This window comes from Oncorhynchus mykiss, chromosome 25 (genome assembly GCF_057628025.1).
Source record: "Oncorhynchus mykiss isolate SJ-2025 chromosome 25, ASM5762802v1, whole genome shotgun sequence".
NCBI lineage: Eukaryota > Metazoa > Chordata > Actinopteri > Salmoniformes > Salmonidae > Oncorhynchus > Oncorhynchus mykiss.
Window position 1 is genome coordinate 66,787,203 of NC_143046.1, and position 144,179 is coordinate 66,931,381.

The following is a 144,179-nucleotide window of genomic DNA, read 5'->3' on the forward strand; positions in this document are numbered from 1 at the left end:
CATGAAGTGGAACGACATTTATTGAATATTTCAAACTTTTTTAACAAATCAAAAACTGAAAAATTGGGCGTGCAAAATTATTCAGCCCCTTTACTTTCAGTGCAGCAAACTCTCTCCAGAAGTTCAGTGAGGATCTCTGAATGATCCAATGTTGACCTAAATGACTAATGATGATAAATACAATCCACCTGTGTGCAATCAAGTCTCTGTATAAATGCACCTGCACTGTGATAGTCTCAGAGGTCCGTTAAAAGCGCAGAGAGCATCATGAAGAACAAGGAACACACCAGGCAAGTCCGAGATACTGTTGTGAAGAAGTTTAAAGCCGGATTTGGATACAAAAAGATTTCCCAAGCTTTAAACATCCCAAGGAGCACTGTGCAAGCGATAATATTGAAATGGAAGGAGTATCAGACCACTGCAAATCTACCAAGACCTGGCCGTCCCTCTAAACTTTCAGCTCATACAAGGAGAAGACTGATCAGAGATGCAGCCAAGAGGCCCATGATCACTCTGGATGAACTGCAGAGATCTAGAGCTGAGGTGGGAGACTCTGTCCATAGGACAACAATCAGTCGTATATTGCACAAATCTGGCCTTTATGGAAGAGTGGCAAGAAGAAAGCCATTTCTTAAAGATATCCATAAAAAGTGTTGTTTAAAGTTTGCCACAAGCCACCTGGGAGACACACCAAACATGTGGAAGAAGGTGCTCTGGTCAGATGAAACCAAAATTGAACTTTTTGACAACAATGCAAAACGTTATGTTTGGCGTAAAAGCAACACAGCTGAACACACCATCCCCACTGTCAAACATGGTGGTGGCAGCATCATGGTTTGGGCCTGCTTTTCTTCAGCAGGGACAGGGAAGATGGTTAAAATTGATGGGAAGATGGATGGAGCCAAATACAGGACCATTCTGGAAGAAAACCTGATGGAGTCTGCAAAAGACCTGAGACTGGGACGGAGATTTGTCTTCCAACAAGACAATGATCCAAAACATAAAGCAAAATCTACAATGGAATGGTTCAAAAATAAACATATCCAGGTGTTAGAATGGCCAAGTCAAAGTCCAGACCTGAATCCAATCGAGAATCTGTGGAAAGAACTGAAAACTGCTGTTCACAAATGCTCTCCATCCAACCTCACTGAGCTCGAGCTGTTTTGCAAGGAGGAATGGGAAAAAAATTCAGTCTCTCGATGTGCAAAACTGATAGAGACATACCCCAAGCGACTTACAGCTGTAATCGCAGCAAAAGGTGGCGCTACAAAGTATTAACTTAAGGGGGCTGAATAATTTTGCACGCCCAATTTTTCAGTTTTTGATTTGTTAAAAAAGTTTGAAATATCCAATAAATGTCGTTCCACTTCATGATTGTGTCCCACTTGTTGTTGATTCTTCACAAAAAAATACAGTTTTATATCTTTATGTTTGAAGCCTGAAATGTGGCAAAAGGTCGCAAAGTTCAAGGGGGCCGAATATTTTCGCAAGGCACTGTACAGTGCGTTCGGAAAGTATTCAGACCCCTTGACTTTTTCAACATTTGGTTATGTTACAGCATTATTCTAAAATTGATTAAATTAATGTTTTTCTTCATCAATGTACACACCAATACCCCATAACGACAAAGCGAAAACAGGTTTATGGAAATGTTTGCTAATTTATTAAAAATTAAAAACAGAAATACCTTATTTACATAAGTATTCAGACCCTTTGCTATGAAACTCGAAATTGAGTTCAGGTGCATCCTGTTTCCATTGATCATCCTTGAGTCGACCTGTGGTAAATTCAATTGAATGGACATGATTTGGAAAGGCACACACCTGTCTATATAAAGTCTAACAGTTGACAGTGCATGTCAGAGCAAAAACCAAGCCATAATGTCTGTCACGACTTCCGCCGAAGTTGGCTCCTCTCCTTGTTCGGGCGGCGTTCGGTGATCGACGTCACCGGCTTTCTAGCCATCGCCGCTCCATTTTTCAGATTTCCATTTGTTTTGTCTTGTTCCATTCACACATGGTTTTCATTCCCTAATCACACTGCATGTATTTAGTCCTCTGTTCCCCTCTATGTCTTTGTGTGAAATTGTTATGTGGGTATTGTCACACGCCAGACTTTTGTTAATGTTCCGTGTTTTGAGCACGTTTATGTACTTATGTGCTTTCACTTGGACCAGAATGAAAAGTGCACCTGTTAACTACACTCTGCTCTCCTGCACCTGACTTCGCCTCCAGTACACACCCGTAACAAGGTCGAAGGAATTGTCAGTAGAGCTCCGAAACAGGATTGTGTCGAGACACAGATCTGGGGAAGGGTACCAAAACATTTCTACAGCATTGAAGGTCCCCAAGAACACAGTGGCCTCCATCGTTCATAATTGAAAAACGTTTGGAACTACTAAGACTCTTCCTAGAGCTGGCCGCCCGGCCAGCAATCAAGGGAGAAGGGCCTTGGTCAGTTAAGTGACCAAGAACCTGATGGTCACTCTGAAAGAATTCCAGAGTTCCTCTGTGGAGATGGGAGAAACTTCCAGAAGTACAACCATCTCTGCAGCACTCCACCAATAAGGCCTTTATGGTAGAGTGGCCAGACGGAAGCCACTCCTCAGTAAAAGTCACATGACAGCCCGCTTGGAGTTTTCAAGGCCATGAGAAACAAGGTTCTCTGGTCTGATGAAACCAAGATTTGAACTCTTTGGCCTGAATGCCAAGCGTCAAACCAGGCTCCATCACTACGGGGAAGTATGGTGGTGGCAGCATCATGCTGTGGGGATGTTTTTTAGCGGCAAGGACTGGGAGACAAGTCAGGATCGATGGAAAGATGAACAGAGCAAAGTACAGAGAGATCCTTGATAAAAACCTGCTCCAGAGTGCTCACCTTCCAACATGACAACAACCCTAAGCACACAGCCAAGACAATGTAGGAGTTTCTTTGGGACAAGTCTCAGAATGTCCTTGAGTGGCCCAGCCAAGGCCTGGACTTGAACCCGATCGAACATCTCTGGAAAGACCTGAAAGTAACTTTGCTGTGACGCTCCCCATCTAACCTGACACAGCTTGAGAGAATCTGCAGAGGAGAATGGGAGAAACTCCCCAAATACAGGTGTTCCAAGCTTGTAGCGTCATACCCAAGAAGACTCGAGTGTCACGTTCGTCGTAAGAGTGAGACCAAGGCGCAGCGTGGTATGCGTACATTCTCATTTATTGAATGAAACACTTAACAAAAACAATAAAACCAACAAACAAAACGTGACAGGCAACTAAACATAGTCAAGATCCCACAACATAAATGAGGAAAATGGCTACCTAAATATGATCCCCAATCAGAGACAACGATAAACAGCTGTCTCTGATTGGGAACCATATCAGGCCAACATAGACATACAAAAAACCCTAGACATACAAAAACCATAGACATACAATAACTAGAGTACCCACCCTAGTCACACCCTGACCTAACCAATATATATAGAAAAACAGAGATATCTAAGGTCAGGGCGTGACAGTACCTCCCCTCCCCCCAAGGTGCGGACTCCCGGCCGCAAACCTGAACTTATAGGGGAGGGTCCGGGTGGGCATCTACCCTCGGTGGCAGCTCCGGTCCTGGACGCTGATCCCTCCGCTTTTGTGGAACCGGACCGTGGATCATCGCCAGAGGCTCTGGACTGCAGCTCGTTACTAGAGGCCCCGGACTGGGGACCGTCGCTGGAGACCCCGGACTGGGGACCGTCGCTGGAGACCCCGGACTGGGGACCGTCGCTGGAGACCCCGGACTGGGGACCGTCGCTGGATACCCCGGACTGGGGACCGTCGCTGGAGACCCCGGACTGGGGACCGTCGCTGGAGACCCCGGACTGGGGACCGTCGCTGGAGACCCCGAACTGGGGACCGTCGCTGGAGGTTCCGGACTGGGGACCGTCTCAGGAGGTTCCGGACTAGGAAAAACAGTGACGGTCCCCAGTACGGGGCCTCTAGTGACGAGCTGCAGTCCAGAGCCTCCTAGGTTTTGGCCTTTCTAGGGAGTTTTTCCTAGCCACCGTGCTTCTACACCTGCATTGCTTGCTGTTTGGGGTTTTAGGCTGTGTTTCTGTACAGCACTTTGAGATATCAGCTGATGTACGAAGGGCTATATAAATACATTTGATTTGATTTGATCTAGACCATCTCAGGAGGTTCCGGACTGTGAAACGTCGCTGGAAGCTCTGGACTGGGAACTGTCGCCGGAAGCTCTGGACTGTTGATCTCAGGGTGAGTGCGAGGAAGAGGCACAGGACGTACTGGATTGTGGAGGCGCACTGGAGGCCTGATGCGTGGGACTGGTACTGGTGGTACTGGGCTGGTGACATGCACCTCAGGGCGAGTGCGGGGAAGAGGCACAGGATGTACTGGACTGTGGACATGCACTTGAGGGAGAGTGTGAGGAGCAGGAACAGGACACACCTGACTGGGAAAGCTCACTTGAGGGAGAGTGCGAGGAGTTGGCACAGGACGCACTGGGTTGTGAAGGTACACTGGAGACCTGGTGTGTATAGCCGGCATCAATTGTTCCGGAACTTTAACACACGTTTCAGGATGAGTACGGGGAGCTGACTCAGGTGGCACCAAACTGACAACAAATCCGTGCATCCTCCACCAACTCAACAACTCCCCCATTTCTCTCTCCTCCGAATTCTCCTTCTTCTCCCAGACTGGCTCTGGTTTACTCCTCAGCTCTGCCGACTGCTCCATGTACCCCCCCAAAAAAATTATTGGGGTTTCTGTGGCCTACCTCTCGGACTTAACTCCTCGTATTGACGCCGTTCCTCTCTCGCTGCCTCTATCTCCTCCTTCGGACGGCAATACTCCCCGGCCCTTTTCCATCCAGGATCTCCTCCCAAGTCCAATCCTCCTGGCCACGCTGCTTGGTCCATTTGTGGTGGAATCTTCTGTCACGTTCGTCGTAAGAGTGAGATCAAGGCGCAGCGTGGGATGCATACATTCTCATTTCATGAATTAAACACTTAACAAAAACAACAAAACCAACAAACGAAACGTGAAGCTATACAACTTAGTGCAGACAGGCAACTAAACATAGTCAAGATCCCACAACACAAATGAGGAAATGGCTACCTAAATATGATCCCCAATTAGAGACAACGATAAACAGCTGTCTCTGATTGGGAACCATATCAGGTCAACATAGACATACAAAAACCCCTAGACATACAAAACCCTAGAAATACAAAAACGAGAGTACCCACCCTAGTCACAGCCTGACCTAACCAAAATATATAGAAAAACATAGATATCTTAGGTCAGGGCGTGACATCGCTGCCAAAGGTGCTTCAACAAAGTCCTGAGTAAAGGGTCTGAATACTTTTTATTTGTAATACATTTGCTAAAATATCTAGAAACCTAGTCATTATGGAGTATTGTGTGTAAATTAATATAGGGAAAAAACTATTTAATCCATTTTAGAATAATTCTGTAACGTAACAAAATGTGGAAAAGGTCAAGGGGTCTGAATATTTTCCGAATGCACTGCATGTAGTAATTTAAGTAGTAATGAGTGGTAAATTGGGACATTTCATTACTGGCGAGCACTACATATTTCCCATTCAAATCACTACATAATTCTCCCTTAATGACTAATGTGTAACTACTGAGCTTTTCGGTATCAACTACTTAAAACCTACACAATTCCTACATGTTAATTTTTTAATTACCACATAATGCCTACACATTACTGCTGTATGCCTACTCAATCCCTAGTGAATAACTACTGCCATTTGTGAGTGTAGTGTTTTGTCACTACTGAATTGCTCCTGATCTTTTTACTTTCCTCATTTCTCATTACAGTATTCAGAAGTAGTCTACAAACGTCAATTGAAAAGGTGAACCTTCAGTTCTACCGTTAAACTAAACTACACTATTTCAGCCACACCCGTTGCTGACATGTGTATAAAATCGAGCACACAGCCATGCAATCTCCATAGACAAACAATGACAGTAGAATGGCCTTACTGAAGAGCTCAGTGACTTTCAACGTGGCACCGTCAGGGTGCCAACTTTCCAACAGGTCAGTTCGTCAGATTTCTGCTCTGCTTGAGCTGCCCCAGTCAACTTGAAGTGCTGTTATTGTGAAGTGGAAAGTCTAGGAACAGCAACAATGGCTCAGTGGTAGGCCACACAAACTCACAGAATGGGACCGCAGAGTGCTGAAGCTTGTAGTGCGTCTGTCCTCAGTTGCAACACTCCCTACCGAGTTCCAAACTACCTCTGGAAACAAAGTCAGCACAAGAACTGTTCGTCGGGAGCTTCATTAAATGGGTTTCCATGGCTGAGCAGCCGCACACAAGCCTAAGATCACTATGCGCAATGCCAAGTGTTGGCTGCACCACCATTGGACTCTGGAGCAGTGGAAACACATTATCTGGAGTGATGAATTACGCTTTACCATCTGGCAGTCTGATGGACGAATCTGGGTTTGCGGATGCCAGGAGAATGCTACCTGCCCGAATGCATAGGTGCCAAAAGTTTTCTGGAAGAGTAAATGGTCTGGGACTGTTGGTTCGGGCTAGGCCTCTTTGTTCCAGTGAAGGGAAATTTTAATGCTACAGCATACAATGACATTCTAGACAATTTTGTGCTTCCAACTTTGGGGCAAAAGTTTGGGGGAAGGCCCTTTGCTGTTTCAGCATGACAATGCCCCCGTGCACAAAGCGACGTCCATACAGAAATGGTTTGTCGAGATCGGTGTTGAAGAACATGACTGATCTGCAGAGCCCTGTCCTCAACCCCATCGAACACCTTTGGGAGGAATTGGAACACCGACAGTGAGCCAGGCCTAATCGCCCAACATCAGTTCTCGACCTCACTAATTTTCTTGTGGCTGAATGGAAGCAAGTCTCTGCAGCAATGTTTCAACATCTAGTGGAAAGCCTTCCCAGAAGAGTGGAGGCTGTTATAGCAGCAAAGGAGAACCAACTCCATTTTAATGCCCATCATTTGGAAATGAGATGTTCGACAAGCAGGTATCCACATACATTTGGTCATGTAGTGTTGCTATTTACGAGGCTACTGTGAAGTGGGTACAATTATAATTATGAAAGATGGGACTAATGGTAGCCTATCCTAACTTGTTGTAGGTCTATAGGCTATTTCGCGGGAATGAAACCACCACAGTCAGAAAAGGTGAGGAATTTATTCTGCAATGATCATGGAAATAAATTATGGGAAATACATGCCCATTTCAAGGCCTCCCGGGTGGCGCAGTGGTTAAGGGCGCTGTACTGCAGTGCCAGCTGTGCCACCAGAGACTCTGGGTTCGGGCCCAGACTCTGTTGTAACCGGCCGCAACCGGGAGGTCCGTGGGGCAACGCACAATTGGCCTAGTGTTGTCTGGGTTAGGGAGGGTTTGGCCGGTAGGGAAATCCTTGTCTCATCGCGCACCAGTGACTCCTGTGGCGGGCCGGGCGCAGTGCGCGCTAACCAAGGTTGCCAGGTGCACGGTGTGTCCTCTGACACATTGGTGCTTCTGGGTTGGATGGCACTGTGTTAAGAAGCAGTGCGGCTTGGTTGGGTTGTGTATCGGAGGACGCATGACTTTCAACCTTTGTCTCTCCCGAGCCCGTACGGGAGTTGTAGCGATAAGACAGCTACTAAAAAACAATTGGGGGGAAAATAAAAAAAAACACAAAAGAAATACATGCCCATTTCTAATTATTTTCAATGCAAAGATAAAATAGACTGTAGCTGTTCTCACTAACGGCAAATAATTGCATATTTAGCTACCTGTTTGTTTTATTGTTATGAATAGGAGTGTCATTATACATTTAGCTACCTGTTTGTTTTATTGTTATGAATAGGAGTGTCATTATACATGACATTCCCCATTTCCACAAGGCTTTAGCTTTCTTGCAATGCAATACTTCAACCACTAGAAACAGTGCGTACATGGTCTGAAGTTTGCGGGAGGATCAGCACATTATCATGTCAAGTTCAGTTTTTATGAATGCCATCTTTTGGTTGAAAACTGACTGCATGAATACATTTTGTGTAACAATTCAGTAATTATTTTTCAGAAGGGATATGACCCTGACACTTTCCATTCAGATAACTGATTAGGTTAGGAGAGGTGTAATGCTGGAAGCCACACTCTGCCAAATGATAAAATGGCCTGTAATGACAGACAATCACATTGAGTCCCCGAGAATAGGATGGTTTAAATGGTTAAATGTTAACTATGCCTTAAGTGAATTTAAAAATATGTTTTAAAAGACTCTCCGGATTGTAATCTTAATTTTAAATGGTTTTAAATAGAGAGACAAGAGAAGGTGTTCCTAACATTATCCACTTCTCCATCACATTTTAAAAACATCTTTGAAAACAATCTTGAGATAGAAACCATCCTTAAAGTCAAGTGTAATATAAACGTTGGGTTTATATTGGCAGCCTGCTGCAGTATGCAAACCTGTTGCTGGCAAATCTGAACTAAAATGTATTGAGTTAAATGGGAGCAAGACCCAAACTACAACCTTTTGTTCCCACTGTTGAAGCCAGTTCAAGACCAGCAGTGCATAAAGTTGATATCTGCCTGTTTGATGCTGTTTCCACCATCCTAGGATACTTCCAAGATATGCTATCCAGTCATAATTGCTTTTTAATAATCCATGTGAGCTGTGGGCAAGCGTTTAGAGTATAGAGTGCAGAATCAGCACTAACAATTGGCCATTTCATCTTTTGATGTTTTGAATGTCATACTAAGTGTATATGATATCAGAGTTGGCAATCTCCAGACCACGACCCATTTGTATATTACTGAAATCTTCTAATGGGAGCTAAACTGAGGTCCATTAGACCTGTAGTTACGCTTAGTACAATCTATCCCCAAAGTACACAATTCATAACCTAACAGGCCATTTTTGCCAACTGCATATTGCGTTGTACGGTCAGAACTGATATTGATCATTCAGTACAGATTAGTCTCTCCAAGTAAGGCCAAGTAACGGCCATGGTGAAGTGACCTTATCTATGCGATTGACTTGGCTAGGCCTCGGACCTGACAGATTTGAGCTTTGAGAGAGCCGGCAGTGGGTTGTGTTCTACAAACTACTCACAATTTCCGGAAAACGATTGTGAAATATTATAATCTTATAGTAACTGAGTTCCCAGTCAGTATCGTCATTAGGTCATTCTTCCACAGAATGAAGTTTGTCTTTTATAAGATGCCAATGCATAACTTTTGACAAAGTCTATTCTGGTCTGTTCTGACTGAGCTCAGAGAGTAACACTGAGTGAGAGTGTCAGTGTTCATCATGTCTCTCTGCACTGACATTGATAATATATACCATACCAGCAGCATGGCCGGACTACCGCATTTGGGGCCCCGGGACACATACCTCCAGGGGAAAACAGCTAACTTTTTTAGGAAAACAGCGAACTTCCTGCATTTCAATACATTTTGCCATGGGGCAGAGAGAAAAATGTGCAGTTTTATAATGCTATTCTACACATTTTGTCATGAGGCTGAGATAAAAAAAAATATATATAGTTTTGAATGTAATTTCCTGCTATTCTACACATTTTGCTATGAGAATGAAAGTAAATGGTGTAGTTTTACCTTCTTAAGGATCGGTGTCCGGTGAAACTGGAGTCCGTGCAATTAAAATAAATAAACATAAACATTATGGATTTTAAACATTTATGTACATATACAGTGGGGCAAAAAAGTATTTAGTCAGCCACCAATTGTGCAAGTTCTCCCACTTAAAAAGATGAGAGAGGCCTATAATTTTCATCATAGGTACACTTCAACTATGACAGACAAAATGAGAAAAAAAAATCCAGAAAATCACATTGTAGGATTTTTTTATGAATTTATTTGCAAATTATGGTGGAAAATAAGTATTTGGTCAATAACAAAAGTTTATCTCGATACTTTGTTATATACCCTTTGTTGGCAATGACAGAGGTCAAACTTTTTCTGTAAGTCTTCACAAGGTTTTCACACACTGTTGCTGGTATTTTGGCCCATTCCTCCATGCAGATCTCCCCTAGAGCAGTGATGTTTTGGGGCTGTTGCTGGGCAACACAAACTTTCAACTTTTTAAGTGGGAGAACTTGCACAATTGGTGGCTGACTAAATACTTTTTTGCCCCACTGTAAGTGTCTTATATCGGCTGAAAGCTTAAATTCTTGTTAATCTAACTGCACTGTCTGATTTACAGTAGCTATTACAGCGAAAACATACCATGCGATTGATTGAGGACAGGTTTAATAAATTCACATACAGATAAAATATTCACTTACTTTTTGAAAATCTTCCTCTGATTTGTCATCAAAAGGATACGAGCTATAACATGTAGGGTCATTTTGTTAGATAAAATCCTTCTTTTTATCCCAAAAAGTCAGTATAGCTGGTGCCATCGATTTTAGTAATCCACTCATTCAACTTGCAGAGAAAGGAATTCAAAAATCTACCCTTAAACTTTGTTTCAACAAGACAACATATTTATTTATTTACGCCTCAGATACCCTAAAATGTAATCAAACTATAATATTTCATTCGGAAAGAACTATGTTCAATAGGAAACCGATTTTAACAGGTGCATAATGTCTTCATGGCGCGCGCAAACACAAATTTCCAAGACTGTGTCCCTCTCCTAAAACTGTTACTTCTTCTTTGTTTTTGAAGTTACAAGCCTGAAACCTTGAACATAGACTGCTGACACCCTGTGGAAGCCATAGGAATTGCATCCAGGGAGCTAATTTTCCATATCTCCCAAAACATTATTTCCGGTTGGTTTTTCTTTGGATTTTCTCCTACCATATCTATTGTGTTATATTCTCCATCTCCTGATTTTCTTTCCAATGGTACAATTACAATTACAATTACAGTTGAAGTCGGAAGTTTACATACACTTTAGCCAAATACATTTAATCTCAGTTTTTCACAATTCCTGACATTTAATCCTAGTAAAAATCTTAGGTCAGTTAGGATCACCACTTTATTTTAATAATGTGAAACGTCAGAATAATGATTTACTTCAGCTTTTATTTCTTTCATCACATTCCCAGTGGGTCAGAGGTTTACATACTCTCAATTAGTATTTGGTAGCATTGCCTTTATATTGTTTAACTTGGGTCAAACGTTTCGAGTAGCCTTCCACAAGCTTCCCACAATAAGTTGGGTGAATTTTGGCCCATTACTCTTGACAGAGCTGGTGTAACTGAGTCAGGTTTGTAGGCATCATTGCTCACACACGCTTTTTCAGTTCTGTCCACACATTTTCTATAGGATTGAGGTCAGGGATTTGTGATGGCCACTCCAATACCTTGACTTTGTTGTCCTTAAGCCCCTTTGCCACAACTTTGGAAGCATGCTTGGGGTCATTGGCAATTTGGAAGACCATTTACGACCAAGCTTTAACTTCCTAACTGATGTCTTGAGATGTTGCTTGAGCGTTGGACTAGTAACCGAAAGGTTGCAAGATCGAATCCCTGAGCTGACAAGGTAAAAATCTGTCGTTCTGCTCCTGAAAAAGGCAGTTAACCCAGTGTTCCCAGGACGTCATTGAAAATAAGAATTTGTTCATAACTGACTTGCCTAGTTAAATAAAGGTAAAATAAAAAAATAAAAAAACGCTCCTTCAATATATCCACATAATTTTCCCTCGTGCCATCTATTTTGTGAAGTGCACCAGTCCCTCCTGCAGCAAAGCACCCCCACAACATGATGCTGCCAACCCCATGCTTCACGGTTGGGATGGTGTTCTTCGTCTTGCAAGCCTCCCCATTTTTCTTCCAAACATAACAATGGTCATTATGGCCAAACAGTTTCATCAGACCAGAGGACATTTCTCCAAAAAGTACAATCTTTGTCTCCATGTGCAGTTGCAAACCGTAGTCTGGCTTTTTTATGGTGGTTTTGGAGCAGTGGCTTCTTCTTCGAGATAGGACTAGTTTTACTGTGGATATAGATACGTTTGTACCTGTTTCCTCCAGCATCTTCACAAGGTCCTTTGCTGTTGTTCTGGGATTGATTTGCACTTTTCGCACCAAAGTATGTTCATCTCTAGAAAACAGAACGCGTCTCCTTCCTGCGTGGCATCACGGCTTGCTTGGTCCCATGGTGTTTATACTTGCTCACTATTGTTTGTACAGATAAACGTGGTACCTTCAGGCGTTCGGAAATTGCACCCAAGGATGAACCAGACTTGTGAAGGTCTACAATTTATTTTCTGAGGTCTTGGCTGATTTATTTTGATTTTCCCATGATGTCAAGCAAAGAGGCACTGAGTTTGAAGGTAGTCCTTGAAATACATCTACAGGTACACTTCCAATTGACTCAAATGTTGTCAATTAGGTATCAGAAGCTTCTAAAGCCATGACATAATTTTCTGGAATTTTCCAAGCTGTTTAAAGGCACAGTCAACTTAGTGTATGTAAACTTCTGACCAGCTGGAATTGTGATACAGTGAATTATAAGTGAAATATTCTGTCTGTAAACAATTGCTGGAATAATTACTTGTGTCATGCACAAAGTAGATGTCCTAACCGACTTGCCAAAACTATAGTTTGTTAACAAGAAATTTGTGTGGTTGAAAAAGTGGTTGAAAAACGGGAAAAGAGTGGTTGAAAAACGGGATTTAATGACTCCGACCTAAGTGTATGTAAACTTCAACTGTAGACTTCAACTGTATATGCATATCCTGGCTTAAGGGCCTGAACTACAGGCAGTTTTCTTTGGGCATGTAATTAAGGCAGGAAGTGGAGAAAAAAGGGCAGAGCCCTCTGAAGTCCTGCACTTCTACACAGTTTGCAATTGTTTATGATGTGTTTATATGCTATCTGGGGGCCCCCTGGTGGTTGGGGATCCCGGAGTACGTGCCTTGCTTGCCGGTTCAGTAAGCCAACCCTGACCAGCAGGTCATAAAATGCTATAGTATACTCAGGTGCTTTTGTAGAGGAGCCAAACATAAACATAAGGCTATAAGGCAGTGTGATTGTAAGTTATCATGGCTCAGGATAAGACCCAGATGCAGACACTTCAAATAACAGACGTCTATTTATAAAACAGGGGGCAGGCAAGTGACAGGTCAAGGGCAGGCAGAGGTCGGTAGTCCAGGGCAGAGTCCGTAAGGTACAGAGCGGCAGGCAGGCTCCGGGTCGGGGGCAGGCAGAGGTCAGTAATCCAGGGAAGTGTCAAAAGGTAGAGAATGGCATGCAGGCAGGCTCAGGGTCAGTGCAGGCAAAATGATCAAAACTGTGATAACTATAAAACAGGGGCTCAAGAAAACAGGAGGATGAAAAACACGCTGGTAGGCTTGACGAGACAAGATGAACTGGCAACAGACAAACAGAGAACACAGGTATACATGCACAGGGGATAATGGGGAAGATGGGTGACATCTGGAGGGTGGTGGATACAAGCACAATGACAGGTGAAACAGATCAGGGTGTGACAGTATGTAATCATTAGGCAAGGATGGAGTGAGACATGATATTGATTTCTTGTTGTTCCTGGAAATACAAAGTACCAAAGATGAAACTGAACAAATAAAAAAACTTCCAAAGAAGTATAGGGAACATCTATGGACATCTAGGTCATACTGGCTGTCTTTAGCACACAACCACCTGCTTAGATACAGGAACTAGCTAGGCTACGCAGAGTGCACAGTTTACACAGAGAATTTCCTATCTAGACTTATGCTTCCTATTCAATTGTTCATGGTGGAAACTGTAACATGTTTAAATGCACAGTATGAAATTGTATCATGATGTAATCAGCTGTGTGATCAGCTGTATAATAAAGCTGTGATTGACCATCCTTGCTTGGAACTGGTTTCGACAGTATTATTATGTGTGGCAAAGGGACACCCTTTTATTATTGATCTAAACGGAATGATTTCACACAGGTTTCAAAGTGATTTATCCTTTCCACATACTATGCCCATTTTTAGGGACAGAGTCGAAACTGAAGTCGGAGGCCTGTGATGCCTGTCCAGCTTGAATATAGTCTTAATGCTGACCACTGCATGAATTCAACAGGACCAGAGTCTTTTGCACTTCCCAACACCATGGCAACCCTGTGGAAATTGGGAGATAAGTGTTGTGCCTCTGAAACGGGTGCCATCTGGCCTGGTGTGGCGGCTGGGCTTTGCCCATTGACTCGAGTGCCTTAATACACAACCCAAGAGGGTTTGGTTAATGCTTTGTGCTCCCATGGCTCTTGAGGAAAGGTCTTTGTGGGAAAGAAGAGGCTTTTGGGAATTATTGAGAGCATACACAGACTTAAGGTAACCTCAGAACTTAATCCTACTGGAACACTTAATCCTACTGGAAAATTGCAGCTCATTCCTAACTCCATCAATCTATTTGTATTATGCAGCTCTATCTACACTGCAATTTACTATAATTATTGAACTGTCTACACAGTTCTTAAAAGAGGGGTAATGATGATTACAGAATAAGGTATTGACACAAGGCCTTGTAGGCAATTGCTGTTTTACTAGCACCGGTTTAAGGAAATACCAATAAGGCCAATCTACTCAACATGCCCACACCATAGACACAATTGTGTCCCCTAGTGCACTTACTTTGTATTACCTCAATAAACAATTACCTCTGTCCTCATTACTGTCTTGTTCATGCCTTTATTAAATATATCTAACTTGATTGTTGAAATATTTGATAAAGTAATTGCACCTGTAAATAAAAAATACTGTAGATCTTATGGATAAATGCAAAAACCTAACCTAATGCAAGTTTGTGCTGCACAGATACTGACTGACATCATGAATGCTGTTAGGCTACATTGGTCCGGGGCAGATAATCAGACTGACCTAACTCTCTACATCCTGAGAGTGATCATTCCCAGTGGTGTAAAGTACTTAAGTAGAAATACTTTAAAGTATTACTCAAGTCGTTTTTTGAGGGCATTTGTACTTTACTTTACTATTTATATTTTTGACAACTTTTACTTTGACTTCACCACATTTCTCAATAAAATAATGTACTTTTTGCTCCCTAAATTTTCCTTGACACCCAAAAATACTTGTTACATTTTATATGCTTAGCGGGACAGGAAAATGGTCCAATTCACACACTTTTCAAGAGAATAAGTGGTCATCCCTACTGCCTCTGATCTGGCGGACTCACTAAACACAAATGCATACGTTGTAAATTATGTATGAGTGTTGGAGTGTGCCCCTGGCTATGGTGCCGTCTGCTTTGCTTAATATAAGGAATTTGAAATGATTAATACTTTTACTTTCGATACTTAGGAATATTTTATCAATTACATTTCGTTTTGAAACTTAAGTACATTTAGAACCAAATACTTTTAGACTTTTACTCAAGTAGTATTTTACTCTGTAACTTTCACTTTTACTTGACTAAGGTTCTATTAAGGTATCTAAACTTTTACTCAAGTATGATAATTGGGTACTTTTTCCACCACTGATCATTCTACTGGATTCTGTGAACTGTTTCTTTCCAGGAGGACATTCACTAGAACCACACCATCCAATAGAGAACACATCAAGATAAATCTTCACCCATATAGTGTCCTGTCAGTCCAAGTTAGGGGTGTGGTCGAAACTGTGGTTTATCCATTCTTTTTCTATGCTCTGGATACAGCATAACCTGTTATATGAAATAAAGACAACTCAATTCTATTTGTTGTCAGCAAAACCACACATATGGGCACCCTATTATATTTGTCAGAATATAAGTCCTTCTAGCCATTGTTGCAATAGAGATTGCCATTTTGGTGGGCATATCAATCTTGTCTGTTGTCAGGAATGAATATTATGTTTGAATTGAGTTGACATACTGCATACAGGGAAAAAATAATTCAGAAAAAACATTATGAGCTTGACTGAAATGACTGAATTTAATGTTGATGAACAGAAGAAAGTCTTCTGAAAATATATTATATATATACATATATATATATACATTCCCAACAGAGATGGTATGCATCCTGATGAACAGGTACTTTCATGAATAGCTGCAAATAGGGCAATTGCACAACAAACAGCGTAAACTCTCACAGTGTATCAAACAATCACTTGTTTGTGAAGGAAATTGTCTTTTCCCCATCTTCCCTCTGTAAGAACAAACTGTTGAAATTGTCCACATTGTGTTGTATACTGGTTGTCCACAGGGTGGCAGTCTAGTCATATCCCTAAAATCGATGTCAATAGGCAAGTAAAATAGCCCAAAAGATCAGTGTAGGCTACTGTATACTCTCTCTATGCCCGTAGAAGGTTTACATACCCCTTGACTTATTCTTCATTTTGTTGTGTTATAGCATGATTTCAAAATTGATTACATTTGAGGGGTTTTTCTTACGCATCTACACACAATACCTAATAATGAGAAAGTGAAAACATGTTTTTAGAAAATGTTACAAATGTACTGAAAATTAAATACAGAAATATCTCATTTACATAAGTATTCACACCCCTGAGTCAATACATGTTAGAATAACCTTTGGCGGTGATTACAGATGTGAGTCTTTCTGGGTATGTCTCTAAGAGATTTGCACACCTGGATTGTGCAACATTTACCCATTTCTTAAAACAATTAAGGGCCTTCAAGGGCCTCCTGAGTGGAGCAGTGCTTGAGGTGTCACTACAGACCCGGGTTCGTTCCCAAGCTGTGTAGGTGTCACAAGGAGCCCTAGCAACTCCTTGTGGCGGGCCAGGCACCTGCAGGCTGACTTCAGTATTCAGTTGAAAGGTGTTTCCTCCAACACATTGGTGTAGCTGGCTTCCAGGTTAAGAAGCGCGGTTTGGCGGGTTTCGGAGGACGCATGACTTGACCTTTGCCTCTCCAGAGCCCATTGGGGAGTTGCAGCGATGAGTCAAGATTGCAATTGGATATCACGTAATTGGGGAGAAAAGGGAGTAAAATGTAATAATATTTATACATGTTAATAATGGGGCGGCAGGGTAGCCTAGTGGTTAGAGCGTTGGACTAGTAACCGGAAGGTTGCGAGTTCGTCATTGAAAATAAGAATTTGTTCGAGGCTGTATACACGGGGTACAGGTATAGAGTCACTGTGCGAGGAACAGGTTAGTTGAGGTAATTTGTTCATGTAGGTATTGTAAGGGTAAAGTGACAATGCATAGATAATAAACAGTGAGTAGGGGGGGGGGCAATATAGACAGTCCGGGTGGCCTCTAGATTGGTTGTTCAGCAGGCTTGGGGGTAGACGCTGTCTTTGACTTGACGCTCCTGTACCACTTGCTGTGCGGTAGCAGAGAGAACAGTCTATGACTTGGGTGACTGGAGTCTTTGACAATTTTCCTCTGACATGCCTAGTATATAGGTCCTGGATGTCAGGAAGCTTGGCCCCAGTGATGTACTGGGCCGTACACACTACCCTCTGTAGCACCTTACGGTCAGATGCTCTCAATGGTGCAGCTCTAGAACTTTTTGGGGATCCGGGGACCCATGGGGATCCGGGGACCCATATCCTGAGGGATAAAAGGTGTTGTCGTGCCCTCTTAACAACTGTCTTGGTGTGTTTGGACAATGATAGTTTGTTGGTGATGTGGACACCAAGGAATTTGAAACTCTCGACCCACTCCACCACAGCCCCGTCGATGTTAATGGGGCCCGTTCGGCCCGCCTTTTCCTGTAGTCCACGATCAGCTCCTTTGTCTTACTCACATTGAGGGAGAGGTTGTCATCCTGGCATCACACTGCCAGGTCTCTGACCTCCTCCCTATAGGCTGTCTCATCATTGTCGGTAATCAGGTATACTGTTGGTATCAGGTATACTGGTATACACTGTTGTGTCGTCAGGCAAACTTAATGATGGTGTTGGAGTCGTGTTTGACCACGCAGTCATGGGTGAACAGGGGATTAAGGGGATTAAGCATGCACCCCTGAGGGGCCCCAGTGTTGAGGTTCAGCGTGGCAGATGTGTTGTTATTGCCCCTGATCATTGCTAGACAACCATTTTCAAGTCTTGCTATAGATTTTCAAGCAGATTTAAGTCAAAACTGTCACTCTGCCACTCAGGAACATTCACTGTTTTCTTGGTAAGCAATTCCACTGTAGATTTTGCCAAGTATTTTAGGTTATTATCCTGCAGAAAGGTGAATTCATCTCCCAGTGTCTGGTAGAAAGCAGACTGAACCAGGTTTTCCTTTAGGATTTCGCCTGTGCTCAGCTCCATTCCATTTATTTTTTATCCTGAAAAACTCCCCAGTCCTTAATGATTACAAGAGTACCCATAACATGATGCAGCCACCACTATGCTTGAAAATAGTGGTACTCAGTATTGCGTTGTAATGGATTTTCCCCAAACATAACACATTTTATTCTGGACAATAAGTGAATTGATTTGCCACATTTTTTGCAGTATTTCTTTAGTCCCTTGTTGCAAATAGGATGCATGTTTTGGAATATTTTTTATTCTGTACAGGTTCCCTTCTTTTCACTCTGTCAATTATGCTAGCATTGTGGAGTAACTACAATGTTGTTGATCCAACCTCAGTTTTTCCTGTCACAACCATTAAACTGTAACTGTTTTAAAGTCACCATTGGCTTCATAGTGAATTCGCTGAGCGGTTTCCCTTCTCTCCAGCAACTGAGTTAGGAAGGATGCCTGTATCTTTGTAGTGACTGTGTGTATTGATACACCATCCAAAGTGTAATTAATAACTTCACCATGCTCAAAGGGATATGCAATGCCCTTATTTGCGAGGCATTGGAAAACCTCCCTGATCTTTGTGGTTGAATCTGTGTTTGAAATTCACTGCTCGACTGAGGGAGCTTACAGATAATTGTATGCGTGGAGTATAGAAATGAAGTAGTTCAAAAATCATGTTAAACACTATTATTGCACATGGAGTGAGTCCAAGCAACTTATTAAGTGACTTGTTAAGCACATTTTTACTTATTTAGGCTACTTATTTAGGCTTGCCATAACAAAGGGGTTGAGTATTTATTGACTCAAGATATTTCAGTTTTTACAATTTTTAATTAATTTGTATAAAAATCAGAAAACATAATTCCACTTTGACATTATGGGGTATTTTGTGTATGCCAGTGACAACAAATCCAAATGTAACACATTTTAAATTCAGGTTGTAACACAACAACATACTTTCTGAAGGCACTATATTACTATTTCAACAATATGTGAAATATACTACAGCCTAAGACAGAGCATTTCTGTCAAATACAGGAGGCTGATGAGTGCTCAGTAATATCAGCTCACTCAGATCAACAATAACAGTCAGATCTTGTTGTCGCAGGCAGCAGTAGTGTTGAGAGTGGTTCTGCTATAGAAGAAGCCACCTCAAGGTCATGAAACTCATGTTTCTCCCATGAATAACCCAGAGTCTGTCTTAGGTGTCTCTGACTGTACTGGAGTAGAGAGTAGACAGAGATCAGCCAGACTGCAACCAAACCTCACCAACAACAGGGCCGTCAAAGTTTTTATTTACTGTAACTATGCAAATGAAAATCAATCCTATCATCCCATCCATTCATACACCATAATACAGATTCCTTAGCTAATTAATTAATAACAAACAGAGGGTGATGCCATCGTTAACCAGTCATGGTCAGGTCATGTCACATGTAAGGTCTGGTAAGTAATGCCTACTGGGTTGAGTTACAGAAATATCACTGTCCAATTACTCATACTAGAACCCAGAGGAGATCTTATGAATGATCCATCAATGCTCCTATCTGGCTGCCAATACCAGGCAGGATTGGTCAGTTTTTGGCCACAGAGGAAATTCTCTGGGCCAGTTCAAGCCGAGGGAACAAACTTGGGGTCGGGGAGACATTTATCAGAGGGCATCTACCCAAGTTGCCCTTGGGTAGACAGTGATCATGGGAGAGAAAGCTCAACCTTGTGCCTTAAACGTCAGACTGGACAAATTGGTTTGGTTATGCTTGCCCTCTCGGGAGGAGAGAGGGGCATTGTGGGTTATGTGGATGCATGCGCTGTGTCTTTTGTGGTAAGGCAGATCAATATGTGAAACAGGGAAGCTGTCAGACTGAGATGGAGGGTGAGCATGGTGCTGCAAGCAAGAGATGGCTGACAGGATACATCAATGGAGTCCTTAGCAGTTATCTGGCATATTAGTGGATAAACACTAAGCACAATAATCAGTGCAATACTTACACTGTATGTTCCTAGCTCCAACGGTACAGTAATACCTAACAATACAAAACAATACACGCAAATTCCAAAACTAATATGGGGTGAATATGGGGTGTTACAGCACAGAACATAATGATTACACAAGTAAGAGATATAAGTTTAGGGAATTGTAACCCATGGAAATCTCTGCAGGTATTAGGTAATCCCAGTAGTATTATAGGGGCCAGTATGGCAACCCTAAAGATGAGGACCTATGGACATGGATACCCTTACAAAAAAACGTTGAAAGACGCAGTTTCACATATGAAAAATAAGCGTGAAAAAATCCATATAAAACTTTGCACATGTTCGAAATCCACCTGTCTGACTCATGAATGTGACATTTTTCATGTGATTTGTCAAAAATCCATGTAAAACTTCTGTCCGAAAACCAGGTATTTTTTATTTTTTATGTGACATTTTGTCACATCTCCTGCTCCTCCCCTCCGACGTACGATGTCGCCGGAATACTAACCACCAGTCCTGGGATTCATCATTACACACACCTGGCACTCATCATTACGCGCACCTGTGAATCATTTTGATTACCTTCATCATTTCCTCCCCTTTATATGTCACTCTCTTATGTTCACTCACTAGTTGTTATTATTCTTGTGTACCGATGTTTAGCCACATGGAATTGTCTCGTTCTTGGTCTTGTTGTTTTATTAAACGTTTCACCTGCTCCATTATTAATCAATCAATCACATTTATTTATAAAGCCCTTCTTACATCAGCTGATGTCACAAAGTGCTTTACAGAAACCCAGCCTAAAACCACAAACAGCAAGCAATGCAGGTGTAGAAGCACGGTGGCTAGGAAAAACTCCCTAGAAAGGCCAGAACCTAGGAAGAAACCTAGAGAGGCACCAGGCTATGAGGGGTGGCCAGTCCTCTTCTGGCTGTGCCGGGTGGAGATTATAACAGAACATGGCCAAGATGTTCAAATGTTCATAGATGACCTGCAGGGTCAAATAATAATAAGTGGTTGTGGTTGTCGAGGGTGCAACAGGTCAACACCTCAGGAGTAAATGTCAGTTGGCTTTTCATAGCCGATCTGATATTACTTGCCGATATTTAAGAATACCAACTCAAACTATGGAAGCAGCAGGAAAATCTTATATCTCTCAGACGGTCGACGAACAAGGGTACCTTCTACGTCAACACCATGACCAGCTGGCTCAACTGGGGATGGCCATGGAAGAGGTTCTCAGTTCTATTTTTCACAACAGTTGGGAGCCCCCACCACCGAGAGGTCTAAGGTTGCCACGGTTATTTCTCTGCTGACCGGATGTGCATTAGAATGGGCTATGGCCATCTGGGAGAGAGGAGAGAAGGAACTAGATTCTTATGAGGGGTTCATGGCTCTGTTCAAATGCATTTTCGATCATCCCACAGAAAGCAGAGAGGGAGGTGAGCGTCTGCTTCAACTACAGCAGGGGAATCAGACGTCTGCTGAGCATGCGCTCACCTTCCAGACATTAGCAGCTTCCAGTGGATAGAATGAGCCAGCGCTTCGCTCGTTATTTAGAAGAGGGCTGCGCGAGGAGGTCCAGACAGAACTGGCCTGTCGGGATGACAACCTCACCCTGGATGCACTCATTGCGATGGCCATCCGTCTGGATAACCTTCTCCTGGGAGCGTTGGAATTCTCTTCGCTTCTCTCCCTCCTTTGGCGAGTACTTGGGATCAGGGCCCGAACCAATGGAGGTAGGGGTCACATGCCTTTCTGCTGCAGAATGACTCAGACGGATACAGCTGGGGCTTTGTCTGTACTGTGGGCAAGGAGGGCACAAGCTCCAGCGGTGTCCGGTACTTCAGAATCTGAGATTCACTAGAGCAGAAGGACGGTCACGGGATGTTTCATCCCCTGGACCAGGAGTGAGTATTCCAGATTCAGCTCTTCCTGCTAGATTCTTTTTGGTGTTCATAACTCTGGCAGACTGTTCCTCATGTACTGTGTCTACAGCTTTAGTGGATTCTGGCACCGCAGGGAACTTTATGGATCAGACCCTTGCCTTCTCCCTCAACATTACCATCTGCTCTCCTCTCCTTTTCCGGTTCAAGGTCTTGACTGTCGGCCATTAGGATCTGGAACCATCACACACACATCACTCAACCACTCACCCTCATCATGGAGTCCAATCACCAGGAGAACATCCCCTTATTCATCTCCGGGTTCACAAAAACATCCTCGGCCTCCAATGGCTCCAGCGCCATGACCCTACCATCTCATGGTCGTGGATGAGAATCACAAACTGGTCACCTGAATGCCGGAAGACCTGCATCCCTGTCCCCTGTGGTTCCACGTCGGTTGAGAGTCCTGTGGTTGCCCTTCAGCCCAACATCCCGGAGGAATACCAGGACCTAAGGGAGGTATTCTCCAAGACCTTCGCTACCTGTCTCCCTCCTCATCGCACCGGGCACTGTGCCATCAACCTGTTTTCTGGAGCCATACCTCTATGCAGACACATATACCCTCTGTCTGTGACTGAGACCCAGGCCATGAGGATTACATTCAAGAGGCGCTCCAACCGGGTTTCATCCGCACATCCACGTCTCCTGCGTCGGCTGGTTTCTTTTTTGTGGCCAAGAAGGAGGGAGGATTACACCCATGTATAGATTACTGAGGACTCAATGACATCACCACAAAGTATTGTTACCCTCTCCCATTGATGCTGTCAGCCATCGACCAGCTCTGCGGGGACCAGTTCTTCACCAAACTGGACTTGCGGAGTGCCTACAATCGCATCCACATCCACGAGGGGGGGATGAGTGGAAGACGGCGTTCAGCACGATGTTTGGTCACTACACGTACTTGGTTATGCCCTTTGGCTTAGCCAATGTCCGTCACTGTTCCAGGCATTCGTAAACGAGGTGTTCAGGGACATGCTCGGACATCAGGTGACTGTATACATCGATGACATCCTGATATTCTCGACCAACCTGGAGGATCACATCACCCACGTTCGAGCAGTCCTGGAATGCCTCATGGTCAGTCACCTGTTCGTAAAGGCGGAGAAGTGCCAATTCCATTAGAGGGCAGTATCCTTCTTGGATTACCAAATCAGCCCGCAGGGAGTAAAGATGGAGGACAAGAAGGTAGATGTGGTAAGGTCATGGCCAGTCCCAACCACCATCAAGGGGTGCCAACTTCTACCGCCACCTCATCAGGAACTTCAGTGCCGTCGCTGCCCCTCTCACCTCGCTACTCAAGGGTGGGCCTCGTAGGTTGGTGTGGTCTCTTTCACCTCCGCCCCCTTGCTAAAACACCCAGATCCCACGCTACTTTTTGTGGTTGAGGTAGAAGTGTCTGAGGTGGGCGTGGGGACAGTTTTATCACAAAGACAGGGAAACCCATTGAAATTGTATCCTTGTGCTTTTTTCTCTAAGTCCGCAATCGGGAGCTCCAGGCGGTGAAGTTGGCAGTAGAGGAGTAGAGACACAGGCTGGAGGGCGCCAAGGAACCATTTGTCATCAGAACCGACCATCGGAACCTAGAATGCATACGGACAGTGAGGAGACTGAATCCGCGCCAAGCCAGGTGGGCACTTTTCTTCACCAGGTTTGACTTCACGCTGATCTATCGCCCAGGTTCTAAGAACATCAAGGCCGATGCCCTGTCTCGTATCTACGATTCGGGAGAGGTTCCTGTCCAGAGGGCACCCATAATCCCATCCTCCCGAGTCGTAGGTCCAGTGGTTTGGGACGTAGATGTGGACATCCGCTCTAGAGAGGGAGCCCACACCCCGGAATTGTCCTCCCGAGCACATCTACATTCCCACAGGGATAAGGGATTGACTGCTGACCTGGGCACACACAGCTGTCGTTGCTGGGCATCCAGGTATTTCTCGCACCATCCATTCCATCGCTGAGAAGTACTGGTGGCCCACCTTGGTGCAGGATGTTACACGGTATGTCAACTCCTGTTCCGTATGTGCTCAAACCAAGTCCCCCCCCGGAATGTTCCAGCAGGGAAGCTCCTGCCGCTTCCCATGCCTCAGCGACCTTGGTCACATCTATCCATTGACTTTGTAACCGATCTCCCCCCTGTGATGGTTTCACCACCATTCTGGTGGTAGTGGATAGATTTTGATGTTGATTACTCCCTCTTCCTGGTCTCTCTACTGCTCTCCAGGTCACTGAGGCACTCTTCCATCCGGTCTTCCAGCATTATGGCCTTCCGGAGTACATTGTCTCCGACCGTGGCCCCCAATTCACATCATGAGTATGGAGGGCCTTCTTGGATAAGCTCGGGGTCATGGTCAGCCTCACTTCCGGGTATCGGCCTCAGTCCAATGGGCAGGTGGAGAGGATGAACCAGGAGCTGGGGAGGTTCCTGAGGAGTCACTGTCAGGAATGGCAGGGTGAGCGGACACGATTCCTTCCATGGGCAGAGTACGCCCAGAACTCCCTATATCACTTCTCCACTGGGTTGACCCCCCTTCCAGTGTGTTTTGGGTTTCCAGCCGGCCCTGGCCCCATGGACCCGGGCCAGACCGTGACTCCTCCAGTAGATGAGTGGTTCCAGGGTGCGGAGGAGGTGTGGAGCGACGTGCACGTGAGACTCCAACGCGCCGTCCATTGTCAGCAGGAACAGGCAGACCGCCACTGCAATGAAACCCATATGTTCCATCCTGGGGACCGCATCTATCTCTCTACCAGGAACCTCCCACTCTGCCTGCCCTGCAAGAAAATGAGCCCCCGGTTCATGGGGCGGTTCAAGGTTCTCCAGAGGGTCAACATGGTGACATACAGGTTACAACTACCCAGTCACTATCTTATCTCACCCTCTTTTCATGTCTCCCTTCTCAGGCCGGTGGTTCCTGGTCCCTTAGCTGATACTGTCCCCCACAACACATCTCCATCCCCCCGGAAATCAATGTGGGTCGGGCGTACGTTGTCAGATCACTACTTGACTCCTGACGTTGTGGGGGTCGGCTCCAGTATCTGGTGGACTGGGAGGGGTATGGCCCAGAGGAGCGGTGTTGGGTTCCAGTGGAGGACATTCTGGACACCCAAAATCATCCGTGATTTCCACCTTCACCGCCTGGACCGTTCCTCGGGGTCGTCCCTCTGGTCGGCATCGTCCTGTGGCTGGAGCCGCACATTAGGGGGGGGGGGGGGGGGTACTGTCACAACTGCTCCTCCCCTCCGGCGTACGACATCACTGGAATACTAACCACCAGTCCTGGGATTAATCATTACGCACACCTGTCACTCATCATTACGCGCACCTGTTAATCATTATGATTCACACCTGGACTTCATTACCTTCATAATTTCCTCCCCTTTATATGTTACTCTTATGTTCACTCACCAGTAAGTATTATTCTTGTGTACCGGTGTGTAACCACAAGGAATTGTCTCGTTCCTGGTTTTGTTGTTATATTAAACATTGCACCTGGATCGCGACTTATAGCTCCATTATTACACATTTTTCATGTGATTTGTTCATATGTGTGCTCAAACGTCTGAAAACCATGTGATTTTTGTTGTTGTTGTAAGGGCAGTCTCAGGAGTCACGGTCATAGTGCTAAATCAGGCTTACTTCCATCGTAAAGACAAGAGACCATACCACACTATAAACTTTCTATTACACAACAACACAGACACTTCAGTATGCTCACTTTGAAAAGCAGGCCAGAGGAGAGTCATCAAAGGCAATGTGGAAACCATCCCTCTACGTGTCTCATCTACCATGTGATGTTAACTGTTCTCTCTCTCTAATTTCATAATAACAAATGGCTGCCATTGGCATGTTATATAGATACAGTTTAGTGAGTGGTCAAGTAGGAGCTACTCATGACAACACTTCACTTGGTTAGGGATTCTACATACGTGAGGAAATGGGCCAACCGTAAATACCCAGAGTTTAATGAGTGTGTGTGAAGCCAGTGGAGGAGGACTGAGCTGAGAGAGGCTGATTTAAAGCGACAATGGTCCTGACCTGGGAGGGCATCATGCTCGGCCAACCATCTCCATACTGCTCTGAACACCAGCTAGTGGAGAAATCTTTGCTTTTAGATTGCCAATCTCCAAAAACATTTCTCTCATTACAGACAAATGACAGAGGCTGGTACAGAGGGCTCTTTTGAGACTTCCCAAATCCCTTCACCGGTCGCTCACTCTCTGGTGACGTCGACCTTGAATCCCCAGAGTTAGTGGTGCATCTTCTACCATCAGGGTGCAATGGGTTTTGGTCTGAGGAATGAACTCTCTTAATGACCGATGGGGAGAGTGGCTGTAGGCTGCGTGGTCAATGTTAGGGTCATACATCTAGCCAGGGAGTAGAGTGGAGTGGAGACACCCACCACTACACTGACTCCACTGTAACGTAGGCTTATCTCATAGTGCTGGTGCATTTCAGGAAGGAAACTGCAGCGTAACCATAAACTTCCAAAATGACTGTCAACAGTAAAACTGGTGGGCTGTCTGTGGATAATTAATAGTCGATTGAGTGTCTAGGTCTTCAGCGATTGGTACTTTTATCAGAGCTGCAGTAGTAAGGTTGGGTTGATTAAGTGGCAGAACTCCCATGGGACCTGGTCATAAACATGTGTTTTACAGAAGACACCTGATAGAATTCCATATCCATTCACCTATATTCATCTCTTCTTTCAATCAATGAGATTTGTATCTGGTAGCTGATAAAGAGAAAAGGTGGTTCTATGAATTTCATCTCATAGGTCTCAGTTTTTAGAGTGAAGCTTTATGGTGGAGGTGGTCAGTGAAGAATGGCTTGATCATTCTATGTTTTTCTATTTTGGACACTCACCTGCATTTTACACTAGCCTTACTCTTGCTTTCTTCAGAGACTTTTCCCCTCATAATTGTCTTAATCTCTGAGTGTTCTGTAAATCAAAACTATGAAATAACAGATATGGAATCATGTAGTGTTAAACAAATCCAAATACATTTTAGATTTTAGATTCTTCAAAGTAGCCACCCTTTGTCTTGACAGCTTGGCACACTCTTGGCATTCTCTCAACCAGCTTCACCTGGAATGCTTTTCCAACTGTCTAGAAAGAGTTCCCACATATGCTGAGCACTTGTTGGCTGCTTTTCCTTCACTCTGCGGTCCAACTCATCCCAAACCATCTCAATTGGGTTGAGGCTGGGTTATTCTGGAGGCCAGATCATCTGATGCAGCACTCCTTCACTCTCCTTATTGGTCAAATAGCCCTTACACAGCCTGGAGGTGTGTTGGGTCATTGTCCTGTTGAAAAACAAATGATAGTCCCACTAAGCGCAAACCAGATGGGATGGTGTATCGCTGCAGAATGCTGAGGTAGCCATGCTGGTTAAGTGTGCCTTGAATTCTAAATAAATCACTGACAGTGTAATCAGAAAAGCACCCCCACACCAACACATCGTCCTCCATACTTCACAGTGGGAACCACACATGCAGAGATCATCCTTTCACCTACTCTGCGTCTCACAAAGACACAGCAGTTGGAACCAAAATTCTCAAATTTGGACTCATCAGACCAAAGGACAGATTCCCAACGGTCTAATGTCCATTGCTCCTGTTTCTTGGCCCAAACAAGTCTCTTCTTCCTATTGGTGTCCTTTAGTAGTGGCTTATTTGCAGCAATTCGACCATGAAGGCCTGATTCACACAGTCTCCTCTGAACAGTTCATGTTGAGATGTGTCTATTACTCTATGAAGCCTTCATTTGAGCTGCAATTTCTGAGGCTGGTAACTCTAATGAACTTATCCTCTGCAGCAGGTAACTCTGGGTCTTCCCAGATGGTTTTTGCGACTGCACTTGAAGAAACTTTCAAAATTCTTGACATTTTCCGTATTGACTGACCTTCATGTCTTAAAGTAATGATGGACTGTCGTTTCTCTTTGCTTATTTGAGCTGTTCTTGCCATAATATGAACTTGATCTTTTACCAAATAGGACTGTCTTCTACAGTATATACCACCACTACCTTGTCACAACACAACTGATTGGCTCAAATGCAATGAAAGAAATTCCACAAATGAACTTTTAACAAGGCACACCTGTTAACTGAAATGCATTCCAGGTGACTACCTCATGAAGTCGGTTGAGAGGGTGCCAAGAGTGTGCATAGCTGTCATCAAGGCAAAGGGTGGCTACTTTGAAGAATCTCAAATATAAAATATATTTGGATTTGTTTAACACTTTTTTGGTTACTACATAATTCCATATGTGTTATTTCATCGTTTTGATGTCTTCACTATTATTCTACAATGTAGAAAATAGTAAAAATAAAGAAAACCCCTGGAATGAGTAGGTGTGCCCAAACTTTCGACTGGTACTGTATATATCTTTGTTTGTTTCCAAATGTGACTTATTTTTTTTTCTTCCCCCGGACAGGGACAACCAGGCAGGATATAACCTCACCCACTTTAGCAAAGCACAACCCCAACACCACTAAAGGGAAATCAATAGGCAACTAACTTACTACCCTGAGACAAGGCCAGAGTATAGCCCACGAAGATCTCCCCATCGCATGAGCCCAAAGACAGGAAGAATGGAAGAGCGTGAGCAAGCCAGTGACTCAGCTAATAGTGTCAGAGGCAGAGAATCCCAGTGGAGATAGGGGAGCCGACCAGGCAGAGAAAGCAAGGGTGGCTCGTCACTCCAGTGTCTTGCCGTTCACCTTCACACCCATACACTCAATCATAGGACCTACTGAAGAGATGAGACTTCACTAAAGACTTAAAGAGTCTGCGACTCTGTCCATTCACGTGACAGGTGTGGCATGTCAAGAAGGTCATTAAACAGCATGATCATTACACAGGTGCACCTTGTGCTGGGAACAATACTTCAATAGAAGACTTGAAATCACCGGTCACTTTAATAATGAACATTGCTCTGTAACGCCCGTCGGAAGAAGTGGACCAAGGTGCAGCGCGGTACGTGTTCATGAATGTCACGTTCTGAAGGCTACACAGAGCTAACAAAAAAAACAACATCCCACAACCTAAGGTGGCAAAACAGGCTGCCTAAGTATGATTCCCAATCAGAGACAACGATAGACAGCTGTCCCTGATTGAGAACCATACCCGGCCAAAACATAGAAATACAAAAACATAGAAAACAGAACATAGAATGCCCACCCAAATCACAACCTGACCAAAACAAATAGAGACATAAAAAAGCTCTCTAAGGTCAGGGCGTGACATGCTCGTCCAAATATTTATATATTCTTAATTCCATCCCTGTGTGTGTATTGTGTGTATTGTATTGTTAGATACTTGTTAGATATTACTGCACTGTTGGAGCTAGAAACACAAGCATTTCACTACACCGGCAATAACACCTGCTAAACATGTGTACGTGACCAATAAAATTAGATTTTGATTTGAATATAAGGTCACTTTAAAATGCACAGTTTTGTCACCCAACACAATACCACAGATGTCTCAAGTTGAGGGAGCGTGAAATTTAAATGCTGACTGTAGAAATATCTACCAGAGCTGTGGCCAGAGAATTTAATGTTAATTTCTTTACCATAAGCCGCCTCCAATGTTGTTTTAGAGAATTTGACAGTAAGTCCAAATGGCCTTACAACTGCAGACCACGTGTATGGCGTCGTGTGGTTGAGCGGTTTGCTGGTGTCAACATTATGAACAGATGTCCCATGGTGGCAGTGGGATTATGGTATGGGCAGGCATAAGCTATGGACATCACCTCATGTTACAGCATGATAATGCACAGCCTCATGTCACAAGGATCTGTACACAATTCCTGGAAGCTGAAAATGTCCAAGTTCTTCCATGGCCTGCATACTCACCAGACATGTCCCCCATTGAGCGTGTTTGGGATGCTCTGGATTGACGTGTACGACAGCGTGTTCCAGTTCCCGCCAATATCCAGCAACTTTGTACAGCCATTGAAGAGGTGTGGAACAACATTCCACAGGCCACAAACAACACCCTGATTAACTCATGCGAAAATTGACAAAAAATACATACTGACATTGTAAAATAAATAAAACGGTGTGAAAAATAATATTTCATGCTGAAACCCTCATATTCACATTTTAGCAGAGGCTCTTATCCAAAATGAATTACAGATGCAATTAGGGTTAAGGGCCTTGCTCAAGGGCAAATTGACATATTTTTCACCTGGTCCGCTCAGGGATTCAAACCAGCAATCTTTGTCTTACTGGCCCAACGCTTTTAAACTCAACCTATCATACACTGCAAATTTAATGTTCCAGGAATTCCTTCTTCTCCACTGTTATTGACATGGTTGTGCAGTGTTACTTGTCAGGCTACTCTGCTGCATTCATGTTACCACTCTGGAGACCTTGACCACTTCGGGAATTTTATGGAAAAGTGAACGAATACGGAAGAAAGCCAGTTTAGAGGGTACTAGAGGGCACCAAGGTTGATGTCACATGGTTTCCGTGTGGTGACAACGTGATGGAATGAGAGAGGACAACACCTTCACTACCACAGACTTCCTCGAGTACTTGTCTCTGTAGTGGCACATCTGACTGTCTCTCGCTAAAAGCGTGTTCAAACATGTATGAAACCAAACAGGGTGGAACTTGTTAGAGTAGCCCAGCGCTGTTCATCTTCTATTTTTAAAAATGCAGTCTGTTTACTATATGTTTTATTCATATAGAGACTGGCTTAGGACTACTTACAGCAATTGAATTTTCTAGAGGCAAAACCAACCTTTGAATGTCAGAGGAAGAGGAAGAAGAAATGTCATGGGCCGACCAATTCACAGCAAGACCAAGTTACAAAAAAAAGCTGACTGTACTGTATGTGTGTGCTGCAGATCAAAACAACAAAGAAAGGTCATCATCAAATGGCATCTTGATATTTCATCTAGAGTGCATTGTCCATGGAGGTAGAGGCAATATTATTCCATAGATAGGCATTTTGTTTCAATGATGAAGCAAAGCTCATACAGCATATGACACACATGTAAGAATGGCCCTAAGTATTATATTACTGTATGTTGTATTATATTAGGGCCTCAAAGAATACTCTGTACATTGGGGAATAATTCAGTGATCGGGCTCAGACTGCATGCACAGTTCGTTCTGTATTGGCTTTTGATTATACATAACTCCTGAAATGCTATCTGGCAACTGCATGGCCAACATCAAAGGTGTTTGATCACACATATTATCTCCTCTCTGATTTGGCTGAGGCTGCTATAGTTTGTTTCCATCCATCCCAGTAGGTACTGACTCTATACTTTCCCGACAATGTTCTCAGTCCTGCCCCACCTCCACCCCCTTTGATTAAAATTACAGCGACCCACTGATCAAAGACATCAAATATTTAGCAGCCTTTTAAACCTTTAAGCAGGTCAACACGGCATGCAGCCACAGCTGGCCTTGCTATATTCTAATGAGAAAACATTTTCTACAACAGACCTCTTTCTTCACCACCATGGCACGAGCCATGCAGGTTAGCTTTAGTGCACATTGAATAATTATATGGGCAAGAGGCTGGGAGCACCGCCACTGATCTCTAAGGTGACTTGGGTACTTTTGGATACTTCAGATTATCTGTAATCTGTGTGTCTGTAATTATCTCTGGCCCTCTGTGTGGCCTTATCACATGTAGAATATATGAAATAATTAAACAAGATGATTTTAAAATAAAAAATAGAATGAGAAAGCTTTAAAACATTATCCTAAATAGTAACCATAAACCAATGAATACCATTGGTGAATAATACAAGACAGCAGATAGCCTAGCTGTTAAGAGTGTTGGGCCCGTAACCAAAAGGTTGTTGGTTCAAATCCCTGAGCTGACTAGGTAAACAATCTGTTAATGTGCCCTTGAGCAAGGCACTTAACCCTAAATGCTCTGGATAAGAGCCTCTGCTAAAATGTAAATATGAGAATTTCAGCATGAAATACTATTTTCAGTTTTATTTAATTATGTATTTTTTTGTCAATGTTTTGGCTTCAAACTGGTGGCAGTTTGAAGTAAATAGTCAGAAGAGTTGCAGAGTTCATTGAAAGTAATGCTAATGTTGATAAGATGCTTTTTTTTATTAATTAAGAATAAATATTAATATTTTAAAAAGTCACTAAAGTATAAATTACCAAAGTTATGAAAGATTGCCATCGATTTTCTGTTATTTCCCAAAATTACTAAAGATTACAGTAACATTGGTATATTACCGGTAGCTTTGCAACCCCATGCTGGTGGAGGGGGCTGGCAGTGCTGGGGGAGGGGGCCTGGCTGTCAAAGAACGAACATCTGCACAGTGTCACATTGCACATCACTCTCTCGTTTAATGACATGTGCCACTCATCCTGACAACCCATTCATCCGTAAAGCAGCACACTGTTGTAAACCATAACAACGTACAGTATGACGAACAGCACGTCGTACCATACATAACATTTCACGCCCCTTTTCAAAACCAGGGACTTGTACCATGTATAAAAATGTCCATAGGGCAAAATATCTGTAAGATATCTGTAAGAAAGAAACATTAACCTTTAAATGGAAGAGGTAAATAACGACTCTCCGAACTAGCCAGTTCAGTCCATTAACCTGGAGGCTGACTAAGACGCCTAAGAATGAAAGGAGGTTAAGTAGTCCCCCAGATGAGTAGGGCAAGTTCGTGCCCTCATAGGCCGTTCTTCAGCCATCCCCGCATATGGCTCTGGACCTTGGGGAGCCCACAGAGGCTGGGGCTCGGGTGGTAGAAGTGAAGGAGGTCCATCAGGTGGCGTCTCTGGTCTCTAAGTCAGTTTTGTGGGCATTTGTGTTCCTTGAGGGGCAGGGACTTTTCCGAGGCGGCTGGCGTGCTAGCGTGATCCATTGCTCAGCATGAAGGTGGCGGGCCCCAGTTGTCGACTGACCTGCAAGTGGTCCGACCAGAATTAGGCCATTTTGTTGCACCGCTGAGGTCGTCGGGCTCGGACCCAGTCTGACACTTGGATGATTGGCTTCTTCACCCTGTGTGCCTTGTCAAAACGCTGTTTCATTGCTCTTTGGTGCCTGGTCACTGCCTGCTTTTCTTGGGTGTGTCTAGTCGCCGGTTCTGCTACTTTCTGTGTTCTGAGTCTGTCCAGTGGCAGTTCCATCTCACAACCAAGCATGAGAGATGCCGGGGAGACCTGTGTTGTTGTGTGTTTTCCTCGTGCGCACGCAGGCCACTCGGGACCACAGTGCAAAACCCCCGAGAGACACAGACTTCTTCCCAGCAAGAAAGTGTGTGCTTCACCTGGAGAAAGTCACCAGCTCTTCCGACACTGGCCTGGCGCTGGCCATCCATTGCGTATGTAGATGCGCAGGGTAGACAGTGTGGGATCCTGTTTTGATGCTTGCTTCAGCTCCTCCAGTGAGACGGCTGGCTGATGGAGAGCGTAGAGTATTTGTATGAGCTCTGTTTCATTGTCATCTGGCAAAACGGTCGGAGTAGGAGCATCAAAGGAGCGTGAGAGGGAGTCTGCCACCACGTTATCCCTCCCCGGAGTGAACTTCAGCTGATAGTCATACTGTCTGAGGCGGTCGGCCCCTTCAGTACAGCCGAAGTGGCTTGTGGCCAGTTCCTGATGCTGACAGTAGCATTGTGAGGGACTGGTGGTCAGTTCGGAGCGTGAACAGCCGGCCGTATAAATAGAGGTGCCACCTTTCACATGCCCAGACACAGGCCCGTGCTTCTCGTTCACCCACAGAGTACCGTTGTTCAGTGGGGCTCAGGGCCCTTGAGGCGAAGGCGACGGGCCTCTCAATGCTGTTAGAGGACAGCTCCTATTGCTCCAGCTGAGGCGTCACAGGTGACAATGGTGGGGCAGACAGGGTCAAAGTGAGCCAGAATTTGGGGCTGTGGTGAGCTGGCTCTTCAGTGAGCGGACCGTGTCTGAGCAGGCTGCCGTCCAGGCCCATGGCTCATCCTTCTTGAGGAGCTGGCGAAGGGTCGCTGCGATCTGAGAGGAGTGGGGCAGAAACTGGAGGTGGTAGGATGTCATGCCCAGGTACTAGGCCACTTGAGAGGCTGAGATTGGTTCTGGGATGCGGAGGACGGCTTCAATGTTCGACATGAGTGGGGCAACGCCTTTGGCCGATAGGCGGAAACCCACAAACTCAACGGCTGAAGTTGCAAAGGTGCACTTTCCACCGTTCAGGGTCAGGTTGTTCCACATTAGAGCACTGAATACTCTGTGGAGTCGATGGTCATGGATGTGGAGATCAGGGACGTGGACCATGATGTCATCCAGAAAGACTGCCACCCCAGGTATTCCGGCAAGGATGGTGCTCATCACCTTCTGGAAGCAGCTGGGGGCAGAAGGCATGCATGTATATCTGAACACGCCAGCATGTGTGACAAAGGCTGTGAGGTCTCTACTGGCTGGGTGGAGGGGCACCTGAACTGTGACTGGAGATCTTTTGTGACATCATCACACAGTGCAAAGGGAATGTGCCGCAGGGGCTGCATGACTGCGGTCACGTCCGGGTTCACTAGGGGCCTGTGAGTAAAAGCTGTGAGGCAGCCCAGTCCATCATACAGAGTTGGCCAGTTCTGTTGCCATGTGCCAGTAACTTGGTGGATAGCTGACCAGTGTGAACCCCAAGCCTGTGAAGAGGTCGAGGCCCAGAAGGTTGGCACCCCCCTTTGCAATGTGAAATGTGAATGATGGCAGGTGCTTGGCGCCGTAGTGCACTGGGACCTGGAGGGTGCCTGCAATGTCTGTATTGGATCTCCCATACCCACACAGGGCAGTGGAGGGCTGTTGGAGTGTTAGGTGACTGAAAGACTTGTAGTAAGATTCAAGGTTGAGCAATGAGACCGCAGCGCCAGTATCCAGTAGCAAAAGCAAACCCACCTCGCCCAGTTGCACGGTGCATGTCATGAATGACACATTGTTAGTGGAGATGATTCAGATTTCAGTGTGTTCATGTTGAGAGCGAGATGAAAATAAGGGTCTGTTCTGGGTGGAGCTAGTGGCTGGGGCAGAATGACACACTTTAGCAAAGTGATTGTATTTTGAACCGTTCTTGCATATTTTCCCACGGGCTGGGCAGTTTGAAGCCCTTGAATTGTGAGAGCTAGCCCCACAGTTGCCACAGCTTATTCTGTTTGTTTATCTGTGTGCCTGCTGCACAGGCATGTCTGTGTCCATGCAGCTATCGAGGTGGGACGGCGTGTGCTGCGCGTGATCGTTGTAGTGCGCCTGCTCGGGCTGAAGCTGCTGTGTGAGAATGGCTGGGGGCCAAGTGTATGCTGCAGAGCTGTCTGTTAGCACAGTAGAGCATTCCGAAACCGCTTCAACCTGGAGTGCTATTTTAATAGCTCCATCAAGTTGTAAATTATCCAGTTCCAAAATCAGTTTCTCCCTTGTCTTTTCACATTACGTCCCCTCTATCAGCTGATCCCTGATGATCTAGTCCTGAAGTGTCCCGTAGTTACAAGAGCTAGCCCAATTCCTCAGATTAGCCACATAGCTTTGAATGGACTCACCCGGGCATTGGTGTCTTTTCCATAACTGGTAGTGTCGGAGGAGCACTAGCTCTTTCCCGGCGAAGTGGTTCCGTAGGAGGCTGACTGCAGCGGTGAATGTAGGAGCAGATCCAAGCGCTCTGAAAATCTTCTGTACCGAGGCAGTGATGGAGCAGTGCTGTCCTTGGCTTGTTGGAGATTGAAGAAAATCCGTAGCTTTGAGATAAGTGTTAAAACTTTCAAGACAGTTAACCTCCACGGGACTGGAGGTTCGCCAGGCACAGCGAGGAATTATGCTGCCGGTGGTAAACTGAGTTCAGCCATCTTCATCACCAATGTTATATCTAGCTTCGGTGATGTGAGGCAGAGTGGTAGGCCCCGTCACACAGTGACTCACACTCTGTCATCTAGACCCAGCATTAGGAAAGCAATCATGCTGTGGGCTACAGAACATGTTAGCTGTGATAGTGTGTCTGTCTACAGGTGGAGTGACGTTATCTCTCCTGTACCTTGATACATTTGGGAGGGAATTGCACTGGATGTATTTTCATGTACTTATTGGGGGGTTGAAAATAAATGTGATTTGTTAAATTAAATATACCCTACACATATATTGAGGGAGTGAGATATATGGTATTTCTGTCTAAACTGTATACACTGAGTGCACAAAACATTAGGAACACCTGAGCTGTGTTCGAATACTCATTCTAACCCTACTATTTGTGACGAGAATTGATTATATAGTACGCTTTTTGGTCATAGTATGGATATAGTTAGTATGCCAAAAATTCCCGGATGTAGTACTAAATTCGCCAAAATATGAAGTATACATGCAGTGGACACTACTTCCGAGCTTTTAGGGACCATAACGCAATTCTTCCCGAAAATGGGCGTGGCTTCACAACGTTTTCAGATTTGAAGAAAATGGAGGAAAATATGAAGCCGAAGTCCGACGAGAGAGGATACTATTTCATTGCTTTAATTTTATGACAAATGTTAAGAAAATGTTGAACAATGTAATAAAGTAATGACTTTTCAAAGAAGTTACGTTACATGTTATGTTGGCTAACAATTTGTTAGCTACGCTATCCTTACGAACCGCATAGATCACAGCAGTATGTACGGGTATGTTAGCTAGTTACCTAACGTTAGTTGGCTACTAATACATCGAACTAGGCAGGCAGTATTATTAACTATCTGCTATCTAACTAACTACCCAACGTTTATTGACTTGATTATTCACATCATTCCTAGCTAAGTGGTATAGTCGCTGTGCTTTTGTTCATTCTAGCTATCTACTCTGAATTTACGAACGGACAATCTGACAATGTTTAGGATTTACAAACACAGAGCGCACTCTGGCAATCCAGATTCAATTCACGAACACACCCGAAATCGTCAAATGTTTAACAAGTCATTTGTTATGCTAACAAGCTAGCAAGAGGTGGCATAGCAACAGCATCTTCCGGTAGACAAGCGAAAGTCTAGTATGCTCAACTGAAACAATACCATTCGTTTACAGTATACTAAAATGAACTAATGGTATATATTATGTAGTATATACACATTAAGTATGTAGTACACAGTATGTTAGTGTGAGTATTCCATCACAGCACTGCTCTTTCCATGACCTAGACTGATCAGGTGAACCCAGGTAAAAGCTATGATCCCTTATTGATGTCACTTGTTAAATCCACTTCAATCAGTGTAGCTGAAGGGGAGGAGACAGGTTTAAGAAGGATTTTTAAGTGTTGAGACAATTGAGACATGGATTGTGTATGTGTGCCATTCAGAGGGTGAATGGGCAAGACACAATATTTAAGTGCCTTTGAACAGAGTATGGTAGTATGTGCCAGGCGCACCGGTTTGAGTATGTCAACATCCAAAAGGCCGCTTGGTTTTTTATGCTCAACAGTTTCCCATGTGTATCAAGAATGGTCCACCACCAAAGGACATCCAGCTAACTTGACACAACTGTGGGAAGCATTGGAGTCAACATGGGCCAGCATCCCTGTGGAACGCTTTCGACATCTTGTAGAGTCCATGCCCCGACGAGGGCAAAAGGGGGTGCAACTCAATAATAGGAAGATGTTCCTAATGTTTTGTACACTCAGGCTATGTCAATCTAAACTTTGATTAAACAGCCGGTCTGACTGCCCTATCAAATCCAGCCTCTCTTTTAATTCCACATCTAAAACCAGAAGCTATAAATAGAAGCTTACCAGTGTAATTGGTCTATTTATAGGCATTAGCTGTCCAACTGCCTGAAAAACATGTTACTGATAATAAGCATCAACTAACACTGCTGTCATGTAACCCCCACTGATGATGACGTGACACCTCATTAGAATAGGGTGGGGGACACAGGGTCAGAATGCTAATAGATTCAATTGATTGTAAGGCTAGAAGAGTAGGCCCTATGACACAGAGTTCAGCTTCATTGACAAGACTAGTAAGACCAGACCCACATGGGTTAGCTGTGCCTGAGAAACATTAACCACCGTCATCTTCAGAATTGAGAATGCTAAGAATACTGAGCAGGAGGATGTAGAAGTGTCAGAATGCATCTTCATCCCTACATCCTCATGTTCTCCTTATTACTCAGGGTATGTCACATAACAGATTCGGAAATTTATTTATTATGAATAAATAATATTATGAATAAACCAGTCCCCATCCAACCTTGTGAAGACTGGACTCCGGTGGCCAATAAAAGAATCACAGAAACAAAGCTCATAAAGCCTTTGAGGGAAAATACTTCTGGGCACTGGCATCTCTACGTCATTGCAGCCATTAAGCTTTCATGTCCCTGCCAGGTAGTGGAGAGATAACTGTTCTGGAGAAAAACAACCAGAGACAATGGAACATGAGGTGGAGATTGGTTTAGTAAGTAAGAGAGGGAGATGAAACACTGCTGGCACCCAGGGGCATCACCACAACTCAGCGAGTGTCTGCACAACAATGCCAACAGGGGTGCAAATTCTCCACACTCTCGAAATCAATTACACACAAAGTGCCGAGGACTTGGACAAAGGCGAATCAGAAAGACATTGAAATACTGCAGCTTGTGTCCTTGAATTTGGAGTCCCGAATAGTAATCACTTTTTGGGCAGCATCTACAAACTAGGGGATCCTGTCAAGATGAGCTCTCCTTCTTTCCAACGTCAGCCCTGGAACCTCTGGCACCCCCTCAGCCAGCAGGAGAAAATACATTGTTAGGGGCTTTACCTCACATTTAAAGTTATGTCCTCATATTTGAATTAAAAACGTTTTGGTTGCTTATTGTTATACTAGAGAGTATGACTACTAACTCTGTAAGCTACTCTATTGTAAAGTGCATGCTTTAACTATCCCTGACCTATGTTTATGTAAAATACCTTCTCCTGATGTAGGCCTAATACCCTGACAACTACCTTTGTCCTGCCACAAATCAACAACAAGATACCCCCTTTCCCTTCAATAAACTGTATTTGCAGAATCAGAGGTAGTTGAGGGTATTAGGCCTACATTATGAGAAGGTATTTTACATGAACATAAGCCAGGGATAGTTAAAGAAAATATGAGAAAAATACCAGGAATTCGGCTAAAAATGACTTCAATTTAGGAAGTCTGTTCACAAAAAAAAGAAGAGATATATGATCGTGTCTCAATGTAATCAAGGTATGAAATTATTGTTATTTTCAAATACAATCTCTTTTTGGGCTGAGGCTAAATGCGGACAATTTGCAGTGTACAAATTATTATAATTAATTTTCAGCCCCCCAAACCACTTGACCATTTATACCCTAACCATAACGTCAACCTTATACCTAAACCTAACCTTAATTACAAACGAAAACATAATTTTTGTTTTTATTAATATTTACGATATAGCCCGCGTTAATTTAAACTGTGGCTGTGCTATCTAATGGAAATCTTGTAAAAGAGAGAGTTATCGAGATCCAAACCCACATCGACCCTTTTAGGTCTATAGCCATGCACTTGTGGAGATCTGAACTGATTTAATTTGTAGGCTATAAGAAATATGGTTAAACTACCATGTAGGCTATTAAAGGGCACAACATGGCGCTATTACCATATTGATTGCACCTGTCAAACACTCTTAGATTTCCAAAAGGGTTTTGGGTCCATTTGGGATCGGGCCAGAGACGAGCATACTACACATGAATTTAGAAGCGATAGTGACACGCCCCCTGGTGTACGATGTATGTCATGCTCACTAAGTTCCAATAACCTTGCGCACAGTGTGGTGGAATGTGAAATGTGAATGTCCTTTCATAGCTGTTGATTTATGCCATTGATACTATCGTTCACATGGTGAGCGCGGAACACCCGAATTCTTTCCTTCTGACTGCCCGTTTTGACTTACGATGATCAGTACCGAAGGTGCTGAAAGTGGAGGGGACCAGCCCTGCTTTCGGCTGGAACCGTTGAACACGCACCTACCCGGCAAAGCGGGTGACAGCCACCTTCCCTTCGGGGACATGGACGCCCCCTCGAAAGTGACGGCCAACGGTGTGCAAGACATTGAGGATAGAATTCTGCGGATCACTGGTTATTACGGCTATTACCCGGGCTACTCCAGTCACAGAAGTAAGTCATGAAAACGACATTTATACATATTTTTTTAAACAGTCGGAAAAGAAAGTAGCCTACAGTAGTCAGCCTAAAAGTCAACTAAACGAACACGTAAAACTAAAGGGCTTTTTTCAGACAATGGCACAGATCGTAGTAGACCATGTATGACCCGCATATTATAGAGGGAAAAAAGAGCTTCGCTTCCCCATATTACATTCATGTTAACCATTTATGGGGGGTTGCAGGAATAGTCCAAAACATTATCTTCACTAACAAAATGAAATAGTGATTGATGTTAATTATACTGGTTTCTACTGTTCTGTCAATCACTGAGTTGTGTTTAATGTCAGAAGTGGGCATTTGTTTTTCATTCTAAGCTGACAGTAGCTGACAGCGTTAGCTATGTCGACTAAGAGGAAGTAATGTTTCTCCTCACATCCCTATTGACTTTTGGTCTGAGACACAAACAATCAACAGCAGACAGACAGACAGACAGTCAGCCGCAATGCAATATCGTAATGTGATGCATAGCCTCAGACATATTTATTACACATTGTATAGTGACTTGATGTCTATGCAAACCATTGTGCCTGTTACCATGACTGTAGTGTTTACTTAATAATTTTACAATCTAGATGACGAGGAGTCAAAAGATGTTGAGGAGTGTATTAGATGTTGGGTGCCTATTGAATTGTTTGTTGCTGGTCATGTTAATAGTTGGCACTCTATTAAAATAGTACATCTTTTTCACGTAAACCCCCACCATTGTGCATGCATTGCAGGATACATTGGATATAATGTACTTTGTTTTTTTGCCACCTCAGAGTACTAGAAGAAGCTGCAAGCAGTATGCCTGGGCCACCCTTAATTGGATTGATCTTGATTTGCTATAAATCTACGTTTGCTGTGGTGAACCCATGGTTTGAGATGAACCTAGATTTAATTATATGGGTTGTTCATGGGATCTCTGTCTAGGAGCTCTGTAAAGTGGCAAAATCACCATATACATCCCCTTTACCAATGACAGCAGGAAGAAAGAAAACCCTTTGGCACTCCACAATGCAATTACTGCCAGCAATATATATTACGAATAGCATATAGAGAATCTATATGAGATTAAGGCCAGTATTCTTCACGTAAAATGCTACAGTGGTCAGAAATCCTATATACTGTAATTGGTCCATTCATTGTGGTATATGTGGGTGTAAATGTAAGGAAGATCTGATACTCTTGTTGAGTACTCAATGATTCAGTGTCCCTGAGCCTGTTGCGTTTCAAACTCTGAAAAATACCCTACTGAGTTTAATTTGACGTGTCACACAAGCTCCTTTGCATTTCCTAGACGTTATATTAAAGTTAATCTACATGAATTAGTTGTGAAGTTACTTAGACCTAAAGAGCAGTATAAGTCAGTGACACACAGTATCACTCAGGGTGGATAACAAGTCTTTACCAGGCTTTAGTGCATCATACAAGAGGATTTGAGATCTTATTCAGTTATACGAGGTAATCAGCTTTCCAGGTAGACAGGGAAATAACTTTCAGCATAGCTAGGGAATGTCTGAATTGATAAGATATTTTCTTTCACGCTGTTAAAGCCACTCTGGAAGGTGAGCATACCATGATTTCTGTGGTATATCTGCTCAAGGAATGACATTCCATGAGTGCACCATAACCTATTGTGTTGGATACCTCACTGACTCTCTGGATTCCTCTGCTGTAGCAGTAGCTGCATCTGGGGAGAAACATGTATATCTCTCTCTTATTACATGGCTTTATTATCTTTGCTTCTTGGCATCACTTACGATAGTCTAACTAGGAAAGTAATAAACCATGTTTAAATGGACATTCCCACCTGTCTCATCTAATAAGATGAAAAAGAGCCTTCTCTAAACCAACAGTGGCATAACGAACTCTTTGGTAATATAGCCAAGGATAATGAATGGATAGGATACCATCTGTGATGAAATTACAGGTGTAAGGAGCAGGTGTTTTCAGTGTGGAGGGGAATAGCACCCGCAGTCACGTTCTTATTACACTTCTTATGACAAACCAGATGTGGGTCTCACAGAGAAGCTTTATTTGACATCTAGTCTCTATGATGTTGATGTCTGAGGGCTGCCTACCACTTGTTCGTAAGTATTTGTTTCAATTTTGAGGTTTCATTTACAAAGAGGTTGCTGTTGGGATGAAGCAAAAATAGCACAGATATAGAACATTCATTTAATCTTGCCAACGCCATTGGGTAATTATATTTTTGGCCTTTTTCTGTTGACATTTTGCTTTTGTTGCCATCGGCAGTGAATTAATATTATGCCTCCAAGGAGGATCATGGACTACATTTTCAGGAAGGTTGTTGGCTAAAGTTCACATGGTGGCTGTGATGACAGTGATATGACCAAAAATGTAACTGTTTTGCTGACATTAAGTGATAAGATAACTGACTGAAGTTGGAGTGTTGCTTTGAAATGGTAAAAATGATATAGCTTGCTCTTAACCCAGCACCAGTTCTCAGATCGATTCTGGGGACGCCTCATTGGCCCTGCTCAGCCAATTGCCCATCAGTGTCCCTTTAATAATTTTTTATAATTCGTGGTGTATAGTATCATGCCTGTGAAGTGCTGAGATGGCTTGTTCAGTGATCCAGAGGAGCTGTCTGGCTGGCACTGGCATCCCACTGGGCAGACTGGCAGAGGAGAGAGGAAGTGAAATGAAAGGCCTTGGCAACGTCTCTCAGCACCGGGCTAGGCTGGCAGCTCACATTAACATTGACATTGGAATAAGAACTCTGTTTGGAAACTCCAGAGACTGGAGTGTTCTCAGAACAAATATGACAAGGTACACTATGATACTTATAGCACTAAACGTCTCCCCAGACACACAGACAACACATTCACATTTCTAGTGAATCATTTAAGATGTTCCCATCCCTAAACAATGCTCCATATCAGTGCTTGTTGACATCAAAATACAGTTGAAGTCGGAAGTTTACACACACATAGGTTGGCGTCATTAAAATTCATTTTTCAACCACTCCACAAATTTCTTGTTAGCTAACTATAGTTTTGGCAAGTCGGTTAGGACATCTACTTTGTGCATGACACAAGTAATTTTCCAAACAAGACAGATTATTTCACTTATAATTCACTGTATCACAATTCCAGTGGGTCAGAAGTTTACATACACTAAGTTGACTGTGCCTTTAAACAGCTTGGAAAATTCCAGAAAATGATGTCATGGCTTTAGAAGCTTCTGATAGGCTAATTGACATAATTTGAGTCTATTGGAGATGTACCTGTGGATGTATTTCAAGGCCTACCTTCAAACTCAGTGCCTCTTTGCTTGGCATAATGGGAAAATCAAAATAAATCAGCCAAGACCTCAGAAAAAATTGTAGACCTCCACAAGTCTGGTACACCTTTGGGAGCAATTTCCAAACGCCTGAAGGTACCACGTTCATCTGTACAAACAATAGTACGCAAGTATAAACACCATGGGACCACGCAGCCGTCATTCTGCTCAGGAAGAAGATGTGTTCTGTCTCGTAGAGATGAACATACTTTGGTGCGAGAAATGAAAATCAATCCCAGAACAACAGCAAAGGACGTTGTGAAGATGCTGGAGGAAACGGGTACAAAAGTATTTGTAACCACCATAAAAACGAGTCATATCTCGACATTACCTGAAAGGCCACTTTCAGCAAGGAAGAAGCCACTGCTCCAAAACCACCATAAAAAAGCCAGACTACGGTTTGCAACTGCACATGGGGACAAAGATCGTACTTTTTGGAGAAATGTCCTCTGGTCTGATGAAACAAAATTAGAACTGTTTGGCCATAATGACCATCGTTATGTTTGGAGTAAAAATTAGGAGGCTTGCAAGCCGAAGAACACCATCCCAACTGTGAAGCACAGGGGTGGCAGCATCATGTTGTGGGAGTGCTTTGCTGCAGGAGGGACTGGTGCACTTCACAAAATAGATCATCATGAGGAATTAAAAATTATGTGGATATATTGAAGCAACATTTCAAGACATTAGTCAGGAAGTTAAAGCTTGGTCGCAAATGGGTCTTCCAAATGGACATTGACCCAAACATACTTCCAAAGTTGTGGCAAAATGGCTTAAGGACAACAAAGTCAATGTGTTGGAGTGGCCATCACAAAGCCCTGACCTCAATCACATAGAAATTTTGTGGGCAGAACTGAAAAAGCGTGTGCGAGCAAGGAGGCCTACAAACCTGACTCAGTTACACCAGCTCTGTCAGGGGGGATGGGCCAAAATTCACCCAACATATTGTGGGAAGCTTGTGGAAGGCTACCCGAAACATTTGACCCAAGTAAAAAAAAATTAAGGCAATGATAACAAATACTAATTGAGTGTATGTAAACTTCTGACCCACTGGGAATGTAATGAAAGAAACAGAAGCTGAAATGAATCATTCTCTCTACTATTATTCGGACATTTCACATTCTTAAAATAAAGTGGTGATCCGAACTGACCTAAGACAGTGAATTTTTACTAAGAGTAAATGTCAGGAATTGTGAAAAACAGAGTTTAAATGTATTTGGCTAAGGTGTATGTAAACTTCCGACGTCAAATGTATGATAGAACAACCTGCTATGTTGAACATATTTGTATTGGCTGGTAGTCAACCTACAATCAGCAGGTGAATTGAATTACATTTTCACTCAGACATTCTTCATGTAGGCCGATGTCTGCACTCACTTTCCCCTTGTCCCTCTCTCAGCCTGCTATTTTTAACTAGTGTCTAATGGGGTGTGAGCTTTCTCTTGAACCACTAGCCCTCAGCTCTCTTGAGAATGGATAAAAAAACAATGATTTATACAGTACCAGTCAAAGGTTTGACACACCTACTCATTCAAGGGTTTTTCTTTATTTTCTACATTGTAGAATAATAGTGAAGACATCAAAACTATGAAATAAAACAAAAAAAGTTTTAAACAAATCAAAATAAAGTTTTAAACAAATCACTACCCTCTGTAGCGCCTTGCAATCGGAGGCCAGGCAGTTGCCATATCAGGCGATGTTGCAACTAGTCAGGATGCTCTCACACTGTAGAACCTTTTGAGGATCTGAGGACCAATACCAAATCTTTTCAGTCTCCTGAGGGGGTATAGGCGTTGTCGTGCCCTCTTCATAATTGTCTTGGTATGTTTGGACCATGATAGTTTGTTGGTGATGTGGACACCAAGGAACTTGAAGCTCTGAACCTGCCCCACTAGGAACTTGAAGCTCTCAACCTGCTCCACTACAGCCCCGTTGATGAGAATGAGGGCATGCTCAACCCTCATTTTCCTGTAGTCCACAATGATCTCCTTTGTCTTGATCACGTTGAGGGAGAGGTTGCTGTCCTGGCACCACACTTCCAGGTCTCCGACCTCCTTTTTTTATGTACTATTTCTTACATTGTTACCCCAGGAAATCTTAAGTCTTATTACATACAGCCAGGAAGAACTATTGGATATAAGAGCAACGTGAACTTACCAACATTATGACCAGGAATACGACTTTCTTGAAGCGGATCCTCTGTTTGGACCACCACCCAGGACAATGGATCGGATCCCAGTAGGCAACCCAAAACAATGGCACCGCAGAAGGGGCAGACGGAGCGGTCTTCTGGTCAGGCTCGCCCACCGCTCCCGAGTATATCACTCGCCAATGTCCAGTCTCTTGACAACAAGGTAGACGAAATTCGAGCAAGGGTTGTCTTCCAGAGAGACATCAGAGATTGTAACATTCTCTGTTTCACAGAAACATGGCTCACTCGGGACACGTTATCAGAGTCGGTACAGCCACCCGCATCTCGCATCTACCAAGAGAATTCTCTTCGATTATAATCACAGCCGTGTACAGTGCCTTGCGAAAGTATTCGGCCCCCTTGAACTTTGCGACCTTTTGCCACATTTCAGGCTTCAAACATAAAGATATAAAACTGATAGAGACAGACCCCAAGCGACTTACAGCTGTAATCGCAAAGTATTAACTTAAGGGGGCTGAATAATTTTGCACGCCCAATTTTTCAGTTTTTGATTTGTTAAAAAAGTTTGAAATATCCAATAAATGTCGTTCCACTTCATGATTGTGTCCCACTTGTTGTTGATTCTTCACAAAAAAGTTTTATAAAAACATATAAAAACAGTTTTATATCTTTATGTTTGAAGCATGAAATGTGGCAAAAGGTCGCAAAGTTCAAGGGGGCCGAATACATTCGCAAGGCACTGTATATCCCCCCCCCCCCCCCCCCCCAAGCAGACACCTTGATGGCCCTGAAAGAACTTCATTGGACTCTATGTAAACTGGAAACCTCATATCCTGAGGCCGCATTTATTGTAGCATGGAATTTTAACAAGGCTAATCTGAAAACAAGGCACCCTAAATTTTATCAGCATATCGAATGCGCGACCCGGGCTGGCAAAATTCTGGATCATTGCTACTCTAAATTCCGTGACGCATACAAAGCCCTCCCTCGCCCTCCTTTCGGCAAATCTGACCACGACTCCATTTTGTTGCTCTCAGCCTATAGACAGAAACTAAAACAGGAGACACCCATGCTCAGGTCTGTTCAACACTGGTCCGACCAACCTGATTCTATGCTTCAAGATAGCTTCGATCACGTGGACTGGGATATGTTCCGGATAGCCTCAGACAACAACATTGATGTATACGCTGATTCGGTGAGCGAGTTTATTAGCAAGTGCATCGGTGATGTTGTACCCACGATGACTATTAAAAAACCTTCCCCAACCAGAAACAGTGGATTGATGGCAGCATTCTCGCAAAACTGAAAGTGCGAACCACTGCTTTTAATCATGGAAAGGTGACCGGAAACATGAACAAATACAAACAGTGTAGCTATTCCCTCCGCAAGGCATTCAAACAAGCTAAGCGTCAGTATAGAGACAAAGTAGTGTCACAATTCAACAGCTCAGACACGAGACATATGTGGCAGTCAATCACGGATTTCAAAAAGAAACCAACCCTGTCGCGGACACTGATGTCTTGCTCCCAGACAAACTAAACAACTTTTTTGCTAACTTTGAGGACAATACAGTGCCACTGACACGGACCGCTACCAAAACCTGCGGGCTCTCCTTCACCGTAGCCAGCGTGAGTAAAACATTTAAACGTGTTAACCCTCGCAAGGCTGCCGGCCCAGACTGCATCCCTAACCGCGTCCTCAGAGCATGCGCAGACCAGCTGACTAGTGTGTTTACGGACATATTCAAATCAATCCCTATCCTAGTCTGCTGTTCCCATATGCTTCATGAAGGCCACCAGTGTCCCTGTTCCCAAGAAAGATAAGGTAACTGAGCTAAACGACTATCGCCCCATAGCACTCACTTCCATCATCATGAAAGTGCTTTGAGTGACAAGTCAAGGATCATATCACCTCCACCCTACCTGACACCCTAGACCCACTCCAATTTGCTTACCGCTGCAATAGGTCCACAGACGACGCAATCACAATCACACTGCATACTGCCCTAACCCATCTGGACAAGAGGAGTGTTGATTACAGCTCAGCATTAAACACCATAGTACCCTCCAAACTCGCCATTAAGCTCAAAACACTGGGTCTCGAACCCACCCTGTGCAACTGGGTCCTGGACTTTCTGACGGGCCGCCCCCAGGTGGTGAGGGTAGGAAACAACATCTCCACCCCGCTGATCCTCAACACTGGGGCCCCACAAGGGTGCGTTCTCAGCCCTCTCCTGTACTCCCTGTTCACCCATGAGTGTGTGGCCATGCACGCCTCCAACTCAATCATCAAGTTTGCAGACGACACTACAGTGGTAGGCTTGCTTACCAACAATGACGAGACGGCCTACAGGGAAGAGGTGAGGGCCCTCGGAGTGTGGTTTCAGGAAATAACCTCACACTCAACGTAAACAAAACAAAGGAGATGATCGTGGACTTCAGGAAACAGCAGAGGGACCACCCCCCTATCCATATCGACGGGACAGTAGTGGAGAAGGTGGAAAGTTTTAAGTTCCTCAGCGTACACATCACGGACAAACTGAAATGGTCCACCCACACAGACAGCGTGATGAAGAAGGCGCAACAGTGCCTCTTCAACCTCAGGAGGCTGACGAAATTTGGCTTGTCACCAAAAACACTCACAAACTTTTACAGATGCACAATTGAGAGCATCCTGTCGGACTGTATCACAGCCTAGTACGGCAACTGCACCACCCTCAACTGTGAGGCACTCCAGAGGGTAGTGAGGTCTGCACAACGCATCACCGGGGGCAAACTACCTGCCCTCCAGGACACCCACACCACCCGATGTCACAGGAAGGCCAAAAAGATCATCAAGGACAACAACCACCCGAGCCACTGCCTGTTCACCCCGCTATCACCCAGAAGGCGAGGTCAGTACAGGTGCATCACAGCTGGGACCGAGAGACTGAAAAACAGCTTCTATCTCAAGGCCATCAGACTGTTAAACAGCCATCATTGAGTGGCTGCTGCCAATATACTGACTCAATCTCTAGCCACTTTAATAATTAAGAATTGGATGTAATAAATGTATCACTAGTCACTTTAAACAATGCCACTTTATATAATGTTTACATACCCTTCATTACTCATCTCATATGTATATACTGTACTCTATACCATCTACTACATCTTGCCTATGCCGTTCGGCCATCGCTCATCCATATATTTATATATACATATTCTTGTTAATTCCTTTACACTTGTGTGTATAAGGTAATTGTTGTGAAATTGTTAGATTTACTTGTTAGATATTACTGCACGGTCGGAACTAGAAGCACAAGCATTTCGCTACACTCACATTAACATCTGCTAACCATGTGTATGTGACCAATACAATTTGATTTGATTTGTACGCCTATGTAGATATTCCATAAAGAAATCAGCCGTTTCCAGCTACAATAGTCATTGACATCATTAACAATGTCTACACTGTGTTTCTGATCAACCGGATTTTATTTTAATGGACAAAATATGTGCTTTTCTTTCAAAAATGACATTTCTAAGTGACCCCAAACTTTTGAACGGTAGTGTGTATATATATACAGTATTAATCAGTTTTCCTCTTGTCATGTCAGTCATTGCATTTCTTCGAGAGCAGAACTTGTCAGAAATGTCCAGATCAACTAGCCCATGTCAGCTAATGTTTTTTAGCTAGGTTTCTTGGCCCATTGATTTTGTTGTAGTGTTTCAGCCACTCAAATATCACAGGGATACACATTAGACATGGCAAAATGTATAGAATTGCAATAACATTTTCTTTATAACTGCAAAATGTTCTCTGCACCCCATGACAACATCTGTAGAATTGTAGGAAATAAACTTTAAAAACTTGCAAAATGTTCTCTCCCCCACAAGAGGTGTGAACAGTTTGTGTCATGAACAGTACTTGTGCGCGCGGGGGGTTGTTTTGGAGCACCTCCGTCTTGGCACTACCCCACCATTGTAAAATAAATGGAAAATGTATGGATTTATTAATGTAATGTTTATTCTATTACATACTTTTAAATGATATTATGTGAGCTAAACTTAACGCTGCCTTAGGAAGTCTCTGCTATTCGAAACACGTTGCAGTTGTGCATCCTGATGTACTATGCTAACTGCTTCTATATGTATTATTCTAAAGTTAATTGCAACATACTGGCTGCCTACTTGTCTTCTTTTTTGGATTACCCACCATTTAGGGGCCTACCTTCCCACTGCCCTCATTTCACCTGTGAGCTAAACATAAAAATAAAAAATGACTTCTTAAAGTAACATATGTTGAAAGTCCTAATGTTACTGTGCCCCCTACATCAACACAAATACAGTGCCTTGCGAAAGTATTCGGCCCCCTTGAACTTTGCGACCTTTTGCCACATTTCAGGCTTCAAACATAAATATATAAAACTGTATTTTTTTGTGAAGAATCAACAACAAGTGGGACAAAATCATGAAGTGGAACGACATTTATTGGATATTTCAAACTTTTTTAACAAATCAAAAACTGAAAAATTGGGCGTGCAAAATTATTCAGCCCATTTACTTTCAGTGCAGCAAACTCTCCCCAGAAGTTCAGTGAGGATCTCTGAATGATCCAATGTTGACCTAAATGACTAATGATGATAAATACAATCCACCTGTGTGTAATCAAGTCTCCGTATAAATGCACCTGCACTGTGATAGTCTCAGATGTCCATTAAAAGCGCAGAGAGCATCATGAAGAACAAGGAACACACCAGGCAGGTCCGAGATACTGTTGTGAAGAAGTTTAAAGCCGGATTTGGATACAAAAAGATTTCCCAAGCTTTAAACATCCCAAGGAGCACTGTGCAAGCGATAATATTGAAATGGAAGGAGTATCAGACCACTGCAAATCTACCAAGACCTGGCCGTCCCTCTAAACTTTCAGCTCATACAAGGAGAAGACTGATCAGAGATGCAGCCAAGAGGCCCATTATCACTCTGAATGAACTGCAGAGATCTACAGCTGAGGTGGGAGACTCTGTCCATAGGACAACAATCAGTCGTATATTGCACAAATCTGGCCTTTATGGAAGAGTGGCAAGAAGAAAGCCATTTCTTAAAGATATCCATAAAAAGTGTCGTTTAAAGTTTGCCACAAGCCACCTGGGAGACACACCAAACATGTGGAAGAAGGTGCTCTGGTCAGATGAAACCAAAATTGAACTTTTTGGCAACAATGCAAAACGTTATGTTTGGCGTAAAAGCAACACAGCTGAACACACCATCCCCACTGTCAAACATGGTGGTGGCAGCATCATGGTTTGGGCCTGCTTTTCTTCAGCAGGGACAGGGAAGATGGTTAAAATTGATGGGAAGATGGATGGAGCCAAATACAGGACCATTCTGGAAGAAAACCTGACGGAGTCTGCAAAAGACCTGAGACTGGGACGGAGATTTGTCTTCCAACAAGACAATGATCCAAAACATAAAGCAAAATCTACAATGGAATGGTTCAAAAATAAACATATCCAGGTGTTAGAATGGCCAAGTCAAAGTCCAGACCTGAATCCAATCGAGAATCTGTGGAAAGAACTGAAAACTGCTGTTCACAAATGCTCTCCATCCAACCTCACTGAGCTCGAGCTGTTTTGCAAGGAGGAATGGGAAAAAATGTCAGTCTCTCGATGTGCAAAACTGATAGAGACATACCCCAAGCGACTTACAGCTGTAATCGCAGCAAAAGGTGGCGCTACAAAGTATTAACTTAAGGGGGCTGAATAATTTTGCACGCCCAATTTTTCAGTTTTTGATTTGTTAAAAAAGTTTGAAATATCCAATAAATGTCGTTCCACTTCATGATTGTGTCCCACTTGTTGTTGATTCTTCACAAAAAGATACAGTTTTATATCTTTATGTTTGAAGCCTGAAATGTGGCAAAAGGTCGCAAAGTTCAAGGGGGCCGAATACATTCGCAAGGCACTGTACATCAGAAATACTGTAGAATTCCACTCATTCCTATTGAGGAGTGCCAATATGACCGAACGGTGGCTTCAAAGCCTCTCACTGGCCAATACATAGCATCAGCAACAGGATGTACATGCATCATTGGTAAAAGCCCTACAAAGTAATTGGTGTAATATTTCTTAAAAATGGTTTAATAAGGAATCCTGTGTGTTTGCCAATGTAGCAAACATACAAACATGGGAGGCAAATTAAGAATCTAGGTGCTTAGGATAGGTGATTAAGGCTAACTCAGCATACACTTCTTAAAAGTGTGCTTGACCACATATTCTCAGTGTTTGTGAGACTTTAGCAACAGTATAGCACAGTATAAAACAGGTGGAGGAAATGCATATACCTGCAATACCACGCAGATCTCTACTCCATTAATTGATTGACTGTTAGAGGTGGGGGTTTCCATGCATTGTCCCCTCTCTCCTCTGGTCATTATTTTCCTTAGCTTACGCCAAACAGCAGCATAGTACCTTTTCAGTATATCCAGTCCTCCAGCAGTCTCATAGTGCCCTCTTGTGGTCTATTATCTAAACCTCAGCGTCAAGTCTCCTTCAGTCCTCCAATGAAATTACAGCTAGTAAAAGGGGAGCTGTGACTGGAAGTCTACTTAGCCTTATTACTACCTGCATGTATAAATCAACATGGAGAGCTCCTTAAACCACACCCACTCTGACATCCATTATCTCCCTAGAAGAACCACTGAATACACATAACATGGGCACATCTATGGCATATGGTGCTCCTTATTTGCATTAGTTAACAAATACTTAAGATGACCAAAGTCCTATTGGTACACAGTTACAGTTACATCATACAGAAAAGAATGGGTAATGCTTCTAACTACTGCTCCTAGTCTGCTATTCTCCATTATGCCCACTAGATGTCCCCCTCTTAAAACTTGTGATTTCTTCATCAACAGATGATGGGCATTGGTTTTAATCATCAATCTTAGCTTCACAACCTCACACTATTTTGTATAGTCCTGTAATTATTTAATATGTTTAAGAACAATGTAGATGAACATTCTATGCTTTGTTATAATCATATGGGTAGTCAGAATACTATTATACCACTGCCTACTCTAATACGTTATTTCAGGAACTCTCTCTCCTCTCTGTCCTCTCGTCCTTTTCCTACTCATCTCTGAGACGTACTGATTAGCAGAGAGATGCATAAAGACAAAGGGCTGTATGGTGGCAGAGGGACATGGGCTAATCTGAATGACAAAGGCCCTGAATGGGGCTACTGCGTCAGTGTACTGGGCCAGAGCACACCAGAACAACGCCGTTGCTATGGAGGAGTGCTGAGTTTTTTGGGGGGACCTGTGCCCTGGTCCAAGATGCAACAGCAGCACTGTGTTGGCCACGGATCAACCCTGGTCGGGGGTCTCTGGGGTTGTGATGAGAGGGGGAAGTGTTTGGTAGGTCTGAGGTGGAGATGTGTATCATTGGGATCATTGAGAGGGCTTGTCCCAGTCCTTATGGCCATCCCATCCCAGCACTAGGACTGAGAGTCACACCAGATGTTCCATCTCACCAGCTGCTGTTGTTGCTCTACTCTACCAACCTAACATGTGGCTGAAAGCAAACATCCCTCAGATGAATGAACATGTTTCAATAAGACGTTTAATAACAATGCTAGTTAGTTTAACTGTTTTGAACTCTAAACACAGATAGGACCCATGGAAATTCATTTGCTCAGGCATTAATCATGCAAACATTATTTTTTTTATTGTGGCACAGCATCAGTGGGATTTAAACCTATGCTCTTCTGTTCTCTATCTATGGAATTAGTCCACTGTGCCACCAGGATGGAGCTAGCATGCCATGTTTTTTTTTTTATTCATTCAAAGCTGTTAATTTAAGTCTATTCAAACAGACCCCATTTCAAAGGAAACAAACACTCATTAAGATCAGGTGTGGCCAATTAGTGGGCGCTGCAACACACCTGAACACACTTAACAAGACAGAGGATAGAGAGAGTTTTGTTGATGCTGAAAGGAATGTATGTTTTTTAAATAACATTTTTAAAACGTTCTCTGAACGTTACTAAAGTTTTCTTGTGGTTTTGATGGAAAGTTTTCTTAATGTTTTCTGACAAATTTGAGAACATGACTTTAAATAGAACCACGAGGAAACCTGCAGGAAGCATTATGCTGAAGTACTGAAATTCCCACAGAAGAACGCTGTTTCTTAACGTTCTCTGAACTATTTGAGAACATTCCCAATGTCAAACCAGTTGGAGAACATTCATAGAACATGACCAAATTTTAAATTAAACGTAACCATGTTTGAACTTCTAGGAAACGTTCTGTTAAAGTAATGAAATACCAAGAAAATAATTTATTTTTGTCAAGTTCCTTAAAAGTGCACTATGCACCTTTCAATTTTGTGGGGAGTAGTTTGCCTTATTTCAGTTTATGTGACAAAAGATTTTTTGTGAATTTGGTCAGGTCGCCCCAAAAAGTTATATATTGCAGCTTTAAATGTGCAGAGAATGTTCTAAAGCCTAGCAACTATCCTGCACCATTCCCAGAAATTGTGGGAAGATTGTATGCAAAATAACCATAGGCCAACCACACTCTCACCAAACTCTAAGAAACATGTGGTTCTCTGAATGTTATGTGCTAGCTGGGAAGCCAGCTCCAGACTCCACTTTTAAGGAACAGTGAAGCACTATGATCTGCCATGCTCTCTGTAGCCTTGCCAGGATTATGACTGATAAGAATTGGAGAGGAGAGACAAGAGAGCGGGAAGGGAGGTCAGAGTGACACTGATATAGTGACAGAGAGGGGCAGGAGTACACATTTCCTGGTAACTGTAATCAATGGGAAGGTGCTGCAGCACTGGTTCACTGCACTGTTGTTCACATCTCTGGTGAAATACTGCTCACTTGAGCAATACATAACTCTCATCCCCAGCCGGCGTTGATTTTACTGGCTTGGGAGTATGCAGGGTGGAGGATTTATATTACAGGGTGCTGAACCTCTGCTCTGTGACTCACCTCCTTAATGCTGTAGTATGCTATTGATGTATAGGCCGAAGTGACAGCGGGGCCCATTAGAACGTTTGATTGTGAAAACTGCTGAGAGAGGCAGGATGACCGGGAGAGATTGCACTGTTAGATGGAAACTCCTGACCACACTCACATGGGCCATGAGGACGCCCTGTGCTCACACCTCTGCTGGGGCATACTGGGATACCTACAGGTGGTGTGTCTCCTCTCCTGTGAAGGATGAGCTTAATAAAACAGTAAAGCAGTGGGCACTCTCCTCAATCACTCTCCTCAATCAAAAACAATAGCATGAACAGGGAGTAAAACATTTCATTTCTGATACCCTGTTTTCCCCTGTGAAAATACTTTGCAGCTACAGTTTTTGTATCTGGTCCCTGCTCTCTCCAGCCCCCCTTTCTGTGGGCATGACAGAGCACCATGAAGTGGGCTGAATGTGGGGGTGTTGGAGAGAGGATGTGCAGCCAGACTCTCCTCATCTAGACTCTGGGAGATTGTACTGCAGCAGATCTCCCTGTCGTGAGGTGTATTGAGGCAGCCTGGTCACATAGACTAGACGTAACATGGTAGGTAAATCCGGGACACTCAAATGAGTATGATGTTATGCTTGGTATTATCACATAAGACAGAATGTTGTCTAAGGAAAAAACTAAAGTAGGAATTTGCGACATATCATACGTATTGTATGAATTACAATAGAGCAATAGAATTACAATAGAGCCCCACAGTGTGTCACAGTTTCTGTGTTATTTGATTGTTGTTTCCTTAGCTTACCGTTGGAGGGCACCCTTACACTGTTTTCTAGTTTCCAGGTTACCCTGATTATTACTTATGGGATTCACCTGTGTTTAATTACCTTCTCTGGTCACCTCGTTGCCTTGTTATTTAGATTCCTCAGTTGGCCTGTATCTTTGCTTAGGTCTCATGTTTTATTAGTGTGCTCTTGTGCGGTTGCCTTGTTTCTGTTAAGACGCCAAGTAAAAGTTCTGGATTTACCCTTACCTCTCCTTGCTGTGTTTCTCTGTGCCTGGGTTCAAGTTCGTACTGGCATTATTATTAAGGTAGACCTAAGACTGCTATGGACCCAGCAGAGATTTTTCAATCGTCCTAGGAACATTCCGAACTCCACCATTTACGGTCGGCTCTCACCCACCATGGAACTGTGATTGGTCGCCATGAGGCGCGGCAGCAGACATTAGCGGATGATTTAAGAACTCTTGTGTACGCTCTGCAGACAGGACAGACGGGAGCAACGGCTGCTGCACCTGTGGCTGTTCCTAATACTCAACTCCCTACCAGCTCAGGGTCTTCCTCCCTTCAGGAAGCCTCATCTTCCGGCACCGGAGCGATATGAGGGGCATCCTGGGAGGTGTTGTGGATTCCTGCTCCAATGCTCGCTGGCCTTCGAGCTGCAGGCATCAATGTTTCCCACTGAGCGTTCCAGAGTGGCATACGTAATCTCCTTGCTCTCATTATGGGCTCTGGCCTGGGCTACGGCAATATGGGAGCAGCAATCAGATATTTGTTTTAATTGGCAAAGCTTCACCCGGGAGATGTTTTTTTTTGATCACCCCATCAGTGGCAGGAACACTGCTCAAAGACTAATTGTGCTTCGGCAGGGCAGCCGGAGCGTAGCTGATTACACCACTGACTTTCGGACGCTCGCCGCTGAGTGTGGTTGGAATACAAAGGCACTTCACTCAGCCTTTCTGAACGGACTCAGCCAAGTTCTCAAGGATAAACTGGCTTCCTGGGACAACCCTGACACTCTGGATGAGCTTATCATTTTGGCCACCTGGATTGACAACCAGCTTTGGGAATGTTGTCGTGAAAGGACGAAGTGGTTCTGAGCTGTTTCCAGTATTTCCGCTCTGGAGAGTAGGTGCAGGAATAACAGGCAACGTTGTCTTTACTGTGGATAATCTGGACATTTCCGTGCCTCCCTGTCCCGAGCTGACGGGAAAGGGGACGACTCGTCAGTAGATGGGAGAATACTGGGGAGTCAGATACAGTCTCCAGCTGCCGACACGGTACACACCTTGCTTCCAGCCAAACTGCGGTGGGACAATGGGCAATTGGACATTCCTGCTTTCAATGACTCTGGGGCTACCGGCTGTTTTTTGGATCGCACATTAGCTCGCCAACAGGGACTGACTCTCACTAAGCTGGACATTACATTGTCGGTCACTGCGCTGGATGGTCAACCCCTAGGGTCTGGGAAGGTGACGCAACTCACCATGCCTATTCAGCTGCGAGTTCTGGATTATCATGTGGAGTTTATCCAGTTGCATTTGGTGTATTCTCTCTCAGGTTTAGAGACTGCAGCCAGGCGCTGGTGGCTGGTTTTATTCAGCCATCCACTTCACCTGCAGGAGCGGGTTTTTCTTTGTTTGAAAGAGGGATGGGGGATCCCTGTATCGATTACCAGGGTTTAAATAACATTACCATCAATAACCATTTCTCTCTTCCTCTTTTGTCGTCAGCCTTTGAGAGACTCCAGGGAGCTACAGTTCTCAAAATTGGATTTACAGAACACGTACAATCTGGTGCGTATCAGACAGGGAGACGAGTGGAAGACAGCGTTCAAAACCCCAAATGGACATTATCAGTACCGTGTCATGCCGTTTGGACTTACAAATGTTCCGGACATTTTCCAGGCCCTGGTTATTGATGTGCTGCGCGACTTCCTTCACCAGTTCAGGTTGTGTACCTGGATGACATCCTTATCTTCTCCAGGTCCATGGTTGAACACATCCAACATGTTAACCAGGTTATTCAAAGCCTCCTCTCTCACCACTTGTTTGTGAAGGCTGAGAAGTGTGAGTTTCACATTCCTCAGATCTCGTTCCTGGGGTACATCGTGTCTCAGTGCTGTGTATGTATGGACTCCCAAAAGGTAGAAGCGGTGGTCAACTGGCCGCGGCCCAGCACTGTCAAGCAATTCCAGCGTTTTTGAGGTTTTGCTCATTTCTACTGGAGATTTGTGAGACTTTAGTTCGGTGGCTGCGCCATTGACAGCGCTCACCAAGGGCTCGGCATGTAAGCTGGACCCCTGCTGCTGAGAAGGCGTTCCAGGACCCTTACCTCTGCTTGCTGTGTTTCTCTGCGCCTGGGTTCGAGTTCATACTAGCATTTTTGTTACATAGTGGAGGTGTCATACCCATAAAACCTAGCAGTCAAACAGGGAAATGATTCCAATAGTTTTTACTCCATACATTTTTTCCCATTGGGGATTTTAGAAACACTTAAAATAAGGGTTGTGTTTTGTGTAGGCTTACCCTGGCATGACGTTTTGATAACCATGTAAATCTCTCTAAGACAGAGTGAATTTTATCAATATATTCAGTTTTATTTTTTGAAAAATATGTAAAAATGCTAATTAGCATCAAAGTAGACATCTTCCAAGGCTATAAATCTATAACTTCCAGCACGTCCTCTCTAGCTGACACCTTTGCTAACAGGTATGGTGTCAATTTAAAACTTGTACAATCTAACCAATTTATTCATTGCTACATTTAGCTAACATTAGATAGTTAATCCAAAGATTCTTACTTTTGCCAAATCGAGGCAGTCTTGTCCAGATCATCTTTGCATTTTGTAGTTCTTTATGATAGACACATTAGCAGCCAATTAGCATTTCATTTTGGGTGGGTAAATACAGGCAAATATATTGGTAAAAGTCACCTTGGCCTTGAGCGATTAATAAGGTTATCAAAATGTCCTGCCAGTGTAAGCCTACATGGAGCACAGCCCTTATTTGAAGTGTTTCTAAAACAAAATCCTATGGGAAAAATGAATGGTGGAAAAACAAGTGGAACCATTTCCCTGTTTAACTGCTAAGTTTTATGGGTATTATGAATCCCACTGTGGTACTCTATTCGTAACATATCATATGAAATGGATGATGGGCGTCCACAAATTAATACATAACATATCATACTAATTGGAGTTTTACTATCTTACGTCTACCCCAGGTTGAGTGAGTCCAGGTTGAGTGAGTCCAGGTTGAGTGAGGAATTAGGGGTGCATAGGTAAGTCCTTTCCCATTCTCAGTTAAATTAATTTGTGTTACAGTGGCACAAGCAACAGGACAGGACCTCTATAAATAATCTAAGACTGAAGGAGTAGTGAAGTAGGAGAGAAGTGCCAGCAGAGGAGCGAGAGGGGGAGAGAGAAAGAGGGAGAGAAAGAGGGGGGGGATGCTTGGTTACCTTCCAAACAAAGCATCTGATTTGCACAGCAAACGAAGAGGAGGGGAAAGCAACGGAGGAGGAATGAAAGGAAAGAGATGAAGGGAGTGATTGCACGGTGCCACACACTTGAGTCTACCTTGAAGACGGTGTAGCGTTGGATCACGGCATGACAGCTCAACAGTAGTCTCCACTCCACAGCACTTCTACTGAGCTCCACCACTGTCCAGAGAGAAAGACAACATCTAAGTAAGACACAGTGAGGGAGTCAGCTCAACTGATTGTGAAGGAGGGAGAGACAGAACTAAAGAAGAAGATAGAAGATGCACATCAATAGACATTTAGGAAGAAGAAGCGGATAGAGAGCTAAAGCAAGCTGCCTGTGGATGAGCCAGGAGCCCGGGGATGCAGAGGGATTGCAGGAGGAACGTAGCAGCAGCAGCCTAGCCAGGAGGACAGACAACATACACACATCCCAGAGAGGAACTGTTGGCTCTGCCCCCTAGTGGAGGATGAAGAAGCATTCAGCCAGAGTGGCTCCTCTCAGCTCCTACAGCTCCCAGGTCCTCACCTGCTCCATCTCCGAAGGTAAAAACTCCTGATTGGGGGTAGGGGACAGGGAAAAAGGGATGGAGTCTCACCCTAGGTGCCATGTCTCGGACATGTGTGTGTACATTTGTGTTTGCATATGCGTGTCTGTCTAAGATGGGCAGCATTGGAAACTCATCAAACCCTTCTATAAGAGCAGAGATATGCGTGGTGATTACCATATATTTGTGCATTATTAATGCCTATAGCTAAACGACTCAGTTGCAGTGGCAGTTTTGCTGTTTTTACATATTAATACTTGTGTAATAGGGCTTGGTGTTAAGTGGTCGTTGCATGGCTCATTAAATCAACCCCAAATGGCAGAGTATGAGAGAGAAAGATAAAGAAAGAGAGAGGGAGGAAGGAAGGGAAGGAGGGAGGGTTAAGGTAGCTAAAACAAATTAGGATGTGTCCAGTCCTAGTATAATTGTGTGCTCTGGGCTTTCTTTGATTAAGTAAAGAGCACATGATGTGCCCTCCACAGAATAGTGCATGCTGGGCTTCTTGTTAAGTCTATTAAATGTCACAATGGCATGAACATTATATAAACAGTATAAATTATGTAAACAATGTAAAGTTATCAAGTAGACTATTATCTTGTGATTATTCAAAATCATACACAATCAGATTAATGATTATATTACCAATCAACTGTTAGGATTATTTCAATATTTTCACTTGAATGACAATGTATTACAGAACTATGAGAAACTTCCAGCCTTTGCTCTTCCCCATTCTTTGGGAGGGGATACAGAACTTATCGACAGGGACTGTGATATCACAGTGTGTGTTTAGTTGTCATTTGTGCCACACAATTGATATTGACAATCCAAACAGGCTGGCTGCTTGGCTGTTCTCACATCTTTTCCTTCTTGCTTACCTGTCTTGTATGTGATTAGTTTTAGGCTAAACCTATTTAGATCTGGACATGGGTACCGCATCCTTTAAATGTACAGGCCTCTCCACAGCCATACACTGTTTCTAAGGATGGGAGTTCCATACCATTGCCTTGGTGTCTATTTTGCAGAGATGAACAAAATATAAATGTAATCAATTAATCCATGTATTTTTGTCTCTCCTGGGATGGAATAAATGCACTGCCTGACTCCTGTATACCACTGCATGCCATCTAGGAACATCAGTGTTTGCATTTCTCACCTTTGCTTATGAGTCAACTCAAAACATAGCTTTGGGCTTAATACAGGATGTATAGGTAGCTAGGTAAACACTTACTAAACAGCATTGCTTAGAGATATTCCTGTCCTTTGCAATACCTTAGCCAAATGATGCTGTCAAGTGTCCAGACTACAGCTTGTGAGATACTGTAGGTTTCCTTTATGGTTTTGCTAAGCTATTCTTTGCTGTGCCATACCATATTGTCTGTTATAGAATCGCAAATGTAGCCAATACTTCAGCATTAATGAGGTGGAATGTGGAATTATAGTTTTGTTTTAAAATCCGCATCCTGGCAAAGGATCACAGTGTGGTGCTTTTGCCTGGGGAAACAGTATGCTAGCAAGCCTACAATGTGTTGCTCTCTGCACCTAGCACCCATTACAGTACTGTACAGTGAATTATGTCCTCTCAGTATGGGCAAGATCTTTGAGTGGTTAATGAACCTCAGAGAGAGGAGGACAAAGAAATGTAGCTCAGCATACAAAATCTACATCCAGACACGCTCATAGAAATGATGTTACTTCTGGTTTTAAATCATGCAGTTCTGGATCGTCTCTCATACTCCCCTTAAGGTCTGGCTGTCTGTCCCCATCTGGGACAAAGTGAGATAAAAACTTTAAGAGAAAACATGTAATCAATCTTTAGTTTTAAGGCATAAAACTCTATAAAAGATGTAAGTCCATGTGCCAAGTCTTACATTTCCTGGATATATATTGGAGGGGACATTTTCATCCAAAAGTAAAACTCTGCACTGTACGCCAAGATCCCAAGCCAAATTGACAGAGTTCCAATTGCCAGTGAAAGTTAGCTACTGTATCTAATTGGGTGGCAGGTAATTTAGCAGTTAGAGCATTGAGCCAGTAATCAAAAGGTTTCTAGTTTGAATCCCGAGCTGACTAGGTAAAAAATCTGTCAATCTGCCCTTAGTCCTAATTGCTCCCGGGTTGCCGTCAATCATGGCTGATCCAATACCGTGACCCCACTCTCAGTGGGAGTGGGATATGCAAAAAACACATTTCCATTTCACCACACAGGTTGTTAAGGTTACACATTGGTACGTGTGTGAAACAGGACAAATATAAGCACCCCCTATTTGACATTTTGAATTGTCACAGTAACCTCAGTTGCCACAGTAACCATGGAGCAAAGTGGGGCCGATATACAGTTTCCCTATCAAAATTATCTTTTAAAAAAAGAAGTCAAACATCACTGACTAGAACTGATTCTAATGCACTGTCTGTCTTCATCATCAGCATTGTCTGTTTGTCCAGCATTGTCTTTTCGTGTCTCTGGAAAGGCACTCTTAGGATAGATGCAATGCTCAACTAATATTATGTAGCAACTGTAGGTGTATGATTGCTGTTGAATAATGGTGTTACTGTTTGGTTTTGTCATCGTGAAGTTTATGTAGGAAACTAGCAGCATTATTGTAACTTAGGGTCAGACAGCATAAAGTGTCTTGGGTTTCAAGGACATTATCGTTCTGGATGTGCTGCCCGACGTCTTTCTTCCTACTTCTAAGGCCTTATAGTCTAACAGAAACCAGCACACACACTCTTAAGCATCTATGACATGTTAAGCCAGCAATTAATGTTACCCTTGAAAGAGTTTAATCTCATGCATATTCCATTTCATTACACTCTGCTTTCTGTTTTAGAGAACCTAAAGGGAAGAGTCACGGTATGAATCGTAGTGGTACTTTTATAGTCTTGATTGGATTTTTTTTGGGGGGGGACGGAAGACTGCTCTGAACCAACAGTTTTCTCTCTGGGAGCAGAGGGTCGATACCTAGTGGTGCACATAGGGGTTTTATTGGATTACTTAGAGGCACTGATTGTACTCATCTTGTTTCGAGCATTGCTAATGGCCCTCCTCAAAGGTCCAAGTAGAGAGGAGCGAGAGAGCCTGCTGCTTCCTGCTATACTGTAATGTAATGTCTATAGCCATGGTGGAAATGGCTGGGCTGAACCCATAGTGCTGAACCAGCAGTCTGAGAGAGAGCAGCAAACACCCAGCACATGTCTATTTTATTCCTGCCCTGGTGTAGGTTGATCACGCTGTGGAGGCCTAGATAACGGATCCTGGATCTCCGGAAATGGACTCACATCCTCTGTGACACACACATAAAACACACACGCGTGCACACACCATTCACACCGACAGTCCATTAAGGCAATGCACCAACCAACATTATTCTGCTTTGACTGCAAAATGACTGCTGCAAGGAATAACATTCAATATAAGTCCTTACATTTCTGTTCTCGATTCCTGTTTCTCTGTAGTAGTGGGTTTGATGTGCTCACAGTTAGCTTTACGGTTCTCCTTGCTCCCAGTCTCCCTGCGCACAGTGCACCAGTCCAAAAACCACCCAGTCTGCTCTGAAGCCACTGAATGCAGATGTGCACACTCAGAGCTTTGGTAATCTAATCTCTTTACAGTCGCAAGCAACAAAAAAAAGGCAGATCTGCTAAACTTTCAACAATGTTTTCTTGCGGTTGTAAAGATGTCAGCAGTCTACCATAGTGGCCCATGTTATGTCCACTAGAGAGTCCGAGTGGAACATCTTGCTCAGTGCTCTAAAAGGAATTTTGAAAAGTCTTATAGCCAGACCTCTGAACAATCAGTCCTGTCGTTTCTTTAGAGCACAATATAAGGAATGGTAAGAAACAGGAGGCTGCCACAATTGACAAGGTTGTCATGTCTTTCTAGAGACGGATGCCACGGGATTGGGCGGACACATACAAAATGTGGATCCTTTTTGGGGGTCAGGTTTCTGTGCATGTCTGAATACATGTCTATGCTAGGACCGTATCCCCTGCGTTGTATAATAACTCAATGGTGCTATTCCTGACATGGGCAACCAGCATCCAGGATGCAAAGAACACATATTTTGATCAAAGCTATGCATTAGTGCCTTTACAGCAGACCATTCAAACTGGAGGACTGACTCACTAAGGACGAATTATCAATACTTGTTTACATATCTCAGTGAGGCAGCCAGGATAGCGTCATAGAATGGAGCTTGGAACCCATTGGTCTTTATGGAACAATCCACTCTTAATTGTCTTTGTGAAAGCTGTTCCACATCAGCTTTATTTTCAAGTGCTATGTGTTTTATTGTGGAAATGGAACATTCAAATTGACCTGTTGCTATCAACCACACACTGGAAAAACAAATACTGAAAACACATGCTTATGGCTCTTTGTCCAGAGTGTCGCTGTCCACTGTGCTGAATGGGGTGCCACTGTCCATGGTGCTGAAGGTAATGCCACTGTCCATGGTGCCGAAGCATCTTTTGTTCAGCCACACCTACACCAATGCCTCTGGTGATGCAACAAGCCTACAGTACATATCCCTCCATACTTTAACTACGGATATGTTTACCCCCACAGGAGAGGAGGGTTCTGAGTCTCATGCGGACACACCAGGCAGTGAGGCCAGTGAAGAGGGGAAATCGTACCAGACGTGTGCTAACACAGTGCTGAAGGTGCTGGGGGGCCTCCTATTGGTCCTATGTGTCTCCTCCTCTTGGGTGGGCACCACTCAGCTGGTCCAGCTCACCTTCAAGTCCTTCTCCTGCCCCTTCTTCATCTCCTGGTTCAGCACCAACTGGACCATCCTCCTCTTCCCTCTCTACTACGGAGGCCACGTGGTCACCACCAGGGACAAGCAGACGCCTATACAGAAATTCAGGTGATTGATCATGACAGTGGGGAAGGGCTTTTACAAGGTTGCACAGGCTAAGTACTGTAGCTCCTTGAGAAACCATAGACTCCATAGGCTATAATTCCAGGGTATTGAATCAGTTGTAACACCCAGACGTGTTTATGGGAGCTGCAGTGGTAGCTGCAGCAGATTTGTAAAATGCTTTCTGTTCAGTATTTGATCTCCTCCAGTGCTGTGAGACGTTGTTTATATGACACACCCCTCCTCTAATTACCATGGGCACAGGCGTGTGAAAGGGATATTAACCGCAACCATGAGAAATGGCCAGTATAATAATTTCAATGAAGCATTGACTCTCAGCCGGAAGAACGGTTTTGACTTCCATCCAAAGTTTTGGAATTCCCATTTCCTCATGGGTATAGGACTAACAAATTTGAGAAGTAAATAACCTCTTCCTTTTCTCTATCCACTATAATTACATTTGTCAGAGAGTGCAGCAGGCTTTTTGGGGAGGATGGGATGACCCTCAAGCTGTTCCTGAAGAGGACAGCACCCTTCTCCATCCTGTGGACCCTGACTAACTACCTGTACCTGCTGGCCCTGAGGAAGCTGACCGCCACTGATGTCTCAGCCCTCTACTGCTGCCACAAGGCCTTCGTCTTCCTACTGTCCTGGATCGTCCTAAAGGACCGCTTCATGGGTGTACGGGTCAGTACTCTACCACTACTATTACTTCATTGGGCTTGGTCACACAGCTATCAAATGAATCATACAGGGGAGGGGAGGTAGGCACAAGTATTAATGTTGATTGGTTTACTTCCCTCATTCCTACCTGCAGATTGTGGCGGCCATAATGGCCATCACAGGCATCGTCATGATGGCTTACGCAGATGGTTTCCATGGGGACTCCATCATAGGCGTGGCCTTGGCTGTAGGCTCCGCGTCCACATCGGCTCTCTACAAGGTTAGTTTACTAAGCAGGTGCCTGTTTATACTGAAATAATTAGAATTCTCAATTAGTTTTACATAGAGTTCCATCAGTATAACATATCTGGACATTGTTTCCTCTGCTGCAGGTACTGTTTAAGATGTTCCTGGGCAGTGCCAACCTGGGTGAGGTGGCTCACTTCCTCTCTACCATGGGTGTCTTCAATCTCATCTTCATCTCCTTCATCCCCCTCATCCTCTACTTCACCAAAGTGGAGCATTGGGGCTCTCTGTCCTCGCTGCCCTGGGGATACCTGTGTGGCCTGGCTGGGCTCTGGCTGGGTGAGTGGAAACACACACACACTATTTGATCTTACTAGAAACAATATTTGTGTTAACATTGTCATTTCTCTTCCAGTGTTCAATATCCTGGTTAATGTTGGCGTGGTGCTTACCTACCCCATCCTCATCTCTATAGGGACATTGCTCAGTGTGCCCGGCAATGCAGGTAAGTGTCTGTGTGTGTGTGTGTGTGTGTGTCTGTGTGTGCGTGCGTGTGTGTGCGTGTGTGTATCTCTGAAAAATGTGTAAAGGCCTCTTTATTCTAATGCATGCAGAGGTATTGTATTCAGACGTCAGCACTTGAGACCCCAGCAACAAACAGATTACACAGCAGGTCTCACTCTCTCACCTCGGAAACCCAATCATCATTGTGCCTTCAGACGCAGCAACTATCCGTCACAAAGGGAGGATCAGGTTGCTAAGGCGACAGTAAATTCCCACAGTTATTTTCCTTAACCACAGTGGCCTGTATGAAGGTCAGTGGGTTACTACAGCTTGGCGTGGTGCAGGGGTGTAGATCTTTAGAGCAGAGAGGACATAGTGGCCCACTTGTGCTGATTGTAAGCTGCATTGTTAAGCTACATACTGTATATCCCCCCATGCAGTTCAGTTCACCCCCCCACCTTTGTCCTGCGGTTTCTGTTACTTTACGTAATCATTCAGAACATCTCTCTCTGTCTTTCTCCCTCTCTCTTCTATTACCTTACTTCTGCTTAATTAATCAAAACATCTCTCTCGCGCCGTACCTCCCTCCCTCTCTCCGTCCCTCCCTCTCTCCGTCTCTCCCTCCCTCCCTCTCTCCGTCCCTCTCTCCCATCCATAGTGGTAGATGTGTTGAAACATGAGGTGATCTTCAGTGTGGTGCGTCTGGCTGCCACCTGCATCATCTGCCTTGGCTTCCTGCTGCTGCTGCTTCCTGAGGAGTGGGACTCCGTCACGCTGCGCTTCCTCGCTGCATTCAAGAAGTCTGAGGAGCATGGAGAGGAGCTGACTGATTCCAGCATCCACACACGCAGCCGCAGCCAAGCCAATGGCGCCGTCTCAATCCCTATGGCATGACCCCCGACCCTGTCAGCTCCCATGATCCTCCAAAGGCCCATCCCATCATCAACCCCTATCCTCGCACGGTTCTACATGTCCCATCCTGGAAGCATGGCGGGATGACTCCTGTGCTGACCACAGACCAGGAAGTCCAAAATCAGGAGAACAGGAAGTGTTTCTATGGCTGAGATAAACTGTTGTGGAGTTGAATCTCCTCTGTCACTTTCCCCAGGAACTAATGGGGAGTTAAAAAGAGAACCTTACTGCTGATTTTGCTGAGCGTAAAGTTGGAAAGTCTTGAACTCTTTGCCACACCCAGTCTTGCCCCTAGACCACATAAGCCCAACTTTTAACCTGCTCCACGGACTGTATTCTGTGAATATAAATATTGACAGGGCCAGTTTGGCTCAATCTTATGTGCATTTATTGAATTTACTCAGAGGTGTATCAATAGAGTATTTACATTTGACTTCTTATATAGTATTATATACAGGAATGGGTTGGGAAACATATGCTGAACATACAGGCTCTTTTTCTTTTTTAATAAAAGTAAAATAAAGACCAATAGCTTCTTGATCAGATCGTCTCATAAACACAACCTTTAAAAACATGCTATGTTCAAGACAGGAAAATGATTGAAATGGCTGTAAATGGATATTTCAGTTATCAATAGCCACTGAAGTGGATCAGGTCCACATTCGACAAAGCAGAGCTTCTGAGGTCTCTCTCCATAAAGCCAGGGCCTTCATATCATCCTATTACATCACCTCTGCATAGGCCACGTACGTGGCACACAGACAGCAGGTTCATGTTTATATGTATAACTAACTGCTCAGTAGATCTGCTCACATATGTCACTACCATGTCTTCGGACCTGATTCATCTTAGTCCCAAACATATCCAGCAGCATGGAGTGTGATTCATCCAGTCTTAGTAATAATGTATTTAAGTAATTCTGCAGGGATGACAGACTCTCCTCTGTCATCCATTCCTCTCTCTACTCCCCCTGCTCACTTACACAGAGATCTCTGGTAATTAGGTGATGAAGGCTTTTATGGCCCAGCAGTAGCCTAGCACTGATTCAGCTGCAGGTAGCACACAGCTCCTCCTCAGCCAGTCTGTGACAGCTACCAGGCAAAACAGCCTTTCAGTGGGATAGAAAGAATGAAACCAAAATGAAAGATGGAATAACTAAATTCATTTCAGGGCACTTGAATGACTTTATTCCTGGAGACGAAGTGGAGTGTGTTTGTTGGAAGTAATCTGTTCTCCTCTGAGGCTGTGAGACAGAGCTCAGTCCCCAGTCAGTGCTGTGATGACTGGTGTGCTGTCAGTGAGACATGACCTCTAATGAAGCGTTTGCTGAACTGACAGATTCAGACACTCTGTTGTGGATGCTGCCTCATTAAACCAAATGAGCGAGAAAAGAGGAGGTGAACGAATGTAGGGAGGGGTTTAAATCCTCATTACTGATGATTTTCACATCCACACACTGAGACAGAACAAAGTACAGCATCTCCATGTTATGCAGGTAGTCTGAACTCTCTTCATCATTTGAAAAGTAATTCTCAAAACTTTTACCTTTATTTCTATGTCCTGCTGTGAATTACTTCCTTGTTGGAAACTGAAAGTATAGTGTATGTTGTTGAGGCAGATTCTGTAAATGATCTATTATTATGCCTGAACAGTTTGGAGCGTGGAGGGGAAGAGGTATGTGGCTAGAAAAAAGCAGGGACTTTCAAGCATTAACTTGGAGTTACAAAGTAACCTGTAGGGAGAGTTGTCATAGAAACAGCTCATTATAATGAAAAATGAAAAGTATAAAGACAGGGATGGGGGCACAGACCTTCCATTTTAACCACAACTAAAACTGTTACCTCACTTGTACAGCTGCAACATACAGAATGGATACCTGAGATGTATGCCGCCACAACTAACTAGGGGAGTTATTATGTCACTAAGGGTGTCATACCAAAGGGCTATGCTAATTTATCAAGAAAGAAAAGTCAACTACAGTACATCAAGACCCGTAGCAGCTGGTGGCGGAGCACTAAACACCACATACAGCCAAACGAATGAGAGAACATGAGCGGAGGACTCAAAACAAGTGAGGTGAGACAAGTTCTTCTGATTTCAACACTGAAAGTAACTTAGACCATCCGGATTTCATAATATTAACAAACCCAAATTAGAGTGTGATTGCTTGGCTCATCAACAGACTTTCACTAAAAGCATAGCATAGCATAGCAGCCTAACAGCCATAGCAGAGGGCTAGTGGTGGACTATGGGCTCTTCAGGATCCAGGTCCAGGCTGAGTCAGGTGGCCCCATGTCACAGTCAGCCAGAGGGAGACCTGGACCAGCAGGCCAGTCATCCCACCTCACAATGGACCATCTCTGCTGTGCCAACCCCACTGGGGCCACAACATGGGCCCCTAGGACATAGTAGGACTATCCAGCTGCCCCCACTGAAACTGGAAAACTCTGCAAGCTTCCACCCACTATCTACAGGTCAGTAGACAGATTATTTTGTCTCCAAATGTGGTTGTCATCATCATGAAGGCTTAACAGACTTGTGTGTCTATGTGTGTATATGCATGTGTGTAAGAATCATCATATGTAGCAAGCAGCCTCCCACAGAGTCAAAGCAACATTTGGGGACCAAGCATCATTCATTCTCATCCACCACGAAGACTACAGGTCAGAACAGTATAGCTTTCGCTACCATTTTACTACAAACTGTCACAAACATTCTTGTTCAAGTGTTCCTAAATTCCTACTTTATTTTCCTATCTCTGTGAAATAAATTGTATTTCAATTTAGTGTCTCGGACTTCACATTGGGGGAAGAGTGGCTGTGTTGTTGTGATGTACTGTACTGTGTACCCATGCAGACCTCCCATCATTCTCTCTCCTCAGGCATTGCAACCGCTGGCCCCTCTTAGTGCAGGTCTCAAGGTTACTGCCAATCACATGGCCATGGTAAAAAAAAAAAACTTACAAAAACATCAGTGCCATTTTGTCTCTGTTTGTGCTGTGTTGACATGTATACAAAGCCTTTGTCAATGTTGAAGCTGTTTTTATGACCTTATGCTTGTGTTTGGTTTGTTCTTTTTCTCTTGTCACAGGGCATAGACTGGAGAGATGGGGGTGTCCTCCACTTTTCTACCCCCAGCCAGGGTGCACACGATGGCACCGGCCGCCATCCGCAGGTGCAGATAGAGAATGTAATGGACTTACAGTGCCTTCAGAAAGTATTCACACGCCTCTACCTTTTCCACATTTTGTTGTGTTACAAAGTGGGATTATAATGGATTTAATTGTAATTCATTGTCCACAATCTACACAAAATACTCTGCAATGTCAAAGTGGAAGAAAAATTCAACAACAAAAAATATACTAAATGGAAAATAAAACATGAATATATCTTGATTAGATACAGTGCCTTGCGAAAGTATTCGGCCCCCTTGAACTTTGCGACCTTTTACCACATTTCAGGCTTCAAACATAAAGATATAAAACTGTATTTTTTTGTGAAGAATCAACAACAAGTGGGACACAATCATGAAGTGGAACGACATTTATTGGATATTTCAAACTTTAACAAATCAAAAACTGAAATATTGGGCGTGCAAAATTATTCAGCCCCCTTAAGTTAATACTTTGTAGCGCCACCTTTTGCTGCGATTACAGCTGTAAGTCGCTTGGGGTATGTCTCTATCAGTTTTGCACATCGAGAGACTGAAATTATTTCCCATTCCTCCTTGCAAAACAGCTCGAGCTCAGTGAGGTTGGATGGAGAGCATTTGTGAACAGCAGTTTTCAGTTCTTTCCACAGATTCTCGATTGGATTCAGGTCTGGACTTTGACTTGGCCATTCTAACACCTGGATATGTTTATTTTTGAACCATTCCATTGTAGATTTTGCTTTATGTTTTGGATCATTGTCTTGTTGGAAGACAAATCTCCGTCCCAGTCTCAGGTCTTTTGCAGACTCCATCAGGTTTTCTTCCAGAATGGTCCTGTATTTGGCTCCATCCATCTTCCCATCAATTTTAACAATCTTCCCTGTCCCTGCTGAAGAAAAGCAGGCCCAAACCATGATGCTGCCACCACTATGTTTGACAGTGGGGATGGTGTGTTCAGCTGTTCAGCTGTGTTGCTTTTACGCCAAACATAACGTTTTCCTCTAGGATTCTGCCTGTGCTTAGCTCTATTGATTTTCTTGCTATCCATAAAGTCTCCCTAGTCTTTGCCGATGACCAGCATACCCATAACATAATGCAGCCACCACCATGCTTGAAAATATGAAGAGGGGTCTCTGTAGTGACTGGGTGTATTGATACACCATCCAAAGTGTAATTAATAACTTCACCATGCTCAAAGGGATATTCAATGTCTGCTTTTTTATTTAAAATGTTTAAACCCATCTACCAGTATGTGCCCTTCTTTGCGAGGCATTGGAAAACCTCCCTGGTCTTTGTCTTTAAATCTGTGCTTGAAATTCACTGCTGGACTGAGGGACATTACAGATAATTGTATTTGTGAGCTACAGAGATAGGGTAGTTATTCACAAATCATGTTCAACACTATTATTGCACACAGTCCATGCAACTTATGTGACTTGTTAAGCATATTTTTACTCCTGAAGTTATTTAGGCTTGCCATAACAAAGGGATTGAATACTTACTGACTCAAGACATTTCAGCTTTTCATTTATTTGTATTTACATAATTCCACTTTGACATTATGGGGTATTGTATGTAAATAAGAGACACATAAGTCGGAGCACAATTGGCCCAGCGTTGCCCAGGTTAGGGGAGGGTTTGGCCGGGGTAGGCCATCATTGTAAAATTAAGAATTTGTTCTTAACTGACTTGCCTAGTTAAATAAAGGTGAAATTAAAAAAACACAAAATCGAAATGATCAATTTTAAATTCAGGCTGTAATTCAACAAAATGTGGAAAATGTCAAGGGGTATGAATACTTTTTTGAATGCACTATACATGCTTATGTTCCTCAGTCTCCAAAACAATTACATGGGATTTGATTTAGTCAGGAATGTTGTTATGAGAGGTAATTTACCAGAGAGAGCGAGAGCAGCTGGTGAGCTGCGAGCCTGGGCCCCTTCTGTCCCAGTGGGCCTGATTAAAGCGCTGGTGGAGTGGAAAGTGGGGTGGTCTACAGCTCTGACTGGCCCTCAATGGGATGCGCTTTCAGGGTACAGGGAACAGGAAAAACCCCACTACCAGGCAAACACACGTGCGCGCACACACTCCCTCACAAACCGACATACTGTATATAACAATTTGTACATTTTCATGTTTCATTGCATAGGGCAGGATCTAGGGATCAACATTTTATCTGTAGCATATCATTGATGCGTTGTGTATTCCATGACGTGTGACTATATTATATTTTAAACTACCGTACCATTTGGTGGTGACTCATGCATGGTCTCTCTGGCTGTGTGGGTTGGGTTGTATAGGGAGGACTCCTGGAGGCACAGATGGTCCTCAGTCAACAGGCCCAGCGAAGAAGGAGAGCCCACCAGAGACGAGTCCGAGAGCAGCGGGTCCACGAGAGGACAATCTACATAGATAATGGTGAGACTGGAGACATTTTGTTAATCTGGCTGACACCAAACTCAAAGTCTTCCTGACTGCAGTGTCACAGCTCTCCCTCGCTGTGTACTACATGGGTCGCATCAGCCAGGCTAAAAAAATGTACCACCAACTTGAACATGTTCTAAGTGATGCGTACAATCCATAGGGCTGCAGTACTTAAATAGATTGTGTACTTTGTCTTGCTCCCTTGGCCTCTGTAGTTGAAGCACCAAGCAGCAAAGGGATACAGAGACTGCATCTGCTAAACAGGCCAACCCAAAGGGACATATTTTGGGATGAGATGACAGGAGAGAGTCTCGACCTCAAGGAGATCCTCCAACCAAGCCCCCTTCCCCTGGAGCAGGGAGAGAGACAGCAGTCCCAGCCTGGACCACCACAGTGCCTGTGTAGGGATGAAGAGCTGATCAACAGAGACTTGGCATGGGGAGGCCTCAGGAGTCCTCACCGGAAAACCAATTCTCTCACAGACAGAGTGGAAGGGGAGACAGATGGTGGACTGACCATGAGGAAAACCTTACCTTCGATGCTGGACTGGAAGACAGAGAAACAAAGAGATACAATTCCCAAACACTTGAGCTCTTTCAGGGATAGTGAGAGGGCTAGTAGGAGGCCTCTGAGAGGCTGGCAGAGAGAGGGCATTAGAGGTCTATGTCATGGGGAGAGAGGGATTTGGGAACCTGACCTGGAGTAGGAGCTGTTTGAGAGGTTTACTAATCTGGATTAGATCGGATCTTCAATCTCAGTTTGCGAAATGCTAATGGTGTATAGGTGATCACTTCATTTTGAAAAGCAGAAATTGTAGCTCATTTATCTTTTAAACTGTTAGCATTTTTACTGTATGATCACATGGCAAACTAAATATTGGTTTGTCATAACCAAAGTATTTCAGAGAATGTGTCCACCACCAGTGTTAAACTATCACCTGAATGTATTCATAGGATTGCTTTATTAAAATAGCAGCTGTGGTTAAAGTCTAGGATTGCTTCATTAGAATAGCAGATGTGGTTAAATAAAGTAAGTCTCATTATGGGAACAAATCTGTTTTCCATAACAAATAAATGTGTTTATGAAAGTGAATCAGTGTGTTTTTATTCCAGCCTGTTTGAAGGCAGTGTGTGGCGCCCTCTAGAGATGATAGTGATACTTACTACAGGTGTGGAAAGGTCTAAAATTAGCTTGATGTAACACCAGCTTAATGTTCAGAAGGTGAGAAAGCACATTAAAAAAATACATTTGGCTTTTTGATCTTATTTCCATCATGATTAACAATACATGGTACTTATATAGCGCTTTCAAGGACCAAAAGTTACTTTAATTTTGTTACTCAATCTTAATCTCTAAAACAATGGAAAATGGACAGACAATGAATTACCAAATACATTACTTTGTCCATCTTAAATTGAAAGGTGTCTTGCGATACACTTTTGAAAGAAGACCCATAAAAGATTTCTGACCATATTTTGTTTCACGTCTTCAAGACCTCTAGACACAATGGTACAGAGACAAAAATGGGTACATACAAATGGTACTAAATAATTTCCCTCAATGACCGTTTAATTTAGCTTCAAAGATAATGTATTTTCTAAATTATCTTTGGGGCTGAGTTTTTGTTTAATGAGAAGCACACTGAAGACCTATTGTGCTCCCCAATTCCCTTCCAACATTGAAAATATATATTGCACTTCAGGGCTCCTTTTACCCTAACAGGAAATTGCTTATTGCAGCAATCCTCTCCACCTTTATGAAAATCCTGATGGAAGCTCTTAGCGGATTTAGAGAGAGAGTAGAACTGGCCAGCTACCACACACCTGGGACTACAGTGAACACACAACAAGACAAGGGACAGCTACATTTAGTTCTTGAATCAAGTGAGAGGTATCCTCTTTTCTTACGACGTCTGAAGCATTTAGGCTGTATAGCCCTTATAAATGGCTTTATGAAAACATTCAGTTTGCATAGTCTTACTCTTCTTCCCAACTTGTGTTTTCGCCATGTTTTTAGTCCTCTAATTAAAAAAATTAAAGGACAGAGGCAAGCTGTTGTTTTGTTTGTAATTGATTTAGTTTGGTCGAGGTCAAGGGCTAGGGTGTGGTTATTTTCAGTTCATTTCCTCTGGCCACTAAAATGCCACAAGTACTCCCAATTCAACAAAGAAAACTGTGGTACTGGTCTCCAATTTTCCTTCCTGATCTTTCTGGATTTTATGTGGCTTTGATGTTTCCCTCGTAGGGAGGACGTTTGTTCCTGAGACTGGGAGAAAGAGGTCTCAGAGCCAGAGACACTGACTGTATTGCTACCGAAGCCACAGTTTGAGCCGTAGAGCATCCACTCCATTTAAATAGTATTGGAAGAGCCTCTTGTCCCTTACAAAGCCCAGGTTCTCATACAGTTTCTGGGCTGATTGGTTGGTGATCTCAGTCTCCAGCACCACCTGTTTAAAGTTAACAAAACCAAGTAATTTGTAAGAGATTGTTACCTTTATCTCCATACTGAATACTATACAAAATGGTATTCAATGGCATTTTCAGTTTCAAATGTGCATTGGTGTAATGAGATTAGAATCAAGCTTAAACTTGTCACTATTTATGGTAAAGAGTGTGGCCTGTTATCTTCTAGCTAAAATGTGGCCTAATGTAAGGTGACCAGAAATGATTTTGTTTTTGCGTGGGGAGGGTGGGGGAGGGGTACTGTTTGAAAATAAAAATGCCATGGAACTATATTTAACTATCAATTTTCGTTACTTCAAACACAGAAATGGAATAACCCTCCACAGTTCTTAAAAGCCTAGCTAGTCATTTTTTAATTACCCAGGTTTGGTAGCCTATGCTGTTGCATGTACTTTCTGGCCATGGTGTGTTCATGTTTTTTTTATTATTTAACCAGCCCATTGAAACCCAGTCTCTTTTTCAAGGGAAACCTGGCCAAGAAGACAGCAACATTCAATATATTACAGAATTAAAACATACATTTCAACAACATGATCCAGCCTAAAAAAAAGCATTTACACTCCTCCGTAACAGTCTCCCACCAACATTTTAAATGAATTCAGTGGCACTAACATATCTAGATGAAGCGTGGATTGTAAACTATTCCATGCCTCTGGTGTACAAGACGAGAAAGGCAGTCTTGCCTAATAATGTAAATGTCCTGGGGACTTTAAGTAGCAACCACCGAGCAGACCGGGTATGGTAACTGCTGGTGGTGAAGGAGACCAGACTACAGAGGTAAAGAGGGAGTTTACCCAAAAGGGCCTTGCAGATGAACACATACACATGTACGTAGCTTCCTGCACATATAAAGTGAGGTCCAACCCACCATTTGGTATAAGGTGCAATGGTGGGTGAGTGACTTGGCATTTGTAATAAAGTGCAAGGATGCATGATAAACAGAGTCCTGTCTCTGTATCACTGGTCAAACGTTCTCATAAAAGGTCCATGGCAAAGCCTCGGAAGAAAACGAGTTTGGCAAAGGGATTGATATATGCAAATCTGATTGGACAGCATTTGATTATTTAACGATCAGCCCCAATTTAACTTCAATATTATTTTTTTCTTTCTAATGGCTAATCAGGGACATTTTCGGGACAGGCCACCAAAAGCGGGGACTGTTCCTGGAAATTGGGGACATCTGGCCACTCTTGCCTAATGTCTTCCAGGGTAGATATGATTATGTAAAATAAACATACCTCATCACAGTCCTCATCCATCATAGCATAGATAGCCTTTTTGACTAGATATGTACCTGAAATGACAGGAGTGATGACATGTTAGAAGTAAACATGAAACATTATAACACAGTCTTGCAGGGGTGGGTATAATTTGTGGAATGTTCCAACAGGACTCTGTTCCAAAATCTTCGTAAAGTACAAGGTTGCCAACAAACATTGCATACAAAGTAACATGATCAATACACCTAGCTAACTAGCTGCCGAATAGGCATCAACTCACCATGTAGCTTATTCTTAATGTTTGTCGATGGGCTACCAGAGTGAGGACAGACATTTTTCGGAATAAACATAGTGAGTGAAAACATAATTAAATAGCCTACTCCCTACCTGGTACCTTGTTCTGCCGCTTTACAACTTTGTATGTATGCGTTGTTTGATGGCAACCTTGTTATTTACAAAGTTTTTGGAACAGATACCTTTTGGAATGTTCCACTAATTTTACCCACCCATCCTGGAGAACCTCCTAATGCCCACTTACCAATTCCTTTCCTCCTGTATCTGGAGTCCACAGCCAACATGGCAATGTAGCCACGGTGAATCTTCTTGTGCATATCCAGTTTGCACACAATGGCACCAACACAATCCTTGTCCACCATCGCCTGTGGCACAGAGGTAAAACATTTGATTATCTACTGGCTGGCAGGTGTGTAGGCTTTTTCTCCAGCCCGAACGCACCATATTCAGCCCTGAGCATAGGCTGGTAGTGGCAAACTACAAAACATGATCAGTTCCTAAAATGCATACAACTTTATATCCGATTAAACGCAACTCCACGATTTACGATGGAGTTGAGTTTGCGACTACTGTGGGCGTACTGGAGATCCGACGCCACATATAAACGTCATTTTTTGGGTTTTTTACTCTCGATTTCAGCACCCAAAGTAAATAATTGCCGAGAATTACACACGACACTGTTATTTTATGTGATGTTGGAGCTCCAGTCCGCCCACACGCAACTCCACCATAAATCGTTGAGTTTAGTCAGCTAGCTAACAACTTTATACGTACCAAGAAGCAGAGTTGAGGCCAGTTATGAATGAAATACCTATATGTATAAATCGAATAAGGCTCTGACAAGTCTTTGGTAATAAGCCTTTTGATGTCTGACATTTGCAGTTCAGATTCGTATGGTACGTATTCCACGTCTCCCTCTATGTTTGAACATAACCCAAGCCTTCTCAGTTCTTCCACAATAACTTGAGAGGTGATAGTGGCAGCAAGCGCGGATGCCACCAAATCTTCTTCAGCGCACAGCGTCCCGAGGTCTTCCCTGTCTCCCTCCATCACCACCACTTCTTTGCTGCATGTTAGCACCCCGTCGACACTGCTGGAATCTATTTCAGCCATTCCCATGGTTGGCATGTTGTTGTTGATTTCGTTATTGTTCGCATACAGACAGTGCGTTTAGCCAGCTAACGTTAGCTAAAACGAAGAAAAAAAAGTCGCTTGCACGGTTAAAGTTGCCACCAGTTGCGAATCTGTTTTTAAATCATATAATGTATTTTCTGTAGCTAACCCAACTAATGTACTGTAGCTAGCTAATAACTTCTAAAGTTTGTTGCTAGGCTAGCTTCTGCCTGTCAAAATTATTGCTACCGTAAAGCATTTACTGTGCGAAAAACAACTTTACGACACTCAGTCGATTAAAATCTTAGGAACAGTGTTGTTGTAATGTCAAGAACAACAAGTCAAAAAAATCTATGAAATAATTTAATGAAGAATATGACATCTATAAATCCAATTTAAGTTGTTTTTATAGTGCGACAGAACTCAATAACATGTTCTCTAGCCCTACCACTGGATGTCGTAGTATGCTTGACAGTGTGAGGGAAAGGACATATGTCGATCAGTCTTGGTCCCTGGGCCAATGATTATTCATGTATACATGATATGTAATATGTATATATTATACCATTATATATTGGTCATTGATCACAAATAGATTTTTTTGTGAGCAAATCAATGTGGGGCTCCTTTACTTGTGTTCTGTTTAGTATTATGTGGGTTCCACAGGTGAGCACAAAGATGATCAAAAGACAAAAACCATGGGTGTTCATAAACCTAGTAGGCTTACTATTTGATAAACAAGTCAATGTATCAAATCAATTGCTTCAAAACATCTCCCGAAATTCAGCATCTCAATTTAGTTGTATGATATGTGGGTTCAAGGCATTCTAGCAGAGGCTCGTTAAACGTGCCCATTCATTTAGCAAGCCTTATTTAACCAACAATGCCACGTCTGCCAGTACAAACCCAGTGACTGCACTGACTCCAGGAGCCAGGCTGACAACAGGCCGGGATGCTCAAGAGCTTTGGAGCAGTCTGCCCCTTCCAGTTCAGTACACACACACTGGGTCTTAAAACCAAATCAATGTGGAGGGTGGGTGTCTGCCACAGCATACTGCTACATAAAAAGGTGAAGGATGCCGTGTGAGGAATTGGTTCCAATTGACAGAGGATTGGTCATGGTCAGTCTTCTGGGTGGAAATCCACATGAGAACGATTGCACCAGCAAGGAGGGCAAGAGAGGCCAGTACTGGACAATAGAACACTCAGAAGAATCTGGCTGCAGTGGAACACACTCAAAGTGGATCACAATCTCTACCTGCTTTAACACTTCAACTACCAGATGTTCACATACTTAACCGTGTATATATGACCAATATACTGTATTCCTTTCTAACTAAAGACAGGCTGTTGTATGTCTTGGGAAACACAGCTTGGTTAACGTAAGGACACTTAGAAATATCATCCAGATGTCTGTGCAGGGAAATAGTCTAGGCTAGGGCTCTTAAAATGTGTTTTGTAGACACTTACATGTATACCTATACATTTTCTTTTAATTGACAGGACTTTATCATGGTCATGTGTGGATGAGCTGTACTCTAACCAAATTGCAATTATTTGAATCTGACCCTTATGCTGAACCAATTTTTGTCATGCAATATTTAAGGTGGCCACCACACCCTGTTTCTCTTTACAAGTTTTTCTCCACTTAGCCAGTCATCTGGCCAGCTGGGGGTGGTGGAGGCCTCAACTTTTTAGAGGGTTGTTCAGTGCTCCATCTCAGGCTGGAGAGGCTAGGTATTTGAAGAGGCCACTGGCTGACAGGCAGTGGAGTCAGAGATGGGGGGGACCAGGGAGACCTGCCAGTTCTCCTGAGAGGCTCTTTGTGGCACAGACGCTGCCCGGATCAGCCTACCCTTTCACATCCCAAGCCCCGTCTCCCACAGGACCTCAGCTCCAGCCGACGACAAGGCCCCAGCTGCTAATTATCTGGCTGATGGAGAGGCACTGAAGTGGGACTGTCAGAGCTAGGGGTGGCCCCTCTCTCTAAAGAGATGTGGCCAGTGGAGTGGGATGTCCAAACATTTCCAAAATATAGGAACTGGCAGCATCAATAAATAAAAATGTACACAAATGCAGACATTATTGTATTAACGTCAATATTTAATTGCAATAATTCAATATTTTCTCTTTCCAGTACTAATACTCTTTAGTAAGATTCAGTTGAATAACCATTATCTGTATTTAAAGCTAGAATCCTTAGTAGCTACATCCATTTTTGGACATACATTAAGGATATATACATTTATACCCATTGATTATTGAAGAATATAACTTATAAATGACTCATGAGCTTAATTCAACAGTCATACCCCATTAGAACCAAAAATATAAGATTGTTTTACTCCAATGTTTGTGAACAATGTAAAACAAAAAGCACTGTATAGCCTCAGAACATAGTTAAAACTATAATTTTGATATCATGGATAGGCAGTCCTTGCAACCATAGCTATGTCTATGATTTTGGGAGTGGTTACATTTCTAAAGACCCATCCCTCAGCTTTATACCAAAACAGAGGTGGGGTGGACACTTTGTTGTTGTTTCAATTAAGGATTCTAGCTTTAAGGCATATTATTTCACTGAAAATTGATTGGTCTGTTCAGTACGGATGAGAAATTGCATTTTGCGTCTTAGATGAGACCAAGGCTGTCAGAAGAACAGCAGATACAAGCCATTCAGTTACAGCACTTTGACCATTGCGTTCATAATGTTGGATGCTGTTTGTTACACAGATTCAAACCTTGTCACCAGAATCGAAAGCAGTGTCTGTTGTCCAGCAATGATCTTATGCTCTGGAGATCCATCATGTGTTTGGCCCATCCCAGATATGGACGAAGTAGTCATTTCCTCGATGCTCGTCTATACTGTACAGTTCCATCCTACAGCATCATGTGTCCGGAGGACACTGGTGCAGTTCCAGTTGAGTTCCAGATAAAGTATTCTGAGGATAACAACTCCCGGGCTGCAGAGAGAAGAGAGAGCGCACATTCAGGCTTCACAAATACATATTTTTCATAAATATATTTTCATAGAAAATAATTAAACCAGCATTAGAACCCAAATCTCTCACTCACATGTGACTATACGAGGTTTTGCAGAGGAATAGACCTGCACTGAATGCTGGTCCACACAGCATCCAGACAGAGTCAAGTCTGGCACTCGGAAGTACAACTGAAAAACATGAAGGAATGGTTTTTCTGGTATGTTTAGTTTTAGATGCATCTCCAATGTCTAGAAAGAATCTGACTTACTTTGATGTAGGCTGTAAGGTCTGTGCAGAGAGGATCTGTAGGTCCTGGGAGCTCCCCTGAAAAACTCACACTGCCCTCTAGTGACACCTCGCGGGACTTGGGGAACTTCTGGCCTAAAGAGTGATAAGGCAGAATATACACGTTATTTTTCCATAAACAAAGGGTATTTGAAACTTAAATATGTGGTAAACTGGGTCATTGCACAGTGTAAATGTTGTCCCCAGACCAATGAGACGTACCGAGGACCCAGACCAGCAGGTTCTTCTCCTTGGACACTTCCAGCTGTCCTGAGCTCACTTTCACATCCACACTACCCATCTGGTCCCTGCAACAACACAGAGGTTCAGAGGTTAAACGTAACCTCAAGTCGAGATGTGTTTCTTTACAAGATTCCAGAAACACTGCATTTTAAGCAACACTAGAAGGGATGATTATGTGTAATAAGCTACTATATTGACATCAGGAAGTGCATCACCAATGTGAGATGTTATGCATTGTTTATATGTGCATAGGTTACCTGTTAAAGAACGGCAGATGTGCCTCACAGTACTCAAAGCTGTTCCTCACACTCTCGTGAAGTTTGAGACTCACAGTAATACGCAACTGGTTGTCATCATCCTTCAGCTGATAGGTGCCTAGGATAGGAGGCACGGGAACCTGAGAAAATACATCATTCAATCTGACGAGATGAAGACAGCAATGTATGAAGGAGTGAATGCATGTTTTTAGCTATTTTTACAAGCTCTGGACTTGTGTACCTGAGATGTGTAGCTGCAGAGCCTGAAAGGCTCAAGAGGAGGGGAGAAGGGGAACTTGTAGGGGCCAGAGAAGGAAGAGCTGTCACAGTCCTCAACACTCATGGCAGTCAGAACACTGGCATCCAGTGAAGACACACAAGGGTGGACCAGGACATCCATCAGTGGTGAGCCATTGGGTGGCAGTGTGAGAGTGACCGTCACATTGGGAAGGACCCCTTCCACTTCACACTGATGACACAAAGGGAAAAAGCACAAATGGGTTAGAGAGAATGAGTAGACAGCAGAAGGTAACAAGAAACTTCAGTATTACATTACCATAGACATAGACAGCATCACTGTGCTCACCTTGCAAGTCACTGTGCCATAGACATCCCAGAGGTCCTGCCTGTTTCGGTTTCCATACTGCATGGAGCGCACCATCTCCGTTAGAGCTACATTCACCACAGCCCGACCACGGTGCACCCCTGTTTTCCAGGCTGGCTGTTTCTGGGTCCCTGCAGGAGTGGGCATTGCTGATGCCGATGAGGCCCCTGGCTGAGGGATGTCCAGTGGGGTCCCGAGGGGGCAGATCTGCAGGAGGATAGAGGGCATCATGGCCAGGCGAGATGTCAGCCCCTCTCTGTCAGGCTTACTCCCAGACCCACAGAGGAAAGCCTGCAGGCCCGCCAACAGTGTGAGGCCCTGGGAGACAGAGAACAAGCTTGCCAGAGGAGGCCGGGGATCAGCGGGGGCATCCACCACGGCCAGACAGGCCAGGATCAGAGGCCCCTGGGAGATGACCAACATTGGCCAAAGTACCCCTCCACTGGGGCCTTCTACATGGAGCTCCAAGGCTGGTGAGCGCTGCTGGTGGAGACAGTCATCTCGTAGAGCCATGTAGGGTTTGTCAGAGTCAGAGAGGCCCAGCTCAGTGAGTAGGAGCTGGAGCACAGTGCCATCCTCTGGGACAGACACATACAATGAGCCGGCCATACACTTAGCACGCTGCTCCACAGTTGGGTATCGCCTGTGTGAGAAGCCAACACTTTTACCAACTATGCACATAGCCAAAACAGCAATACGGGACAGGTGTGAATTAAAACACACGCACACACACACACACACACACACACACACACACACACACAGACAGACAGACAGACAGATATACACACACACACGATGACATTACATTTTACACAAACAATGGAAGGAAAAACATTACAAACCTGGAAAAGCGCACTGCTACAGACTCTCCCCTCTCGTAAGATATAATCCACAATGCCCTCACACTCATTTTGTCCAGAACAAAATGCCTGTGATTGACAGGCTATGCATACATATGATAACCACGTTTCTTCTGGGATAGATCTATAAGGGAAATCTTAAAGTAGTCCAACAAAGGGGGACATAACATTTTGCCTCATTTTAAACTTGCACGACTGAGTTTTCATCGATATTCTGTTCTGTTTTCGTTGCAAAATTAACTTCCTATTTTTACAATCATGTGACAGCCTGAACCAATCAGGATACTTTTGCGCATGTGTGTTTACGCAGTGTACCTTCCGGGGTGTCACTAGTTACCACAGCCACAAAGTCAAACATTATTATTTTTTTTTAATTCTACATTTTGGTATTAATTTAAGGTTAGGCATAAGTTTTGCAGTGTGGTTAAGGTTAGGTTTAAAATCAGATTTTGATAAGATAAATTGTATGCGGGGTTTAGTCATAATATTGGACACGCTCGACATTGCAGCCGACTTTAAATGCGAGTCGAGACTGACTGATTTACAAATTCCCTTGCATCCTAAATAACTGCTCAATATTATTGATCGATTAGTCAGTCAGTCACAATTAACCCATGATACACCACGGGTTTGACGCTCTCGAATACGGCCTAAGGCTATGGAAACTAGTGACGACCCGGAAGTAGAGCTATTAAATGTATCAACAAAGGGCAAAACATAAATCCAGTTGATCAATCAGTCGGCTGTCATACCCGAATGTTAGTTTGCCTAAACTGCAATTTGTACATTGCAGATATAAGTAGAACATGGCAACGACTCCTCAACTATTTGAGGTAAAATAAACTGTATGGCCTAGCTGACTGCTAACTTTAGTGGTAGCTTAATAGCTAGCTAGGAGGATAAGTATGAGCTAGCCAACCCCCTGTTTAAACGTTAGATGAGTAGCGTTAGTTGAAATGTGAAATGTCTTAATTTAGGCTAACTAGCTAGCCAGATATAGCTATAAGGATTGGAAATTGTGCCTCAGCTAGGAAGTTGCCTTGCCAGCAGATCCGACCCGCTTGCTTACAGCTGCACTAGGGTCGGATAGGCTTCCTCTGTATGTTAAGACACCACTGAGCCAGCGCGAGGTAAGGCTCGGAAAACGTACTTCAAAACAGGGATGAGAAATGCGGTGTACTCCGAATTGTCCCAACATCCCAACTGTTATACCGAAAAAATTCGGGAGTACAACGCATTTCCCAGGATTGAGGTAAGTTTTCCGAGCCATATCTCGCGCCGGCTCCGTGGTGTCTTAACCAACACAGGAATCCTATCCGAACCCAGGCCTAGCGCAGCTGTAAGCAAGCGGGTCAGATCTGCTGGTTAGGAAGTTGCCCTGCTGTCCATTAGCTAGCTACGTTACCATTTGCTAGCTATTTTGCACTGACAGCTAGCTAACAAAGCTAGTTACTGTAGTGTTTACCCAGGCAGATGTTGACGATGTGATCATTTGTCAATCAGTATGTAAGTTGACTAGAGGGTTATACTACAAAGTAGGTTCAGTGAGTTAGCCAGCTAACTTGATAAACAACCAGAAATAACCGATTTTTGTTGGTTAATTAAGAAAGCTAAACTCATGTTTTAAAATGCTGAGCCCATTTCAAGTTATTTTAGAGCATTTAGACAAGTTAGCTGGTTAACTCATTGAACCTGATTTGTAGTATACCCCCCAGCTCTACCTTAACGATTTGTGATTGTTACCAAAGTTACCTCTAGCTTGGGGGGCAAAGTGTATCCATCCCACTGGGCACTTCAATCTGGCCCGCAAGACGTATTACATTTTATTATATATTATTTATTTTTTGTAAACATTTTTTATCCCCAATTTCATGGTATCCAATTGGTAGGTACAGTCTTGTCCCATCGCTGCAACTCCCATAGGGATTTGGCCCAGCCTGCCACAGGAGTCGCTAGACAAGGAAATCTCGGCCTGTCAAACCTTCTCCTAACCCGGATGATGCTGGGCCAATTGTGCGCCGCCTTATGGGTCTCCCAGTGGGATTGAACCCGGGTCTGTAGTGACGCCTTCAACCGCTGCGCCACTCGGGAGGGCTCCGCAAATTGATTGCATCCCTCCGTTGAATTTCAAAATCCCGATGTGTTCCTCGAGCCAAAACGTTTGCCCACCCCTGCTCTAGCTGCTCTAGGTCTTATGTTATTGCCTAAGTTACTGGTTTACAGTAGCATTGGCAATGTAGCTTGTTACCTAGCCAATGTTACGCCCCTAGATATCAGTGTTGGGGAGTAGTGAACTAGCTACATTGTTCATTTAATGACATTTTGCAATAGCTTGGTGGTGGTTGAACTAAATTCAAATCTTGGTAGTTAATGACTTTTTTTTGCCATGTTTTGGTGTAGCTAACTACTGTAACTGCACGCTACGTTTTTGCAAAAAGAAAAGATGGGTGAGGGAAAGAATTTCCTTTATTTTTTGGCATCAAACCTAGCTAATTCTCACTTGAAACACGCTGTGTGCCTAATTCTAATTTTGTGTTAAATAGGCTAAATCATACATTTTGTTAACATCTGACTATAGGGATCTGTTCTTGCAATTTGTTGTATATGACATTTCAGATTTAATGTTATTTTTTTCACAAAGTAGTTTGGAAGAAGTTAACTAAAGTTACTTAGAAAAAAAAGTTAAGTAAACTATATTCTTCTTAAGGGTAGCTTAACTTCAGTGTGAAGTAAATGGTAGTTTGGTAAACTGTGCAGCTGTCTAAGGCACTGCATCTCAGTGCAGTCCCATAGGGCGGCCCACAATTGGCCCAGCGTCGTCCAGGTTTGGCCGGAAAGGCCATCATTGTAAATAAGAATTGTTCTTAACTGACTTGCCTAGTTAAAACAAACAAAAAATAGCAACTATATTTTCAGAGTAGCTTCCCCAAAACTGCCAAAAAATCATTGAAACCATGTAGCCAGCTAGCTACTTGAGTGCACCTGTAATCAGACACAATAAGGTTTAATGTATGCCATGGTCTAGTCAACTAAACTCAACGATTTACGATGGAGTAGAGCAGCGACTAGTGTGGGCGGATTGGAACTCCGACATCACATAAAATGAAGTTTTTATTTTAAAAAAAACTACCGATTTCAGCACCCAAAGATTAGCCCACAATTATACAGTCGTTGAGTTTAGTCGGCTAGCCAGGTTCCAGTATTGCTCATGTCACATCCCATGCTCACCATTTATCTAAGACAGTCTTGACAGGACAGAGATTGACACTGTCTGTGTGTGCTTGATCCACAGGAGCCCTTTGATGCAGATGAGTACATAGAGAGGTTGGCCTGGAGAACCCCTGGAGGAGGGTCCAAAGGCGGAGCTGAGGCATTTGACCCCAAAAGGTAGTCTTGTTCTAAAGACATGGTTTTATTGAAAGTTACCGTAATCATGACTCTTGATCTCTTTTTCGAAAGACTAACTAACCACCTACCACCAGCCTAATCTTGATCAACCAGCAGCCAATCCCCAGTCTTATTGCAGGTCCTTGTGCTTCCCCTTTTAAGACCCTTACCTTTGTTTCAGCCTCATCCCCCTTTCTTAAAGCTCTAGTCCCAACCATACAACAAGTTCTATTTAAACCTCCATTGAAGATAACTCAGAGGCAGTGTGTAATGGGAGGCCACCGAGCTCTGAGTCATACAGTAACTGACAGCAAGGAAATGAATGTGCATTGGGAAGGGATGGGAGATGTCCCTAAGCTGATGCCACTGCTGCGGGAATTAGCTAAGAGATTAAATACTCATCATTTTGGGACGTTTCCTAGTCTGTTAAATATGGTGCTGACTTACAACATTTGCTCCACAGTCCTCACTTTAAATGCAGCTGACGTAGCTCCCAGTTTGTAGAGCTTCATAAATGTGGGGACCCAAGGATTAAGCCCTCAATACTATGTATAAATATTAACTAAATGAGTGTAAGTTTAGTACAGTGGTCACCAACCGGTCGATCTCAATCTGCAAGGCATTCCTCGATCACCAAACATTTCTGAAGAAAAGTCAATGATAAAGCCTTGCACTCCTATATATACAGTGCCTTGCGAAAGTATTCGGCCCCCTTGAACTTTGCGACCTTTTGCCACATTTCAGGCTTCAAACATAAAGATATAAAACTGTATTTTTTTGTTTAGAATCAACAACAAGTGGGACACAATCATGAAGTGGAACGACATTTATTGGATATTTCAAACTTTTTTAACAAATCAAAAACTGAAAAATTGGGCGTGCAAAATTATTCAGCCCCCTTAAGTTAATACTTTGTAGCGACACCTTTTGCTGCGATTACAGCTGTAAGTCGCTTGGGGTATGTCTCTATCAGTTTTGCACATCGAGAGACTGAATTTTTTTCCCATTCCTCCTTGCAAAACAGCTCGAGCTCAGTGAGGTTGGATGGAGAGCATTTGTGAACAGCAGTTTTCAGTTCTTTCCACAGATTCTCGATTGGATTCAGGTCTGGACTTTGACTTGGCCATTCTAACACCTGGATATGTTTATTTTTGAACCATTCCATTGTAGATTTTGCTTTATGTTTTGGATCATTGTCTTGTTGGAAGACAAATCTCCGTCCCAGTCTCAGGTCTTTTGCAGACTCCATCAGGTTTTCTTCCAGAATGGTCCTGTATTTGGCTCCATCCATCTTCCCATCAATTTTAACCATCTTCCCTGTCCCTGCTGAAGAAAAGCAGGCCCAAACCATGATGCTGCCACCACCATGTTTGACAGTGGGGATGGTGTGTTCAGCTGTGTTGCTTTTACACCAAACATAACGTTTTGCATTGTTGCCAAAAAGTTCAATTTTGGTTTCATCTGACCAGAGCACCTTCTTCCACATGTTTGGTGTGTCTCCCAGGTGGCTTGTGGCAAACTTTAAACAACACTTTTTATGGATATCTTTAAGAAATGGCTTTCTTCTTGCCACTCTTCCATAAAGGCCAGATTTGTGCAATATACGACTGATTGTTGTCCTATGGACAGAGTCTCCCACCCCAGCTGTAGATCTCTGCAGTTCATCCAGAGACTCTTGGCTGCATCTCTGATCAGTCTTCTCCTTGTATGAGCTGAAAGTTTAGAGGGACGGCCAGGTCTTGGTAGATTTGCAGTGGTCTGATACTCCTTCCATTTCAATATTATCGCTTGCACAGTGCTCCCTGGGATGTTTAAAGCTTGGGAAATCTTTTTGTATCCAAATCCGGCTTTAAACTTCTTCACAACAGTATCTCGGACCTGCCTGGTGTGTTCCTTGTTCTTCATGATGCTCTCTGCGCTTTTAACGGACCTCTGAGATTATCACAGTGCAGGTGCATTTATACGGAGACTTGATTACACACAGGTGGATTGTATTTATCATCATTAGTCATTTAGGTCAACATTGGATCATTCAGAGATCCTCACTGAACTTCTGGAGAGAGTTTGCTGCACTGAAAGTAAAGGGGCTGAATAATTTTGCACGCCCAATCTTTCAGTTTTTGATTTGTTAAAAAAGTTTGAAATATCCAATAAATGTCGTTCTACTTCATGATTGTGTCCCACTTGTTGTTGATTCTTCACAAAAAAATACAGTTTTATATTTTTATGTTTGAAGCCTGAAATGTGGCAAAAGGTTGCAAAGTTCAAGGGGGCCGAATACTTTCGCAAGGCACTGTATATATCTTTTTTTAATTTAGAAGGCATCTTGCTCTGTTGGCAGTAGGTTCATTTGACTCAGAAGTTCTGCACGCCTGGTAGGCAAAGTGTTCCCATTTTGAACTACATTTCATTGTCTGGCGGGACAGACTCTGCCTACCCGGCAGACCAGGAAAGTTAAATCAAGTGTGCCTACTGCGCTGTCCAGTCTGTTAGCTAAAATCACTGTGCATACAGCTTCCACAACCCCACAGCAAAGTTTGATATTAGCCTAGGTGACATTTCATAGCTTTTAAAACCTCGACCAGAGAGAGACTGTTAAAGAATATAGCAAAGAGCTGGTGTTTTTATGAGTGAGTTAATGTTTCTGTTTTTATTCAACCCTTTTTCAAAACATAAAATGTGCTTTTCCCTACTTCCACTCGTGCTGCAACTCCAAGGATTGAGTCTTTTAATAATTGCTCATTGTGTCAAGGAATATTTCACTTTTTCTGGTCATATGCACAAATTCATGTTGTTCCTGAGGCAGAAATCTCTCTGGTCAGTCTCACCGGAGGAAAGGAGAGAGCAGGGACCAAGAGAGGCAGACCCCTCTGCTGTGCTCTCCCTCTGCTGAGACTGACCATCGGATGCAGGGACCATCACTCTAGTAAAATAAAAAAGCCAATTATTTAAATGTATGCTCAGCTGTACCTCGAAAGTGATAGAACTTATCTATTTTGTTATCAAACCTAGAGTTTTGAAATACAATATGGTCTGAGAAGAACAATATTGTCAGGCCAGTCATATAGCCAAATGCTGTGATTATGTACTAGGCCTACGGCACAAACCTCATTCCTACGGAACAGTTTTTTTTTTATTGCATACAGACTTTTTAAATCATTTTTTTTTTTTTTTTATCTGAGTGGTAGATCTTGGCTTGCATTTTGACCCCGAACGTGATCTTGACTCAAAGGTTGGTGACGACTGAGTTAGTAGGACAAATCCAACCCTAAATGACTCACCCATGCTAGTATACTAAAGCATTTAGTCTACCCTTTGTTTTCTGTGAACTTATGGCTGCAGATCAAGTTGAAGGCCAGCTTGTAAGTGAACTCATGGCTATGGAGAGTCTAGACCAATGTGAGGTAGGCCTGCAGTCTTTTAAAGCACTTGTCCTGCTTCCCTCCTAGGCTGCTGGAGGAGTTTGAGAACCACATAGAGGAGCTGAAGCAGCTAGATGAGAAGATCCAGCGGCGGGTGGAGAAGCTGGAGCACCAGTGTCACAGAGAGGCCAAGGAGTTTGCCCACAAAGTGCAGGACTTACAGAGGAGCAACCAGGTCAGTTTCACAACCCACTGGACCCACTACAACCTCAGATCCCCAGCCTTTTACCCTGTAGACAGGCACGTTTTGAAGAGAATGTCAGAATCCAGTGTAATATAAAAGCATTATGACCCTTGCTACTTTTGAAAGCCCTGCCATCATGCAAGATTATGTTTATCCCCATTCATTAATCATGTCACACAATGTGTGATTTCTTTTTGCACAACTCTCTGTCTCCATACAGGTAGCCTTCCAGCACTTCCAGGAGTTGGACGAGCACATCAGCTATGTGGCCACGAAGGTGTGTCACCTTGGCGACCAGCTGGAGGGCGTGAACACGCCCAGGCAGAGGGCGGTGGAGGCACAGCGTCTCATGACCTACTTCAATGAGTTCCTGGATGGGGACCTGCGCAGTGATGTCTTCAACAACCCAGAGAAGGTCATGATACACACATTACCATCCACCCTCGTGTATTCTTAGAGATTGACCTTTTTTATGTTTTTCAAAAATTAAAAAGATTGACCCTTGAAAATAACACCACTACAGCAGTGAAAGATGTTGCGAACTGAAATAAGTCAATGAACAGGATTGAGGTAATTGATCCCTTTAGTTGGATCCCTGAGCTAATTTGGATTAATCAACTGGCCTTTACTTTTTGACAATAGCTAGAGGATTGACTACCATGGATGTCAACATGCTCATGTCTGTCTTAATCGCATTAATTGCAAGGTGTGAGAGAGAGCCTTTTTTTGTTGTTGCTGTTGACGGTCTTGGTCATCACCATTTTGTCCTACTACAGCTAAATGTGGCATGGGAAAGCACATCAAAATATATTTCTTATGGGAGAAAACTGGGCCTAATTAATCTACGTTTCCGATAAGAGTTCAAAGCCATTTGAGTGACCTCACTATCAACCCTCAAAAGTTTGATTGGGGATTGTCAGAACGGTTTAAGAGCGAGTGGGGAAACCGTAATCAAAGCGGGCGGAGAGTCTGGAGGTCAATCTCAGAGACGGGACCTGGAGATGGGATGGGAATGCTTCCAGAGAGGCATGGTGGGAATATCGGACGGATCCCTTTTCCTGAGCATACCTCCAGATGAGGGGGAAAGAGGAAAGCTGTGAGTGAATAGCTGAAGGGGGGATGGCTCTGCTAATCCTTCTGAAAGGGAGGGCTGGGCCGCCAGCGAGGAGACAAGTGCTGCTAAACCCTGACTGCAGAGAGACGGCTACATTACTTACATGGGATTTAGCTAATCTTAGCTGGGGGACAGATACTTAGAAAACCTTTGCCGCGCAGAAAGGCTGGATCCTCCTCATGGGAGCGGAGTAATGATGTTAGCTGAGGCAGGCATCTGCGGGAACAGAAGAGTTGCGGACGGCGGGCCTTTACTAGGTCTGGGGTTTTCAGCCAGCGTGTATGTCAGGGGGAGGGGAGTGGCGGGTTCTCGACAGGGCCCATTTTTTAAGAGATATCCCTGGCCGGACAGATTATTGAAGGCGATTTAGGCTGCAGTGGGATTAGAGCCCATTCAGAGGAGGCATGCCAATAAAGAGTTAGATATGCTGCTAACCCAGGGCTGCTGCTGCGGATGCTGTTAGCCAGGTGAGCGGCGGCTGCTTGTTATCAGCGCCATGGTGTACAGGGAGGAGGAGGAGGAGGAGGGCTGGTTTAACATGATCTCCTAAGTGGAGATGCTGCTACTGTTGGTCTGCTCTCTGTTTGGGTGTCCATTTCTTATGTTTCTCTCTCTCCCTCCCGACTCCTTCCCCCCTATTTCTCATTTTCCCAGATTAAGGAAGCTGCTGATATCATTCAGAAGTTGCATCTCATAGCACAGGAGCTGCCGTTTGACAGGTGAGTTGTCCTGGAGGCAGCTTTACACGAGCTCTGTGGTACAATGTAAACAGTATCGGTGCTGCTACTCTGTGCCTCCAGCCCAACCAGACTAGTTTTGTAAATGTTATGTTGCATTAACTAGTGTTTCTGAGTGAGAGAATACATTTCACTTCAAGTCAGAGGGACTACAAATGTCACACATGCAAGATTACATTGACATCATTTTGGGTTTGAGTCTTTTTAATCTCCGATATCCTCTTTGGTGAATGCCTCTATTCTTGTCCTCTTACAGGTTTGCAGATGTCAAGGCCAAGATTGCAAGTGAGTGGTTGCACTCAAAATGACCTTTGTTGCTGATTGATCAACAAATGATTGCACAGCCATGCTAAGAAAGGCAACTCAATCTGAATGTGTCTCTAGGTAAATACCACGACCTGGAGCGCCAGCTGGTCCAGGAGTTCACGGCGGCCCAGCGTAGGGGCGAGATTGGCCGCATGCGGGAGGTTGCCGCAGTCCTCTTACATTTCAAGGTGACCCACAAACACTGGACTGTTTTGATATGTCTCCATATTAAAGAAAGATTAGTGTTATTGTTTGAGCGGTGTATGTGTAGTAGTAGTGCATATTGTAACTTACAAATATGCACTTGTATCTCATTTAGCGTCTATGCAACCATGCATCCAGTTTGTTCTTTGGAGATGTTGGATTGTGGTAGTGATGCAGGTGTGATTGTGACATGTCTTTGTTTCCTGCAGGGCTATGCACACTGTGTAGATGTTTATATCAAGCAGTGTCAGGAGGTGAGTGTGCAGTGTTCAGTTGAACATGAACCTTTTCATAACAGTTTAGTATAGAGTACCTGTGCGCTTCTGTTGTAGTCTCACCACAAGTTGTAGTCCTGAGGTCTGTAATTAACTCTGTGTGTGTTCAGGGAGCGTACATGCGTAGTGATGTGTTTGAAGATACGGCCCTCCTCTGCCAGCGAGTCAACAAGCAGGTGGGCGAGGTCTTCCAGAGCCCCGAGACCGTCATGGCCAAACTTATCCAGAACATCTTTGAGAACAAACTACAGGTATAGTGAACAATATCTGCCACTAGATTTGCCAGACAATACCTTCTCTGACCCAGTTCTGTTGGACTGACTGAGCAGATTTGTGTTTCCAGGCTCGCGTGAAAGAGAAGCTGGACGAGACCCGCCGCTCTGACATAGAACAATACCTCAAAAACCTCTACGACCTCTACACCAGGTAATGTCTGTTCACCTTTGAACTCTCACTCTTAAAGGTCCAATGCAGGCTTATTTTTTTTAATCTCGATACCAAATCATTTCTAGCTAACAATATGTACCTTACTGTGATTGCTTTAAATTAAAGCATTTTCTCAATCAATAATTTTGCTAGGTCTGTCTGGGAGTGGACTGAGTGGGGAGGGGAAAACTGAAAACTAGCTGATATTGGCAGAGAGGTTTGGAACTCTAATTGGTCTATTAACTTATTTACCACCTGGTGATGTCAACAGGCAAAACTCCATCCCACCACAACAGGTTGACATTTCAGTCAATCTTTTCAAACAGCTCTTACTAAAAGGGAATTATAATTTTCACAGTATTTTTGCAACCTCATAGTGTGGAAATATATGTAAAATACAGGAGATCAAGTTTTTGACTGCACTGGGCCTTTAATACCTCATACCCTCCAGTCTGACCATTGGTAATCTTGGCAACCCTGTGTCTCCAGGACGACAGCCTTGGCTGCCACGCTAACAGAGTTCAACCTGGGCTCAGACAAACACACGTTCCTGTCCAAGCTCATCAAGAACATCTTCTCCACCTATCTGGAGAGCTACATTGAAATGGAGAAAGATTACCTCCGCACACGCAGCGCCATGATCCTGCAACGCTACTACGACTCCAAGAACCACCAGAAACGCCCACTGGGTGGGGGCAGGTAGGAAGTGACTGATCACCTCTACCCTAGAGCCCCCATGACCCTCCCCTCTCTCCTCAGTCTTCTCCCTTTACCCTGAACTTCCTTCTCCGCCTTGGTGTCAGACCGGAGTTGTATTAAATAGTTAAATGGCTTTAGATAGTACATCCCTCATCTCTCCACTCCTCATATCAAGGTCCTGTCTTTGAGTTCAGACTCCTCCCTTTTCCTTAATGGTGTAATGGTGAGGGAGTTCTGTTAATGACCCGGGTATGGTGAAGCCGGTTAGTGTTGAATGCATTCGTTTTAGAACCGGGCTGCCTCCCGGGTGTGAGCCAGGTGCCCTGTTTTGGCCGACGACATAGTCTGCTCAAAACAAAAGTGGCGTAGTTTAGGCACTTGGAGTAGTGAGTAGGATTTTGTGTTTTCACGTGCAAACATGATTGCTTTTGATGAAAAGGCTTTATCTGCCTTTTTTGAAAATTGAAGCATTTTATGGAGAAATAAGAAAGTGGTGTTTTTCTGAATGATGCACCATGCTGCTTTGTTGACGACATGACAGAGGTGCAGATTTCGATTTGATAAGGGCACTCCTCCGTTCACGTCACAGGCCATAGCCCGGTGCACTTAATCAAACCCCCCCCCCCCCCCTTCAGTATCCAGGAGCTGAAGGAGCGGATCAGACAGCGCACCAACCTGCCATTGGGGCCCAGCATCGACACCCACGGGGAGACCTTCCTGTCCCAGGAGGTGGTGGTCAACCTGCTGCAGGAGACACGCCACGCCTTCGAGAGGTGCAACAGGGTGAGCCTGCTACGCTGCCCCCTACAGGAGAGACAATAACACTGACTGCAGTGATGTCAGTCTGTACTGAATTATCATAAAAGGATCCTTTGTCACAGTGATCATACAGTTGAAATCGGAAGTTTACATACACTTAGGTTGGAGTCATTAAAACTTGTTTTTCAACCACTCCATACATTTCTTGATAACAAATTGTAGTTTTGGCAAATCGTTTAGGACATCTACTTTGTGTATGACACAAGTCATTTTTACAATTGTTTACAGACAGATTTCACTTATAATTCACTGTATCACAATTCCAGTGGATCATAAGTTTACATGCACTAAGTTGACTGTGCCTTTAAACAGCTTGGAAAATTCCAGGAAATTATGTCATGGCTTTAGAAGCTTCTGATAGGCTAATTCATCTGTACAAACAATAGTACGCAAGTATAAACACCATGGGACCACGCCGCCGTCATACCGCTCAGGAAGGAGACGCATTCTGTCTCCTAGAGATGAACGTACTTTGGTGCGAAAAGTGAAAATCAATCCCAGAACAACAGCAAAGGACTTAGTGAAGATGCTGGAGGAAACGGGTACAAAGGTATCTATATCCACAGTAAAACGAGTCCTGTATTGACATAACCTGAAAGGCCGCTCAGCAAGGAAGAAGACACTGCTCCAAAACCGCCATAAAAAAGCCGGACAACGGTTTGCAACTGCACATGGGGACAAAGATCATACTTTTTGGAGAAAAAATCCTCTGGTCTGATGAAACAAAAATAGAACTGTTTGGCCATAATGACCATCATTATGTTTGGAGGAAAAGGGGGATGCTTGCAAGACGAAGAACACCCATCCCAACCGTGAAGCACGGGGGTGGCAGCATCATGTTGTGGGGGTGCTTTGCTGCAGGAGGGACTGGTACACTTCACAAAATAGATGGCTTCATGAGGAAGGAAAGTTATGTGGATATATTGAAGCAACGTCTAAAGACATCAGTCAGGAAGTCGCAAATGAGTCTTCCAAATGGACATTGACTCCAAGCATACTTCCAAAGTTGTGGATGGCTTAAGGACAACCAATTCAAGGTATAGGAGTGGCCATCACAAAGCCCTGACCTCAATCCTATAGAAACTTTGGTGGCAGAACTGAAAAAGCGTGTGTGAGCAAGGAGGCCTACAAACCTGACTCAGTTACACAAGCTCTGTCAGGAGGAACGGGCCAAAATTCACCCAACTTATTGTGGGAAGCTTGTGGAAGGCTACCTGAAACGTTTGACCCAAGTCAAACAATTTAAAGGCAATGCTACCAAATACTAATTGAGTGTATGTAAACTTCTGACACACTGGGAATGTGATGAAAGAAATAAAAAGCTGAAATAAATCATTCTCTCTACTATTATTTGGAAATTTCACATTCTTAAAATAAAGTGATGATCCTAACTGCTTTAAAACAGGGAATTTTTACTAGGATTAAATATCAGGAATTGTGAAACTGAGTTTAAATATATTTGACTACGGTGTATGTAAATGAGGCCTTTGCAGTAGATCCCTGTAGAGTGCTGCGAGGAAATCAGGTCCTGTCTCTGTGTGTTGTGAACCAGCTCTCAGATCCCTCGGACCTGCCCAAGAACGCCTTCTCCATCTTCCTGCTGCTGGTGGAGCACCTGTGTGTGGACCACATTGACTACGCACTGGAGATCGGCCTTTCCGGTACACAACTCTCACTAACTGTCACTAACACAGTAAAGGTCGAAAAAACTTTTAGAAACATTGAGTAAATCCTTTTTACGTGTGGGTGTGAAATGAATCTTCTCTTGTGCCTTTTTAAATGGAAAGTGTTTGTTTCTCTCGCCTCTCTCTACAGCCATTCCATCAGCTGATGCCAAGAATGCCAACCTTTACTTCCTGGATGTAGTTCAGCAGGCCAACACCATCTTCCACCTGTTTGATAAACAGTTCAATGACCACCTCATGCCTCTTATCAGGTTAGCATAGGGCGTGTCCTGTCAATCACCAATGTCCTGTCAATCACACCTATCCCCCCTGTCCCATACTGCAGTCTATTGCTAGCACAGACTGGATTATTTTCCGAGATGTCTCCGATGGCGTTGAGGAGTACACCACATCAGTCATTGGCTTCATCAATAAGTGCATCGACGACATCGTCCCCACAGTGACCGTACGTACATACCCCAACCAGAAGCCATGGAGTACAGGCAACATCCGCTGTGGTGGAATTATTGTAATCAAAGGGAGACTTTTTGATTTCTTCAAAACAATCAAACTTTATTATTTAATTACTGCAGTAATGGAGCTGGTCGGTAATCACCCCTGGAGGTGATCACTGAGAACCCAATGAGCGGATTTGAGCCACAGCATTTTATAGCAAAGTCCATCCTCCTGGATGTTGATGACAAAAAACAGATGTATGGAATGGGTCACAAGGTTAAGATTTGTATGAAAGATGCTGTCCGCTGTTAATTATAAGTATCTAATTATGTAGAGACCAGGGTCTGGCTCTGGAGTCGTCTCTCCCTGGTACCTTATAGAACAGAAACATTAACTCATGTTCTGGAATGCGGTATCCCCAAGGACATCGTATATCTCCTGACAGTGTTATCTCCCAGAGGCCCACTTTCAGTTCACACCGACACAATAGAGTTATAAGAACCCTCTATTTTGTTGCATAAAAACAACCGTTTGATGCAATAAAAGTATTAACAATCTTGCAATTTTGCTCTCATACTGCACTGAGCTAAAGGTTAGAGCTGTCGCTTTCAAGGAGCGGGACTCTAACCTGGAAGCTTATAAGAAATCCTGCTATGCCCTCTGACGAACCATCAAACAGGCAACGCGTAAATACAGTACTACACCCGCTCTGACGCTGGTCGGAATTGGCAGGGTTGGCAAACCACAGTCTCCAAAGGGAAGCACAGCCGAGAGCTGCCCAGTGACACTGGCTAGTTTAGCTTGTCTAATAGGCTAATATATGTAAAGTCTTTAAACAGGTCAACATTCACAAGGCCGCAGGGCTTACCAGGACATGTACTGCGAACATGCGCTGACCAACTGGCAAGTGTCTTCACTGACACTTTCCACTTCTCCCTATCCGAGTCTGTAATACCAACGTGTTTTAAGCAGACCACCATAATGCCTGTGCCCAAGAACGCTAAGGTAACCTGCCTAAATGACTACCGACCCGTAGCACTCATGTCATGAAGTGCTTTGAAAGGCTGGTCATGGCTCACATCAACACCATTATCCCAGAAACCCTAGATCCACTCCAATTTGCATACCACCCCAACCCCAGGCAATCTCTATTGCACTCCACACTGCCCTTTCCCACCTGGACAAAAGGAACACCTATGTGAGAATGCTATTCATTGACTACAGCTCAGCGTTCAACACCATAGAGCCCTCAAAGCTCATCAATAAGCTAAGGACCCTGGGAATAAACACCGCCCTCTGCAACTGGATCCTGGGTTTCCTGACAGTCCATCCCCAGGTGGTAAGGGTAGGTAACAACACATCTGCCACGCTGATCCTCAACACAGGGGCCCCTCAGGGATGCGTGCTCAGTCCCCTCCTGTACTCCCTGTTCACTCATGACTACACGGCCAAGCACCATCCCAGCACATTCATTAAGTTTTCCGATGACAACTGTGGGAGGCCTGATCACCGACAACAATGAGACAGCCTATAGGGAGGAGGTCAGAGACCTGGCAGTGTGGTGCCAGGACAACAACCTCTCCCTCAACGTGATCAAGACAAAGGAGATGATTGTGGACTACAGGAAAAGAGAGCACGCCCCCATTCTCATCAACGGGGCTGTCCAAGCACACCAAGGCAGATATGAAGAGGGTACGACAAAACCTATTCCCCCTCAGGAGACTGAAAAAGATTTGGCATGGGTCCTCAGATCCTCAAAAGGTTCTACAGCTGCACCATCGAGAACATCCTGACTGGTTGCGTCACGGCCTGGTATGGCAATTGCTTGGCCTCCGACCGCTAGGCACTATAGAGGGTAGTGCGAACGGCCCAGTACATCACTGGGGACAAACTTCCTGCCATCCAAGACCTCTATATCAAGTGGTGTGAAAGGAAGGCCCTAAAAATTGTCAAAGACTCCAGCCACCCCCCTGTATATAGTCTCGCTATTGTTATTTTACTGCTGCTCTTTAAGTACTTGTTACTTTTATTTCTTATTCTTATCCATATTTTTTTTAACTGCATTGTTGGTTAGGGGCTCATAAGTAAGCATTTCACTGTAAGGTCTACCTGTTGTATTTAGCATTTCACTGTAAGGTACCTGTTGTATTCAGCTCGGGACAAATAAGATTTGATTTGTACTGTACACTATTACTGCCTCTTACGGTTTGATAGCCTCCCGTTGTTGTTGTTGTTGTTATTATTATTATTATTATTATTATTATTATTATTATTATTGTTATTCACTAACAGGTAGCGACTCTGTAGCAAGCTTCATGTTTTCCAGATAGTAGTTCTGTGCTACTTTGTATTACCGTTGACCTTTTATGGACCTTCTCTCTCCACCAGCTCTTCTCCCAAACTGACAGAGTGCCTGCACAAGAAGAAGGAGGTGATTGAACAGATGGAGGTGAAACTGGACACCGGCATAGACAGGTCAGGTTTTTTTTATGTTATCAACAACATCATGGGAAATTAGTGAATGTATTATATTAGTGTGTGAGGGGTGGTTGTCATGGTGTTGTCCTCTCTGCAGAACGCTGAACTGCATGGTGGGACAGATGAAGCACATCCTGGCTACGGAACAGAAGAAGACGGACTTCAGGCCTGAAGACGAGAACAACGTTATGATCCAGTGCACCGCAGTAAGGAGTGAACTGCACCCAGCCTCCACCCCTTGTCTCAAATGCAAAGAGAAACTGTAGTCTGATGAGTTTTAAAAAGTAAAAAACAAATCAGTGCCATTTCACTCGACCTGTGACTCCCAACCAGACGGTCTGATGTCCCCTTCCTGCCTGTGCTCCCCAGGCCTGCTCCAAGGTGTGTGTGTACGTAAGTCGGCAGGTGGAGCGTGTGCGGAAGTCCATGGACGGTAAGAACGTGGACACAGTGCTGACGGAGCTGGGCGTGCGTTTCCACCGCCTCATCCACGAGCATCTGCAGCAGTACAGCTACAGCTCCATGGGAGGCATGCTGGCCATCTGCGACGTGGCCGAGTACCGCAAAAGTGCCAAGGACTTCCGGGTGAGAGGTCACACCAGAGTTAGCATTACAGCTGTAGCAACAATTTACATCATAATATTAAGCGCTAGTAATGTTACCGAGTTAATGCTAGCTAGCATACTGGCTTGGGTTGGATGTCGTAAAAGTTCTGTGTATGATTGACTGTCTGTCCCTCAGGTTCCTTTGGTGCTGCAACTCTTTGACACGCTCCACGCCTTGTGTAACCTCCTGGTGGTCGCCCCCGACAACCTCAAACAGGTTTGCTCCGGCGAGCAGCTTACCAACCTGGACCGGAACCTTCTGCACGCCTTCGTCCAGCTGAGAGTGGACTACCGTCAGGCCAGACTGGGACGCCACTTCAGCTAATGGCCCCGGTCTATGGGTCACTGTCCAGCCCTCTGTCCGTCCATCCATCCATCCATCCATCCATCCATCCAATCACCAGGCCCTATGATTTCACAAGATTCACAATGGAAACAGAATTCAGCCAACCTGGATGTTAGTCTTTCATTCTCATCTGCAGTAGCACCTTTTGCTTGTTTGTCCGTCTTAGAGGCCAAGAAAGACCGCCGCCATTCACAGTTGGGCTACCTGCATTTTGCCCTTGATTTCTGCAATGCAAAGATACTGACTGAGTTCTCTTGTTTCTAAATACTAATCAACCAAACCACCGTAGAAGATTGTCATATTGCCGGTAATATGGACCTTGATTTCCAAGATTTCTACTTTAAAATAAAGAGACGTTTTGATTGTGCCAAATATATGTTCTGTGGCTGCACTTGTCCACAGGAACAAACTCTAAAGCTGCAGTATAGGGAAGGTTGAACTCTGCATAGCTCAGGCATGTCATGGCAATGACTGACTGGAAACAGCCACCCCTCATAGAGAACTCCCAGAGGAATCTACTTTACTCTCACCACCACTACCATCTCTCTCATATCGCTCTCCCTTATCTCGCTCTTGCTCTCTCATACACTATATGGACCAAAGTAAGTGGACACCCCTTCAAATTAGTGAATTCAGCCACACACGTTGCTGACAGGTGTATAACGTTGAGCACACAGCCATGCAATCTCCATAGACAAACATTGGCAGTAGAATGGTCTTATTGACAAGCTCATTGACATTCAACGTCGCACTGTCATAGGATGCCACCTTTCCAACAAGTCAGTTTATAAAATTTCTGCCCTGCTAGAGCTACCCCAGTCAACTGTAAGTGCTTTTAGTGGGAAGTGGAAATGTCTAGGAGCAATAACGGCTCAGCCGTGAAGTGGTAGGCCTCTAGACTATTCTCCACAGAAGAGTAGAGGCTGTTATAGCAGCAAAGGGGGGACCAACTCCATTTTAATGCCCTTGATTTTGTAATGAGATGTTTGATAAGCAGGTGTCCACATACTTTTGGTAATTTAATGTATCTCTCCATATCTATATCTAACGAAGCCTGGTATAGAGCTCCGCTGTGCCTGGCAGATAGTCACATGACCACCTCTCTCCGACCCCTGACCTCAGGGCAGAGGTAAGGGGTAAGCATGTCTGAGAACCACTCAGAGGTCCTGGGTGGTCTGTCTGTGGCTGGGATGATGGGTAATTGCCTAGATCGACACCTGTTCATCCACAGGGGCTTACGATCCATCCTTTGTGGCCTGGATCAGTCCTGAATCAGGGTCAGGACACAGTGAAATGTTACTCTTCAGTGCTTAAGGAGATAATGAGTGAAAGTTAAGTGGACTTCACAGGGAATATGGGAGGCCAGGGAGGGTCAAGATCATTGTGCCTCGGCTCTCACATGGTGGTCATTGACTGTCAGTGTCAGTTAAGATCAAACCTGAAGTTCTATTGTCTTATGATGCTGTTCCCAGTGTACTGCTCTTGACCTTAAATCAATGATTCATAAAAAACGTTTTGTTTAATTAGCGTCTTTACTTCTAGCACAACCTTACTGGTTCATTTTCATAAACAGTCAGTTGAGTTTGAGATGTTAGTACTGTTATTTATTTGAACTATTTTCTACATTGTAGAATAACAGTGAAGACATCAGAACTATGAAATAATACATATGGAACCAAAAAAAGTGTTAAACAAATCAAAATATGTTATATTCTTCAACGGAGCCATCCTTTGCCTTGATAGCTTTGCACACTCTTGGCATTCTCTCAACCAGCTTCACCTGGAATGCTTTTCCAACTGTCTTGAAAGAGTTCCTACATATGCTGAGCACTTGTTGGCTGCTTTTCCTTCATTCTACAGTCCAACTCATCTCAAACCATCTCAATTGGGTTGAGGTAGGGTGATTGTGGAGGCCAGGTCATCTGACTCCATCACTCGCCTTCCTGGTCACATAGACCTTACACAGCCTGGAGGTGGGTATGGGTCATTGTCCCAATAAGTGCAAACCAGATGGGATGGCGTATCGCTGCAGAATGCTGTGTTAGCCTTGCTGGTTAAGTGTGCCTTGAATTTAAATCACACCTCCTCCATGCTTCACGGTGGGAACCACACATGTGGAGATCATCTGTTCACCTACTCTGAGTCTCACAAAGACACAGTGGTTGGAACCAAAAATCTAACATTTGGACTCATCAGACCAAAGGACAGATTTCCAACGGTCTAATGTCCATTGCTTGTGTTTCTTGGCCCAAGCAAGTCTCTTTTTCTTATTGGTGTCCTTTAGTAGTGGTTTCTCTGCAGAAATTCCACCAGGAAGGCCTGATTCACGCAGTCTACTCTGAACAGTCGATGTTGAGATTTGTCTTCCTTGAACTCTGTGAAGCATTTATTTGGGCTGCAATTTGAGGTGCAGTTAACTCAAATTAACTTATCCTCTGTGGCAGAGGTAACTCTGGGTCTTCCTTTCCTGTGGCGGTCCTCATGAGACAGTTTCATCAGAGAGCTTGATGGTTTTTACAGCTGCACTTGAAGAAACTCTTGAAATCTTCCCGATCGACTAACCTTCGTGTCTTAAAGTAATAATGGACTGTCGTTTCTCTTTGCTTATTTGAGCTGTTCTTGCCATGATATGGACGTGGGTCTTTTACCAAATAGGGCTATCGTCTCTATACCCCACCTACCTTGACACAACTGATTGGCTCAAACGCATTAAGGAAAGAAATTCCACAAATTAACAAGGCACACCTGTTAATTAAAATGCATTCCTAGGTGACTACCTCATGAAGCTGGTTGAGAGAATGCCAAGAGTGTCCAAAGCTGTCAAGGAAAAGGGTGGCGGTTTTTGAAGAATCTCAAATATAAAATATATTTTGATTTGTTTAGCAAGTTTTTGGTTACTACATGATTCCACGTATTATTTCATAGTTTGTCTTCACTATTATTCTACAATGTAGAAAATTGTAAAAAAAAAAAAAGAAAGAAAAAAGAGAAAAACCCCTTGAATGAGTAGGTGTGTCCAAACGTTTGACTGGTACTGTACCTCTATGAGTCACTGGGTATTCTTAACATGCCAGACTTTCTTCCTGAAAGAGTACAGTTCTCCTCTAGTCTACAGGAACAGAATTTGTTCGAGGGATTAGACATCTAGCGGTTCATGAAATGTGTGCAGTTGTCATGGACGGGAGAGACAGGGCGAGATAGAGATGGTTGAGAGCTCAGCCACAGCTCCGGCTGGCTAGTGTTGTGTAGAAGGTACACAGGGTGCTGAGTAAAGTCAAACAACACAATTAATTAGGCTAATATTAATATTATCAATGTCACTGAAATTCAATTCTCCCAGCCCTAATCACAACTACGTAGCTTGTAAAAATGATTTTGTTAGGCCACGGCGCAAACACTGGGCCTTTTCCAAACATTTGAAAACTATTTGTTTTTGTGGCGATTAATACATGCTGCCTGGGGAAGGGTTGGGGTAATGGGCCCCAGCCGGGGACGATAACTGGAGAGGAGTTGAAGGGAGAGGCACAGGCTGCCCCCAGGGATGCCCTGCCTGGGCAGATGGGAGGGATGTTGTTTTGGGGGAGTGTTTGAGCAGGTGGAGGGGATTAGTAACACTGTCAATACTGGAGAGCTGGATAAGACTGTTCCCTCTTACTCATCAGCTGCCACAGTTTGAGCAGTTCCTGCATAGACACACACATCCAGACATGTTTACGCACACATGAACACACACAGGGTTATCTGTCTGGAGAGGGAGACAAAACACGCTTGTTCTTGTTCTACATTGTCAACCTGGTTGAGGAAAATATATTTCCTGCTGCTTTTTCTTGTGCCTATTACAAGGCAGTCCAGGATCTGGATGTAGAGAACCGTATGTAACTTCTGAAGACCTAACACTGCCCATGTTTTTTTTTCTATCAATCATCTGACCTTCCTACAAGGAAATCCTAAATATTTATCCAAACCCATTCACTTTCCCTCCACACTCTTTCCACCCTCTTCTCCCCCTTGAGCTAGATGCTCACCCAGCAGGCTCAGGTAGAGCTCAGCCAGCCATTACACCTGTATTAGTGCCCTGATACGGAGTGCCCCACTACCAAACCTTCCAACCTGCAGTGTCACCAGGATAATTATCTGTCACACCCTCAGGAAGGGGGATGTCTCCTTGTCAGTCAATTTGTTTGCGGAGTGCGTTATTGTATTCAAATTCTGTTTCAGACTCTAGACTCTCGAGTGCTCCACTTTCTATGTACAACTGCAACAACTCTTAAAATTCCTTTCATTGTCTGTTCTGTTAAGAGGAAGTTTGATTCCTCCAGTCCTCTGCTCTGTCCGTCAATATCATCCTTCTCTCCTCAAGTCATATTCTCCCCCCTCATCCACACTTAAGCACCAGTCTTCCAGCCACCCCCTTCTCCACCCTCAGATGTCATAGCACTTTCAGTTTGTCCGCTCTGTCTACACTACGAGCCCAACTAGTCCTCCGGCATCCCACAAATCCCTGCTTTCGGCGTCTCCGTAACACGCCGGTCCTCCCTCTGCCTCCTGGAGCACTGACAATAAAGCATTACAGCAGTCAATCCATGTCAACAACAGCTTCGCTTAATTCCTGCTAAACACAATTTAAGCTAAATCTTCAGCTAATGATCCATAGTGATTAGCACTTGCTCTTTCGTCTGCCGGCAGCTTGTATCAATTTCACTTATGTATTTGATTTTCCTGCCATCATCAGAGAGATGACTCAGGTGTGGGAGTTGTGGCAACCAGGCTTGGGAGGGGGTTAAGGATTCCCCTTCAAATTAGTCACCAAGTAATTAACACTTTGTGTTCATACAACACCCCTCATCAGAATATTTTACGTGGGAATCAGAGTAATGATGCCAGAGCCAGCAATAACTGGTGCAATTCAACTGCCTGTTGTCACCAACTACATTTCATATCAGACATTTGTCACTTGGCATTTAAGGCTTAGAAAGAGGGAGTGGAGATATACAAAAGGAGTCATAGTGCATAGTAATTAAACGGGAGGTTGGACACAGCTATGATAGGGGTTGTAAATAGGGTGCTATGATAGGGGTTGTAAATAGGGTGCTATGATAGGGGTTGTAAATAGGGTGCTTTCCATTTGAAAGAATGGGTTGTTGTTCATGTGCTGACCCTTCCAAAAGCTATTCTCTAGGATGTCACTATGTGATGGGCTTAGAACAGGAGTCAGGAGGTGGGCATCGTGCCATACCCCCACTTACCCGCCAGGCTCTCTTGATGTGCTGCAGATGTTGCCCCGGCCTTGACCTGCTGCCCAGAGTGTACCAGCCAGGCCCAACATGGCACAAGTTTCATGCCACCTTCAGTCTTGGGCAGCCTGGAGCAGCACTAGGCATGGTGCCATTGGTCTCCTCCTTCCCTCTGTCTTGTTATACCAAAGGCTGAGTCCACTGTGGCCCAATTGAGCCCTCCCTTAAATCATTTAGTCATGCCATCCTTTTGCTAATATTAAACCAACGTGCCATAGTGTGCTTCGTTCTCCCCGCTCCTTCCCTCTATTCCATAAAAACTCTATTAATACTATGTTATTGTGGAGGGTTTTCTGGAGCTGCTGCCTGGCTTGGTGCCTGGGCTGTGCACGCTCTTGGCTGGACTCGTCTGTTTGACTGCTCCACAGGAACAGACTGGCGCTCTGACTGAGGGCTCTGTCTCCTAGGCCTGCACACACAATCAGCTAAGCATGGCTCTGTCTCTGTCTGTGATAAACAGGGTTGTCTTCTTACAAGAAATCCCAATATAAATTGTCTCATTGCAAAGGGCTTGCGCTTGTCAATAGATAAGAGTTTTCGTAGCTAATCTGCGTCCCTTAGAGACACGCGCGCACACACACAAAGCAATAGCTAGGTTTAATAGCGCTCATCCTACCCAGGGATATGAGCAGTTAGGTGTCTGGATCATGGGATTGGGTTGTTTTCAAATAGAAACATCTGCAGCATGCTCCTGAATGTGGCGCAAGGCACTGCATCTCAGTGCAAGTGGTGTCACTACAGTCCCTGGTTCAAATCCAGCCTGTATCACATCTGGCTGTGATTGGGAATCCCATGGAGCGGCGCACAATTGGCCCGTGACGTCTGGGTTTGGCAGGGTTAGGCTGTCATTGTAAATAAGAATTTGGTCTTAACTGACTTGCCTAGTTAAATAAAGGTTAAATAAATAAAATAAATATGTGTGGCCTGTGCTGTGCCAGCACACTTGGCAGAGAGAAACAATTGAGCTACATCTCCTCGACTGAGGATGAAACACTACGTCAACACATGCTTTTGTTTCATTAAACATTTGCCTCCAGGGTAGATCAAATGTAAATGAATGTGTCCTGTGCTCACCTCGTATTTTTCTATGTGGAATGAGTATCCGTGCTGCTGTAGTAGAATGGTTCAATACCTCTAAAAGACAAGCAGGGGGCAGTAGTGCACCAGTATTACTCTCCTCCCTTGACAAACCCTCTCTTTCTCAGAGCTACTCACAATGGGGATCTGCCTGAGGAGGGAAATGTTGCTTTTTTAGGTCTGTAAGCCCATATCCCTTAATCCTCAACCATGATTGACAATCATGATTTAGGGTATATGGTATCCCATTCTAATCCACGAGCAATGATTTCATTTGCATACCTTCTGTGCGTGGCCTCATTTTGGAGGAGGAATCCGTTGCCTTTGTAAGTGATACAGAGAGAGAGAGAGAGAGAAAGCGGAGGAGACAGTATATGAGAGAGAGAGAAAATGAAGAAGAGAGCATGGATGGGGGAATGTTTGTGATTTTTGCCAGAAGGGGAGATGATAGCAGTCTCCATGCCTAACAATACCTTCCCTTTGCCCGTCTTCCTCTCCAGCAACATGTTCCTCTGACACAAGCATACACACACAGTCAAACAGAAACACGCACAACGCGGAGACACACCACAAACATAACAGAAACAAACAGACACCAGAGCATAGAGACATATAAAAGACACAAGGGGACACAGAGGAACACACAGAGATGCTCCCTCACACGTTGCAAAACTAAATTGGTATTTGCTCATTTTATATCCAAGTCAGGCTTAATTATAATCATGGGAGTTTGGGAGTTACCGTATAATCTCTGGAAGGTATTAAGAATTACCCAGAACACACCACAGCAAAAAATAAACAAATACAAATACTTACAATTATTTTCCAGTTATAATACCAGAGGGACTCGACATCAAATAACACACGCTGTTTGGCATACCTTCAGAGAGTAGTCATCCACACTGTATCAATGAGGGTGTTGTACAGAGGGGGATTACCTGATCAAGGGGTTGAGGGTCAATGCCTAGGCTTACTGTTCTACATGTGTATCAAAATGACTTGCACAACAATTGGTTTGTTTATCTGAATATCCTGTGAATGTATAGGATGCGATTAGGAACACATGTTAAAATGAGAATATCTCACTGTCTCATGTGAAACACCGACTGTTGTTTCATGTTCTTGATGTATGGATGTACGGATAAGGATGCTTTTGATATACACTGATTGAAGTGGATTAAACAAGTGACATCAATAAGGGGTGATAGCGTTCACCTGGATTCACCAGGTCGGTTTATGTCATGGGAAGAGCAGGTGTTCCTACTGTTTTGTTTTATTTCATAATCTATAATTGTGTAATTACAGCATTAGAGCACGTTCAATATTCTACCATTATAGTAATTATTGTAATTGTAGATAAATGAACATAAGATATGCCTATGTGGAAGCAATATTTGTTTGCGATGTTAGTGCTACACATGCAACTACTTACACATAACACACTTAGACATGGAGAAATTACAGTAGAAATATCTATATTCTAAAATACTTATTCATGTTATTATCATATTGTATTAGTAGATGTTTTATAGTGCATACGAGGCAAGCTTTTTCTTATGGGACATTTTCCACAGCGGTTCAAACATCTTTCAATACATGCCACTCATATTACAGCAGGAGGCTGGTGGGAGGAGTGATATTAGGATGGGCTCATTGTAATGACTGGAATTGAATAAATGAAGTCAAACACATCAAACCCATGTTTGACTATGTTCCACGAATGCCATTGCAGGCACACAATAAGCCCGTCCTCCTATAACTCCCTCCACCAGCCTCCTCTGTATTACCGTATACATTTATTTTGAAAATAAACCTGTAAAGTGACCTTGAACATATCATTCTCACACTTTCATAATGGTTTATTAAATATTTGACTCAATCCCTGAGAGACCCAAGTTATCTAGGTTATCAAGTCTCAATAGGAGTGAATAGATGTTCAGGTATCTCTTCCCCCTAATGAATCTACCTTAGCGAGACCACCACATTTTGCTATTAACTTCCTTACACTCTTGACTGACTGAGCCTGGCCAAGCCTTTGTGACAGACTGCTTCCCTTTGAGATGGTAACTGTGTGATAATTGTCTCTTATCTCCAGTAGTATAATGTCTGTCTGGTTAACAGGCTGTCTGTCGACAGGTGTAGATGTTTCCATACTGTAGCGTCAGTGTTAGTACTAGCCTGGAGAAGACCGGACATAGCGAGACACACTGACTACAGCAGATTATCTGGACACGACAGTTCACATAAATACAGGAACATATTGTTTAAATACAAGGATGAACATATTGTTTATCTTTTCAGACTTGGTATTATAAGTGGCTTAAAATTATCCTATTTTTATTTGTAAAAAATACCCAAAATAAATGCAGTAACAAAGTAATTAAAAATATTCCATATTAAATTCTCAACTTCCCTTCCATAGACTGGCTCATTGCAGTGAACAGCAGCAAACATACCTGACAGTCCTGGCCAGTGCTACTTACTGTGTCCACCATTGGTGCCTGCTGGCTACCCAGCCCCAGCCTCACCCCAAACCCAGCCCCACCTCATCCTCAACCTTACCCTGACCTAGACTGTCAATGTGGGAGGTGCAGTGTGATTAGCACGCCTGCAGCAGGGCTGTGTGTATTTTAACACAGTGCCCTCATCCCACCTCCTTGTGCCATCCTAACATCCCAACCCCTCGGCAATCAACACTGTTTACTGGCTTAATTGATTCCTTTGCTTTATCTCTGTACCTCGTTCATGTTGTGAGTGAGTGAGTGAGTGAGTGAGTGAGTGAGTGAGTGAGTGAGTGAGTGAGTGAGTGAGTGAGTGAGTGAGTGAGTGAGAAAAGCTCCTCTTTTACCCCATTTTGAGAAATTATACTCTTGTACTTGATCCAGCTAACAGGATTTTCTTAAATTACTTTATAAAAGACCATCTTTTAACTTCTCTTTCTCGCTCTATCCATTCATTAGCAGGTCTGCCTCAAGGCCTGCTCACATCAATTGGTTGGGTTAAAGTTACAAAGTTAGGCAGCTCAGCTCAGCGCTCACGGTGGTTTGTGGATGAGAGGGGGTGGTTGGGGTGGGGTAGAATTAATAATTTCTGAAGTATAAAAAAAAGAAAGAGATTGAATTAAGAGTATTGGCCCTCTGTTATCCAGCACGGGGAGCCTCAGGGACCTAATGTGGTGGAGGACATTATGTTAATGCTCTCTCCCTTTCCCCACTAGCTCTCTCTCTTTCCATTTCTCTCTCTCCTCTCCCACACCCTCTCTCAGTCACTCTTCTCCCTCTCTCTATAATCTCTTCCTCTGCCCCCCTGTCCTGTCCCCGTCTCTCCCACTTTATAATCTTCATCAGTCTGCAGAGGCAGAGAGTCTGGGGAAAAGACAAGCTGTCAGAGTCTCCTGTCATTACACTTCCCTCTCTTTCCCTCTCGCTCGTTAAGTGCTGATTGCGTTACAAAGATTTCCAAGAGCAAACCAGAGGGGTTCTGTCTCTCTGTCGCGACATTGTGATGTGCATGATAGTAGTAGTCAGAAGATGAAGATCTTTATTCAAGGGGATCTTCGCTCATTTACAGACACTGTTCACACTCCGGTGATCCTCCTGCCCAGATCATTCCTCCTATCAGGTCATCATATACTGCAACTGCAGAAACTATACATAAACAACAGTTATCCCCGAGCCTTCACTGTTTCCTTTTCAGTGGCCAAACATTGCTATGCCACACTGATGAGCCCTGGTCCAGTTAATTAAGACTCCATTAGGAGATGATGGAACGGTGTGGGTGATAAGGCGAGGATGGCCAAGGGGGAGGAGAGTAGGAGGGGGAGGAGAGTAGGAGGAGGAGGAGGGCAGGGAGACGAGGAGTCAGTAACAGTGCCAGTAATCTTACAGCAGGAGGAGAGAGACTCCCAGCAGCACCAGTGACACGGGAGCCACAATAGACAGGTTTGAGGTTTGCAAATATTAGCTTTGTGCAAGATGTATGGGTTTCTCTTCCTTTACAAACTCATTACATATTCAGAAGCAGATGTTGAAACGGCAGTAGAGAGGATGAGGAGGGCGGGTGGCCAAATGAAAGGCTGGGACGGCAGAGTTGTTGTCGGAGGAGCAAGTAATTGGCCCCTTGGCGATGGCGGTGGCAGAGAGGCACTTGCACACACACACACACACACACACACCCCCCCCCCCCCCCCCCCCGCTCTCTCATCTCATTTTCCTCTCCCCAGATCTGATAAAGGTAAACGTGGAGCAAATGTGTCATTTGATGAGGGAGGATTTCTACAAACAGAGCTGACATGATGAGCCTGTGATCTGCCTGTATGAGTGTCAGCAGGGGCCCAGGCAGAGATCTCAATCCTCCCTCCTCTCTTTCTGCCTCTCACACACACACAGCTCTGTGTGCATGGAGCCTCAGTAATTGCTGCCTGCCATCCATATCTTGCTCTCTCTCTCTCGCTATCTCTCGCTCTCTCTGGCTCTTGTTCACTCTCTTTCCTCCTCAGAGATTTCCTCTCCTTCTCTACTCCTCTTTTCCCATCAAATAAAAACCTTGGCAGTCACTTCTGCACCTCATTCAATGTCTGACTCTCACACTAATCTCTAGTCTCCATGTCTTGAAAAGAGAACTGTATGTGAAATCTGTAGCATGCACCTTTCTCACATTTAAGCATATCATCTTGAAATATTCCAGGCCCACAAGACCACAGACACACAGGACAGACCAGAAAGATAAAGTTAAAACAATTAAAATGATAAATACCAACTTTAAAGAACAACATGGGTGTGTATCTGAAGCCCAGGACCAGAATGATCCAAGACCAGCTAAACGTATGGGGACTAAACCTGCACTTCTCTGGTCAACAGTTCATTTATCTCACCATCAAATCCAAAAGAGATCATCTTCTAAAGAGTTCATCAATGACCCTTCAAAAACCGATCATGAGTCTCTCAGACCAGCAGAAATACATCTTCCTCATTCTGCTCCACTTACAGTAATTTGTTCATCTGTTCAACTGCTGCAGGCTTCATTCTATCAGGCAGTCTTTTCCTTTCCATCTGAGAGAGAGTGAGTCCTTCGGTTTGAGCTCCTTTACTCAGGGGTAATGGTCCTGCCTGGTCCCATGACTGATCCCATGAATAAAAATAAATTCATGAAGTTCTTTGAGGAAAAGATCATGATTATTAGAAAGCAAATTACGGACTCCTCTTTAAATCTGCGTATTCCTTCAAAGCTCAGTTGTCCTGAGTCTGCACAACTCTGCCAGAACCTAGGATCAAGAGAGACACTCAAGTGTTTTAGTACTATATCTCTTGACACAATGATGAAAATAATCATGGCCTCTAAACCTTCAAGCTGCATACTGGACCCTATTTCAACTAAACTACTGAAAGAGCTGCTTCCTGTGCTCGGCCCTCCTATGTTGAACATAATAAACGGCTCTCTATCCACCGGATGTGTACCAAACTCACTAAAAGTGGCAGTAATAAAGCCTCTCTTGAAAAAGTCAAACCTTGACCCAGAAAATATAAAAAACTATCGGCCTATATCGAATCTTCCATTCCTCTCAAAAAATGTAGAAAAGGCTGTTGCGCAGCAACTCACTGCCTTCCTGAAGACAAGCAATGTATACGAAATGCTTCAGTCTGGTTTTAGACCCCATCATAGCACTGAAACTGTACTTGTGAAGGTGGTAAATGACCTTGTAATGGCATCAGACCGAGGCTCTGCATCTGTCCTCGTGCTCCTAGACCTTAGTGCTGCTTTTGATACCATCGATCACCACATTCTTTTGGAGAGATTGGAAACCCAAATTGGTCTACAGGGACAAGTTCTGGCCTGGTTTGGATCTTATCTGACAGAAAGATATCAGTTTGTCTCTGTGAATGGTTTGTCCTCTGACAAATCAACTGTAAATTTCAGTGTTCCTCAAGGTTCCGTTTTAGGACCACTATTGTTTTCACTAGATGTTTTACCTCTTGGGGATGTCATATGAAAACATAATGTTAACTTTCACTGCTATGCGGATGACACACAGCTGTACATTTCAATGAAACATGGTGAAGCCCCAAAATTGCCCTAGCTAGAAGCCTGTGTTTCAGACATAAGGAAGTGGATGGCTGCAAACTTTCTACTTTTAAACTCGGACAAAACAGAGATGCTTGTTCTAGGTCCCAAGAAACAAATAGATATTCTGTTGAATCTGACAATTAATCTTAATGGTTGTACAGTCGTCTCAAATATAACTGTGAAGGACCTAGGCGTTACTCTGGACCTTGATCTCTCTTTTGACGAACATATCAAGACTGTTTCAAGGACAGCTTTTTTCCATCTACGTAACATTGCAAAAATCAGAAACTTTCTGTCCAAAAATGATGCAGAAAAAGAAATCCATGCTTTTGTTACTTCTAGGTTAGACTACTGCAATGCTCTACTTTCCGGCTACCCGGATAAAGCACTAAATAAATTTCAGTTAGTGCTAAATACGGCTGCTAGAATCCTGACTAGAACCCCAAAATTTGATCATGTTACTCCAGTGCTAGCCTCCCTACACTGGCTTCCTGTCAAGGCAAGGGCTGATTTCAAGGTTTTACTTCTAACCTACAAAGCATTACATGGGGTTGCTCCTACCTATCTCTCTGATTTGGTCCTGCCGTACATACCTACACGTACGCTATGGTCACAAGACGCAGGCCTCCTAATTGTCCCTAGAATTTCTAAGCAAACAGCTGGAGGCAGGGCTTTCCATTTTTATGGAATGGTCTGCCTACCCATGTGAGAGACGCAAACTCGGTCTCAACCTTTAAGTCTTTACTGAAGACTCATCTCTTCAGAGGGTCATATGATTGAGTGTAGTCTGTTCCAGGAGTGTGAAGGTGAATGGAAAGGCTCTGGAGCAACGAACCGCCCTTGCTGTCTCTGCCTGGCCAGTTCCCCTCTTTCCACTGGGATTCTCTGCCTCTAACCCTATTACAGGGGCTGAGTCACTGGCTTACTGGTGCTCTTTCATGCCATCCCTAGGAGAGGTGCGTCACTTGAGTGGGTTGAGTCACTGATGTGATCTTCCTGTCTGGGTTGGCGCCCCCCCTTGGGTTGTGCCATGGCGGAGATCTTTGTGGGCTATACTTTGCCTTGTCTCAGGATGATAAGTTGGTGGTTGAAGATATCCCTCTAGTGGTGTGGGGGCTGTGCTTTGGCAAAGTGGGTGGGGTTATATCCTTCCTGTTTGGCCCTGTCTGGGTTATCATCGGAAGGGGGCACAGTGACCCCCACCCCTCCTGTCTCAGCCTCCAGTATTTATGCTGCAGTAGTTTATGTGTCGTGGGGCTAGGGTCAGTTTGTTATATCTGGAGTACTTCTCCTGTCTTATCCGGTGTCATGTGTGAATTTAACTATGCTCTCTCTAATTCTCTCTTTCTCTCGGAGGAGGACCTGAGCCCTAGGACCGTGCCTCAGGACTACCTGGCATGATGACTCCTTGCTGTCCCCAGTCCACCTGACCGTGCTGCTGCTCCAGCTTCAACTGTTCTGCCTGCGGCTATGGAATCCTGACCTGTTCACCGGACGTGATACCTGTCCCAGACCTATTATTTGACCATGCTGGTCATTTATGAACATTTGAACATCTTGGCCATGTTCTGTTATAATCTCCACCCGGCACAGCCAGAAGAGGACTGACCACCCCTCATAGCCTGGTTCCCCTCTAGGTTTCTTCCTAGGTTTTGGCCTTTCTAGGGAGTTTTTCCTAGCCAAAGTGCTTCAACACCTGCCTTGCTTGCTGTTTGGTGTTTTAGGCTGTGTTTCTGTACAGCACTTTGAGATATCAGCTGATGTACGAAGGGCTATATAAATGCATTTGATTTGATGACTCTCTAATCCAGGGAAACAGTGGCCGAGCTACTGCTCTGTGCTGCTCAGTACCCTCTGTGTATGGGCAATGGTCTCTCTCCCCCTTTCAACCTATAATCAACCCCTGGAACTATTGTTTTGATTGCAATAAATAGTAAAGCACCTTATTTAAGCCAATGCAAATGCTTTACTGAATCAGTAGTCATCGTAGTCAGGACTGTAACTCTGGCCCTATATTCACCACACTCAGATCCTGCTCTACTTGGAACAGGTCCCCAGCCTGTTTGTCAAAGCACAGCTCCCTGGGACGTCATTAGAAAGAGATGGCCTGCCTCTTATGAGAAGGCTGGTGTGGAGGGAGAGGAGGTTGGTGTAAGTGAGGAGGAGGGAGGCGGGCACTGAGGAGACCTGAACCTTTGTTAATGGACTGTTTCTGTGTGCGAGTCACCCAGCTTTGAAAGCCAAGCCCCCTGGGAGAGGGCTCTGAAGCGCCAGAATCAAACATGCACAATCAGTTCCACTCTTTAAATCTCCTTTAGAAGCATATCTATTTGAACAGCCTTTCCTTAATTTGTTTCTCTATCAGTTAGTGGGTTGTGATCTGGCGGAGTGCTTCGGCAATATGAGGCACGGTTGAATGGTGAATATGGAGATGGTTCTCTCCAACCTCTCTTTTTTTCTGCTGTCTCTCGTTTCCTCTTTCACCAAACGTCTGACAGAAGGATGCTGATACGTGTCGTATTAAGTGTGTTTGTGTGTAGCACATGGGGATGTGTGAAATTACTCTGTTAAATAGCTAGCCTTTCGCGTGGCGCTGATGGTAAGATGCTTCAGGAGGGTGGTCAAGTGTGCTAGCAAGGCAGAGTTCCTGGGTTTGAGCCTCATGTGAGCCGAATCAGGAGGAATTGGTGATAAGCAAGCAGCGTTGCATCCTTTACATATGTGAGTGCCTTTTCAAGACCATTAATCATCTGCTTAGTTTGTCCAACCCAGAGCAATAGATGTCATTAGGTGGAAATAGTGAGAGGTACTTTGAAAAATGTCTTCCAAAACACACCTTTGGCATTCAGAAAACATTAGGCATCCTATGGAATAGGACCCTTGGACAACTAACTAAGCTTGGCCTTGGGGCCATGGACTGTGCCTTGTCTAGCATGGCTGTGGGTGTGTGGGTGCCGCGTGCATGCATCCACGTGGCCTAGCTGGAAGCGGAGCGGGAGCATTGAGTCGACAGCTCTGGCCGTCCAGTGGCCCACTCCGGAGGTCACCCTGTTTGACTTTTCCTACAATCCCCTGGAACAAAGGCGTCATTGACATGAGGAATGTGCTAGGCCACCATGGCTGCCCCCCGTACCCTTCCATCCCCCCCAAAACCTCCACCCACACTGGACTCACCAAGTGATTAGTTAGGGATTAAAATATTTGCTGTGCAAATATCTGCCTTGGCTGTCTGACCCAACACCGTAGTTCAAAGACATGGGCTTAACCATCACTTCTCCTAACTTCACAAACATCACAGGCAACCCTAGACACCATCCTTAACATCTTCAAACTCACTCTCCTTATTAGCAGGCAGAGATGACTTGCTTGAAAGCTTAGGGGAGAAGAGATGTTGGTAACGGTCTCGTACAACATTGTGAGCAAATGAACGTCAGGGCCTATATGTGCATGTGGTGAGATGGCTTGTTATAAGTGTATCATGTGAGGTGCTGACATGCTGAACCTCCTGTTAGCGATATGGCCCACTGACACTGGGGTCAGACATGGGAACCAGGGCCTCTTCAGGGTGAAGGGCAAAAATGCTCCAAAAATGGAAGAATATCGACTGACAAATGAAGAGGACTCATGGAGGACCCATGCTCACTGTTAGAGGTCCATTCTGTGTCCAGCATCTTAATTATTATTTATTTAAGGCTGGCTAATTTAGCATCAAATCTGGTTTATATTTTCCTTGGGGAATGGCTCTGGACATGCTTCTCTTGAACGAAAAACCATTAAAGATTTTTATTAAGAGTACTGTATATTGTGAAAAGAGAAGGACATTTCTTTTCAACGTTTTTATGAAAGCTTTAAAGTGCTGAGTAGAGTGGAGGAGAAGAGAGGAGACGCTGCCAAGTGCATTATTGCCCCTCCGGCCAAAACAACATGCACCCCTAACGCCTTACACCCCTCAGCACATTAAGAGCTGGGCTTGTGGCTGGGGCCTTCCACCTTAACAGCCTCCACCTCGCCACGGAACAATGAGACCCGGTGGCCGCCACAGTGCATTCATCTCAGCTCTCTGCCTGGTCTTGTTATTCCTTTATTATGAGCCCGGTGACTCAGGGGGCTATTATTGTTTTGCTTCCGACAGTCATTTGGCACAGAGTGTTCTTAATTTCTCGCGCCCCCGTCTCCATCGTACCTTTCCTTTGTGGTGCGTGGGGGTGGGGGCAGAAAAGGCACATTGGTGGAAAGCAAAGGTTTAATTACTTTCTGTTGAATTAATTAAGGGGAAAAACTTGTGGGTCCCTGGAACAAAAGTGAGGCTGGTTGCAGGCGGTGGTCTGGGATGGACGCAGGGCAAGCGTCATAGCTGGCTGCCAGATTCTGGGGATTTAAATTAAAGTGGGTGCCCCGGCGGGCCCGTCTCCCAGGGCCCCATATGGACCTCTATATGGACCTCTCAAGAGGGCCTTATTGGTACCAGGCTCACAGCCATCCATCACTGTCAGGCCACCCTGCATGTCCCAGCCGACAGGGCCTGGAGCTGGGGCAAACCACACCAACACTAGTGAGTTATGAAAATGATATGAAGCACCACTGCTTCTCTAAACAAATGAAAAAAGGAGCTTTGTGGTATTTGTCTGTATTTGTCTGGAGGGTTGGAGGGGAAACAATGTTGCCAGTGGTAATAGGAGGAGGGGGCTGGAGTGGAGGTAGGGGGACAGGGAGGTTGAGTCAGAAGCAGTGCCTGAAATGGGGCCACTGCGTAATGCCTATTTATGGTCCTGCTATTCCCCTTTCTCTCTCATCTGGATCCATCAGTGTTCTTATGCTGCTCCACTGTGTCCCTCACTCTCATTCATTCCCGATCTGCAATTTTTTGTTTGATGGTTTTGTTGTGGCTTTTAGTCCCCCTGGTCTTTTTGTCCCTCACCATGCCTTCATCACATAGGATGTGTTAGTCTTGAGGACCAGAACTGCTCATCCAAACATGTCAAATATGATCAGGAGTGGTGTTAAGGTTCTGTGTTTGTGGCGCTGTGATGGGGGGGAAGGGAATGTTGGTTGAATACAACATTAAAGTGTGCATGACGGTGATATCACCAAATTAGATGTCCCTAATCCCCCAGGAATTTGAATTAGACAGGAATGAATCAGTTCTGGAATGAGTAGGTGTTTTCAGAGGGGAAGCATTGCTGTGATGTGAGCTCTAGCCAGTAAAATACTATTCACAATGAAAATACAAAAATTAAGGAAAATACTTATAGTGGAACTGACAGCATTTTAACTACTTTGCAGATATGAAACAAACAGATAATCATAATAATCAGTCAAAAATATATATAATTCCAGGTTTATGCTACAAAACTAATTTTGGGTCTGTTCGTAAATTCAATCTGGAGTGCCAGAGGGCGCTCACAGTGTGCTCTGGGCATTGGTAAATTCAGAGGTTGTCAGATTGTCCATTCATAAATTCAGAACGTTTCACTCTCGGAGCGCACACTGGATGAGGAGTAGGGTTGATCAGAGCATTCGGACCAAACAACGGCAGTCAAGCACCCAAGCTATCTGGCTAACGTTGGCTAGCTTGCCAATTGTTCATTCGTTGGCTAATTCACCAATACTTTTCTTGGTAGTCCAAAACATATTGCTATTAGGTTGTAAATCACAGCTGGCCTGGTAAATTGTTTGCTGCCTCCACCCATATGGGATGCACTGTTTCAGTTTTAATGACTCAATATTTTGAACAAAAACTGACAACTTAAAGCTAAGGCTGGGAATGTCAATACAATCAAAATAGCATGGGCAATGATCACAAGTCAGTCATAACGTGACTAATAGGCTAGCGTTTCTATTCATGTAGCTCTTTATTTAGCAAGCTAAAAACACAGAGCCTAACGTTAGCTAGCTAGCTGCTGGGAGGATGTCATGTCATTGGAGGAGTGTGTGAGTGATCTACTTTTTCCCCGTTTTTCGGTGGCTACAGCTAGATGCAGGTGTAATTTGGTTAGCTAGCAAAAATAATGTAGTCGCTTTGCAAGCTATACGGAACTTGAACAACTGTTATCCAGTTAGCATATTTCTTGTGTTCATAAATTCCCCCTGGCTATCTACTCTGATTCAGATCACACCGAGTGTGCCAGAGTGCAGAGTAAGTGATGAATTTACAAACGCTCAACACCCGCTGAATATGACTGGTGTCAGTAAACAAAAAAGTAACAGTAAGTCAGGAATGCTCTAGATAACATGTAAACAGCCTAGCTAACCAGCTCTGCTAGGGTGAGTAAAATGGTCAGAGTGAAATGTTCTCTCATTTGTGTCTTGATGTATCTAGCTAGCAAGCTAGCCAACTTTAGCCAGTTAGCTTGGGTGCTTGACTGCTGCTGTGAGGAATGCTTGGATCAACCCTACTCCTTGGCCAGAGCATCCAGTGTCAATCATGCAGTGTGTGCTCTGAATTGACTAACGACCCAGAGTGCACTCTGACACACTGGAGTCAATTTATGAACGTACCCTTAGCTAGTTGTCAATCAAATGTATTTGGCATTGATCAAATGGGCGGGCAGGTAGGCAAGTTCCCATTCATTGTCAAAACATGGGTTGGGATGCATTGGCAGGCAAGCTGCAGATGGGCGAGCAGGCTACTATTCCCCATCCTTTATCAGTTCAACGTTGACGGCCAACTAGCTGAAAAAGTTTGAGGGTTTATTTAATGTTCCCTCGTTAGATCATCTCATCTCGCTCTGGCATTAGTTGTGATCTTGTTGTTGTTGATGCACATAACTAAGGGAGAGAGAACCTACCTTTTCATGGTTGTTTGATCAATAGGACTGTAAAGTTCACAAATGTAAGAGGACTCTAGTGGTGTTTATATATTTGCAGAAATCCATTCAGGCCAATTTTGTGGCTTTTGACGAATGTGTTCTAATGATCTAAAGCCACGCTGTTGCTAGTGCCTGTAAACACACAGTCCAGTTCAAAGGGAATGATGACAGGCCCTACTACCTGTAAACACAGTCCAGTTCAAAGTGAATGATGACAGGCCCTACTGCCTGTAAACACACAGTCCAGTTCAAAGGGAATGATGACAGGCCCTACTACCTGTAAACACAGTCCAGTTCAAAGTGAATGATGACAGGCCCTACTGCCTGTGAACACACAGTCCAGTTCAAAGTGAATGATGACAGGCTCTACTGCCTGTAAACACACAGTCCAGTTCAAAGGGAATTATGACAGGCTGTGTGGCAAATGGGTTCTTCTTCTTCTGTGGGTTTTATGACAATCTAAAAAGGTGTATTTCTGCCTGGACGGATTGAAACCAAAACAAGGTAAAAAAAAGAATCTATGTGATAGGGAAACTAACTTAATTCACCCAAATAAAAATAGTACATTGACAAAACAAAACTCCCACTCTTTCAATTCTCCATATCTCCCTTCTCGGGCTCTAGGACCTGAGAGGGTGGTACGGCTTGTGACAATATTCCATGTAACTCCTTGGCAGAGAAATCTTTCAGCCCCAGGAACCGCTCTGCCGTTTCCACAATTATTTCTATCTTCCTGGACCTTCTCTCCACCTTGGCTGTGCCATTTATCACAATAGCTATATAGGCCACAAAGTCCACCTTCTTAACATTTACAATGTCAGGATCCTGCTTCTGAAAGGCAACCCCTGCAGCCTGCGGTCAAGGCCTATCTACTAGTGATGGGTCGTTCGCGAACAAGTCGGCTCTGAGAGCTGGCTCTTGTAGGTGAACGTTGGGAGCCGGCTCGCATATCAGAAGAGCCAAATCTATTTATAAAAATCTAAAAAAGTTAAAATCAAGATTTAAATGAATAGAATTAACTAATTCAAAGAACAAAAAAATAAATAAAATAATATAGGCCTAAATGACGTTCGTTCTGACTGTCTGCTCAGACTAACAGCCTCACCTGTTGTTCCTGTCAATCAGACATGCAGTGTCAACCAATGAACCAAAGATGCGTCAGCCAACTAACTCTCTGTCACACACTTTTAGCAGCCGAGGAGAGAGAGGAAGGACAGCTGGAAAATGAGTCGGAAGCACAGTAGCATTTGGATGCATTTTAATAATGTAGAGCACAGTGTCGAATTTTCCAAAACAAAATCTCATATTAAGCCGGTTCTATGCACAACCTACACCGGCATATGCGACTTTGCACCCAATTGTGAAGCTAGCTGCAGCAGAGCTTCGAGAAACTAGCGGGCCTGCTAGTGATAGTGGTGGAGCCAGCACCTCCACACGTGGAGATGTTTCCACTCAGTCAAGTAGGCCTACTCCACAACCCACAGCAACACAGTCTTCTATGGACCAGTTTAAAATTGATATTGCATTGGCTAAAATGATTGCCACCGATTTCCAGCCATTTTCGATCGTGGAGGACAGAGGTTTTCAAAATTATAGCAATAGTCTAAATCCAATGGACACAATTCCAAGCAGGAAACCCCTTTCCAAATCACTTATTTCACAACAATACGAGAGCACACAGGCTTATCGATGTCTAGCTGTCTCCTGGACTGCTTTGAGTTCAGCGACAGACACACCTCAGAGAACTTGGCAGAGGAGCTGTTGAGAGTGGCCAGAAAATGGCAAGTAGATGGAAACGTGGTCGGTTGTGTTAGCGACAATGCAGCTAACATATCCAAAGCCATGAAAATGTTTAAATGAACCCATCATCCATGTCTTGCCCACACAATCAACCTGATTGTAGGAGATAATCTGAAGGTGATGAAGCCCACTGTGGACAAAGTGAAAGCAGCTGTGGAATACTTCCACAGGAGCACAGTAGGTGCTGAAAAACTAAAGTCTACACATGCCAGATGGGGATGCCTGAGCTGAGGCCTAAACAAGACTGCACTACAAGGTGGAATTCAACATTTATATGTTGAAGCGGTTTCTTGAGTCAAAGGATGCCATCATCTCTACCTTGGCCATTGAGGCTCTGACCCAAAAGGAATGGGAGGTGGAGGTGTGCAGAGTCCTGGAACCCTTTGAGCAGGTCACTGTGGAGGTCAGTGGAGAGAGGTACAGTAAGCAGTTATTACTACATTTAATCCAGTATTATATATGTACATGAGCAGTAGATGAGAATGTAGTATCAGTAGATAAAACATGAAGCTGAACTAATAAGTTACTGTTCTCTCTTTTCAGCTGTGACAGCCTCAAAAATGATACTCCTGTGTAAGGGTCTGCAGCGAATCACAGCCAGCCGCCAGAGAGAAGCAAATGTAATCACAGGACATGTGACAGAGTTGATGATGGACACCCTATATTCATCAATGGACGAAAGTTCCACAGAATGGAATATAATCACGTGCTATCAGAAACCGCTACACTTGACCCCAGGTTTAAGAAGTTAGCCTTCAGTGATGCCAGAGCATTTGATGAGGCTCTTCAAAGAATAACCTCAGCAGCAGGATGGGACAGCCCCAGCAGTCAGCTGGCTCAGGCACCAGGGCAACAGGAAGAAGAGGGATCAGATGGAGCAGAAGCACCAGCAGTAGTGCCACAAACGTCTGCTGTTTGGATGCTGTTTGACGAGAGAGCTCATTGCCTTTCACCCTTGTGGGGCATTAGGAAGACATGGCTTCATGCTACCCACCACAATTGCAACATGTCATATTTTAATCACTTTCACAACACATATGAAATGTTCCACAACATGGACATCTCGGCTTCTCCCTTCTGCAAAAACTTGAAACATGACCAAAAGCTTTACAATGATCACACTCCGTTGGTATCAAAATAAGTGCTCTGACTCTGTAGTTAATATTCCCTAAATGCACATGAGTAGGGAGACACTCCACATCAAAAAACTAAAGAACAGATAGACTCTTCACTTTTTCTTCCTTCACCACACGATTCATCCAACGTGCATCAATCACTCCAGGAATATGTTTAATCTCTTCAACATCTACTTCCCACGAGATTCCAGATATAACCCCCTTGAGGGGTGCCCTGTTCCTAAGAGACACACACGACACTTCAAACTTATCAAATCGGGTGAGACGCAACACACGTTTCATCTGATCCGCAGAAGCACAAAACAAATCCAAATCAGCCTGCCTCCTGTGGTCCTTATAGCCTTCATTCTACCCAGCACTCTCTCCACCAGTTTGGATATCTCAAATGGACTCCTCAAGATTGGTAATTCGATCAGCTGCTCCTCATTTACAAACTGTACTCCTACTTGATACGAAGTGACATTCTCATTACTGTACTCTACTTTGCTCCGTTTTCCTTTCTTTTGGACAATATTCCAATTCTCATTGATTCTACCGCCATTAGATTCAGAATCCACTTAATCATCCGCTTCTGCCATCTTTTTTTCACAAACTCAGCCTCCCAATGGCAAATGGGTTATTTGCATAACGGCCTACTGTAGCTCTGATTGGCTATGGCACACCGGTCTGTGTAGACTCCGGTCCTGGACATGACATGTTTTTATTAGATTTTATTTACTGCCGTGTCTGTTAATTGTCCAAACGCACAGCTGCTTTCCCACTCTCTATTGCTGTAGAATATTCACAAATGCCTTAGTATACCTCATTCCCAAACATTCTAAGAATTTATGAACCTGAAAATGACCGTATCTAAACACTCGCTTATCAGAAAAAGTGTCATATTCTTCCTGAGAGTGTATATGAACAGATTTGAATAAGATTTCATATTGCATAAACGCAGTTCCACTTAAGCAAGGCAAAACTACAAGCCAACATGATCTGAGAGACATAACGTAGGGTAAAATGTATTGTGACAAACTGGGGACTGAGAAGACATTTTCTACATTTCCACTTACCTGTGGGTTTGTGTGAGAAACATTCTTTACTTGCATGTGAACTCAAAAACATCATACTGATTAGGCACAAAAGCAGAAATAAACAGTCACACCAATGCAAATTATTTCATCAAAGCTTTCAACTACAGCAGCCTATGGCTTTACCTCTGTCAGTAGAGCTGTGTCTGAACTAATGACTACCTTTCACTGGAGTGTGAAGTAACAGCTACTGGGTGGCCAACCGTCCTACTGCTCTGTCTCTGCCTCATGCCCACCCACGGTACAGAGGTGTTCAAATCAGCAGAGGGAGGAATCTGCAATTCTACATCTCTCTGCCCCACGGCACACACACACGTACTGTACGCTCTGCTCTGATTCACTCCAGCGCTACGCCTGCTAACGGTGGCGGCAGCAGCAGCATTATAACGCGCTGTGCTACCTTTACAGATGATCCTTTTCATGAGCAATTAAACACTTCTTGGGGAAAGCACAACACTGAGAGGCTTACCATACACACAGGCACACACATGCACAGACACACACACAGCATCAAAACACAGAGAGTGCTGAGGAGTGGAGACCGACTCCCTGCCAAGACTCTGCAGCCACGCTAATGGATTCCCAATAAAAAAAAATCACTGTAGCGTGGCCTGTATTTGTAAGTGTGCACTGTTTTAGAGGCACCGTCTCTCATACTATCTAGTTGAGAGATCAATAATGCTTAGTGATTAAGCTGCGTTTTATTTTCGGGAGGGGAAATGGACGCAGTGTACTCTGTAAATGTTCTTATTGGCACATGTGAATTTCTTTGCACTCAAATTAAGCAGGATTAAGGCTTGAGGGGGACAGAGGGGGAGCAGGCCCCAGCTCATGTGACAAAAGCTGAGTGGGGCTCAGTGTGGCCAGCTAGACTGTGTGTCCAGATTCAGTAGCAGATCCAGGGACAGCCAGGCCTGAGAGAAAGGCTGCCTAGCCCTCCCTCTGTCAGCCCGTTGGGCTCCCCTCTCACTCCACTAGGGGTTTCACATGGTCTTCAATACCTTTCCTATTGGGGATTCCCTGTTTTCTTGATACCCACCAGTTATTTGAGATAAGATGGTAATCCTTCCTTTCTTATTGAGGATTCACAGTATAATAAGAAAAGTAATATAATATCATTGATAATATCATTGGTCTCTCTCCCTCTCTCAATTCTGTCACACTCGCACACAAACTTTTCTTGATCATGTTAACTGAAGGCGAATGAAAGCAGTGAGGCCCAGAGAATAGATGAGGCCACGGCCATCTTTAGTGTGAGGAGGGAAAGGGCCCCAGCAAGCTGAAATAGCTTAGGCTCCCAAAGAAATTAAATCCAGGCACTTATTTGTCAGGCTGTCTGCCTGCTCTTTCCCCGTCTCTGCACTGTGTGAATATGCATGAGGATTTGAGAGGTATAAATAGCGGAGGTGTCCATATTGCCACTGCGTTTTCCATCAGCACAGAGAAAGGCTTTAATGGGCTTATTATGAACAGCATTACATCACCAACGGCCAAGTAAAAATTCCTTAAGGGAGAAGGAAAAGGGGAAGCTTACACTTGCACAAAGTTTATACAGCTGACAAGTCACCTACCCCTCCGTCTGAGGGTGAGAATACTGCACTGCTTTATAGGGCCATACTCATTCCCTGGTTCTGAGGCAGGAGGTCAGGTTTGTTACTTCCTATCACATTGTGTTATTGGTGAATAGGATGCCACTGTATATTTCTGAGTAGTGTCTTTGCTTTCAGTGTCTACAATATATTTCTCTAGCAGCACACACCCTGTATTCTCTTCCTCCCAGTCAGTGTTCTGTCCCATTCCTCCCATGGTCCCCAATGGGACCTCTTCCTCCCAGTCAGTGCTCGGTCCCATTCCTCCCATGGTCCCCAGTGGGACCTCTTCCTCCCAGTCAGTGTTCTGTCCCATTCCTCCCATGGTCCCCAGTGGGACCTCTTCCTCCCAGTCAGTGTTCTGTTCCAGTTTCTCCTCCTCCAGATCTGACCCAGTTATATTTACTTCACAAGGCTGTTCCTCTCTGAAATCCCCTGAAAGATGTTATGTTATTGTCTACAAAAGGGACGAAGGATGGAACAGTTATGTTAAGATAGAAACCAATGGGTAACACTGTACAATTTATATACTGGGTCAAATCACATGGTAAGAGGTTAATGGTTAGGGGCACTCAGGGAGAGCAAAGAGGGGAATAACTGGGGTACCCCCTGTATGGCTAAAGAGAATGACTACAGCTGTGGGAGATTGACAAGGTAGATAAGACCAGGCTGACTGACTGTAGAAGAGAGGGAGACAGAAAAATAGAGCAGGCAGGAGGGAGGGAGGGAGCTGAAGCGGTGATCTCATGATAAGCCTGATAGAGAGAGCGAGAGAGAGAGGGCTCAGAGCACTCACAGAGAGCATTAGACAGAGGGAGGCAGAGACAGCAGGCAGCACACTGGACACCCCCTCCATCAGCAGGACCCCGCTCTAACAGGGACCCAAGGCTGGGTACGTGCCAGTGCAGATGCAGACGGGCAGAGCTGAGGAGAGAAACAATTGGGCAGGGGGCATGAGGCTGGGCGTAAGGGGAGGGAGATAGAGGGAGAGAGGGAGTGAGTACCATCCCCGCCGCTCTTTATCGCATCCATTGATCATGGCGTGTGTGCATTGATCCAAGTCGACCATCTGCTAGCGTTAGATAAGCATGCGAGGGCCTGGGCATTGTGCTGTCACTCACTGAGTGTGCACTGAGACAGAGACAGAGACACAGAGAGCAGGAGAGAACGAGAGAGAGAAGGGGGAGTGGTGATGTTGAGGAAGGAGGGGTGCGTTTGGCTGCAGGGAATTATGGGGGTAGGATTAGCCTCTTCACTTGCAGGAAACAGAATTTTAAACGGCTGTCTCCTGGCTCTCCCTCACACAGACACACGCACCACCCCCTTTCCATGTCTCCTCTACACCCAACCCAACCCTGTCTCACCCTAGCTCCTCTCACACAATTACAGGTTGACTTCATCATATCCATAACAGTGTACGGTGGCGTGCGTACCCCGGACGCCACAGCGTGGAGAGTCATTACTCTGGTCTTAAGGCTCTGCCTCGATGCTTAACCTCCTCTTTTTTCTCTGTTCACTCTCCTCTCACCTCTATTAGTCTCCAAATCCCCATTCTGTCAACTCTCTCTCTTTCCCTCTCCTCCAATATCCTCTCTTTAGTTGCATCGCAGAACACCAGAACCAAGGAGAAATGCAGGCCCAACTTTCAGTATCCCTCTACTGTTCATACTATAATTATAAACTGGGTAGTTTGGGTCCTGGATGCTGAAAATATACCAAGGGTTTGACGCAAAAACACTTGTTTACTGTTATTTGTATGTTGGTAACCTGTTTCTAATAGCAATAAGGCACCTCAGGGGGTTGTGGTATATGGCCAATAGAGCACTACTAAGGGCTGTATCCAGGTCCTCCACCTGTGTCCAGGTCAGCCTTACTCTCTGTTGGGCTTGGAATCATCATCATCATCATCGTTATTATAGTTGTCATCATGTATTCTATGCAAAGTCCAAATTCCTTTATTTTTGCCCAATTAGTTCTAATTTATCAAAGAAGGTAATAAAATGAGACTTGGGACCTCACATTTTGATTTGCGTGCATTACATGATTAACAAAAGTATGTATCCTCAATTAGACATAGAGCTTTGGTAGATGATGCAGTCTCTGAAATGAGAAAGGAAAACCAAAGCAGCCTGTAACAGTCATCTGTTAATCACAGTGCGAGAGGATGGCATGGCGACGTTTATGTCCTTATCAGTTGATGTAGATTTGGCAGAGGAACCCGTCCTGTCCCCTTTTCCTGTTTTGTGGGTTTAAAATCAGAAAAATTGATACAGAAGATCTGGGGAATATTTTGGTTACCAGGGAGACCTACAAAAGAGCAACAGCAACAGGGGCTTGGTCTGAGGGGGTGAGTGGCAGGAGAGAGGGGGTGTGTTGAGGGGCCAGAGAACCTGCCATTCCCCCACCTCACCCTCGCCACAAAGCTCTCCCTATCTTCTGTACAACTGTCTTTATGTCCATTCTACTCTGTTGTTGCAACTTTTTCTTTGCTCCATTTTCCTTTTTAGAATGTGCACATTGAGGTCCAAGTCTGGGGCCTGCTGCATTGTGGGAAGGTGGGGTGTTTTAGATGTGGAGGCGAGTGGGTGTGGGTGGATTAGTGGGCCGGTTGGATCATTTTACAGCCGCCGACCCCCCTAGACTCCTGGACAATGGGGATTAAACTTCTCTTATTCTTCACCCAGAAACGGCAGGATGACAAAGACAGTATTCCTCTGGGTCTTTTAACACCGGGCTTCACAGCTGAAGATGTGGACAAGGTGGGGGGTGGGCCATGAGCAGCCTTCTTACACAAAATTAATCCTATGGAATTTTCTCCTCATTGCAAACAGAGATTTGCAGCTTTTGCCTTGCTATCTTTTCCAATCCACACAAAACACATCAATGTCAGTCAATCGAGGATAACAGTGGTGGCCAGTGTTAGTGTTTACATCTGAGGAACCCAGGGGCTGCGTGGAAGGCAGCGTTCATTCAGAGAGCTGATACTGATCTACACAGCAGTGCTGCGGCTGCCTGCATCAAAGGCAATGTGTCAGTAGCTCATTTGGAATTGATGTGATAGATTCATTATATTTCATTTACACCGGCCTCCCGCTGGACATCCTCTCTGCCAGTTTTAAGGCCCAGGCAGCCAACATATCAGCACCACCACATTCATCACTTCCCCACAATTTCACCTAACAGTGGAGGAGGAGTAATTGTTAAATCAACAGTGGACTTTGAGTGGGTGTTCTCATCCGAAATGGATTGTGTGATTTGTTAATAGCATTGTTGTGATAATTTCAGTACACATAACATTTTTCCTATTTATGCCTATAAGTGTTTTTGTAATGCATCTTAGAAGGGGACATATGTTCAATCATTTCATAATCCTCATTATAGAACACTTTGAACACAATGGTTTGTTTATTCCTACAGACACCAACTACTGTACATGCATGTGTTCCTCCTAATCTTGAAGAACATTGTTTAAACCATGTTTAAGCCATCTGAGAAGCTCTCTGTTTCCATTGCTGTATAGTGTACCACTGGATAAGAGTGTATAGTGCTAATGCAGGCCTGACCCTGTAAATGAGGCTGTATGGTGTTTGCGTAGCCGTTATTGTTATTTGTATCCTAATTGAGCAGGTGGACTATCCGTCTAACTATCCTTATTATTGACCAGCGACCTCATTAAAAAAAAATTAAAAATGGTGTTATTATTTCTTATTGTTGTCCCATTATTGAGAGGGAACCTGCAAGTCAGCATTTCATTGCAATGTGTACACCACGTGTATCGTGTGCATATGACAAACAAACTTGGCTTGACTATAAGTGTAACAACTTCAGTAATGACCCATCTCTCAACCTCACACCTTTACCCTAACACGTCATCACAAATACAAGCATAGAATCTCCATTGAAAGGCCGGAGCCAGCTTGCAGAAACCTGCCACTACTCCAGCATACACTACTGCTCTCAGGACACAGAGGCTGTCTTCAGACACTATTATTGGGTTTCTAACTCATCACTGTGTTTTGTAGTTGTTGGTTTTATCCCACCAGAGGAACTTCACAATGTCATTTCATTCTCTTTCAGAGATAAATTAAATGAGAAATGCAGTGTTGTCTTTGGTGGTTGGCGCTGAGCAATCTCCAACAACAAATGATCCCCTCATCCTCCTCCTCTCGAGTCTGTAGCTAAATTATTTCCCTAATAAAAATGCATCTTTCGATTGGGAGGGTGGGGATATTTTAAATATATGCATATTATCTTTCTCTTTCCCCCTACCCTCGCTCAACCCCTCCCTCCTATCACTCTTCCTCCTTCCCCCTCACTCACCCTTTTCCTCTCTGTCTCTTGCTCTCCCTCTCTCTGCAGTAAATACATATGAAATGAGTGTTCTAAAAACACAGACTGGTCACCAGAAGATAAATGTTTCAGCTGTGTTTACTGTGCGTGAGTGTTCTCTTTTTAGTCCTTTTTTCTTTTCATTGTGTCCATAATTAAAATTCCTTTATTTTCAAAGTAGTTCTAAAAGAGGGAGCTAAATTGCCTTTTCCGTGTTTATATGTTGTCATTAGCCCACTGTTGTATTTCAGGAAGAGGAGAGCAGGGGGAGGGAGACAGCACCAATGTCCTTGGGCTGGATGGGAAGATCAACTTTGTTGTGTGTGTTTGCGCATGTGTCTGCGTGCATGCATTCTCTGCAAAAACGTTGAAATAAAATCATATTCTCTATGGAATACAAAGTAGCTAAAGTTTGTAAATAAAAATGAATTTGTTGGCTGTTGGACTAATCCAATGTCCAAATGTATCATTATTTACAAATGAGGTGTTGATAGATCTAAACAACACAAAATATGTAAATTCAAATTAAAAGACCTATTCTGACACCTTATAATGAACACCACATATTTTCGAAACACAACCACACAAACACAGAACTGAAACATGCTCATCTAGCAGCACAACAGAAACACATTTCCGGGGAGCGTGGCTCTTCATGCACATTGATGAAGTCAGCCCACATTGATACCCACATTGCAACCCCCACCACCTCCCCACTCAACCCCAAAGTCTACACGTCTTCATGGGGCAAAATCAGAACTGAGAACAGATCTGATGATCAGGGACCTCATTAGAAAAAGGTGACAATGAGGTTTTATAACTCAGAATTTCTACCAGCCAATCTTCCACATCTGCCTTTGCTACTCAGGGCACGACCAGGGAGGCTGACATGGGTGGGTCCTGAATTGACACGAGGACACAGAGAGACAGCGTGTGGAGATCCTTTGCCCCCTCTGCCTGTCGATGGGGTTCAGGGACCTATGGCCATCCCATAAGCTTTCCTATAATTCCTCTGCTGGACTGAGACCATCTCATGTCCAGCTATGCTCATATTCATGCACGCACGCACACACAAGCACACACACACTCCTCTCTCCACAGCATACGATGCTATCCCCCTTCTGCTTAGCCAGGCGCCCATAATTGAATCTCAGGTTGGGATTAATTCTAGGAGCTGCACTTGACTCGGTCAAAAACAACTATTACAGGGAGGCAATGTTGTTGTTTTTTTACACAGCACTTCACATTGATTAGTCAATGTGCAGCGATGAGAAATGCATTGGATTCTAGATGACTGTCATTTGCATTAAATGAGGAGTTTGCCACATCCAGGGGAAGGAGACCACCTGCCTGACAGCCATCAAGCGGAACAGAACAAATATCACTTTTATATTGTACTGAGAGAATGAACACACACACAAACACACAATACAAGCACATACTTATAAAACACAGGACAAATGTATGATGACTTTCCTCTCAAGATGTTGCCGTGTTCAAATCAAAGTCGGGAACAGTCTATCAATGTGAAAATTGGCAACAGCGGGCATTACGAACACACAGTAAAGAAGTCAACAATCATTTGAAGAGAGACCAATGTCCTATGACATAATAGTCACTCAAGGTCAAGGAGAGGATCATCCAGGACTCAATCACATGATGTGAGCTCTGGAGATGGAGAGGGATGGGAAGAGAGAGAGAAAGAGATGGTCATAAACACTGAAGTGGACGGTGAGTATGCTTCAGGTTTGGTGCTTTAGTAGAGTGATGTCAAGAGCATTTAAACCTGCTGGCTGCTCAAGGATGGGCTCAATCTGAGACCCAACTAAAATGGGGATGTTCTTTTAGGGGATAAGGAGAGAGAACGACAGAAAGACTGACAGAGTAATGTTGAGAGATGTACAGATGTGAAAGAGCAGGAGAACACGACAGGGATACAGAGAGGAGAACGAGAAATATGGAGGGAGAGTAAAGGTCATTTGCCCCAGTCTAGTCTCAAGGGAGATGGTCCAGGGAAAGCATGGGCCTATTTAATTTCAGGGTGAAAAGAGGAGAGGCAGGAAGGAGGAGGGGTGGAGGGATGGGGTAAAGGAGGGGGCTGAAAATGGCCCTCTTTCAGTTTTGAATGAAAGAAATAAAACGTTTTTCTTGCCTCCTCCCGACGTGCTGTCAAACTCGATCAACGCTGAGTGCCGGTGACGCTGCTCGCCTCCCAGACTCCCCCTTTGCACAATGGACTCTGTGAGGAACCACCATGCATTTCACATTCAATTTAGCCCTCCCCAGGACATGGCTGTCAGGGTCATCACTGGCTGGATAAGACTGGGGGGATGGAGGGCAATGTCCTGGACTGAGGTAGGTTCTGGAAGAGGGGGCTATTGTTGACAGGTTTGGGCAAGCAGGTCGGAAAGGGGGTGCTGCTGGTTTGGTAAGGTGTGTGGGGGGGGGGGGGGGGGGGGGGGGGGGGGGGTCAGCGGGGACTGGGATTTGGGGGAGAATGGAGAGAAGATTTGGGGTGAAAACAGGGGTGATGGAGGGTGGCCTCTTCCCCATAATAAAAAAAAAGGCTGGCTGAAAGGTCTGGCTGGAGCCTTTCTTCCACAGAGCTTATGCTGTTTTCCATGGGGTCCTCAAAAGGAGCTAGGAGACCATTACCCCACCGAAGCCCATTAGCCAGCATTAGGAGCGTCCACACACACACCCGCACAAGGAGATTTGAGACAAGCCCCAAACAGCCCACAATAACCGCGAGGTACAAGCCCTGAGCCTTAAGACCTCGACTCGCCCCAAAAGAGCCCTGAATAGACGCGCCCCAAATCATGTTGTTGAACAAATCAGGTATTAAGGAGAGAGGAGTTTGTCCGAATATACTTTCCCTAAAGACTTTAGTTAAGCTAGTTACTGCGGGGCTTTAGTTAGGCATGGACCGCATGTGTGTGGAAGCGTGTGTTAGCTTGTATGAGTGCGTGTGTATGAGTGTGTGTCGAGGGGGCCATCATTCTCCGGACATCTACACTGTGCCCCCCTCGAACATAAACCCCTCCATCCCTCACCCCTCACACAGAAACACACACACCCAGCCTGAAGTCTGTGTTTACCCCTCCCTCCCTCACCCCCTCACACAGAAACACACCCAGCCTGAAGTCTGTTTACCCCTCCCTCCCTCACCCCCTCACACAGAAACACACCCAGCCTGAAGTCTGTGTTTACCCCTCCATACCTCACTCCCTCACACAGAAACACACACACCCAGCCTGAAGTCTGTGTTTACCCCTCCATACCTCACTCCCTCACACAGAAACACACACACCCAGCCTGAAGTCTGTGTTTACCCCTCCATACCTCACTCCCTCACACAGAAACACACACACCCAGCCTGAAGTCTGTGTTTACCCCTCCATCCCTCACCCCCTCACACAGAAACACACACACCCAGCCTGAAGTCTGTGTTTACCCCTCCATCCCTCACCCCTCACACAGAAACACACACACCCAGCCTGAAGTCTGTGTTTACCCCTCCATCCCTCACCCCCTCACACAGAAACACACACACCCAGCCTGAAGTCTGTGTTTACCCCTCCAAACAATAGGCTGCTATTGGCAATTAAATGGCATTTGGTGATCCGGGGTGCAAGTTAATGGTATTACTGTTGCAATTCATCTCCTGAATGGTGGAAAGGATTTGCTCCTCACCAATAACACTACTCACCATCTTACCAGCATTACATAGCTTACCTTGGTCTTATGATTCACGGCTCATCGATTACCATTTTAATATTTATTTTTTAGAGGACGACACGGATGTAGTTCAGGATTGGCGGGATCCATTTATTTCCTGGTGCTGGGCCCACAGCTCTCTGTGAATCAGCAGCCTGGATGTATTCACTCACTCATCCCAGTGACAGTAACATAGTAAATATAAATCTGTGCACCTCAAATTAGTATGATATGTTACGTTTGGTATGGTTACATTAAATCAAATAAGAAATCTCATTTCATTTGTCACATGCTTCGTAAACAAAAGGTTGACTAAAATGCTGACCAGACCATGTGCAAGCGTTGCAAAATAAATGTACATTTTATAATTTATCATTTCATCCCAATTGCTCGCGGACGTCTGCGTAGCCAGGCGCAAAAATTTTAGATGCTTAACGCTCTGAAAGTCCCACCTCTCCCATCTACTCAATGGTTTTTACGAGCATATACCCATGTGGATGATTGAAATATGAACGCGGTCCACACTCCAGTCCAGTTGGTGGCGGTAATGCACCTTAAAGTTGGTTGCCAACCACCATATAAAGTCCAAAGAAGAAGAAGAGAGGAGAGATTAATCAAAGAAAACAAACAAAAACTAACTAGGTTTCCACTTTTATCTGTGAATTAATTGTTGGAGTAGAGAACACACTATTTTGTGTTCCTCAAAATGGGTCAAACTTCTACAAAAATCCAGCAAAAAAATTGACCATATGCATTTCAGGTAAAATAATAAAATGAATGTCACATGCACAAGTACACGGAAATGCCTTTCTTGCAAACAAAAAAAACAACAATGCAATTATCAATAACAATGTAATACTAGAAAAAAAACAAGAGAAATAAGAAGAACAAAATAAGTAACTAAGTAAGAATACTATACAGGGTCAGTTCCAGTACCATATTTACAATGTGCAAGGACACTGGAGTGATGGAGGTAGATATGTATAGGGGTAAGGTGACTAGTCAACAGGATGTAAGATAAACCGAGTAGCAGCAGCTTTTATGTGAGTGGGTGTGGTGGATCAGTATAAATGTATGTGCATGATGTGTGAGTGAACAGATGATGGAGTGAGTGTTTGTGTGTGATTGGGTAGGGCCCTGTGAGTATGCTTAGAGGGCACTGTGCCCTATAAAGATACAAGGTTAACTCAGATAGTCCATGTAGCTATTAGCTACAGTGCCTTGCGAAAGTATTCGGCCCCCTTTAACTTTGTGACCTTTTGCCACATTTCAGGCTTCAAACATAAAGATATAAAACTGTATTTTTTTGTGAAGAATCAACAACAAGTGGGACACAATCATGAAGTGGAACGACATTTATTGGATATTTCAAACTTTTTTAACAAATCAAAAACTGAAAAATTGGGCGTGCAAAATTATTCAGCCCCCTTAACTTTGTAGCGCCACCTTTTGCTGCGATTACAGCTGTAAGTCGCTTGGGGTATGTCTCTATCAGTTTTTCACATCGAGAGACTGACATTTTTTCCCATTCCTCCTTGCAAAACAGCTCGAGCTCAGTGAGGTTGGATGGAGAGCATTTGTGAACAGCAGTTTTCAGTTCTTTCCACAGATTCTCGATTGGATTCAGGTCTGGACTTTGACTTGGCCATTCTAACACCTGGATATGTTCATTTTTGAACCATTCCATTGTAGATTTTGCTTTATGTTTTGGATCACTGTCTTGTTGGAAGACAAATCTCCGTCCCAGTCTCAGGTCTTTTGCAGACTCCATCAGGTTTTCTTCCAGAATGGTCCTGTATTTGGCTCCATCCATCTTCCCATCAATTTTAACCATCTTCCCTGTCCCTGCTGAAGAAAAGCAGGCCCAAACCATGATGCTGCCACCACCATGTTTGACAGTGGGGATGGTGTGTTCAGCTGTGTTGCTTTTACGCCAAACATAACGTTTTGCATTGTTGCCAAAAAGTTCAGGGTTCATGTTTGGTGTGTCTCCCAGGTGGCTTGTGGCAAACTTTAAACAACACTTTTTATGGATATCTTTAAGAAATGGCTTTCTTCTTGCCACTCTTCCATAAAGGCCAGATTTGTGCAATATACGACTGATTGTTGTCCTATGGACAGAGTCTCCCACCTCAGCTGTAGATCTCTGCAGTTCATCCAGAGTGATCATGGGCCTCTTGGCTGCATCTCTGATCAGTCTTCTCCTTGTATGAGCTGAAAGTTTAGAGGGACGGCCAGGTCTTGGTAGATTTGCAGTGGTCTGATACTCCTTCCATTTCAATATTATCGCTTGCACAGTGCTCCTTGGGATGTTTAAAGCTTGGGAAATCTTTTTGTATCCAAATCCGTCTTTAAACTTCTTCACAACAGTATCTCGGACCTGCCTGGTGTGTTCCTTGTTCTTCATGATGCTCTCTGCGCTTTTAACGGACCTCTGAGACTATCACAGTGCAGGTGCATTTATACGGAGACTTGATTACACACAGGTGGATTGTATTTATCATCATTAGTCATTTAGGTCAACATTGGATCATTCAGAGATCCTCACTGAACTTCTGGAGAGATTTTGCTGCACTGAAAGTAAAGGGGCTGAATAATTTTGCACGCCCAATTTTTCAGTTTTTGATTTGTTAAAAAAGTTTGAAATATCCAATAAATGTCATTCCACTTCATGATTGTGTCCCACCTGTTGTTGATTCTTCACAAAAAAATACAGTTTTATATCTTTATGTTTGAAGCCTGAAATGTGGCAAAAGGTCGCAAAGTTCAAGGGGGCCGAATACTTTCGCAAGGCACTGTATTTATCGGTCTTATTGCTTGAGGATAGAAGCTGTTCAAGAGCCTGTTGGTGACAGACTTGATGCACCAGCATCGCATGTCGTGTGGAAGCAGAGAAAATAGTCTTTGGCTTGGGTGGTTGTAGTCTTTAACGATGATGTCAGGGAGCTCGGCCCCAGTGACGCGTTGGGCTGTCCTCACCAACCTCTATACTGCCATGCGATCGAAAGCGGTGCCTTTGCCATGTCAGGCAGTGATGCAGCCAGTCAAGATGTTCTCAATTGTACAGCTGTAGAATGTTTCGAGGATTTGAGGGCCCATTTTTCAACCTCTTGAAGGGGTAGAAGCGCTGTCACGCCTTTTTCACGACTGTGCGCATGTGTTTGACCCATTTTAAGTCTTTAGTGATTTGGATACCGAGGAACTTGAAGCTCTCAACCTGCTCGACTGCAGCTCCGTTGATGTGGATAGGGGCATGCTCGGCCCCTCCTGTTTTCTGTAATCCACGGTCAGCTCCTTGGTCTTATTGACGTTGAGGGAGAGGCTGTTATTCTGGCACCACACTGCCAGATCACTGACCTCCTCCCTGTAGGCTGAATCATCGTCACTGGTGATCAGACCTACCACCGTCGTGTCGTCAGCAAACTTGATGATGGTGTTGGAGTCGTGCGTGGCTACTCAATCGTTGATGAACAGGGAATACAGGAGGCACTAAGCACACATAAGGAGGTGTTCAGACCCAGAGTCCTAAGCTTGATGACGAGCTTGGAGGGGACAAAGGTATTGAACACTGAGCTGTAGTCAGTGAACAGCATTCTCACATAGGTATTCCTCTTATCTAGGTGGGTGAGGGCAGTGTGGAGAGCAATTGAGATTGTGTCATCTATGGATCTGTTGGGGCGGTATGCAAATTGGAGTGGGTCTAGGGTATCTGGGATGGTGGAGTTAGTGTGTGCTACAACCAGCCTCTTAAAGCACTTCATAATTACATATCTGAGTGCTGCAGGGTGGTAGTCATTGTGACATGAAGCCTTAGAGTTCTGGGGACAAGAATGATGGTGGTCATCTTAAAACATGGAGTTTACAGACTGGGACAAGGAGAGGTTGAAAATTACCATGAATATGCCTTCCAGCTGTTCTGCGCAGGCTCTGATAACGCACCCTGGAATACCGTTGGTGTCCCACGGCCTTACGTTGCTGACCTGATTAAAGACCTTTCTCAAGTTGACCTCTGAGATCGAGAGGCCCTCACACCCAGATGATGTTGTTGTTGTCAAAGCGTGCATAAAATGCATTGAGTTTTTCTGGTAGAGAGGCATTGTTGGGCAGATCACAGTTTGGGTCTTCCTTTGTAATCCGTAATGGATTGTAGCCCTGTCACATGCAGCAGTCGTCGATGCTTGTGCAGTATGATTCCACCTTTTTCCTATATTGTCCTTTTGCTCGTTTGATGACAGCGAAGGTCATAGCGAGGCTTCTTGTACTTATTCTTGCCCTTGGTCATAGCCTTAGGATTGTATACTATAGCTCTTTGTGGGGTAGCCCTGTCCTTTAGTTTAGCTCCAACCTCGGTGTTAATCTCAATGTTTATCTCACAGGACAATAGCTAGCAACAGCAAGCTAGCTACATGTCCATGAATGTTTCATATGAGTTTCGACCTGTCCCCAAATTAAATCATGGTATTTTAACCTGTGTGTCATGAATGCGTCTGATAGACAAAATCAACATGCATGACATACACACAGCTGGTTTGGTCATCATACAACAGTGAACTGCTTACTTAACGGTCCTTTTTCAACAATGTTAAAGATTTTTTAAAATTGATTAGCTATTTAGCAGTCTTGTTTAGCAGTCTTATGGCTTGGTGTAGAAGCTGTTCAGGGTTCTGCTAGGTCCAGACTTGGTGCACTGCTACCGCTTGCCATACAGTAACAGAGAGAGCAGTCTATGGCTTGGATGGCCTTCCTCTGGCACTGCCTGGTATAGAGTTCCTGGATAGCAGGGACCTTGCCCCCAGTGATGTACTGAGCTAAACTCACCACCCTCTGTAGCCCCTTGCGGTCGGGTGCCTTGCAGTTGCCGCGTACCAATCGGTGAAGCAACTAGTCAAGATGCACTCAATTGTGCAGGTGTAGAACCATTTGAGGATCTGAGGGCCCACGCCAAATCTTTTCAGCCTCCCGAGGGGGAAGAGGCACTGTCGTGCCCTCTTCACAACTGTGTGGGTGAGTGTCACACCCTGATCTGTTTCACCTGTCTTTGTGTGATCTTCCCCGTTATCCCCTGTGTGTTTAGACCTGTGTTTTCTGTTTGTCTGTTGTCAGTTCGTCTTGTTTGTTCAAGTCAACCAGCGTTTTGTCTCAGCTCTTGCTTTTCTAGTCTCTCTTTTCTCGCCCTCCTGGTTTTGACCCTTGCCTGTCCTGACTCCGAGCCCGGCTGCCTGACCACGCTGCCTGCCCCTGACCCTGCCTGCCGTCCGGTACCGTTGCCCCACCTCTGGTTTACTGACCCCTGCCTCCCTTAACCTGTCTATTGCCTGCCCCTGTTGGAATATTAAACTATTGTTTATTCGACGTGGTCTACATCTGCGTCTTCCCTTCATACCTGATAGTACAAACTGGCCATGACTGACCCAGCAGACCCGGACCAGCTGTGCAACGCCATCTCATCCCAACGAGCCTCCATTGGTAGGCACGAGGAATTGTTTCGTTGGCTGATGGAGGGGGTCCAAACGTTGGCTGAGTGCCATGACCGGGCGTTGGACATACTGCTGGAGCAATTCCGCGTGTTGTCTGGGGGGCAGCCTGCCACGGTGGTAACCCCACCTCCCCTCGGCAACTCGGCAGTTAGCAGTGCCGCCCCACCGGCCACTCCACCTTCCCGGGAGTCCCAGTTACCTCCTCTGGAACGCTTTAATGGAGAGCCGAACACCTGTCGGGCATTTATTGCTCAGTGTGCCCTCATTTTCGAGCTTCAGCCCTGCTCCTTCCCCTCAGATCGCTCCAAAATAGCCTACATCATGCTGATGTCTGTAAGGGCTCTCACGCGGCTACCGCCGTATGGGAACAGCAGCCGGCCATATGCGCAAGCCTGGAGGGGATCGTGGGAGAGGTGAGGAAGGTCTTTGATGCCCTGTTCTCAGAGAGAAGCTACCAGGAGGCCAATCCAGCTACGGCACGATACCCGCGCTGTGGCCGACTATGCAGTGAATTTCTGTACGTTGGCAGCGGAGAGTGCATGGAACCCAGAAACACTGTTCGACATGTTCCTGCATGGCGTCTTGGAGTAGGTTAAGGATGCGCTTGCGGCTTGGGAGTTACCTACAGATTTGGACTCCCTCATCGCTTTGACCATCCGCATCGATGGGTGATTGCGGGAATGACGGATGGAGAGGAAATTCGATTTCACTTTCACGTCCAGAGATTCCACCTCGCCTCCGAGTCATCCCGGAAGTCCCTGATGGTACCGTAGCCAAGAGCACCCAAGTTTTTCCGACCTTCCTAGAAGAGTCACAGAGGAGGGCCGAGGCACTGTTTTCTGAGCCCATGCAACTAGGCAGGGCTGGGATGTCGACATGCGGAAAGGCAACACCGGATCAGCACAGGGGGTGTGTCTGTATTGCGGGAATTTTGGTCATTTGGTCATTTTGTGTCCTCGTGCCAGGTAAAAGACCAGGCTCACCGGTAGGAGCGAGTACTCTGGAGGGCCATATGGGGAACTTTCTGCTTCCCTTACTCGCACAACTTTTCATGTCATTCTGCTGTGGGGAATCCAGTCCAAATTTCTCTGGGTCCTCATTGGCTTTGGGGCCGATGAGAGCTTTTTGGACGCCACACTGGCTTCTGAACTGAACATTCCCACTCAGCCCCTCTCCATTCCCATGGATGTTAGAGCATTGGACGGGCACTCTATAGGTCGGGTCACCCATAACACCACTCCCATCAACCTTACGTGTGTCAGGGAATCACAGAGAGACAATTCAGTTCCTGCTCATAAAGTCCCCCCAGATCCCCATGGTTTTGGGATTCTCCTGGCTCCAGCGACACAACCCACTCATCAGCTGGTCTACAGGTGCCATCATGGGCTGGAGTCCGTTCTGCGACACCCATTGTCTGAAGTCGGTGCAACCTGCCCCGGAACATCTTCCTGTGCCCTCGGAGGTGGTCCCGGATCTCTCTGCCATTCCCACGGAGTACCAGGATCTCCGGGGTGTTCAGCAAGTCCCGGGCCACTTCCCTTCCGCCACACCGCCTCTCTGACTGCGGGATTGACCTTGTCCCTAGCACCAGGCCGCCCCTGGGGTGTCTGTCTTCGCTGTCGGGACCTGAAACCTAGGCTATGGAGGACTACATTGGGGACTCTCTAGCTACTGGATTTATCCATCACTCTTCCTCTCCCACGGCGCAGGGTTCTTTGTGGAGAAGAAAGACAAGACCCTGCGCCCGTGCATTGACTACCGGAGACTCAATGACATCACTGTAAAGAACAGTTATCCGCTACCACACATTTCCTCTGCCTTCGAGCCGCTCCAGGGGTCCACTGTGTTCTCCAAGCTGGATCTACGTAAAGCCTACCACCTGGTGCGGATACGAGAGAGGGACGAGTGGAAGACCGCCTTTCAACATGGCCAGCGGCCACTACAAATATCTGGTCATGCCCTTTGGCCTCACCAACATCCCTGCCGTGTTCCAGGCTCTGGTGAATGACATTCCACGCGACATGCTGAACCGGTTTGTCTTCGTATACATTGATGACATCCTCGTCTTCTCCCACTCCCCCCAAGAACACATGCTTCATGTCCAGCAGTTTCTCCAGCGCCTTCTGCAGAACAAGTTGTTCGTTAAGGTAGAAAAGTGCGAGTTCCATCGCTCCACCATTCCCTTTCTGGCCTACATAATCTCTGCTGGGAGCGTCAAGATGGATCCCGAGAAGGTGAAAGCGGTGGTGGATTGGCCTCAGCCTAAGTCCAGGGTGCAGCTGGAACGCTTCCTGGGGTTCGCCAACTTTTATCGCCCCTTAATCTGGGGTTACAGAACCCTGGCCTACCCCCTGTCTTCCCTCACCTCTACCAAGGTTCCGTTCACGTGGTCCATGGCCGTGGACCGGGCGTTCCGGGACCTTACACAGCGCTTCACCAAGGCTCTGATCCTGGTTCATCCAGACCATTCCCGTCATTTCTTGGTGGAGGCCGATGCTTCGGATATCGGAGTGGGGGCTGTTCTGCCCCAACATTCTGCCATGGACCTTAAGCTGCATCCCTGCGCCGCCTTCTCCCACCGCCTCACCGCCACGGAGAGGTATTACGATGTGGGGAATCGGGAGCTTCTCGCGGTGAAGATGGCATTGGAAGAACGGAGGAGCTGGCACGAAGGGGCGGAATATCCGTTCATTGTGTGGACCGACCACAAAAACCTGGAGTATCTCCGCACCACCAAGCGCCTCAACTCCAGGCAGGCGAGATGGGCCCTGCTGTTTACCCGGTTCAACTTTTCCATCTCCTACCGGCCCGGGGTCCAAGAACGTCAAGTCGGATGCCCTGTCTCGCCGCTATAACCCCACGGATACCACCCCGGAGCCCGAGACCATCCTTCACCCTCATGCCTGGCGACGGCACTCAGCTGGGGTATCAGGAAACAGGTCTGGGAGGTGCAGCGGTCGCAGCCGAACCCTGGGGGTTTCCTGGATAATCTGATGTTTGTGCCTGACGCTGTCCGCTCCACGGTCCTGGAGTGGGCCATTCCTCCAGGTTTGGAACGGAAATGGCGCCACACCAAACTGGAAGTCTTCCGACTAGCTTGGAAAGACAGTACCGTGCAGTATCGAAGAGCCCTTACTGCTGAACAATCCGAAATTCCTTTTTGATACTGTCGCAAAGCTAACTAAAAAGCAGCATTCCCCAAGAGAGGATGGCTTTCACTTCAGCAGTAATAAATTCATGAACTTCTTTGAGAAAAGGATCATGATTATGAGAAAGCAACTTACAGACTCCTCTTTAAATCTGTCTATTCCTACAAAGCTCAGTTGTCCTGAGTCTGCACAACTCTGCCAGGACCTAGGATCAAGAGAGACACTCAAGTGTTTTAGTACTATATCTCGACACAATGATGAAAATAATCATGGCCTCTAAACCTTCAAGCTGCATATTGGAACCTATTCCAACTAAACTACTGAAGGAGCTGCTTCCTGTGCTTGGCCCTCCTATGTTGAACATAATAAACGGCTCTCTATCAACCTGACTCACTAAAAGTGGCAGTAATAAAGCCTCTCTTGAAAAAGCCTAACCTTGACCCAGAAAATATAAAAAACTATCAGCCTATATCGTATCTTCCATTCCTCTCAAAAAAAAATGAAAAGGCTGTTGCGCAGCAACTCCCTGCCTTCCTGAAGACAAACAACGTATACAAAATGCTTCAGTCTGGTTTTAGACCCCATCATAGCACTTGTGCACCCCAAACTGCACTTGTGAAGGTGGTAAATTATTATTTATTTTTGTTGTTGTTGTTGAATTTTACCCCTTTTTCTCCCCAATTTCATGGTATCCAATTGTTTTTAGTAGCTATCTTGCCTCATCGCTACAACTCCCGTATGGGCTCGGGAGAGACGAAGATTGAAAGTCAAGCGTCCTCCGATACACAACCCAACCAAGCCGCACTGCTTCTTAACACAGGGCGCATCCAACCCGGAAGCCAGCCGCACCAATGTGTCGGAGGAAACACTGTGCACCTGGCAACCTTGGTTAGCTCGCACTGCGCCCGGCCCGCCACAGGAGTCGCTGGTGCGCGATGAGACAAGTATATCCCTACCGGCCAAACCCTCCCTAACATGGACGACGCTAGGCCAATTGTGCGTCGCCCCACGGACCTCCCGGTCGCGGCCGGTTACGACAGAGACTGGGCGCGAGTCTCTGGTGGCACAGCTGGCGCTGCAGTACAGCTCCCTTAACCACTGCGCCACCCGGGAGGCCCATGGTAAATTACCTTTTAATGGCATCAGACCGAGGCTCTGCATCTGTCCTCGTGCTCCTAGACCTTAGTGCTGCTTTTGATACCATCAATCACCACATTCTTTTGGAGAGATTGGAAACCCAAATTGGTCTACACGGACAAGTTCTGGGCTGGTTTAGATCTTATCTGTCGGAAAGATATCAGTTTGTCTCTGTGAATGGTTTGTCCTGTGACAAATCAACTGTACATTTCGGTGTTCCTCAAGGTTCCGTTTTAGGACCACTATTGTTTTCACTAGATGTTTTACCTCTTGGGGATGTCATATGAAAACATAATGTTAACTTTCACTGCTGTGCGGATGACACACAGCTGTACATTTCAATGAAACATGGTGAAGCCCCAAAATTGCCCTCACTAGAAGCCTTTGTTTCAGACATAAGGAAGTGGATGGCTGCAAACTTTCTACTTTTAAACTCGGACAAAACAGAGATGCATGTTATAGGTCCCAAGAAACAAAGAGATCTTTTGTTGAATCTGACAATTCATTTTAATGATTGTACAGTCGTCTCAAATAAAACTATGAAGGACCTCGGTGTTACTCTGGACCCTGATCTCTCTTTTGACTGTTTCAAGGACAGCTTTTTTCCATCTACGTAACATTGCAAAAATCAGAAACTTTCTGTCCAAAAATGATGCAGAAAAATGTATCCATGCTTTTGTCACTTCTAGATTAGACTACTGCAATGCTCTACTTTCCAGCTACCCGGATAAAGCACTAAATAAACTTCAGTTAGTGCTAAATACGGCTTCTAGAATCCTGACTAGAACCAAAAAATGTGATCATATTACTCCAGTGCTAGCCTCCCTACACTGGCTTCCTGTCAAGGCAAGGGCTGATTTCAAGGTTTTACTGCTAACCTACAAAACATTATATGGGCTTGCTCCTACCTATCTCTCGGATTTGGTCCTGCCGTACATACCTACACGTACGCTATGGTCACAAGACGCAGGCCTCCTAATTGTCCCTAGAATTTCTAAGCAAACAGCTGGAGGAAGGGCTTTCTCCTGTAGAGCTCCATTTTTATGGAATGGTCTGCCTACCCATGTGAGAGACGCAAACTCGGTCTCAACCTTTAAGTCTTTACTGAAGACTCATCTCTTCAGAGGGTCATATGATTGAGTGTAGTCTAGCCCAGGAGTGTGAAGATGAACGGAAAGGCTCTGGAGCAACGAATCGCCCTTGCTGTCTCTGCCTGGCCGGTTCCCCTCTTTCCACTGGGATTCTCTGCCTCTAACCCTATTACAGGGGCTGAGTCACTAGCTTACTGGTGCTCTTTCATGTCGTCCCTAGGAGGGGTGCGTCACTTGAGTGGGTTGAGTCACTGATGTGATCTTCCTGTCTGGGTTGGCGCCCCCCCTTGGGTTGTGCCGTGGCGGATATCTTTGTGGGCTATACTCGGCCTTGTCTCAGGATGGTAAATTGGTGGTTGAAGATATCCCTCTAGTGGTGTGGAGGCTGTGCTTTGGCAAAGTGGGTGGGGTTATGTCCTTCCTGTTTGGCCCTGTCCGGGGGTATCATCGGATGGGGCCACAGTGTCTCCTGACCCCTCCTGTCTCAGCCTCCAGTATTTATGCTGCAGTAGTTTTTGTGTCGGGGGGCTAGGGTCAGTTTGTTATATCTGGAGTACTTCTCCTGTCTCATCCGGTGTCCTGTGTGAATTTAAGTATGCTCTCTCTAATTTTCTCTTTCTCTCTCTCTGGCAGGAGCTGAGCCCTAGGACCGTGCCTCAGGACTACCTGGCATGATGACTCCTTGCTGTCCCCAGTCCACCTGGCCGTGCTGCTGCTCCAGTTTCAACTGTTCTGCCTGTGATTATTATTATTTGACCATGCTGGTCATTTATGAACATTTGAACATCTTGGCCATGTTCTGTTATAATCTCCA

General features: G+C 44.4%; 5 protein-coding genes across 14 annotated transcripts; 3 read left to right on the top strand and 2 right to left on the bottom strand.

Moving 5' to 3' along the window:
* The first annotated feature begins 39,777 nt into the window (after nucleotides 1–39,777).
* slc35f4 (solute carrier family 35 member F4) lies at nucleotides 39,778–67,132 on the top strand. 2 transcript variants are annotated; one of them, XM_021584893.3, is made up of 7 exons: nucleotides 39,778–40,158; nucleotides 63,984–64,284; nucleotides 64,746–64,965; nucleotides 65,096–65,221; nucleotides 65,334–65,526; nucleotides 65,603–65,692; nucleotides 66,350–67,132. In XM_021584893.3, the coding sequence occupies exons 1-7, from the start codon at nucleotides 39,936–39,938 to the stop codon at nucleotides 66,583–66,585; spliced, it is 1,389 nt and encodes a 462-aa protein (XP_021440568.3). In that variant the 5' UTR covers nucleotides 39,778–39,935; the 3' UTR covers nucleotides 66,586–67,132. The 2 variants fall into 2 exon arrangements, with proteins under 2 accessions (XP_021440568.3, XP_036818909.1); XM_036963014.2 differs by lacking the exon at nucleotides 39,778–40,158 and adding an exon at nucleotides 58,882–59,414.
* A 1,220-nt stretch (nucleotides 67,133–68,352) lies between these two features.
* Nucleotides 68,353–73,269, top strand: LOC118944365 (uncharacterized). Of its 2 annotated transcripts, none has more exons than XM_090220806.1 (6): nucleotides 68,353–69,077; nucleotides 69,175–69,266; nucleotides 69,485–69,547; nucleotides 69,694–69,777; nucleotides 72,054–72,171; nucleotides 72,393–73,269. In XM_090220806.1, the coding sequence occupies exons 1-6, from the start codon at nucleotides 68,852–68,854 to the stop codon at nucleotides 72,881–72,883; spliced, it is 1,074 nt and encodes a 357-aa protein (XP_090076932.1). In that variant the 5' UTR covers nucleotides 68,353–68,851; the 3' UTR covers nucleotides 72,884–73,269. The 2 variants fall into 2 exon arrangements, with proteins under 2 accessions (XP_090076932.1, XP_090076931.1); XM_090220805.1 differs by having other exon boundaries at nucleotides 68,366–69,077; nucleotides 69,694–69,792.
* A 213-nt stretch (nucleotides 73,270–73,482) lies between these two features.
* Nucleotides 73,483–79,336, bottom strand: naa30 (N-alpha-acetyltransferase 30, NatC catalytic subunit). The gene is made up of 4 exons (XM_021584898.3): nucleotides 76,928–79,336; nucleotides 76,398–76,518; nucleotides 75,878–75,933; nucleotides 73,483–74,623 (listed from the first exon to the last, which is right to left on the bottom strand). Exons 1-4 carry the CDS (start codon nucleotides 77,279–77,281, stop codon nucleotides 74,486–74,488), a joined length of 669 nt encoding a protein of 222 aa, XP_021440573.1. The 5' UTR covers nucleotides 77,282–79,336; the 3' UTR covers nucleotides 73,483–74,485.
* A 15-nt stretch (nucleotides 79,337–79,351) lies between these two features.
* Nucleotides 79,352–82,877, bottom strand: ap5m1 (adaptor related protein complex 5 subunit mu 1). Its single transcript, XM_021584892.3, has 8 exons — nucleotides 82,485–82,877; nucleotides 81,622–82,282; nucleotides 81,277–81,504; nucleotides 81,036–81,175; nucleotides 80,758–80,843; nucleotides 80,519–80,631; nucleotides 80,342–80,438; nucleotides 79,352–80,229 (listed from the first exon to the last, which is right to left on the bottom strand). Exons 1-8 carry the CDS (start codon nucleotides 82,550–82,552, stop codon nucleotides 80,147–80,149), a joined length of 1,476 nt encoding a protein of 491 aa, XP_021440567.1. The 5' UTR covers nucleotides 82,553–82,877; the 3' UTR covers nucleotides 79,352–80,146.
* On the top strand, nucleotides 82,866–101,147 carry exoc5 (exocyst complex component 5). Of its 8 annotated transcripts, none has more exons than XM_021584891.3 (18): nucleotides 82,866–83,335; nucleotides 85,795–85,889; nucleotides 89,339–89,486; nucleotides 89,716–89,910; nucleotides 91,264–91,328; nucleotides 91,603–91,631; nucleotides 91,731–91,840; nucleotides 92,066–92,110; nucleotides 92,242–92,382; nucleotides 92,475–92,557; nucleotides 93,047–93,256; nucleotides 93,892–94,039; nucleotides 95,628–95,736; nucleotides 95,891–96,011; nucleotides 98,584–98,670; nucleotides 98,771–98,879; nucleotides 99,043–99,258; nucleotides 99,415–101,147. In XM_021584891.3, the coding sequence occupies exons 1-18, from the start codon at nucleotides 83,309–83,311 to the stop codon at nucleotides 99,601–99,603; spliced, it is 2,127 nt and encodes a 708-aa protein (XP_021440566.3). In that variant the 5' UTR covers nucleotides 82,866–83,308; the 3' UTR covers nucleotides 99,604–101,147. The 8 variants fall into 8 exon arrangements, 6 of the variants coding, with proteins under 6 accessions (XP_021440566.3, XP_036818908.2, XP_021440565.3 ...); XM_036963013.2 differs by lacking the exon at nucleotides 82,866–83,335 and adding an exon at nucleotides 83,551–84,008; XM_021584890.3 differs by lacking the exon at nucleotides 82,866–83,335 and adding an exon at nucleotides 83,582–83,754.
* Nucleotides 101,148–144,179: the final 43,032 nt, after the last annotated feature.

What these genes read in the sequence shown, in the direction of transcription:
- slc35f4 (XM_021584893.3), top strand. Translation starts at nt 39,936, where the DNA reads ATGATCAGTACCGAAGGTGCTGAAAGTGGAGGGGACCAGCCCTGCTTT. An exon ending in ACCGCTTCATGGGTGTACGG is followed by an intron (nt 64,966 to 65,095) that starts GTCAGTACTCTA and finishes TCCTACCTGCAG; the next exon opens with ATTGTGGCGGCCATAATGGC. An exon ending in CCTGGCTGGGCTCTGGCTGG is followed by an intron (nt 65,527 to 65,602) that starts GTGAGTGGAAAC and finishes TTTCTCTTCCAG; the next exon opens with TGTTCAATATCCTGGTTAAT.
- LOC118944365 (XM_090220805.1), top strand. Translation starts at nt 68,852, where the DNA reads ATGGGCTCTTCAGGATCCAGGTCCAGGCTGAGTCAGGTGGCCCCATGT. An exon ending in ATCCACCACGAAGACTACAG is followed by an intron (nt 69,267 to 69,484) that starts GTCAGAACAGTA and finishes CTCTCTCCTCAG; the next exon opens with GCATTGCAACCGCTGGCCCC. An exon ending in CGCAGGTGCAGATAGAGAAT is followed by an intron (nt 69,793 to 72,053) that starts GTAATGGACTTA and finishes TGGGTTGTATAG; the next exon opens with GGAGGACTCCTGGAGGCACA.
- naa30 (XM_021584898.3), bottom strand. Translation starts at nt 77,281, where the DNA reads ATGCCAACCATGGGAATGGCTGAAATAGATTCCAGCAGTGTCGACGGG. An exon ending in GGCCTCAACTCTGCTTCTTG is followed by an intron (nt 76,519 to 76,927) that starts GTACGTATAAAG and finishes TCTGTGCCACAG; the next exon opens with GCGATGGTGGACAAGGATTG. An exon ending in ATACAGGAGGAAAGGAATTG is followed by an intron (nt 75,934 to 76,397) that starts GTAAGTGGGCAT and finishes CTGTCATTTCAG; the next exon opens with GTACATATCTAGTCAAAAAG.
- ap5m1 (XM_021584892.3), bottom strand. Translation starts at nt 82,552, where the DNA reads ATGAGTGTGAGGGCATTGTGGATTATATCTTACGAGAGGGGAGAGTCT. An exon ending in CATCTGCCGTTCTTTAACAG is followed by an intron (nt 80,844 to 81,035) that starts GTAACCTATGCA and finishes GTGTTGTTGCAG; the next exon opens with GGACCAGATGGGTAGTGTGG. An exon ending in AAAACCTCGTATAGTCACAT is followed by an intron (nt 80,230 to 80,341) that starts GTGAGTGAGAGA and finishes TTCTCTCTGCAG; the next exon opens with CCCGGGAGTTGTTATCCTCA.
- exoc5 (XM_021584889.3), top strand. Translation starts at nt 83,665, where the DNA reads ATGAGAAATGCGGTGTACTCCGAATTGTCCCAACATCCCAACTGTTAT. An exon ending in TCTTCAACAACCCAGAGAAG is followed by an intron (nt 89,911 to 91,263) that starts GTCATGATACAC and finishes TCATTTTCCCAG; the next exon opens with ATTAAGGAAGCTGCTGATAT. An exon ending in CAGGAGCTGCCGTTTGACAG is followed by an intron (nt 91,329 to 91,602) that starts GTGAGTTGTCCT and finishes GTCCTCTTACAG; the next exon opens with GTTTGCAGATGTCAAGGCCA.